This window comes from Lissotriton vulgaris, chromosome 1_2 (genome assembly GCF_964263255.1).
Source record: "Lissotriton vulgaris chromosome 1_2, aLisVul1.2, whole genome shotgun sequence".
NCBI classification, from domain to species: domain Eukaryota; kingdom Metazoa; phylum Chordata; class Amphibia; order Caudata; family Salamandridae; genus Lissotriton; species Lissotriton vulgaris.
The window spans coordinates 350,843,741-350,979,125 of NC_141686.1; the positions used below are offsets into that span (position 1 = coordinate 350,843,741).

Below are 135,385 nucleotides of genomic sequence, written 5' to 3' on the forward strand. Positions count from 1 at the left end.
GAGGTACAGTGGCGAGGGCTTGGCTGGAAGAACGTAGTTGGCGGGAGGGGGTGTAGAAGGACAGTCGTGAGTTGAGGCATTCTGGTCCGATGTCGTAGAGTGATTTGTGTGCGTGGGTTAGCAGTCGGAAAGTGATCCTCTTATTGACGGGTAGCCAGTGGAGGTCTTTCAGGTGACCAGAGATGTGTTCGTTACGCGGGATGTCTAATATGATCCTGGCTGAGGCGTTTTGGATTCGTTGGAGTTTCTTCTGGAGTTTAGCGGTAGTACCTGCGTAGAGGGTATTTCCGTAGTCCAGTCGGCTCGTGACCAGAGCATGGGTGACTGTTTTTCTGGTTTCGGTGGGGATCCAGCGAAATGTTTTTTTGAGCATGCGAAGAATGTTGAAGCAGGATGAGGATACAGCGCTGACTTGTCTGTTCATTGAAAGTGAAGAATCCAGGATAACGCCTAGGTTCCGTGCGTGGTCTGTCGGGATGGGTGCTTTTCCAAGGGCTTCCGGCCACCAAGAGTCGTCCCATGCAGAGGGGGATGTACCTAAGATGAGGACTTCAGTTTTATCTGAATTCAGTTTCAGACGGCTGTGTTTCATCCATTCGGCAACTTCTTTCATTCCTTCGTGTAGGTTAGTTTTGGCGGTGCTGGGGTCATTGGTGAGAGAAAGGATCAGTTGAGTGTCATCCGCGTAAGAGATGATGTTGAGGTTGTGTAGGCGTGCGATGGCCGCGAGGGGGCTCATGTATACGTTGAAGAGGGTGGGGCTGAGTGAAGATCCTTGTGGTACGCCACAGATGACTTCAGAGGCCTCGGACTTGAATGGTGGAAGGCGGACTCTCTGGGTTCTTCCGGTGAGGAACGAGGTGATCCATTCGAGTGCTTTTCCTTGTATTCCGGTGTTTCTGAGGCGTTGTAAAAGGGTGCTGTGGCAGACTGTGTCGAAGGCTGCGGAGAGGTCGAGGAGGATGAGGGCGACTGTGTCTCCATTGTCCAGTAGAGTTCGAATGTCGTCTGTTGCTGCGATGAGGGCGGTCTCAGTGCTGTGTTTTGCTCGGAAGCCAGATTGTGAGGAGTCGAGGGATTTGTTGGCTTCGAGGAAAGCGGCGAGCTGGTTGTTGACAGCTTTCTCGATGACTTTGGCCGGGAAAGGAAGGAGTGATATGGGGCGGTAATTTTTGAGTTCGGTGGGGTCCGCTGTGGGTTTTTTCAGAAGGGCGGTGAGTTCAGCGTGTTTCCAGCTTTCCGGGAAGGTGGCGGAGTTGAAGGAGCAGTTGATGACGTCTCGGAGGTGCGGTGCTATGACGGAGTCTGCTTTGTTGAAGATGTGGTGAGGACATGGGTCTGTGGGGGATCCTGAGTGGATGGAGTTCATCAGGCGGATGGTGTCTTCAGTGGAGATTGGGTTCCAGTCGTTAAGGGTGTTCAGGGGGAGACTGTTCGTCATATGGTTGGGTGGGTTGGTCTCCGGGTTGGTTGTCGAAGCTGTTGTGGATGTCTGCAATTTACTCTCTACGGAGGGGACAGAGAGGAGTACACTCTAGGGGTGGGACAGAGAGAGGGACTCACTTTAGGGGTGGGACAGAGAGATGGGCTCACTCTGGGGGTGGGACAGATAGAGGGGCTCACTCCAGGGATGGGACAGAGTGATGGGCTCACTCTGGGGGTAGGACAGAGAGAGGGGTTCACTCTAGGGGTGGGACAGAGAGAGGGACTCACTCAAGGGGTGGACAGAGAGAGGGGTTCTCTCTAGGGATGGGACAGAGAGAGTGGCTCACTCTAGGGGTGGGACAGGGAGAGGGGTTCACTCCAGGGGTGGGACAGAGAGAGGGGTTCACTCTTGGGGTGGGACAGGGAGAGGGGCGCACTCTAGGGGTGGGACAGAGAGAGAGGTTCACTCTAGGGATGGGACAGAGAGATGGGCTCACTCTGGGGGTGGGACAGAGAGAGGGGTTCACTCTACGGGTTGGGACAGAGAGAGGGACTCACTCAAGGGGTGGGACAGAGAGAGGGGTTCACTCTAGGGATGGGACAGAGAGATGGCCTCACTCTGGGGGTGGGACAGAGAGAGGGGTTGACTCTAGGGGTGGGACAGAGAGAGGGACTCACTCTAGGGGTGGGACAGAGAGAGGGGCTCACTCTACGGATGGGACAGAGAGAGTGGTTCACTCAAGGGGTGGGACAGAGAGAGGGGCTCACTCTACGGATGGGACAGAGAGAGGGGCTAACTCTAGGGATGGGACAGAGAGATGGGCTCACTCTAGGGGTGGGACAGAGAGAGGGGCTCACTCTACGGATGGGACAGAGAGAGGGGTTCACTCAAGGGGTTGGACAGAGAGATGAACTCACTGAAGTGGTGGGACAGAGAGAGGGGTTCACTCTAGGGATGGGACAGAGAGAGGGGCTCACTCTACGGATGGGGCAGAGAGAGGGGCTCACTCTAGGGGTGGGACAGAGAGAGGGACTCACTGTAGGGGTGGGACAGAGAGAGGGGTTCACTCTAGGGATGGGAAAGAGAGATGGTCTCACTCTGGTGGTGAGACAGAGAGAGGGGTTCACTCTAGGGGTGGGAGAGAGAGACAGGGCTTCACTCTAGGGATGGTACAGAGAGAGGGACTCACTCTAGGGGTGGGACTGAGAGAGGGGTTCACTCTACGGATGGGACAGAGAGAGGGGTTCACTCAAGGGGTGGGACAGAGAGAGGGGCTCACTCTACGGATGGGACAGAGAGAGGGGCTCACTCTAGGGGTGGGACAGAGAGAGGGGTTCACTCTAGGGGTGGGACAGAGAGAGGGACTCACTCAAGGGGTGGGACAGAGAGAGGGGTTCACTCTAGGGATGGGACAGAGAGAGGACTTCACTCTAGGGTTGGGACAGGGGGAGGTGTTCACTCTAAGGTTGGGACAGGGAGAGGTGTTCACTCTAGGCGTGGGACAGAGAGAGGGTCTCTCTCTATTGGACGGACTGAAAGAGGGGCTCACTCTACGGATGGGACAGAGAGAGGGGCTCACTCTAGGGGTGGGACAGAGAGAGGGACTCACTGTAGGGGTGGGACAGAGAGAGGGGTTCACTCTAGGGATGGAACAGAGAGATGGGCTCACTCTTGGGGGGACAGAGAGGGGGGTTCACTCTAGGGGTGGGACAGAGAGAGGGACTAACTCAAGGGGTGGGACAGAGAGAGAGGTTCACTCTAGGGATGGGACAGAGAGAGGGACTAACTCTAGGGGTGGGAAAGAGAGATGGGCTCACTCTACGGATGGGACAAAGAGAGGGGTTCACTCAAGGGGTGGGACAGAGAGAGGGGCTCACTCTACGGATGAGACAGAGAGAGGGGCTCACTCTAGGGGTTGGACAGAGAGAGGGACTCACTGTAGGGGTGGGACAGAGAGAGGGGTTCACTCTAGGGATGGGACAGAGAGATGGGCTCACTCTAGTGGTGGGACAGAGAGAGGGGCTCACTCTACGGATGGGACAGAGAGAGGGGTTCACTCAAGGGGTGGGACAGAGAGAGGGGCTCACTCTACGGATGGGACAGAGAGAGGGGCTCACTCTAGGGGTGGGACAGTGAGAGGGACTCACTGTAGGGGTGGGACAGAGAGAGGGGTTCACTCTAGGGATGGGACAGAGAGATGGGCTCACACTGGGGGTGGGACAGAGAGAGGGGTTCACTCTAGGGGTGGGACAGAGAGAGGGACTCACTCAAGGGGTGGGACAGAGCAAGGGGCTCACTCTAGGAATGGGACAGAGAGAGGGACTCACTGTAGGGGTGGGACAGAGAGAGGGGTACACTATAGGGATGGGAAAGAGAGATGGGCTCACTCTGGGGGTGGGACAGAGAGAGGGGTTCACTCTAGGGGTGGGACAGAGAGAGAGACTCACTCAAGGGGTAGGACAGAGAGAGGGGTTCACTCTAGGGATGGGACAGAGAGAGGGACTCACTCTAGGGGTGGGACAGAGAGAGGGGCCCACTCTACGGATGGGATAGAGAGAGGGGTTCACTCAGGGGGTGGGACAGAGAGAGGGGCTCACTGTACGGATGGGACAGAGAGAGGGGCTCACTCTAGGGGTGGGACAGGGAGAGGGACTCACTGTATGGGTGGGACGGAGATGGGCTCACTCTGGGGGTGGGACAGAGAGAGGGGTTCACACTAGGGGTGGGACAGGGAGAGGGGCTCACTCTACAGATGAGACAGAGAGAGGGGTTCACTTAAGGGGTGGGACAGAGAGAGGGGCTCACTCTAGGGGTGGGAAAGAGAGAGGGGTTCACTCTAGGGGTGGGACAGAGAGAGGGACTCACTCAAGGGGTGGGACAGAGAGAGGGGTTCACTCTAGGGATGGGACAGAGAGAGGACCTCACTCTAGGGTTGGGACAGGGGGAGGTGTTCACTCTAGGGTTGGGACAGGGAGAGGTGTTCACTCTAAGCGTGGGAAAGAGAGAAGGGCTCACTCTAGTGGACGGACTGAAAGAGGGGCTCACTCTACGGATGGGACAGAGAGAGGTGCTCACTCTAGGGGTGGGACAGATAGAGGGACTCACTGTAGGGGTGGGACAGAGAGAGGGGTTCACTCTAGGGATGGAACAGAGAGATGGGCTCAGTCTGGGGGGGCAGAGAGAGGGGTTCACTCTAGGGGTGGGACAGAGAGAGGGACTCACTCAAAGGGTGGGACAGAGAGAGGGATTCACTCTAGGGATGGGACAGAGAGAGGGACTCGCTCTAGGGGTCGGACAGAGAGAGGGGCTCACTCTACGGGTGGGACGGAGAGAGGGGTTCACTCTAGGGGTGGGACAGGGAGAAGGGTTCACTCTAGGGGTGGGACAGAGAGAGGGGTTCACTCTAGGGGTGGGACAGGGAGAGGGGCTTACTCTAGGGGAGGGACAGAGAGGGGCTCCCTCTAGGGGTGGGACAGAGAGAGGGGCTCACTCTAGTGGACGGACTGAAAGAGGGGCTCACTCTACGGATGAGATAGAGAGAGGGGTTCACTCAAGGGGTGGGACAGAGAGAGGGGCTCACTCTACGGATGGGACAGAGAGGAGTACACTCTAGGGGTGGGACAGAGAGAGGGGCTCACTCTACGGATGGGACAGAGAGGAGTACACTCAAGGGGTGGGACAGAGAGAGGGGTTCACTCAAGGGGTGGGACAGAGAGAGGGGCTCACTCTACGGAGTGGACAGAGAGGATTACACTCTAGGGGTGGGACAGAGAGAGGGACTCACTTTAGGGGTGGGACAGAGAGAGAGGTTCACTCTAGGGGTGGGACATAGAGAGGGACTCACTCTAGGGATGGGACAGAGAGATGGGCTCACTCTGGGGGTGGGACAGATAGAGGGGCTCACTCTAGGGATGGGACAGAGTGATGGGCTCACTCTGGGGGTAGGACAGAGAGAGGGGTTCACTCTAGGGGTGGGACAGAGAGAGGGACTCACTCAAGGGGTGGACAGAGAGAGGGGTTCACTCTAGGGATGGGACAGAGAGAGTGACTCACTCTAGGGGTGGGACAGGGAGAGGGGTTCACTCTAGGGGTGGGACAGAGAGAGGGGTTCACTCTAGGGATGGGACAGAGAGAGGGGCTCACTCTACGGATGGGGCAGAGAGAGGGGCTCACTCTAGGGGTGGGACAGAGAGAGGGACTCACTGTAGGGGTGGGACAGAGAGAGGGGTTCACTCTAGGGATGGGAAAGAGAGATGGGCTCACTCTGGTGGTGAGACAGAGAGAGGGGTTCACTGTAGGGGTGGGACAGAGAGAGGGGTTCACTCTAGGGATGGGAAAGAGAGATGGGCTCACTCTGGTGGTGAGACAGAGAGAGGGGTTCACTCTAGGGGTGGGACAGAGAGAGGGGTTCACTCTAGGGATGGGACAGAGAGAGGGACTCACTCAAGGGGTGGGACAGAGAGAGGGGCTCACTCTACGGATGGGACAGAGAGAGGGGCTCACTCTAGGGGTGGGACAGAGAGAGGGGTTCACTCTAGGGGTGGGACAGAGAGAGGGACTCACTCAAGGGGTGGGACAGAGAGAGGGGTTCACTCTAGGGATGGGACAGAGAGAGAACTTCACTCTAGGGTTGGGACAGGGGGAGGTGTTCACTCTAAGGTTGGGACAGAGAGAGGGGCTCACTCTAGGGGTGGGACAGAGAGAGGGACTCACTGTAGGGGTGGGACAGAGAGAGGGGCTTACTCTAGGGGAGGGACAGAGAGGGGCTCACTCTACGGATGGGATAGAGAGAGGGGTTCACTCAAGGGGTGGGACAGAGAGAGGGGTTCACTCAAGGGGTGGGACAGAGAGAGTCAAGTCAAGTCAAAGAATTTATATAGCGCACTACATACCCAGAGGGTCTCATGGCGCTTAGGGAGGGGAAGGGGATTACTTGTCAAATATCCACGTTTTAAGTTGTTTTCTGAATGCTAGGTGGTTCAGGGTAAGGCGAAGGTAAGTGGGGAGTGAGTTCCATGTTTTAGCAGCCAGGTATGAGAAGGATCTGCCTCCCATGGTTGTCTTGTTAATGCGAGGTACAGTGGCGAGGGCTTGGCTGGAAGAACGTAGTTGGCGGGAGGGGGTGTAGAAGGACAGTCGTGAGTTGAGGCATTCTGGTCCGATGTCGTAGAGTGATTTGTGTGCGTGGGTAAGCAGTCGGAAAGTGATCCTCTTATTGACGGGTAGCCAGTGGAGGTCTTTCAGGTGACCAGAGATGTGTTCGTTACGCGGGATGTCTAATATGATCCTGGCTGAGGCGTTTTGGATTCGTTGGAGTTTCTTCTGGAGTTTAGCGGTAGTACCTGCGTAGAGGGTATTTCCGTAGTCCAGTCGGCTCGTGACCAGAGCATGGGTGACTGTTTTTCTGGTTTCGGTGGGGATCCAGCGAAATGTTTTTTTGAGCATGCGAAGAATGTTGAAGCAGGATGAGGATACAGCGCTGACTTGTCTGTTCATTGAAAGTGAAGAATCCAGGATAACGCCTAGGTTCCGTGCGTGGTCTGTCGGAATGGGTGCTTTTCCAAGGGCTTCCGGCCACCAAGAGTCGTCCCATGCAGAGGGGGATGTACCTAAGATGAGGACTTCAGTTTTATCTGAATTCAGTTTCAGACGGCTGTGTTTCATCCATTCGGCAACTTCTTTCATTCCTTCGTGTAGGTTAGTTTTGGCGGTGCTGGGGTCATTGGTGAGAGAAAGGATCAGTTGAGTGTCATCCGCGTAAGAGATGATGTTGAGGTTGTGAAGGCGTGCGATGGCCGCGAGGGGGCTCATGTATACGTTGAAGAGGGTGGGGCTGAGTGAAGATCCTTGTGGTACGCCACAGATGACTTCAGAGGCCTCGGACTTGAATGGTGGAAGGCGGACTCTCTGGGTTCTTCCGGTGAGGAACGAGGTGATCCATTCGAGTGCTTTTCCTTGTATTCCGGTGTTTCTGAGGCGTTGTAAAAGGGTGCTGTGGCAGACTGTGTCGAAGGCTGCGGAGAGGTCGAGGAGGATGAGGGCGACTGTGTCTCCATTGTCCAGTAGAGTTCGAATGTCGTCTGTTGCTGCGATGAGGGCGGTCTCAGTGCTGTGTTTTGCTCGGAAGCCAGATTGTGAGGAGTCGAGGGATTTGTTGGCTTCGAGGAAAGCGGCGAGCTGGTTGTTGACAGCTTTCTCGATGACTTTGGCCGGGAAAGGAAGGAGTGATATGGGGCGGTAATTTTTGAGTTCGGTGGGGTCCGCTGTGGGTTTTTTCAGAAGGGCGGTGAGTTCAGCGTGTTTCCAGCTTTCCGGGAAGGTGGCGGAGTTGAAGGAGCAGTTGATGACGTCTCGGAGGTGCGGTGCTATGACGGAGTCTGCTTTGTTGAAGATGTGGTGAGGACATGGGTCTGTGGGGGATCCTGAGTGGATGGAGTTCATCAGGCGGATGGTGTCTTCAGTGGAGATTGGGTTCCAGTCGTTAAGGGTGTTCAGGGGGAGACTGTTCGTCATATGGTTGGGTGGGTTGGTCTCCGGGTTGGTTGTCGAAGCTGTTGTGGATGTCTGCAATTTACTCTCTACGGAGGGGACAGAGAGGAGTACACTCTAGGGGTGGGACAGAGAGAGGGACTCACTTTAGGGGTGGGACAGAGAGATGGGCTCACTCTGGGGGTGGGACAGATAGAGGGGCTCACTCCAGGGATGGGACAGAGTGATGGGCTCACTCTGGGGGTAGGACAGAGAGAGGGGTTCACTCTAGGGGTGGGACAGAGAGAGGGACTCACTCAAGGGGTGGACAGAGAGAGGGGTTCTCTCTAGGGATGGGACAGAGAGAGTGGCTCACTCTAGGGGTGGGACAGGGAGAGGGGTTCACTCCAGGGGTGGGACAGAGAGAGGGGTTCACTCTTGGGGTGGGACAGGGAGAGGGGCGCACTCTAGGGGTGGGACAGAGAGAGAGGTTCACTCTAGGGATGGGACAGAGAGATGGGCTCACTCTGGGGGTGGGACAGAGAGAGGGGTTCACTCTACGGGTTGGGACAGAGAGAGGGACTCACTCAAGGGGTGGGACAGAGAGAGGGGTTCACTCTAGGGATGGGACAGAGAGATGGCCTCACTCTGGGGGTGGGACAGAGAGAGGGGTTGACTCTAGGGGTGGGACAGAGAGAGGGACTCACTCTAGGGGTGGGACAGAGAGAGGGGCTCACTCTACGGATGGGACAGAGAGAGGGGTTCACTCAAGGGGTGGGACAGAGAGAGGGGCTCACTCTACGGATGGGACAGAGAGAGGGGCTAACTCTAGGGATGGGACAGAGAGATGGGCTCACTCTAGGGGTGGGACAGAGAGAGGGGCTCACTCTACGGATGGGACAGAGAGAGGGGTTCACTCAAGGGGTTGGACAGAGAGATGAACTCACTGAAGTGGTGGGACAGAGAGAGGGGTTCACTCTAGGGATGGGACAGAGAGAGGGGCTCACTCTACGGATGGGGCAGAGAGAGGGGCTCACTCTAGGGGTGGGACAGAGAGAGGGACTCACTGTAGGGGTGGGACAGAGAGAGGGGTTCACTCTAGGGATGGGAAAGAGAGATGGGCTCACTCTGGTGGTGAGACAGAGAGAGGGGTTCACTCTAGGGGTGGGACAGAGAGAGGGCTTCACTCTAGGGATGGTACAGAGAGAGGGACTCACTCTAGGGGTGGGACTGAGAGAGGGGTTCACTCTACGGATGGGACAGAGAGAGGGGTTCACTCAAGGGGTGGGACAGAGAGAGGGGCTCACTCTACGGATGGGACAGAGAGAGGGGCTCACTCTAGGGGTGGGACAGAGAGAGGGGTTCACTCTAGGGGTGGGACAGAGAGAGGGACTCACTCAAGGGGTGGGACAGAGAGAGGGGTTCACTCTAGGGATGGGACAGAGAGAGGACTTCACTCTAGGGTTGGGACAGGGGGAGGTGTTCACTCTAAGGTTGGGACAGGGAGAGGTGTTCACTCTAGGCGTGGGACAGAGAGAGGGTCTCTCTCTATTGGACGGACTGAAAGAGGGTCTCACTCTACGGATGGGACAGAGAGAGGGGCTCACTCTAGGGGTGGGACAGAGAGAGGGACTCACTGTAGGGGTGGGACAGAGAGAGGGGTTCACTCTAGGGATGGAACAGAGAGATGGGCTCACTCTTGGGGGGACAGAGAGGGGGGTTCACTCTAGGGGTGGGACAGAGAGAGGGACTAACTCAAGGGGTGGGACAGAGAGAGAGGTTCACTCTAGGGATGGGACAGAGAGAGGGACTAACTCTAGGGGTGGGAAAGAGAGATGGGCTCACTCTACGGATGGGACAAAGAGAGGGGTTCACTCAAGGGGTGGGACAGAGAGAGGGGCTCACTCTACGGATGAGACAGAGAGAGGGGCTCACTCTAGGGGTTGGACAGAGAGAGGGACTCACTGTAGGGGTGGGACAGAGAGAGGGGTTCACTCTAGGGATGGGACAGAGAGATGGGCTCACTCTAGTGGTGGGACAGAGAGAGGGGCTCACTCTACGGATGGGACAGAGAGAGGGGTTCACTCAAGGGGTGGGACAGAGAGAGGGGCTCACTCTACGGATGGGACAGAGAGAGGGGCTCACTCTAGGGGTGGGACAGTGAGAGGGACTCACTGTAGGGGTGGGACAGAGAGAGGGGTTCACTCTAGGGATGGGACAGAGAGATGGGCTCACACTGGGGGTGGGACAGAGAGAGGGGTTCACTCTAGGGGTGGGACAGAGAGAGGGACTCACTCAAGGGGTGGGACAGAGCAAGGGGCTCACTCTAGGAATGGGACAGAGAGAGGGACTCACTGTAGGGGTGGGACAGAGAGAGGGGTACACTATAGGGATGGGAAAGAGAGATGGGCTCACTCTGGGGGTGGGACAGAGAGAGGGGTTCACTCTAGGGGTGGGACAGAGAGAGAGACTCACTCAAGGGGTAGGACAGAGAGAGGGGTTCACTCTAGGGATGGGACAGAGAGAGGGACTCACTCTAGGGGTGGGACAGAGAGAGGGGCCCACTCTACGGATGGGATAGAGAGAGGGGTTCACTCAGGGGGTGGGACAGAGAGAGGGGCTCACTGTACGGATGGGACAGAGAGAGGGGCTCACTCTAGGGGTGGGACAGGGAGAGGGACTCACTGTATGGGTGGGACGGAGATGGGCTCACTCTGGGGGTGGGACAGAGAGAGGGGTTCACACTAGGGGTGGGACAGGGAGAGGGGCTCACTCTACAGATGAGACAGAGAGAGGGGTTCACTCAAGGGGTGGGACAGAGAGAGGGGCTCACTCTAGGGGTGGGAAAGAGAGAGGGGTTCACTCTAGGGGTGGGACAGAGAGAGGGACTCACTCAAGGGGTGGGACAGAGAGAGGGGTTCACTCTAGGGATGGGACAGAGAGAGGACCTCACTCTAGGGTTGGGACAGGGGGAGGTGTTCACTCTAGGGTTGGGACAGGGAGAGGTGTTCACTCTAAGCGTGGGAAAGAGAGAAGGGCTCACTCTAGTGGACGGACTGAAAGAGGGGCTCACTCTACGGATGGGACAGAGAGAGGTGCTCACTCTAGGGGTGGGACAGATAGAGGGACTCACTGTAGGGGTGGGACAGAGAGAGGGGTTCACTCTAGGGATGGAACAGAGAGATGGGCTCAGTCTGGGGGGGCAGAGAGAGGGGTTCACTCTAGGGGTGGGACAGAGAGAGGGACTCACTCAAAGGGTGGGACAGAGAGAGGGATTCACTCTAGGGATGGGACAGAGAGAGGGACTCGCTCTAGGGGTCGGACAGAGAGAGGGGCTCACTCTACGGGTGGGACGGAGAGAGGGGTTCACTCTAGGGGTGGGACAGGGAGAAGGGTTCACTCTAGGGGTGGGACAGAGAGAGGGGTTCACTCTAGGGGTGGGACAGGGAGAGGGGCTTACTCTAGGGGAGGGACAGAGAGGGGCTCCCTCTAGGGGTGGGACAGAGAGAGGGGCTCACTCTAGTGGACGGACTGAAAGAGGGGCTCACTCTACGGATGAGATAGAGAGAGGGGTTCACTCAAGGGGTGGGACAGAGAGAGGGGCTCACTCTACGGATGGGACAGAGAGGAGTACACTCTAGGGGTGGGACAGAGAGAGGGACTCACTGTAGGGGTGGGACAGAGAGAGATGGTCACTCTAGGGGTGGGACATAGAGAGGGGCTCACTCTAGGGATGGGACAGAGAGATGGGCTCACTCTGGGGGTGGGACAGATAGAGGGGCTCACTCTAGGGATGGGACAGAGAGATGGGCTCACTCTGGGGGTGGGACAGAGAGAGGGGTTCACTCTAGGGGTGGGACAGAGAGAGGGACTCACTCAAGGGGTGGACAGAGAGAGGGGTTCACTCTAGGGATGGGACAGAGAGAGTGACTCACTCTAGGGTTGGGACAGGGAGAGGGGTTCACTCTAGGGGTGGGACAGAGAGAGGGGTTCACTCTAGGGGTGGGACACGGAGACGGGCGCACTCTAGGGGTGGGACAGAGAGAGGGGTTCACTCTAGGGATGGGACAGAGAGATGGGCTCACTCTGGGGGTGGGACAGAGAGAGGGGTTCACTCTAGGGGTGGGACAGAGAGAGGGACTCACTCAAGGGGTGGGACAGAGAGAGGGGTTCACTCTAGGGATGGGACAGAGAGATGAGCTCACTCTGGGGGTGGGACAGAGAGAGGGGTTGACTCTAGGGGTGGGACAGAGAGAGGGACTCACTCTAGGGGTGGGACAGAGAGAGGGGCTCACTCTACGGATGGGACAGAGAGAGGGGTTCACTCAAGGGGTGGGACAGAGAGAGGGGCTCACTCTACGGATGGGACAGAGAGAGGGGCTAACTCTAGGGATGGGACAGAGAGATGGGCTCACTCTAGGGGTGGGAGAGAGAGAGGAGCTCACTCTACGGATGGGACAGAGAGAGGGGTTCACTCAAGGGGTTGGACAGAGAGAGGAACTCACTGCAGGGGTGGGACAGAGAGAGGGGTTCACTCTAGGGATGGGACAGAGAGAGGGGCTTACTCTACGGATGGGGCAGAGAGAGGGGCTCACTCTAGGGGTGGGACAGAGAGAGGGACTCACTCAAGGGGTGGGACAGAGAGAGGGGTTCACTCTAGGGAACGGACAGAGAGAGGACTTCACTCTAGGGTTGGGACAGGGGGAGGTGTTCACTCTAAGGTTGGGACAGGGAGAGGTGTTCACTCTAGGCGTGGGACAGAGAGAGGGTCTCCCTCTAGTGGACGGACTGAAAGAGGGGCTCACTCTACGGATGGGACAGAGAGAGGGGCTCACTCTAGGGGTGGGACAGAGAGAGGGACTCACTGTAGGGGTGGGACAGAGAGAGGGGTTCACTCTAGGGATGGAACAGAGAGATGGGCTCACTCTGGGAGGGACAGAGAGGGGGGTTAACTCTAGGGGTGGGAAAGAGAGAGGGACTCACTCAAGGGGTGGGACAGAGAGAGGGGTTCACTCTAGGGATGGGACAGAGAGAGGGACTAACTCTAGGGGTGGGACAGAGAGAGGGGCTCACTCTACGGATGGGACAGAGAGAGGGGTTCACTCAAGGGGTGGGACAGAGAGAGGGGCTCACTCTACGGATGAGACAGAGAGAGGGGCTCACTCTAGGGGTTGGACAGAGAGAGGGACTCACTGTAGGGGTGGGACAGGGAGAGGGGTTCACTCTAGGGATGGGACAGAGAGATGGGCTCACTCTAGGGGTGGGACAGAGAGAGGGACTCACTCTACGGATGGGACAGAGAGAGGGGCTCACTCTACGGATGGGACAGAGAGAGGGGCTCACTCTAGGGGTGGGACAGTGAGAGGGACTCACTGTAGGGGTGGGACAGAGAGAGGGGTTCACTCTAGGGATGGGACAGAGAGATGGGCTCACACTGGGGGTGGGACTGAGAGAGGGGTTCACTCTAGGGGTGGGACAGAGAGAGGGACTCACTCAAGGGGTGGGACAGAGCAAGGGGCTCACTCTAGGAATGGGACAGGGAGAGGGACTCACTGTAGGGGTGGGACAGAGAGAGGGGTACACTCTAGGGATGGGAAAGAGAGATGGGCTCACTCTGGGGGTGGGACAGAGAGAGGGGTTCACTCTAGGGGTGGGACAGAGAGAGGGACTCAATCAAGGGGTAGGACAGAGAGGGGTTCACTCTAGGGATGGGACAGAGAGAGGGACTCACTCTAGGGGTGGGACAGAGAGAGGGGCTCACTCTACGGATGGGATAGAGAGAGGGGTTCACTCAGGGGGTGGGACAGAGAGAGGGGCTCACTGTATGGGTGGGACAGAGAGAGGGGTTCCCTCTAGGGATGGGACAGGGAGATGGGGCCTCTCTGGGGGTGGGACAGAGAGAGGGGTTCACACTAGGGGTGGGACAGGGAGAGGGGCTCACTCTAGGGGTGGGACAGAGAGAGGGGCCCACTCTACGGATGGGATAGAGAGAGGGGTTCACTCAGGGGGTGGGACAGAGAGAGGGGCTCACTGTACGGATGGGACAGAGAGAGGGGCTCACTCTAGGGGTGGGACAGGGAGAGGGACTCACTGTATGGGTGGGATGGAGATGGGCTCACTCTGGGGGTGGGGCAGAGAGAGGGGTTCACACTAGGGGTGGGACAGGGAGAGGGGCTCACTCTACAGATGGGACAGAGAGAGGGGTTCACTCAAGGGGTGGGACAGAGAGAGGGGCTCACTCTAGGGGTGGGAAAGAGAGAGGGGTTCACTCTAGGGGTGGGACAGAGAGAGGTACTCACTCAAGGGGTGGGACAGAGAGAGGGGTTCACTCTAGGGATGGGACAGAGAGAGGACCTCACTCTAGGGTTGGGACAGGGGGAGGTGTTCACTCTAGGGTTGGGACAGGGAGAGGTGTTCACTCTAAGCGTGGGAAAGAGAGAAGGGCTCACTCTAGTGGACGGACTGAAAGAGGGGCTCACTCTACGGATGGGACAGAGAGAGGTGCTCACTCTAGGGGTGGGACAGATAGAGGGACTCACTGTAGGGGTGGGACAGAGAGAGGGGTTCACTCTAGGGATGGAACAGAGAGATGGGCTCAGTCTGGGGGGGGGGCAGAGAGAGGGGTTCACTCTAGGGGTGGGACAGAGAGAGGGACTCACTCAAAGGGTGGGACAGAGAGAGGGTTTCACTCTAGGGATGGGACAGAGAGAGGGACTCACTCTAGGGGTGGGACAGAGAGAGGGGCTGTCTCTACGGGTGGGACGGAGAGAGGGGTTCACTCTAGGGGTGGGACAGGGAGAAGGGTTCACTCTAGGGGTGGGACAGAGAGAGGGGTTCACTCTAGGGGTGGGACAGGGAGAGGGGCTTACTCTAGGGGCGGGACAGAGAGGGGCTCACTCTAGGGGTGGGACAGAGAGAGGGGCTCACTCTAGTGGACGGACTGAAAGAGGGGCTCACTCTACGGATGAGATAGAGAGAGGGGTTCACTCAAGGGGTGGGACAGAGAGAGGGGCTCACTCTACGGATGGGACAGAGAGGAGTACACTCTAGGGGTGGGACAGAGAGAGGGACTCACTGTAGGGGTGGGACAGAGAGAGATGGTCACTCTAGGGGTGGGACATAGAGAGGGGCTCACTCTAGGGATGGGACAGAGAGATGGGCTCACTCTGGGGGTGGGACAGATAGAGGGGCTCACTCTAGGGATGGGACAGAAAGATGGGCTCACTCTGGGGGTGGGACAGAGAGAGGGGTTCACTCTAGGGGTGGGACAGAGAGAGGGACTCACTCAAGGGGTGGACAGAGAGAGGGGTTCACTCTAGGGATGGGACAGAGAGAGTGACTCACTCTAGGGTTGGGACAGGGAGAGGGGTTCACTCTAGGGGTGGGACACGGAGACGGGCGCATTCTAGGGGTGGGACAGAGAGAGGGGTTCACTCTCGGGATGGGACAGAGAGATGGGCTCACTCTGGGGGTGGGACAGAGAGAGGAGTTCACTCTAGGGGTGGGACAGAGAGAGGGACTCACTCAAGGGGTGGGACAGAGAGAGGGGTTCACTCTAGGGATGGGACAGAGAGATGAGCTCACTCTGGGGGTGGGACAGAGAGAGGGGTTGACTCTAGGGGTGGGACAGAGAGAGGGGCTCACTCTAGGGGTGGGACAGAGAGAGGGGCTCACTACGGATGGGACAGAGAGAGGGGTTCACTCAAGGGGTGGGACAGAGAGAGGGGCTCACTCTACGGATGGGACAGAGAGAGGGGCTAACTCTAGGGATGGGACAGAGAGATGGGCTCACTCTAGGGGTGGGAGAGAGAGAGGAGCTCACTCTACGGATGGGACAGAGAGAGGGGTTCACTCAAGGGGTTGGACAGAGAGAGGAACTCACTGCAGGGGTGGGACAGAGAGAGGGGTTCACTCTAGGGATGGGACAGAGAGAGGGGCTTACTCTACGGATGGGGCAGAGAGAGGGGCTCACTCTAGGGGTGGGACAGAGAGAGGGACTCACTCAAGGGGTGGGACAGAGAGAGGGGTTCACTCTCGGGATGGGACAGAGAGAGGACTTCACTCTAGGGTTGGGACAGGGGGAGGTGTTCACTCTAAGGTTGGGACAGGGAGAGGTGTTCACTCTAGGCGTGGGACAGAGAGAGGGTCTCCCTCTAGTGGACGGACTGAAAGAGGGGCTCACTCTACGGATGGGACAGAGAGAGGGGCTCACTCTAGGGGTGGGACAGAGAGAGGGACTCACTGTAGGGGTGGGACAGAGAGAGGGGTTCACTCTAGGGATGGAACAGAGAGATGGGCTCACTCTGGGAGGGACAGAGAGGGGGGTTAACTCTAGGGGTGGGAAAGAGAGAGGGACTCACTCAAGGGGTGGGACAGAGAGAGGGGTTCACTCTAGGGATGGGACAGAGAGAGGGACTAACTCTAGGGGTGGGACAGAGAGAGGGGCTCACTCTACGGATGGGACAGAGAGAGGGGTTCACTCAAGGGGTGGGACAGAGAGAGGGGCTCACTCTACGGATGAGACAGAGAGAGGGGCTCACTCTAGGGGTTGGACAGAGAGAGGGACTCACTGTAGGGGTGGGACAGGGAGAGGGGTTCACTCTAGGGATGGGACAGAGAGATGGGCTCACTCTAGGGGTGGGACAGAGAGAGGGGCTCACTCTACGGATGGGACAGAGAGAGGGGCTCACTCTACGGATGGGACAGAGAGAGGGGCTCACTCTAGGTGTGGGACAGTGAGAGGGACTCACTGTAGGGGTGGGACAGAGAGAGGGGTTCACTCTAGGGATGGGACAGAGAGATGGGCTCACACTGGGGGTGGGACTGAGAGAGGGGTTCACTCTAGGGGTGGGACAGAGAGAGGGACTCACTCAAGGGGTGGGACAGAGCAAGGGGCTCACTCTAGGAATGGGACAGGGAGAGGGACTCACTGTAGGGGTGGGACAGAGAGAGGGGTACACTCTAGGGATGGGAAAGAGAGATGGGCTCACTCTGGGGGTGGGACAGAGAGAGGGGTTCACTCTAGGGGTGGGACAGAGAGAGGGACTCAATCAAGGGGTAGGACAGAGAGGGGTTCACTCTAGGGATGGGACAGAGAGAGGGACTCACTCTAGGGGTGGGACAGAGAGAGGGGCTCACTCTACGGATGGGATAGAGAGAGGGGTTCACTCAGGGGGTGGGACAGAGAGAGGGGCTCACTGTATGGGTGGGACAGAGAGAGGGGTTCCCTCTAGGGATGGGACAGGGAGATGGGGCCTCTCTGGGGGTGGGACAGAGAGAGGGGTTCACACTAGGGGTGGGACAGGGAGAGGGGCTCACTCTAGGGGTGGGACAGAGAGAGGGGCCCACTCTACGGATGGGATAGAGAGAGGGGTTCACTCAGGGGGTGGGACAGAGAGAGGGGCTCACTGTACGGATGGGACAGAGAGAGGGGCTCACTCTAGGGGTGGGACAGGGAGAGGGACTCACTGTATGGGTGGGATGGAGATGGGCTCACTCTGGGGGTGGGACAGAGAGAGGGGTTCACACTAGGGGTGGGACAGGGAGAGGGGCTCACTCTACAGATGGGACAGAGAGAGGGGTTCACTCAAGGGGTGGGACAGAGAGAGGGGCTCACTCTAGGGATGGGAAAGAGAGAGGGGTTCACTCTAGGGGTGGGACAGAGAGAGGGACTCACTCAAGGGGTGGGACAGAGAGAGGGGTTCACTCTAGGGATGGGACAGAGAGAGGACCTCACTCTAGGGTTGGGACAGGGGGAGGTGTTCACTCTAGGGTTGGGACAGGGAGAGGTGTTCACTCTAAGCGTGGGAAAGAGAGAAGGGCTCACTCTAGTGGACAGACTGAAAGAGGGGCTCACTCTACGGATGGGACAGAGAGAGGTGCTCACTCTAGGGGTGGGACAGATAGAGGGACTCACTGTAGGGGTGGGACAGAGAGAGGGGTTCACTCTAGGGATGGAACAGAGAGATGGGCTCAGTCTGGGGGGGGGGGCAGAGAGAGGGATTCACTCTAGGGGTGGGACAGAGAGAGGGACTCACTCAAAGGGTGGGACAGAGAGAGGGTTTCACTCTAGGGATGGGACAGAGAGAGGGACTCACTCTAGGGGTGGGACAGAGAGAGGGGCTCTCTCTACGGGTGGGACGGAGAGAGGGGTTCACTCTAGGGGTGGGACAGGGAGAAGGGTTCACTCTAGGGGTGGGACAGAGAGAGGGGTTCACTCTAGGGGTGGGACAGGGAGAGGGGCTTACTCTAGGGGAGGGACAGAGAGGGGCTCACTCTAGGGGTGGGACAGAGAGAGGGGCTCACTCTAGTGGACGGACTGAAAGAGGGGCTCACTCTACGGATGAGATAGAGAGAGGGGTTCACTCAAGGGGTGGGACAGAGAGAGGGGCTCACTCTACGGATGGGACAGAGAGGAGTACACTCTAGGGGTGGGACAGAGAGAGGGACTCACTGTAGGGGTGGGACAGAGAGAGATGGTCACTCTAGGGGTGGGACATAGAGAGGGGCTCACTCTAGGGATGGGACAGAGAGATGGGCTCACTCTGGGGGTGGGACAGATAGAGGGGCTCACTCTAGGGATGGGACAGAAAGATGGGTTCACTCTGGGGGTGGGACAGAGAGAGGGGTTCACTCTAGGGGTGGGACAGAGAGAGGGACTCACTCAAGGGGTGGACAGAGAGAGGGGTTCACTCTAGGGATGGGACAGAGAGAGTGACTCACTCTAGGGTTGGGACAGGGAGAGGGGTTCACTCTAGGGGTGGGACAGAGAGAGGGGTTCACTCTAGGGGTGGGACACGGAGACGGGCGCACTCTAGGGGTGGGACAGAGAGAGGGGTTCACTCTAGGGATGGGACAGAGAGATGGGCTCACTCTGGGGTGGGACAGAGAGAGGGGTTCACTCTAGGGGTGGGACAGAGAGAGGGACTCACTCAAGGGGTGGGACAGAGAGAGGGGTTCACTCTAGGGATGGGACAGAGAGATGAGCTCACTCTGGGGGTGGGACAGAGAGAGGGGTTGACTCTAGGGGTGGGACAGAGAGAGGGACTCACTCTAGGGGTGGGACAGAGAGAGGGGCTCACTACGGATGGGACAGAGAGAGGGGTTCACTCAAGGGGTGGGACATAGAGAGGGGCTCACTCTACGGATGGGACAGAGAGAGGGGCTAACTCTAGGGATGGGACAGAGAGATGGGCTCACTCTAGGGGTGGGAGAGAGAGAGGGGCTCACTCTACGGATGGGACAGAGAGAGGGGTTCACTCAAGGGGTTGGACAGAGAGAGGAACTCACTGCAGGGGTGGGACAGAGAGAGGGGTTCACTCTAGGGATGGGACAGAGAGAGGGGCTCACTCTACGGATGGGGCAGAGAGAGGGGCTCACTCTAGGGGTGGGACAGATAGAGGGACTCACTGTAGGGGTGGGACAGAGAGAGGGGTTCACTCTAGGGATGGGAAAGAGAGATGGCCTCACTCTGGTGGTGAGACAGAGAGAGGGGTTCACTCTAGGGGTGGGACAGAGAGAGGGGTTCACTCTAGGGATGGGACAGAGAGAGGGACTCACTCTAGGGGTGGGACAGAGAGAGGGGTTCACTCTACGGATGGGACAGAGAAAGGGGTTCACTCAAGGGGTGGGACAGAGAGAGGGGCTCACTCTACGGATGGGACAGAGAGAGGGGCTCACTCTAGGGGTGGGACAGAGAGAGGGGTTCACTCTAGGGGTGGGACAGAGAGAGGGACTCACTCAAGGGGTGGGACAGAGAGAGGGGTTCACTCTAGGGATGGGACAGAGAGAGGACTTCACTCTAGGGATGGAACAGAGAGATGGGCTCACTCTGGGAGGGACAGAGAGGGGGGTTCACTCTAGGGGTGGGAAAGAGAGAGGGACTCACTCAAGGGGTGGGACAGAGAGAGGGGTTCTTTCTAGGGATGGGACAGAGAGAGGGACTAACTCTAGGAGTGGGACAGAGAGAGGGGCTCACTCTACGGATGGGACAGAGAGAGGGGTTCACCAAAGGGGTGGGACAGAGAGAGGGGCTCACTCTACGGATGAGACAGAGAGAGGGGCTCACTCTAGGGGTTGGACAGAGAGAGGGACTCACTGTAGGGGTGGGACAGAGAGAGGGGTTCACTCTAGGGATGGGACAGAGAGATGGGCTCACTCTAGGGGTGGGACAGAGAGAGGGGCTCACTCTACGGATGGGACAGAGAGAGGGGTTCACTCAAGGGGTAGGACAGAGAGAGGGGCTCACTCTACGGATGGGACAGAGAGAGGGGCTCACTCTAGGGGTGGGACAGTGAGAGGGACTCACTGTAGGGGTGGGACAGAGAGAGGGGGTCACTCTAGGGATGGGACAGAGAGATGGGCTCACACTGGGGGTGGGACTGAGAGAGGGGTTCACTCTAGGGGTGGGACAGAGAGAGGGACTCACTCTAGGGATGGGAAAGAGAGATGGGCTCACTCTGGGGGTGGTACAGAGAGAGGGGTTCACTCTAGGGGTGGGACAGAGAGAGGGGTTCACTCTAGGGATGGGACAGAGAGAGGGACTCACTCTAGGGGTGGGACAGAGAGAGGGGTTCACTCTACGGATGGGACAGAGAAAGGGGTTCACTCAAGGGGTGGGACAGAGAGAGGGGCTCACTCTACGGATGGGACAGAGAGAGGGGCTCACTCTAGGGGTGGGACAGAGAGAGGGGTTCACTCTAGGGGTGGGACAGAGAGAGGGACTCACTCAAGGGGTGGGACAGAGAGAGGGGTTCACTCTAGGGATGGGACAGAGAGAGGACTTCACTCTAGGGATGGAACAGAGAGATGGGCTCACTCTGGGAGGGACAGAGAGGGGGGTTCACTCTAGGGGTGGGAAAGAGAGAGGGACTCACTCAAGGGGTGGGACAGAGAGAGGGGTTCTTTCTAGGGATGGGACAGAGAGAGGGACTAACTCTAGGAGTGGGACAGAGAGAGGGGCTCACTCTACGGATGGGACAGAGAGAGGGGTTCACCAAAGGGGTGGGACAGAGAGAGGGGCTCACTCTACGGATGAGACAGAGAGAGGGGCTCACTCTAGGGGTTGGACAGAGAGAGGGACTCACTGTAGGGGTGGGACAGAGAGAGGGGTTCACTCTAGGGATGGGACAGAGAGATGGGCTCACTCTAGGGGTGGGACAGAGAGAGGGGCTCACTCTACGGATGGGACAGAGAGAGGGGTTCACTCAAGGGGTAGGACAGAGAGAGGGGCTCACTCTACGGATGGGACAGAGAGAGGGGCTCACTCTAGGGGTGGGACAGTGAGAGGGACTCACTGTAGGGGTGGGACAGAGAGAGGGGGTCACTCTAGGGATGGGACAGAGAGATGGGCTCACACTGGGGGTGGGACTGAGAGAGGGGTTCACTCTAGGGGTGGGACAGAGAGAGGGACTCACTCAAGGGGTGGGACAGAGCAAGGGGCTCACTCTAGGAATGGGACAGGGAGAGGGACTCACTGTAGGGGTGGGACAGAGAGAGGGGTACACTCTAGGGATGGGAAAGAGAGATGGGCTCACTCTGGGGGTGGTACAGAGAGAGGGGTTCACTCTAGGGATGGGACAGAGAGAGGGACTCACTCTAGGGGTGGGACAGAGAGAGGGGCTCACTCTACGGATGGGATAGAGAGAGGGGTTCACTCAGGGGGTGGGACAGAGAGAGGGGCTCACTGTATGGGTGGGACAGAGAGAGGGGTTCCCTCTAGGGATGGGACAGGGAGATGGGGCCTCTCTGGGGGTGGGACAGAGAGAGGGGTTCACACTAGGGGTGGGACAGGGAGAGGGGCTCACTCTAGGGGTGGGACAGAGAGAGGGGCCCACTCTACGGATGGGATAGAGAGAGGGGTTCACTCAGGGGGTGGGACAGAGAGAGGGGCTCACTGTACGGATGGGACAGAGAGAGGGGCTCACTCTAGGGGTGGGACAGGGAGAGGGACTCACTGTATGGGTGGGATGGAGATGGGCTCACTCTGGGGGTGGGACAGAGAGAGGGGTTCACACTAGGGGTGGGACAGGGAGAGGGGCTCACTCTACAGATGGGACAGAGAGAGGGGTTCACTCAAGGGGTGGGACAGAGAGAGGGGCTCACTCTAGGGATGGGAAAGAGAGAGGGGTTCACTCTAGGGGTGGGACAGAGAGAGGGACTCACTCAAGGGGTGGGACAGAGAGAGGGGTTCACTCTAGGGATGGGACAGAGAGAGGACCTCACTCTAGGGTTGGGACAGGGGGAGGTGTTCACTCTAGGGTTGGGACAGGGAGAGGTGTTCACTCTAAGCGTGGGAAAGAGAGAAGGGCTCACTCTAGTGGACAGACTGAAAGAGGGGCTCACTCTACGGATGGGACAGAGAGAGGTGCTCACTCTAGGGGTGGGACAGATAGAGGGACTCACTGTAGGGGTGGGACAGAGAGAGGGGTTCACTCTAGGGATGGAACAGAGAGATGGGCTCAGTCTGGGGGGGGGGCAGAGAGAGGGATTCACTCTAGGGGTGGGACAGAGAGAGGGACTCACTCAAAGGGTGGGACAGAGAGAGGGTTTCACTCTAGGGATGGGACAGAGAGAGGGACTCACTCTAGGGGTGGGACAGAGAGAGGGGCTCTCTCTACGGGTGGGACGGAGAGAGGGGTTCACTCTAGGGGTGGGACAGGGAGAAGGGTTCACTCTAGGGGTGGGACAGAGAGAGGGGTTCACTCTAGGGGTGGGACAGGGAGAGGGGCTTACTCTAGGGGAGGGACAGAGAGGGGCTCACTCTAGGGGTGGGACAGAGAGAGGGGCTCACTCTAGTGGACGGACTGAAAGAGGGGCTCACTCTACGGATGAGATAGAGAGAGGGGTTCACTCAAGGGGTGGGACAGAGAGAGGGGCTCACTCTACGGATGGGACAGAGAGGAGTACACTCTAGGGGTGGGACAGAGAGAGGGACTCACTGTAGGGGTGGGACAGAGAGAGATGGTCACTCTAGGGGTGGGACATAGAGAGGGGCTCACTCTAGGGATGGGACAGAGAGATGGGCTCACTCTGGGGGTGGGACAGATAGAGGGGCTCACTCTAGGGATGGGACAGAAAGATGGGCTCACTCTGGGGGTGGGACAGAGAGAGGGGTTCACTCTAGGGGTGGGACAGAGAGAGGGACTCACTCAAGGGGTGGACAGAGAGAGGGGTTCACTCTAGGGATGGGACAGAGAGAGTGACTCACTCTAGGGTTGGGACAGGGAGAGGGGTTCACTCTAGGGGTGGGACAGAGAGAGGGGTTCACTCTAGGGGTGGGACACGGAGACGGGCGCACTCTAGGGGTGGGACAGAGAGAGGGGTTCACTCTAGGGATGGGACAGAGAGATGGGCTCACTCTGGGGTGGGACAGAGAGAGGGGTTCACTCTAGGGGTGGGACAGAGAGAGGGACTCACTCAAGGGGTGGGACAGAGAGAGGGGTTCACTCTAGGGATGGGACAGAGAGATGAGCTCACTCTGGGGGTGGGACAGAGAGAGGGGTTGACTCTAGGGGTGGGACAGAGAGAGGGACTCACTCTAGGGGTGGGACAGAGAGAGGGGCTCACTACGGATGGGACAGAGAGAGGGGTTCACTCAAGGGGTGGGACATAGAGAGGGGCTCACTCTACGGATGGGACAGAGAGAGGGGCTAACTCTAGGGATGGGACAGAGAGATGGGCTCACTCTAGGGGTGGGAGAGAGAGAGGGGCTCACTCTACGGATGGGACAGAGAGAGGGGTTCACTCAAGGGGTTGGACAGAGAGAGGAACTCACTGCAGGGGTGGGACAGAGAGAGGGGTTCACTCTAGGGATGGGACAGAGAGAGGGGCTCACTCTACGGATGGGGCAGAGAGAGGGGCTCACTCTAGGGGTGGGACAGATAGAGGGACTCACTGTAGGGGTGGGACAGAGAGAGGGGTTCACTCTAGGGATGGGAAAGAGAGATGGCCTCACTCTGGTGGTGAGACAGAGAGAGGGGTTCACTCTAGGGGTGGGACAGAGAGAGGGGTTCACTCTAGGGATGGGACAGAGAGAGGGACTCACTCTAGGGGTGGGACAGAGAGAGGGGTTCACTCTACGGATGGGACAGAGAAAGGGGTTCACTCAAGGGGTGGGACAGAGAGAGGGGCTCACTCTACGGATGGGACAGAGAGAGGGGCTCACTCTAGGGGTGGGACAGAGAGAGGGGTTCACTCTAGGGGTGGGACAGAGAGAGGGACTCACTCAAGGGGTGGGACAGAGAGAGGGGTTCACTCTAGGGATGGGACAGAGAGAGGACTTCACTCTAGGGATGGAACAGAGAGATGGGCTCACTCTGGGAGGGACAGAGAGGGGGGTTCACTCTAGGGGTGGGAAAGAGAGAGGGACTCACTCAAGGGGTGGGACAGAGAGAGGGGTTCTTTCTAGGGATGGGACAGAGAGAGGGACTAACTCTAGGAGTGGGACAGAGAGAGGGGCTCACTCTACGGATGGGACAGAGAGAGGGGTTCACCAAAGGGGTGGGACAGAGAGAGGGGCTCACTCTACGGATGAGACAGAGAGAGGGGCTCACTCTAGGGGTTGGACAGAGAGAGGGACTCACTGTAGGGGTGGGACAGAGAGAGGGGTTCACTTTAGGGATGGGACAGAGAGATGGGCTCACTCTAGGGGTGGGACAGAGAGAGGGGCTCACTCTACGGATGGGACAGAGAGAGGGGTTCACTCAAGGGGTAGGACAGAGAGAGGGGCTCACTCTACGGATGGGACAGAGAGAGGGGCTCACTCTAGGGGTGGGACAGTGAGAGGGACTCACTGTAGGGGTGGGACAGAGAGAGGGGGTCACTCTAGGGATGGGACAGAGAGATGGGCTCACACTGGGGGTGGGACTGAGAGAGGGGTTCACTCTAGGGGTGGGACAGAGAGAGGGACTCACTCAAGGGGTGGGACAGAGCAAGGGGCTCACTCTAGGAATGGGACAGGGAGAGGGACTCACTATAGGGGTGGGACAGAGAGAGGGGTACACTCTAGGGATGGGAAAGAGAGATGGGCTCACTCTGGGGGTGGTACAGAGAGAGGGGTTCACTCTAGGGGTGGGACAGAGAGAGGGACTCACTCAAGGGGTAGGACAGAGAGGGGTTCACTCTAGGGATGGGACAGAGAGAGGGACTCACTCTAGGGGTGGGACAGAGAGAGGGGCTCACTCTACGGATGGGATAGAGAGAGGGGTTCACTCAGGGGGTGGGACAGAGAGAGGGGCTCACTGTATGGATGGGACAGAGAGAGGGGCTCACTCTAGGGGTGGGACAGGGAGAGGGACTCACTGTATGGATGGGACAGAGAGAGGGGTTCCCTCTAGGGATGGGACAGGGAGATGGGGCCTCTCTGGGGGTGGGACAGAGAGAGGGGTTCACACTAGGGGTGGGACAGGGAGAGGGGCTCACTCTACAGATGGGACAGAGAGAGGGGTTCACTTAAGGGGTGGGACAGAGAGAGGGGCTCACTCTTTGGATGGGACAGAGAGAGGGGCTCACTTTAGGGGTGGGACAGAGAGAAGGGCTCACTCTAGGAGTGGGACAGATAGGGGTTCACTCTAGGGGTGGGACAGAGAGAGGGACTCACTCAAGGGGTGGGACAGAGAGAGGGGTTCACTCTAGGGATGGGACAGAGAGAGGACCTCACTCTAGGGTTGGGACAGGGGGAGGTGTTCACTCTAGGGTTGGGACAGGGAGAGGTGTTCACTCTAGTCGTGGGACAGAGAGAGGGGCTCACTCTAGTGGACGGACTGAAAGAGGGTCTCACTCTACGGATGGGACAGAGAGAGGTGCTCACTCTAGGGGTGGGACAGATAGAGGGACTCACTGTAGGGGTGGGACAGAGAGAGGGGTTCACTCTAGGGATGGAACAGAGAGATGGGCTCACTCTGGGGGGGGGAACAGAGAGAGGGGTTCACTCTAGGGGTGGGACAGAGGGAGGGACTCATTCAAAGGGTGGGAGAGAGAGAGGGGTTCACTCTAGGGATCTGACAGAGAGAGGGACTCACTCTAGGGGTGGGATAGAGAGAGGATCTCACTCTACGGATGGGACAGAGAGAGGGGTTCACTCAAGGGGTGAGACAGAGAGAGGGGCTCACTCTACGGATGGGACAGAGAGAGGGGCTCACTCTAGGGGTTGGACAGAGAGAGGGACTCACTGTAGGGGTGGGACAGAGAGAGGGGTTCTTTCTAGGGATGGGACAGAGAGATGGGCTCACTCTAGGGGTGGGACAGAGAGAGGGTCTCACTCTACGGATGGGACAGAGAGAGGGGTTCACTCTAGGGTGGGACAGAGAGAGGGGCTCACTCTAGGGGTGGGACAGAGAGAGGGGTTCTTTCTAGGGATGGGACAGAGAGATGGGCTCACTCTAGGGGTGGGACAGAGAGAGGGGCTCACTCTACGGATGGGACAGAGAGAGGGGCTCACTCTAGGGGTGGGACAGAGAGAGGGGCTCACTCTAGGAGTGGGACAGAGAGAGGGACTCACTGTAGGGGTGGGACAGAGAGAGGGGTTCACTCTAGGGATGGGACGGAGAGATGGGCTCACTCTGGGTGTGGGACAGAGAGGGGTTCACTATAGGGGTGGGACAGAGAGAGGGACTCACTTAAGGGGTGGGACAGAGCTAGGGGTTCACTCTAGGGATGGGACAGAGAGAGGGACTCACTCTAGGGGTGGGACAGAGAGAGGGACTCACTCTAAAGGTGGGACAGAGAGAGGGGCTCACTCTAGGGGTGGGACAGAGAGAGGGACTCACTGTAGGGGTGGGACAGAGAGAGGGGTTCACTCTAGGGATGGGACAGAGAGATGGGCTCACTCTGGGGGTGGGACAGAGAGGGGTTCACTCTAGGGGTGGGACAGAGAGAGGGACTCACTCAAGGGGTGGGACAGAGCTAGGGGTTCACTCTAGGGATGGGACAGAGAGAGGGACTCACTCTAGGGGTGGGACAGAGAGAGGGACTCACTCTAAAGGTGGGACAGAGAGAGGGGCTCACTCTACGGATGGGACAGAGAGAGGGGTTCACTCAAGGGGTGGGACAGATAGGAAGGAGCCATCTTGTGCCTCGCATTGAGTGAAAATATAGATGAACGGTTCAGGGGGCAATTTAATATAGCGGAGCTCTGTGTAATGATGATTTGGACGCAGTGAAGGTTTAAGATTTATTAACAATAAAGGAGAAACAGATGAGTGCCAGGCAGTAAGACTTCCACACCGGGACACCAGTAGGAACATAACCCTTTCACTCTCTTTGTGCCAATGAAGTGGACATCACCACCTCGCAGCTATGCCTTTAGCAGCCAGTCCGTCAGTACGCAGCTCTCTACCTTTGCAAGCTAGTACGCTGCTGTGCCTCTAGCTCTTGTAATTCTGCCTCTTTGAGTCCTGCAAACGACCCGTAGTTGTCTCTCTGCAAGCCTGGGTGCAAACTGTTCATAAGTCACCATATATGAGCATTGAAAAGCCATTTTGTGATTCCGTCCGTCAGCTGGCATCTGTCCGAGGCATTTCTGAAAAGATACCCGAGCTCTTTCTGTGAGAGATACTCCTTTCACGCTGCGTCTCCCCACATTAGCAGGAAACGCACCCTCTTCCCACATGACCAGCATACCTCCAACAACCTTCTTGGGCCCGAAAGTGTCCCTCTGCGAACCATTAATAAAAAGATGCTTGTGAGGTTGGACAAATCGGAATCTTAGTCATGTATAGATTTATATATAAAATATTTTATTAAAATCAAATAACAACAAATAAACTATGTACAGCCGTGGCATGTCATCACTGGTCCATTTGTGATTCACAGCCTGCAAGACAAAAAGAAAGATAAGAGGGTGCGTCATGGGTCCAGCAAAGGAGATAGAGAGAGAGAAAGAGTGAGTGAGAGGAAGAGAGAGAGTGGAAGAGGGAAAGAGTGAGAGAGAGGAAGACAGAGAAAGAGAGAATCAGTGAGAGAGAGAGGAATTCAGAGAAAGAGAGAGGAAGAGTGATGAGGAAGAAAGAAAGAGAGAATCAGTGTCAGTGAGGAAGAGAGAAAGAATGAGAGAGAGGGAGACAGACAAAGAGTGAAAGAGTGAGACTAAGAGAAAGTCAACAAGAGAAACAGTGTGAGAGAGAGGAATTGAGAGAGAAAGAAACAGTGTGAAAGAGAGGAAGAGAGAGAGAGAGAAAGAGTGAGATAGAGGAAGATATGAAGAGAGAGAAAGTGAAAGAGGGAGAGAGAGAAAGAGTGAGAGAGAGGAAGAGAGAAAGAAAGAATGAGAGAGACAGAGGAAGAGAAAGAGAGATGGTGTGAGAGAGAGAAAGGAATAGATGGAGAGGGAGTGTTGACACTGGAGAAACTTTTCGCAGCTCACCTATGTGCCACTGGTGTGTCTCCAACCACGTGCCGGGATATAGTGCACCATCAAGTTTAGTGATCTGAAAGTACTATAGATTTGGTTATGGCAGAGTACATACAACTACACACGCGTAGTTCTCTGTTTCAAGGAAGAGATATGTAAACAGTGTAAGAGAGAGAGAGAAAGAGTGAGAGTATAGGAGGAAAGAGAGAGAAAGAGTGAGAGAGGAAGAAAGAAAGGGAGCGGAAGACAGACAAAGAGAGAAAGCGCAAGAGAGATGGGGAGAAATAGTGAGTGAGAAAGAGTAAGATACAAGAAAGATAGAAAGAGAGAAACAGTGTGAGAGAGAGGAAGAGCGGGAGAGAGAGAACAAGTGAGAGAGAGGAAGAGAGAAAGAAAGAATGAGTGAGAGAGAGTAACAGACAGAGAAAGAGAGAGAAAGTATGAGAGAGAAAAAGGAAGAGATGGTGGGGGAGTGTTGACACTGGAGAAAATCTTCGCAGCTCACCTTTGTGCCACCGTTGTGTCTCCAACCAAGTGCCGGGAGATAGTACAGCCCTCAAGTTTAGTGATCTGAAAGATAGTATAGAATTAGTAATTGCAGAGTACATACAACTGCACACGCGTAATTCTCTGTTTCGCCAATGCACAATGAGGCTGGTGTACCCCATCCACTCCCACTGCTCGGAGGTGTCTGTGCACTCTTGTGCGCCCAGACTGCAGCACCCTATCCACTCCCACCACTCAGAGGTAACTGCCCGCTGCTGCGGAAAGATGTCTCTCTGCTCACCTTCCGCCACTGCGTGTGTGAAAGATGGCTCACCATGTGCCGAAGCAACTTTCTCATGTGTTGAGCATGGCCGAGCATCATCGCAAAAATGTTGCACATTGTACCACATAATTTGTCTTTTCTTGCCTCATAATTTAGACAACCTTGATGCATAATTTAGTTTCCCCCCTGCCAAATAAGTCTAGTTGTAATGAGTATTAATGAAGGATCAACTGTCCACACTTCACTACTCGAAAATGTGTGCCCCTGTGACAGCCCTTAGGATGTGCCCCTACACTAGGATAAATCTCTGCTCATGGACAAAAGCCCCTCGATTTGGGGATGGGAGGCTGGAGGCTAGAACAATGCTTTGGAAAAAAGTGCAAAGGACGTGGTTCTGTAGGCTCAGTAAAAAGCTTCAGGGCTCGAGTGACAGGGATGTAATTAGGGGGGAGGAGGGACGGAACTGAAGTGCTCTGGGTTTAATAGATGGTCAATAGATGGTCAATGTCCAGCTGGTTTGGTGTGTTATTTTATCTGCAGCAGGGTGCTTTGCACAACTTCAGCGTGTTCTAAGAGGCAATCTGCTCTGCACACCCGTGTCGCACGGTGCACGTGCTGCACAATATCCGACTCGCTTTACCAACAAACATCAGTATTATCGACTCAGTGAGCTTAATAAAAGTGTTGGTATAATGCCACACGAGCAGCTTAGTCCCGAAAGCTTTACGCCGCTCCATATACACAACATACTTTCTTGCACTGTGTTTCACGTTCTTTCCAGCTTGAGGAACAATGAGAGGAAGAAGGAAGCGAGAGAGCGAGGAAGAAGGGAGAGAGTGAAAAGGGCGACAGGGGGAAAATAACATGGTGAAAGATGGAGGGACAGAAAGATAAAGATAAAGACAGCTCACAGATGGACTTGGAGGGAGAACGAAAGAGAAAGAAGAGGGCAAACAAAGATGAAACAAGGAACTGGACGACAGCAAGGGACTGGGAGACAGAAGGAGGTGAGGGCAGGGTGAAGGGTTAAGGGGTCTGGAGGGACGGCACAGGCTGGGCAGGCTTAAAAACATGTAATTATAAAAATTTCGATCTAGCGCTGAGAAACCCTGGATACGTTGTAGCGCTTTAGAAATAAACATTTATTTTCCTCAAAAGAAAAGGCCCTTTTGTAATTTGCTCACAAAGTTTACAGGGGAAATAATATTAATCTATACACACCCGGTTCGCAGTAAGAAAATAATGAATAGCTATTTTTAAATGGTACATTGTTCAGCATAGTCAGTGTCTTGTATTTACAACATTATAAAGGAGTCACGGCCTGTGGCCGTGAAAAAGTGTCTGGCCTAATGTTTAAAATTGAAGCAGAATGCCATTACAGCAGCACACAGAAAGCATTACAACTGGCAAATCAGTGGTAAAGGAGTCTCGGCCTGCGGCCGTGAAAAAGTGAAGTGAACGAGCCCACACTGGGGAAGCTTGGAACTCAAGCGACCATATGGAGAGGTAGGGGGGTGGGCTGCCTGCTGGGAGAAGCTGGGCTGGGCTGCCTTGAACGGACAGGGGCACAAAGGGTGAAGTCACTGAAAGTCAAGAGATGGAGGGGAGTGGGCTGCCTGCTGGGAGAAGCTGGGCTGGGCTGGGCTGCCTTGAAGGGACAGGGGCGCGAAGTGTGAAGTCACTGAAAGTCAAGAGAGGGAGGGGGGTGGTCTGCCTGCTGGGAGAAGCTGGGCTGGGCTGCCTTTCATGCGAGTCACGGCCTGCAGCGCTGGTTGGGAAGCAAATGGCTGAGGCTTTGAAGGCTCGTGCATGAGAGCAGGTCACGTGATTGGGAATCACGTGAACTGTTAGAAATCCTCCTTGAAGAGAGCCAATCAGCTGCCTGAAGAGAGCCTTTGGGGAAAGAACTGGATCAGCGACATAAGGACTCACCCCTGTTTTCTATTTCTGCGAAATAGAAAAGGGGCGAGCCCTAATAAAAAGCAAGATAAGATTGTGAGTCATGCGTCCCTTAAAGGAGAGAGGAAGAGAGAGAGAAAGAAAGAAAGAGTGAGCAGAAGACAGAGAGAAAGACAAAGAGAGAGAGAAACAGTGAGAGAAGACTAGAGAAAGACGGAAATAGTGTGAGAAAGAGGAAAAGAGAAACAGAGGAAAAGTGAGAGAAAGGAATAGGGAAAGAGAAAGAGAAAGAGACAGTGTAAGAGGAAGAGTGAAATAGATAGATTATGAGGGAGAGAAAGGAAGAGATGAGGAGGGAGACTAAGTGCCCACACTGTGTACAAAACCGTCACAGCTTACCTTTATGCCACCGCTCTGTCTCCAACCATGTGCCGCGAGCTAGTGGAACTCTCTAGCTCCCACTTCTGATAGATAGTACAGAATTAGTAATGGCAGAGCAGGGTTGGATTAGGATTCAAAATCGGCCAGGGCACGCAAAAATAAAAGAGGCTGTCACTTCCGTATTGCCTTTCCTCAAAACACTGTTTCACCAAAATTTTATTTAAAAAAGGGGGGTGGGGGAGATACAACAAAAATGCATGGATTTGTTTACACTGGTGACGTAAAAACCAGTGAAGCCACTTCTGCTCAGTCCCCCTGCCCTGCTAGTTATGCATATATTAATGGGCCGGCCCTGCGAGAGAAAGAAAGTGACACCTCTGCCTGTTGCCTCCAGAAAGGCCATTCAGACACCCACTTGGCCACTGGCTGTATCCGAACAACAGCGACACCGCCCAATTCTGCCCCCAGACTGCTCAAAAAGCAGCCCACAGTTGGAGCTCGGCACCGGCCCCTCGGGCATTGCACCAGCGCACGCGTTTGCAATCTGATGCTGTAGTACAGTATATACTGGTACGTACGCCTAAATCGCTCTGCCATCCTTCTGCATTCAGGTTGCTGTACCCCATCCACTCCCTCTGCCCAGAAGTATCTGCCTGACGCTGCGCACCAAGGCCTCACTGGTTACCTTTTTGCGGTCAGGGCACACTCCACATCATGCAGCTCCATTGTCCAAGGTAACAGGTCTCCCATTTGGAACTGAGTCTTCATATCGCCGCGCCAGAGGACATACTAGTGCACCTATCATCATCGCAGGTTGTACACCCACTCAGTGCTTGCGGTGCTACTAACTCAGTGAGAACTGAGGCCACGCACATGGTGGTAGGCCCTCGCTCTTGGGCTCAGGCCTACACTGCGGTACAGCAAAGCACACAAAACATCAACTCTCCGGTCCACCAGGACGGGCCATCACCTTGGCGGTGTGACTGTGCCGGCCGCAATGGATGTGTTGCGAGCAACTCTAAAATGGTGTAGAGCACTTGCACCTGGTCTTTTTTATTAGTAGGGTCACGTGTCCTGTGACGCCTGTGCTGGATGGGTGTGGTGTGGGTGTATACCAGCCGTGAGGGAGTGGCTGTGCATACTAACAACTAGACCTGTTATCAGCTTATCACTACAATGAAAATATGGGCCATGTAGCGTTGTTCTCTGTAAGCGTAAGCGGAGTGGGCTGGCCTGGAGTATGCCAGTCCAGCGTGAGGCTGTGGAGAATGAGTGCGGTGCTTTGGGCGTGGCTCCGTCGTGAGCTCTATGTGGAATGAAGTGATACGGGCATTGTTGCCAGATTGGGCTAGATCACGCACAATTGGGCTATATTTTGCCAGTTGTGTGGTAAAATTATGGTTTGTGCTAGTTGTCAGATTATTAATATATATACCGCGCTCCAGCAAAGTAGTATGATAAAGCAAATTATTAGACAAATATTTACTTGGCAGCTTGCTGCAACATCAATTCCAATGCATTCACCGCCTGCTTGACGCTGTCCTGCCCCTCCTTCCCTAAAGTAGTAATATTGTGCTATTTAGGGCAACTTTCTGGTTGGCTTTGGGCTATAGAAAGCTTAAAAAATCTGAGAACACTGGATGCTGGTGTCCGTGTTGTAGTGCTACCGTCACCCGGGTTGAAAAGTCAAAGTGTCACTCTGTGAGCCAAGTCCAACAATATGGCCAACATGGAAGGTACGGGGAATCACTGATCCTATATTCATCCATAGTACCACACAAGAAAGATGGTGGACATGAGACATCTGTGTGGATATGAATGTTTATTTCACATTTAGTGGAGTGTTGCAGCTGCAGCAATACAGGGCCATGGAAAGTTGAAGTTTCAGTTTTTGACACATGAGGGCAGCCATTTAGAGACAAGCTCGTTGTCGGAGTTAGGCTGCGCCAACATATGTACTTATACAATTACTGCGACGATCCTCATGCACTTATAAATTCACTACACACTCTTGCAGTACTCTAATGATGCAGTCTCTACGTAGGTACTTATACAATGACCAAGATAAAGTTACATAACTAAAGTCTTCCCCCACTGTCAAAGGTAGGATGGTTGCATACGCTGTCCAGAGCACTATGTAATGTGGTAGGGTTCAGGGGCAGCATGTTGCATACATGATGAACACACGGACACAAATAGATAGTGGAACTGGGTACGGGCACGTGCGCTCAACTTCTTTTATTACCAGGGTCACATGTCTAGTGACGTTGTGCTGGATGCATGTAGGCTGATTGTAAGCCAACCCGCCAGGAATGGTTGGTGCTGGCAACAAGTACAACAGTAATCATTGGATCAGACACAGAGGTTCAATCATAAAGGGGCAATGATTTGTGCTGCACTAAGGTACAGGCAGCAGATGCAAAATAATACACAAAAGATTCTATCGTAAAGGGTTCATGACTTGTGATGTACTGAGGTAGGACAGCAGATGTGAAATTATACACAAAATATTGTATCAGAAAGGGTGCATGAGTTGTGCTGCACTGAGATAGAGGTATCAGAAGCATTTAGCGTCTGCACAGCCAGCAATGATGCGTGGTGCGGGCTGCGAGCAGCTACACAATCGCAACTCGATGTGAATTGTGAGCCTTGCTGTCAGTAGTGTACATCAAAGGCAGTAGTCAGCACAGACATCGAGCAATTTTTTTAGTCATGTGTTTTTGACAAAGATCAAGGATATAGAGCACTATTCTCTCTAATAAATAAATAATTTTTTAATTTAAATTGTGAACTCCGCTGACCGCAGTGTAGCTGTATGGAACAAAATATGAAACATTAATGGAATACACTGAGGAAATCTTGGATTTTCTGAGTACAGTTGTAAAGTACATTATTTTGAAGTTAGAATCAGAGCTGGTTGTTCATCATATCGTCCACCTTTACCAGAAGGGAACAGCTGCGGAAAACATTGAGCTTCCAAACTTTTTCCAACACACTCATGGGAGTTCGTTTTGCCGTTTTCATCTGAAACAATTTAATAGTATTTCCTATCAGTTCTTTTGAATGTAGAGGATGTATAGTATAATGTTCATACATTTCTTCTTTTCTTGAACTGTCCACTTGAAATATGTGTTTCATCTTCTAAAGTCATTTCTTCTTCCTCTACATTTACAATTTTATAGTAAATGTTGTTTTGCACCATATAAAATGTAGCCTTTTGGACTTTCGTGACATGTAGTAACTCTTACCATATTTTCCGACTCTTTGCGGGTACACCACTAACAAGAATGACTACAGGTTCAGTATCCTCTCTTTTACACCAACAGTTTCAACATTTTTCTTAAAATCTAAAGGTAAATACACAACTCTTCCTTTTAAACATCTTTGTAGATCTGTTGGAGGCAGCTTACCTGTTTTAGGCTGCATACGAATTATAGCCTGAAAAGGGTGCATAGATTGTGTAAGGATGACCTTATATGTATTTAAATCTGTAACCTTAGGAGGTATAGAAACTAATTCTAAGTCATTATGGACAGGTCTAGCTGGCATTTTGTTTTGTTCTAATTTATTGTAACAATATTTACAAATACATTGTACAGTACGTAACTTAAAACGAGCTTCCACAAACAGATAAGCAGGAAATCTTTTCTATTTATCATTATGTTCCTTTTCACTTTTTAAAAACACATCTACATTCCTTTGAATTGTATGATGAGTACGTCGAGAACAAATACAAACATAGTTGTGATTTTCACCAGAAACTACTTTAAACTTTGTTATTTCTTTTTCAAATTCACATAAGTATTATCTTGCATCTCGTCCTCAACACGTACACTTATCAAACTGTTATTTTCCGTACACTTCTCTTTACTAGCAAAGCAACGTAATTCTATATCATCACAAATTTGTTTTACATCCAATACTGAACCATGCAAAAGACGGGTACTAATTTCATTAAGACATAATGCAGGAGTTTTCACGTAGTATAATCTTCTAACTAACTTTCGCATTTCGGAATGATGTAGTGCTAACCTTGTTAAATGATGAAAACGACTTTGACACACTTTCCTAGAAAGACAAGCCAGAGAATGACCCTGCAACCCTGTATTTTTTTCACTTTGGAAGTATCTAGTTCTTGTAATATCTTAATATTCTGTTTCACAGTTTTTTTCTTTATTGTCTTAGGAAATTTAGTAAAATATCAATAGATTGTTGATGTATACTACAAATACTACTACAATCCCATGTAAATACTGGAACCTGGGTACGTCTCCCTTGAAGTTCTTCAGCTATTACTTGTTCAACATTTCTAGGAACTATCTTTTCTTTTTCAATTGGAGAGATATTTTTCACTTCATAAGAACGACCAGAGGTATCAACTGCATGCAGTAATCTGCTTTGTTGAAAATAACAATATATTTTTAACCCTGGGCAAAGCACTACGCTACGCTTGCGTAGTTTGCGAAGTTTGCCCTACTTCGCAGTACGCACATAGTATTGCACATAGCACAGTGCAAACACGCGTAGCGTAGTGCAGCAGTAATTTTTTGCTTGCTCGCGGTCCTCAATGTCAAGTTGGCGACCGCGAGCAAGCAAAATGACATCCTGGCGAGACTTTTTCCTAGTTCGCGATCAGTAACATCAAGTTGCGGATCGCGAGCATGGAAAATAAACCTTCCGGCGAGCTTCTCAACGCGGGGAGGTCAGGTTTCTCTATTTATCGTGATCATCTCAAAGTACAGCTGGAAACGATTTCAGCCCTCCTGGCAGAAGCACTGCATTTTCGAATTAAACTAAATAACCTTCAGATCTTCCAAGGGATACTGATCTATCGTCTTTTTCCCAAGCCCTTTTGACACTCCTGGAATTGTACACAGACTCTCTTTCCCTTACCATTCTAGGAGATTTCAACCATCACTTAGAAGCTAACAACAATACAGATACTACTAGGTTGCTAGACAATCTTGAGGCTTTCAACCTCAAACAACTGATAACCAGACCCTCCCACCAAGCAGGTCACACGTTGGATGGGATTTTCACCAGTGATCCTGACATCACTCTCTTCAACCTACAAGCTCTGCCATGGACAGAACATAAGGCTAGATATTTTAACCTCAAAATCACCCAGATAGAACCCAGAGCACAAGCCAAAGCTTCTAAGATATCAATTAGGCAATGGGATAAAATTAAAGACGTCGACTTTGAGTCAGCACTCGACCTTTTCCCCACGATTCTAGACTCTGATAACAATAAGGCTGCTCGGCAGCTTAATGACTGTCTATTATCAGCAGCTGATAAAGTCGCACCTGAGAAATTAGTGACGGCAAAAAGAGTCAAAACGTCATCACCATGGTATACTCCAGAACTTAAAATCTTAAAGATCAATTGTAGAAGAGCGGAGCGCCTCTGGAGGCTAAACTATGATAACCAAAAGAAACTCTCATACAATCACACTAGTCTGTTTTACAAAGAAGCAAACATTGCCGCAAAAAAACAGTTTTTCAAAGCAAAAAATAAAGAAGGCGGGCAACTCCACTAGAGAATTGCTTAAATCCGTTAATCTGCTGGCTAGACCTCAGCAAGACAGTGCTTTGAAGCCAGATCAAAATTTATGTAATAAATTGGTGGGTTACTTTTAAGAGAAGGTGCAAGAAATTTACAACAATTTCTCCAAGCACTCCTAGACCTCAGGACATGATAGTGTCCGTAATCGCCCACAATGCAAACTGACCTGCTTTCAGCCAATGAACAATGGAGAGGTTCAAAAACTTTTACTTTCCATAAAATCTGGTGCACCCACTGTTCCCTGTCCGCCTTTCATCATACATCAAGCAGCACATAAGATCTGCGAAAATCTCACCCCTATCTTGAACCAAGTCTTAGCCTCCGGTTGCTATCCCACAGCCTGCAAAATGGCATCTAATACACCTCTTTTAAAGAAACCAAGCTTTGACCCCGGTGATCTTAAGAACTATCGCCCTATTGCTGGTCTCCCAATCGCTGCTAAAGTTCTAAAGAAACAACTCAATAGAGTGCTAACAGACTATCTCAATGGAAATAACTTGTTGGACACCGCCCAACACGGCTTTCGCCCACGTCACTCTACTGAGTCTGCATTAATCCTTGCAGCTGAAGAGGTAGTGGATGATGGGAGAAAGGCGGTCCTTGTGCTCCTTGACCTATCAGCTGCTTTTGACACCATAAACCACACTGTTCTGGTGCAGCGTCTGAGGGACATAGGTGTCAGGGGGGACAGCCTTGTCCCTACTGTGCTCCTTTTTGGAGGCAAGAGAGCAGAAGATGTTTTGGGATGGCAAGAAATCAGACAGTTTTCATCCCCCCTGTGGAGTACAACAGGGGTCTGCCCTATCTTCAACCCTGTTTAATCTGTATGTCACCCCGTTGGCCAATCTAGTTAGTGGACAAGGCTTGGCTCTGGTCTCGTTCGATGATGACTCTCAACTTCTCATCTCCTTCACTAATCAGCCAGAGACCACAGCAGCCAGGTTCCATGCTTGTCTCTCCGAGATTATGGCCTGGATGTGTCAGAGTTATCTGAAAATTAACACAGATAAGACAGAGGTGATGGAGTTTGGGCCAGGCCAGCCCCTGTGGAACCGGTCCTGGTGGCTGTCGGAGGCCGGAGAGTGCCCACACCCAGTGGAGAAGGTCAGAAATTTAGGGATTATCTTTGATAATAAATTTAACTTTGGTGCTCAGGTGAATAGCCTTATTTCTTCATGTTTGTTCCTCCTAAAAACTTTGAGGAAAATTTTCCCTTTTATACCCCAAGAGCTTTCAAACAACAGTGATGGTAGCTCTTTTTTTGTCAAAACTGGACTATTCTAATGCACTGTTTTTAGGAATTGACAAATTTCACATGCAGAAATTGCAGTCTCTACAAAATGCGGCAGCCAGACTTCTTCAGGGTTACACAGAGGACAGCCAATCTCAGCTGCAATCAGATCACTTCACTGGTTGCCCATTAAACAGCGTATAGAATGTAAAACTTTAACTCTGGTGCATAAGGCAATTAATGGGGGCAGTGCAGATGACCTTCAAAAACCTGAGATTGGCTTGTCAAGGTCTCATTGAAACCACGAAGATAAGACAGGCTAGATGAGGGGGCTGAGCTATAACACACTGTGCGGCCAAGCTTTGGAACAAACTGCCTCTGTCTATGAGGCTTCAACCAAATCTCCAGCTCTTCAGGAAGAGTCTGTGAACCCGGCTCTTTACAGCCACATAGGCTTTGTCAAATAATCATATCCTCGGCCCTCACACCCCAGCGCAAAGACGCTTTGGCATTCGAGCACTATATAAGCATTAAGCATAAACATAAACTTTGAGAGTGATTGCGTATGCTCTTGACCGCTCGCGATGAGAAACTACCAGTTCACGTGGAAAAAGCTGCTGCTCGAGTAAAAATCTACTCGAGCGGCAGTAAAAGACATCTTGCGCTCTGCACGATGCTGTTTTCAATGATTGCACAGTGCGGACAAGCATCCGGTTCTGTGCAATCATCGCGAACAGCGTACTACGTTGTTCGCGCAGTGCTACACGTAACTGGCGAAGTGCACTTTGCATAGCTTCGCGTAGCGCTACTTCGCGAACTATGCCCAGAGTTAAATATTATCTCAAAAGTTAGTGGTCCTGAAGCACCCAGTGTGTGTGCAGCCTGCGATGATGCTACAATTGATATCAAAAAAGTTCTTGAAGTAAGGATACTAAAAGGATATTGTATATGTTTGAGGGATCTTATAGTTAGTTGCCTACTCCACTCCGTAATTAGTGACTGAAAATGTAATTATATTTGTGAGCCCTGATGACCGCAGTGTTGACTGGAGGCAGAGGTGAGCAAGCGAGCACAGCCTTGTGGCGTTGAGTAGAGCTGCACAGTATTGGCAAATTCAGCGTGCATGCAACCAGTGATGATAAGTGGTGCACTGAGTTAGTGGCACCTGAAGCAACCAGCGTATGGGCACCCTGCAATGATACGTGGTCCGGGTGCGCTGCACTGGGAGCAATGTCTTTTGTCTATTGAATTCTGCCTTAATAAGGCCACGTGGCGATGACTTATGGTGCACTGAGTTAGTAGTACCTTTGGCACTGAGCATGCACGTACCCTGCGATGATGCGTGGTCCGGGGGGGCGCACTCGGACTAATGTCTTTGTCTAATGAATTCTGTCTTAATAAGGCCATGTGGCGATGGTGCACTGAGTTTGTATTAACTTTGGCACTGAGCATGTAGGTACCATGCAATGATACGTGGACAGGGGGACTCACACTCGGAGCAATGTATTGTGTCAATTGAATTCAATTGAATTCTGCCTTAATAAGGCCACGTAGTGATGACTTATGATGCACTGAGTTAGTAGAACCTTTGGCACTCAGCGTGTGCGTATCGTGCGATTATGCGTGGTGCGCCGTCAGAGCAATGTCTTTTGTGTATTGAATTCTGCCTTAATAAGGCCATGTGGCGATGACTTATGGTGCACTGAGTTAGTAGTACGTTTGGCGCTCAGCGTGTACGTACCCTGCAATGATGCATGACCTGGGGGGCCACACTGGGAGCAATGTCTTTTGTCTATTGAATTCTGCCATAATAAGGCCACATGGCGTTGACTTGTGGTGCGCTGAGTTAGGGGTACCTCTGGCGCTCAGCGTGTGCACAGCCTGGGATGAAACGAGGTCCGGGAGAGCCGTACTGGTAGCACTGTCAGTTGCCTACTAGACTGCGTCATCTGCAATTGCCACGCCATCTGAATTGTGAGCCCTGCTGTCCGCAGGTTGTAGGCCGGAGGCAGCAGTCAGTAAAGGCCCACAGCCATGTGGCGATCACTTTAGCTGCACAGATTGGGAGCATTTGCTTTCTTTACCATTTATAGTCTCTTACACAATGTACATTGGTACTAATCTTGAATTGTGAGCCCTGCTGACCGCAGTGTAGACTGGAGGCAGTGGTCAGTAAGGGCCCACTGCCACGTGGCGTCGCCTTGAACTGTGTAGAGTTAGTGGTAGGTGTGGCACACAGCGTGTGCGCAGCCAGTGATGATGCATGGGGTACGGCGGGCTGCAGTGGGAGCAATGTCTTGTGTGTATTGAATTCTGCCTTAATAAGACCACATGGCAATGACTTATGGTGCACTGAGTTAGTGGTACCTTTGACACTCAGTTTGTGTGCAGGCAGCGATGATGCGTGGTCTGGGTGGGCCGCAGTGGGAGCAATGTCCTTTGTGTAATGAATGCTGCCTTAATAAGTCCATGTGGTGTTGACTTCTGGTGCACTGAGTTAGTGGTATTTCTGGTGCTCAGCGTGTGTACAGCCTGCATTGATGCATGGTCCGGTGGGGGGGAGGCGCACTGTTAGCAATGTCTCTTGTCCACTGGACTGCGTAATCTGCAATCGCAACTCGATTGGAATTGTGAGCCCTGTTGTCCTCAGTGTAATTCGAAGGCAGTAGTCTGTACAGACATAAGTCTGCGGTGCTGTGCCTCTGGGTTCGCAGGGTGCCTATGTTAAGGAGGACCTCAGTCATGGCGGCAGCCACGTGACATGGTGAGGGCCGCCGCTCTGGCAGATGCGTTGGTTATCACAGTTCACAAGTGAACCACGCCCAGAGCCCCAGTTTATTTATTCATACTCCTATGCTGGAGTGGCGTACGTGAACCAGCCCACTGCGCTTCAGCTTCCAGTGGGGGACAACACAGCTACATGTCTGAGATCTTCCCCACTGCTTTAGATAACGTGGTTGCATCTATTGTGCACAACACTACAAGCACCAGCAGTATATGTACACATGGAGATATTTGTGATCTGCACAGTGAGGTCTAACCAGCACATCACCGCTACACTTGGTATTGTGTGCATTATTATTATTGATGGTTGAGTTGCGTCCTTCACACATACTTGCTTGCCATATCTGGCAACATTCAATTATTGTGTGGCTGAGGGACCCTACCATTTTGGAAGGTCCGCTGTCCTGTTCTGCGATGCCTCAGTGGTAGTAGGGAAGGGGTGGTCCGGGGGGGACGTGCGCAGGTTGGTGGCAGTGAGTCTTGTGACCTTCATGGGTGTTAGCTGCGTGATCAGTAACTCTATGACATATGTTGCGTTTCAGATGTGATTCCGGACTGCGATCCCTTTCAAATAGTAGGTAGTCGAACTGGTTTACACCAGTAAAATGCAGATGTTAAATTCCTACTGCAAACGTGGCTTATTCCCATATTTAGCTGCTCGTTCAAAATATAGGGAACATGTGCTTTTGTGTTATTTTTGCACGGTGACGTCTACTCTGTATATTATTACTGTTACTTGTTGTTTTCATTTGTGTCTATTTTTTGTGTGGAAACTATTGCTGGAAAACTGTGCATATCAGCTGTTTTCACTAGGTTGACAATAAAGTGATAATTTAAAATCACTGAAAAAACTATAGGTTTTAAAGAAGAAAATATTTAGAAATTTGCATTTAATGAAACCTTTGAAATTCACTGAAAAAACCATAGGTTTCAGGGATGTTATAGGTACAAATTAGCATTTAAAAAACCTTTGAAATTCACTGAACATAACCATAGGGTTCAGGGACGTTATAGTTAGTTGGACATTTCACTCATACAAAACCATAGAAATTCTGCTGTTATAGTGAGTTGAGCTAACTATAACTCGCACCCCTGCAATGACTGCTGATGACGTCATATTTTACATCATTCATGACATGGTCAGTGACATCCTGGGGGTGCCCACCCCGGGACACCTCTGTTTGCTATGGGAGGGCGGTAGTCTTGCGGCTCCCGCCCTCCCATAGCAAACTTGGTTTGGATTTTGAAAGAGAGAGCAGGGAAACCTGCTCTCTCTTTCAAAATCCAAACCATATTGCTTTTCCACATGGGGAGCTGCAAGTTAGCAGCTACCCATGTGGAAAGCAATGCTGGCTCCCGAAGGACGCAGGGAGCCGGTGTGACCATGGGGGCTTTGGGGCTACGCCCACTGTCCCCAGCATTTTATATAAGCCCCGGGGAATAGGGTCCCCGGGGATATTACAAATTAGTGATAGAGGCTATTTTGTTATGGTAAATTTAGGAGTCGCGTACCCAGCGCGTTGCTCAGTGCAGCCCCCTGGTGTGCACGCATTGGATGCACAACTCATAAGCTGTAGAGTGCGCAACTCTAACGCGTTTGGTGCACGACTCCTATGCGTTCGATGCACGACTCTGACGCGTTGGGTGCGCGACTCCAAGCAAAAAACCAAAAAATATTTTTCAGATATTCATCTGAAAAATATGTGTTTAGTTCTTAGGTGGCTATAAAAAGAGCCCTTGTGTTTATTGAGAGATTTTGGTACATACAAGTAGGTACCGATGCAGAGTCTAAAGTCTCCCCCCCAGCAAAATTCGTATATGGGGGGGTCCTAATGACGCCCTAAGCCCCAGGTACCACCACCCCCCCCGGGGCATTGTGTATTGTTGGAGGGGGCCGTGCGGCCCCCCCTCCTGGAGCCTTGTTGTGGCCCTTTGGACCGCCACTCCCCAGGGCCGGCTCCTGCAGTGTCCGTGGTTCCCACCCCCGGGACAATCAATCAATCAATCAGTACATTTGTAGAGCGCGCTACATACCCGTGAGGGTCTCAAGGCGCTAGGGGGTGGGAGGGCAGCTACTGATCGAAGAGCCAGGTCTTGAGGAGTCTTCTGAAGGCCAGCAGGTCTTGGGTCTGTCGTAGATTGGTAGGGCGAGTGTTCCAGGTCTTGGTGGCGAGGTAGGAAAAGGATCTGCCACCTGCGGTTGTTTTCCGGATGCGTGGAACTGTGGTGAGGGCAAGGCTGGCAGAGCGGAGGCTGCGGGTGGGGGTTTAGAAGCTGAGTCGGTCGTTGAGGTATGCTGGTCCGGTGTTGTGTATGGCTTTGTGTGTATTTTTTATAAAGAGTTTGAAGGTGATCCTGCGTGCCGAGGCGTTCTGCATGCGTTACAGCCATCTCAGGAGCTTGGTTGATGTTCCTGCGTGGAGGGTATTCCCGTAGTCCAGTCTGCTGGTGACGAGGGCCTGGATGACGGTTTTTCTTGTGTCGGTGGGGATCCATTTGAAGATCCTGCGGAGCATTCGGAGGGTGTTAAAGCAGGACGGGAGACGGTGTTGACTTGCTTGGTCATGGAGAGAGCAGAGTCGAGGAAGATCCCCAGGTTGCGTGCATGGTCGGTGGGTTCTGGGGCTGTTCCTAGCACTGTTGGCCACCAGGAGTTGTCCCAGGCTGATGGGGTGGGGCCCAGGCTGAGGACCTCCATCTTGTCTGAGTTCAGCTTCAACCTGCTGTCCTTCATCCATTCGGCGACGGCCTTCATTCCTCTGTGGAGGTTGGTTTTGGCGGTGTGGGGGTCTTCAGTGAGGGATATGATCAGCTGGGTGTCGCCGGCATAGGAGATGATGTTGAGGTTGTGTTGTCATGCGACGTGGGCATGTGGTGCCATGTAGATATTGAAGAGCGTCGGGCTGAGGGAAGATACCAGTGGGGCGCTGCAGTTGATCTCGGTGGTCTTGGAGCGGAAGGGTGGGAGGCGGACGCTCTGAGTTCTGCCGGAGAGGAAGGATGTGGTCCAGGCCAGGGCCTTCTCTTGGATTCCGGCGTCATGGAGGCGTGCTATTGGGGTGCGGTGGCAGACCATGTCGAATGCTGCTAATAGGTCCAGAAAGATGAGGGCGGCTGTTTCTCCTTTGTCCATCAGGATCCTGATGTCGTCGGTGGCGGTGATGAGGGCGGTCTCGGTGCTGTGGTTGCTACAGAAGCCGGACTGGGATGGGTCCAGGATGTTATTGTCTTCGAGGTATCGGGTCATATCTCTTGGGGCGTGGTGGTTCTGGAACAAACCCCTCCTCATTTGAGTGCTCAGAATCAGAAGAAGGTTGATTTGAAGCCATTTTTCAACTATTAAGGGCAAACAGGTTTGGAATGAACAAAAAGAGCAGTTCTTGCTAGCAGAGGTCTTCTCCTAAGGAAGGTCTAACAAGAGTGATTGAAATGGGTGGGGTCCTTCAATACTTACAATAGGAAGTGTAATGAACTAATCAAATGTTTTTTTTTCTTGTCACATGGGGTACGCGTAGGGTGTGCGCACGCAGCTCGCACCCAGCGCGACTTCGCGAAATTGCATTTAAAAGTGATGTAACTTTATTGAAAGTTGAAGAATATTATTTCTATAATTAGCTCAGATAATGTCTTGTCTTAATAGTTATATCAAATATATATGTATACGTTTTTGAACATTAAAAATGTTTGCGAGGGTCACGCTCCCAACCCGTCCGACATGCATATGACGTCACACGCAACCACGCAACCGTCGTGTCGGGTAATACGTACATGTCGCGTATGCGCTACAAGTCGCGTACCAGTCGCATAGGGTCCACATTGGGAAAGTCGTACTCGTCGCACACCGTATGCGGATCCTACACATCAATCCTAAAATGGCGGACACGTTCAGCGCAGTGAATGAGAAGGGTGCGCTTTGGGAGCGCGACTAAAAAAAAAATACAAAGATAATGTAAATATATTTAAAAGAATATAAAATAATAACAAATATATTTTTTTATTTAAAACATTTTTTTTAAAATGTGTAGCGTTATTTAAAAATATACATATATAAAAATAAGTAGGTTAAAAAATGTAGTTAAAGAATATAAAAAAATAGAACAAGAAATATATTTAAAAATTATCATTTAAAAAACCTTTGAAATTCACTGAAAAAACCATAAGTTTCAGACAGGTTATAGTTAGGAATTAGCATTTAAAGAAACCTTTGAAATTCACTGAAAAACCATTGGTTTCAGACATGTTATAGTCAGGAATTAGCATTTAAAAAACCTTGGAAATTCACTGAAAAAGGTTAGCTTCATATCCCCGTTTTTTCAGATATAAAATGTCTCCAACGAAGGCACGAACTGTACTGCGCACAGCAATGGAGGCGTGAGTGCTATATATTAATTGAGAAAAGAAAAGTTGCCAAAATAAGATGGTAAATTTAACTGTACATTGTATAAAAAAATAAATACTCATCTACTTCGCTACGCATGTGGGAGCGACAGACATTTGACCGACTATATAAACGTTCTTGCTATTGGAAAAAAAATACAAATGCAATAAGATAGGGTATGTAGGCCTAAATCGTTGCGTCGCTTTTTTGATCCAGTATGCTGTATCGCATCTACTTGCTCCGGTGTGCACCCAGGCCTCACTGCTCACCTTTTTGCGGACAGAGCACCTTCTACATCATGCAGTCCCGCTCTGCCACCAAGAAGTCTCACATTTGTTGCTGAGTCTTGATATCGCTTTGGAAAAGGACATACTCGTGCACCCATCATCATCGCAGGTTCCGCACCCGCTCAGTCCTTGCAGTACCACTAACTTAGTGACAAAAGAGGCCACACATGTGGTGGTTGGCCCCCCTGTTCCGTAGTTCGGGCCTACATGAGGCGTCCAAACCACCAGGACGGGCCCTCACGGTGGTTGCGATAGGAGCAACTCTAAAATGGCGTAGAGCATGTGCACCCGGTCTATTTTATTGGTAGGGTCACGTGTGTTGTAACGCCTGTACTGCATGGGTGTTGTATGGGTGTATACCAGCCATAAGGGAGTGTGTGTTTGTGCCGTTCTGACAACTAGACCTGGAACTAGCAAATCACTACAATGAAAATCTGGGCCACGTAGCGTTGTTGTGTTTACCTGTAAGCGTAAGTGGAGTGGGCTGGCCTGACGTATGCCAGTGCTGCGCGAGGCTGTGAACAATGACTCCGGTGCTATTGGCGTGGCTCCGTCGTGGGCTATATCAGAAATTAACTGATTTGGGTGTCTGTGTTGTAGTGCTGCCGTCACCCGGGTCTTAAACGCAAATGACTTGACTAAAAAGTTCATTCCCTATACCCCCTTAAGATCCCTGAGATCTGGAGATCAAGAATTGCTATGTGTCCCTAGGTTTGGCAAGTCCAGACAAGGGGGAAGGGCCCTGTCAGTAGCTGGTCCAAAGCTCTGGAATGATCTCCCCTTTGACATCAGAGTTTGTAAGGAACATTTTCCTTTTAGGAAAAAACAAAAAACTTTCTTGTTCAATTATTAATTCTGATTGGGCAATTGATACACATCAGACAGGGCTTTTGTTCACAGATGTTGCCAAAGGCGCGGAGATACTCCTTAGGGAGTCGAGTTCCTAGCGCGGTATAAGTCTGTAATAATAATAATAATAATAATAATAATAATAATAATAATAAAATGTGTCATTATGTCTGTGAAGTCCCACAACATGGCCAACATGGAAGGTACGGGGAATCACTGACCCTACATTCATCCATAGTTCAACACATAAAAGATGGTGGACATGAGGCATGTCTGCAAATATGAATGTTTGTTGTACATTCAGTGGAGCGTGGTAGCTGTAGTAATACAGGGCTATAAAAGCTTTAGGTTGCAGTTTTCATCACATGAAAGGCAGCTAACATATATATACGTATGTGGTCATTCGGGTGTACTGTCGAACTTGGTGCTGGAAATTAGTTTTTGAGCCTCGGAGTCACGTCACATCCTGTTATTGTAGACAAATCACGTAATCTACATGTGCCTGAAAATATAATGTAAATACAGTGCTCATGTAAATTGCTGACATAGTTTTGGGTCAACTTCGCACTATATAAATATGCTACAAAAAACAATTGAGCAATAGCACACACTTATAAATTTACTATAAACTTTGCTTTCAGTATTTTAATGACCCAGTTTTTACGTTCATATTTGTAGAATGAGCGAGAGAAAGTTATATAACCGAAGTTTTTGTTACTGCCAGAGGTAAGATTGTTGCATACGCTGTTTACAACACAATATAATGTGGTAGGGCTCAGGGGCAGAATTTTACAAGCATAATGAATACACAGACACTGATAGATAGTTGAAGTGGGTACGGGCACATGCTCTCAACTCCATTTTATTACGTTGCTGTTGGTAACAAGTATAATAGTAATCATCATATCATGCACAGATATTCCATCATAAACGGTTTATGACTTCTGCTGCACAAAGGTAGGAGCACTACATGTGAAATAATACACAGAAAATTCTATCGTAAAGGGTTCATGAATTGTGGTGCACTGAGGTAGGGGTGGTTGGTGTGGAGCTTGTGATGATGCATGGTCCAGGCAGACCGCACTGGTAAGACTGTCTTTTGGCGAATGAATTTTGCCTTAATAAGGCTACATGGCGATTATTTATGGTGTACTAAGTTAGTAGTACGTCTGGTGCTCAGTGTGTGCTCACCCTGCGATGATGTGTGGTCGAAATGGGCTGCACTGGAAGTATTGTCTGTTGCCTACTTGACTGCATCATCTGTAATCATGATTCAAATAATAGACGAAACATATATGGAATACGTTGTCGAAATATGTAGGCTTCAGGGACATTATAGTTCAAATTGTGACCTGTGCTGTCCGCTGTGTAGACTGCCATTCAGTGTTCCTTTGCACTTACAGGGTGAATTTTGTTATTCAACTATACCTAGAACTGATATAAAAGAAGTTCCTGAAGGAAGGCTACTACAGGGATATTGTGTCGGTTTGAGGGGCGTTATACTTAGTTTGGTACTGCACTCTGCAAATTATGAATCAAGCGTCTATGTAATTCTGAGCTCTGATGACCACAGAGTAGGCAGGAGGCAGCGGTTAGCAAGAGTTCACAGCCAGGTGGCTTTAAGTAGAGCTGCACAGTATTGGTAAGTTAGCGTGTCTGCAAACAGTGACGATAAGTGGTGCACTGAGTTAGTGGCACCTGAAGCATCAATGTTCTGTGGAGCCTGCGATCATACGAGCTCCGGCCAAGCCGCACTGGTAGCAATTTTGTTTGCCTACTGAATTCTGCTTTAATAAGGCTACGTGGCGATGATTTATGGTACACTGAGTTAGTAGTACCTTTGGCACTTAGCGTGTATGTACCCTGCGATGATGCGTGGCGTGGGGGGCCACAGTATTTGGACTAATGTCTATTGTCTATTGAATTCTGCATCAATTTGATTTCAAAGTGATAGTATGCCTCATTGCTGACATAAAACTGTTCACTCATCTTTGCGATGATTTATGGTGCACTGACTTAGTAGTTTCTTTGGCGCTGAGCTTGTACTTACCCTGCGATAATGTGTGGTCCAGGGGGGCCACATTCAGACCAATGTCTTTTGTCTGTTGAATTCTGCCTGAATGCAGCCATGTGGCCATGACTTTTGATGCACTGAGTTAGTAGTACCTTTGGCACTGAGCGTGTACAAAACCTGCGATGATGGATGGTCCGGGGGGACCGCTCTGGTTTCAATGTTTTTTGCCTTCTGAATTCTACCTCAAGAAGGCCACGTGAAGATGACTTGTGGTGCAGTAAGTTAGTGGTACCTGAAGAACTCAGCGTGTGCGTACCCTGCGATGACTCGTGGTTCGAGCGGGTCGCACTGGTACAATGTCTCTTGATTACTGTAATGTGTCATGTGCAATTGCCATTCCACCTGAATCATGAGCCCTCACAATGTAGATCGAAGGCAGTAGTCAGAACAAACATTGAGGAATGTTTTTTGTCACACCCTTTAACAAAATATTAGGACATAGAGTACAATTGTCCTTGCCTTAAATAAAGCAATTTAGAAAAGGGGGTGGTGATGAACAGAGTGTCTGAATTAAGCAGACCACTCTTACCCAGTCCAAAGATCAGGGCTTGATCCATCACCGTTATTTATCTCACTGCACCATCCCAGCTCAGAACCTGGCTATATGCAAATCAGTCTGTCCCTGGCCCAGTGCATCATGGGAACAGGGCAGACTAAACTACCAAGCCAATTCTTCACCAGAAAGGAGACAAGCTACCGGGGACCGGTTTCTGGCATTTCAGCCTTCTTCGGCCCGGCTTGCTTGAATCCTGATGGTGCAGTGAGAAAGGGACTCATGTCTGAGTATACCCTGCCACACCTATAGTGGCCAAAAACGATTTAGAAAAGGGGGTGGTGATGAACAGAGTGTCTGAATTAAGCAGACCACTCTTACCCAGTCCAAAGATCAGGGCTTGATCCATCACCGTTATTTATCTCACTGCACCATCCCAGCTCAGAACCTGGCTATATGCAAATCAGTCTGTCCCTGGCCCAGTGCATCATGGGAACAGGGCAGACTAAACTACCAAGCCAATTCTTCACCAGAAAGGAGACAAGCTACCGGGGACCGGTTTCTGGCATTTCAGCCTTCTTCGGCCCGGCTTGCTTGAATCCTGATGGTGCAGTGAGAAAGGGACTCATGTCTGAGTATACCCTGCCACACCTATAGTGGCCAAAAACGATTTAGAAAAGGGGGTGGTGATGAACAGAGTGTCTGAATTAAGCAGACCACTCTTACCCAGTCCAAAGATCAGGGCTTGATCCATCACCGTTATTTATCTCACTGCACCATCCCAGCTCAGAACCTGGCTATATGCAAATCAGTCTGTCCCTGGCCCAGTGCATCATGGGAACAGGGCAGACTAAACTACCAAGCCAATTCTTCACCAGAAAGGAGACAAGCTACCAGGGACCGGTTTCTGGCATTTCAGCCTTCTTAGGCCCGGCTTGCTTGAATCCTGATGGTGCAGTGAGAAAGGGACTCATGTCTGAGTATACCCTGCCACACCTATAGTGGCCAAAAACGATTTAGAAAAGGGGGTGGTGATGAACAGAGTGTCTGAATTAAGCAGACCACTCTTACCCAGTCCAAAGATCAGGGCTTGATCCATCACCGTTATTTATCTCACTGCACCATCCCAGCTCAGAACCTGGCTATATGCAAATCAGTCTGTCCCTGGCCCAGTGCATCATGGGAACAGGGCAGACTAAACTACCAAGCCAATTCTTCACCAGAAAGGAGACAAGCTACCGGGGACCGGTTTCTGGCATTTCAGCCTTCTTCGGCCCGGCTTGCTTGAATCCTGATGGTGCAGTGAGAAAGGGACTCATGTCTGAGTATACCCTGCCACACCTATAGTGGCCAAAAACGATTTAGAAAAGGGGGTGGTGATGAACAGAGTGTCTGAATTAAGCAGACCACTCTTACCCAGTCCAAAGATCAGGGCTTGATCCATCACTGTTATTTATCTCACTGCACCATCCCAGCTCAGAACCTGGCTATATGCAAATCAGTCTGTCCCTGGCCCAGTGCATCATGGGAACAGGGCAGACTAAACTACCAAGCCAATTCTTCACCAGAAAGGAGACAAGCTACCGGGGACCGGTTTCTGGCATTTCAGCCTTCTTCGGCCCGGCTTGCTTGAATCCTGATGGTGCAGTGAGAAAGGGACTCATGTCTGAGTATACCCTGCCACACCTATAGTGGCCAAAAACGATTTAGAAAAGGGGGTGGTGATGAACAGAGTGTCTGAATTAAGCAGACCACTCTTACCCAGTCCAAAGATCAGGGCTTGATCCATCACCGTTATTTATCTCACTGCACCATCCCAGCTCAGAACCTGGCTATATGCAAATCAGTCTGTCCCTGGCCCAGTGCATCATGGGAACAGGGCAGACTAAACTACCAAGCCAATTCTTCACCAGAAAGGAGACAAGCTACCGGGGACCGGTTTCTGGCATTTCAGCCTTCTTCGGCCCGGCTTGCTTGAATCCTGATGGTGCAGTGAGAAAGGAACTCATGTCTGAGTATACCCTGCCACACCTATAGTGGCCAAAAACGATTTAGAAAAGGGGGTGGTGATGAACAGAGTGTCTGAATTAAGCAGACCACTCTTACCCAGTCCAAAGATCAGGGCTTGATCCATCACCGTTATTTATCTCACTGCACCATCCCAGCTCAGAACCTGGCTATATGCAAATCAGTCTGTCCCTGGCCCAGTGCATCATGGGAACAGGGCAGACTAAACTACCAAGCCAATTCTTCACCAGAAAGGAGACAAGCTACCGGGGACCGGTTTCTGGCATTTCAGCCTTCTTCGGCCCGGCTTGCTTGAATCCTGATGGTGCAGTGAGAAAGGGACTCATGTCTGAGTATACCCTGCCACACCTATAGTGGCCAAAAACGATTTAGAAAAGGGGGTGGTGATGAACAGAGTGTCTGAATTAAGCAGACCACTCTTACCCAGTCCAAAGATCAGGGCTTGATCCATCACTGTTATTTATCTCACTGCACCATCCCAGCTCAGAACCTGGCTATATGCAAATCAGTCTGTCCCTGGCCCAGTGCATCATGGGAACAGGGCAGACTAAACTACCAAGCCAATTCTTCACCAGAAAGGAGACAAGCTACCGGGGACCGGTTTCTGGCATTTCAGCCTTCTTCGGCCCGGCTTGCTTGAATCCTGATGGTGCAGTGAGAAAGGGACTCATGTCTGAGTATACCCTGCCACACCTATAGTGGCCAAAAACGATTTAGAAAAGGGGGTAGTGATGAACAGAGTGTCTGAATTAAGCAGACCACTCTTACCCAGTCCAAAGATCAGGGCTTGATCCATCACCGTTATTTATCTCACTGCACCATCCCAGCTCAGAACCTGGCTATATGCAAATCAGTCTGTCCCTGGCCCAGTGCATCATGGGAACAGGGCAGACTAAACTACCAAGCCAATTCTTCACCAGAAAGGAGACAAGCTACCGGGGACCGGTTTCTGGCATTTCAGCCTTCTTCGGCCCGGCTTGCTTGAATCCTGATGGTGCAGTGAGAAAGGGACTCATGTCTGAGTATACCCTGCCACACCTATAGTGGCCAAAAACGATTTAGAAAAGGGGGGGGTGAGTGGTGCAGTGAGCTAAAAAACGGTGTTGGATCTAGCCCTGATCTCTTGACTGGGTGAGAGCTTTCTGCTTAATTCAGAGACTCTGTCCCTCACCACCCCTTGTTGTAAATATTTTTGTCCACCCTAAGCGTGGAAGGGTATTCTCAGATGTGAGACCCTTGCTCATTGCACCATCAGGATTCAAGCAAACCGGGCCGAAGACGGCTGTAATGCCAGAAACCGGTCCCCGGGAGCTTGTTTCCTTCCCAGTGTAAGAATTGGCTTTTGTAGTTTGGTTTGCCCTGTTCCCATCATGCACTGGGACAGGAACAGACTAATTTGCATACAGCCAGGTTCTGAAACTGGGATGGTGCAGTGAGCTAAAAAACGGTGTTGGATCTAGCCCTGATCTCTTGACTGGGTGAGAGCTTTCTGCTTAATTCAGAGACTCTGTCCCTCACCACCCCTTGTTGTAAATATTTTTGTCCACCCTAAGCGTGGAAGGGTATTCTCAGATGTGAGACCCTTGCTCATTGCACCATCAGGATTCAAGCAAACCGGGCCGAAGACGGCTGTAATGCCAGAAACCGGTCCCCGGGAGCTTGTTTCCTTCCCAGTGTAAGAATTGGCTTTTGTAGTTTGGTTTGCCCTGTTCCCATCATGCACTGGGACAGGAACAGACTAATTTGCATACAGCCAGGTTCTGAAACTGGGATGGTGCAGTGAGCTAAAAAACGGTGTTGGATCTAGCCCTGATCTCTTGACTGGGTGAGAGCTTTCTGCTTAATTCAGAGACTCTGTCCCTCACCACCCCTTGTTGTAAATATTTTTGTCCACCCTAAGCGTGGAAGGGTATTCTCAGATGTGAGACCCTTGCTCATTGCACCATCAGGATTCAAGCAAACCGGGCCGAAGACGGCTGTAATGCCAGAAACCGGTCTCCAGGAGCTTGTTTCCTTCCCAGTGTAAGAATTGGCTTTTGTAGTTTGGTTTGCCCTGTTCCCATCATGCACTGGGACAGGAACAGACTAATTTGCATACAGCCAGGTTCTGAAACTGGGATGGTGCAGTGAGCTAAAAAACGGTGTTGGATCTAGCCCTGATCTCTTGACTGGGTGAGAGCTTTCTGCTTAATTCAGAGACTCTGTCCCTCACCACCCCTTGTTGTAAATATTTTTGTCCACCCTAAGCGTGGAAGGGTATTCTCAGATGTGAGACCCTTGCTCATTGCACCATCAGGATTCAAGCAAACCGGGCCGAAGACGGCTGTAATGCCAGAAACCGGTCCCTGGGAGCTTGTTTCCTTCCCAGTGTAAGAATTGGCTTTTGTAGTTTGGTTTGCCCTGTTCCCATCATGCACTGGGACAGGAACAGACTAATTTGCATACAGCCAGGTTCTGAAACTGGGATGGTGCAGTGAGCTAAAAAACGGTGTTGGATCTAGCCCTGATCTCTTGACTGGGTGAGAGCTTTCTGCTTAATTCAGAGACTCTGTCCCTCACCACCCCTTGTTGTAAATATTTTTGTCCACCCTAAGCGTGGAAGGGTATTCTCAGATGTGAGACCCTTGCTCATTGCACCATCAGGATTCAAGCAAACCGGGCCGAAGACGGCTGTAATGCCAGAAACCGGTCCCCGGGAGCTTGTTTCCTTCCCAGTGTAAGAATTGGCTTTTGTAGTTTGGTTTGCCCTGTTCCCATCATGCACTGGGACAGGAACAGACTAATTTGCATACAGCCAGGTTCTGAAACTGGGATGGTGCAGTGAGCTAAAAAACGGTGTTGGATCTAGCCATGATCTCTTGACTGGGTGAGAGCTTTCTGCTTAATTCAGAGACTCTGTCCCTCACCACCCCTTGTTGTAAATATTAAATAAAGCAAGGCTGAATTTCATGCTGTCTGTAGTGTAGAGCCAAAGCTGAATTCAAGTTGTGAACCCTGCTGTCGGCAGTGTAGATCGAAGGCAGTAGTCAGAACAGACATCTAGGATTGCTTTTTTGTCACATCCTTTAAGAAATCCTGAAGACATATAGTACAATTGTCTCTGCGTTAAATAAAGCAAGGCTTGATTCAATGTTGTCCGTAGTGTAGATCCAAAGCTAAATTCAAGTTGTGAACCCTGCTGTCTGCAGTATACATCGAAGGCAGTAGTCAGCACAGATATCGACGCATGCTTTTTGTCACTTATTTTAACAAAATCTGAAGACATACAGTATAATTGTCTCTGCATTAAATAAATCAAGGCTGAATTCCCTACTGTCCATAGTGTAGATGCAAAGCTGAATTCAAGTTGTAAACCCTGCTGTCCGCAGTGTAGATCGAAGGCAGTAGTCGACACAGACATCAAGGAATGCCTTTTGTCACTTATTTTAACAAAATCTGAAGACATACAGTACAGTTGTCTCTGCCTTAAATAAAGCAAGGATGAATTCAATGCTGTCCGTAGAGTAGATCCAAAGCTGTATTCAAGTTGTGAACCCTGCTGTCTGCAGTGTAGATCGAAGGCAGTAGTCAGCACAGACATAGCAGAATGCTTTTTGTCACATCCTTTAACAAAATCTGAGGACATATAGGACAATTGTCTCTGCATTAAATAAAGCAAGGCTTGATTCAATGTTGACCGTAGTGTAGATCCAAAGCAGAATTCAAGTTGTGAACCCTGCTGTCCGCAGTGTACATCGAAGGCAGTAGTCAGCACAGATATCGACGTATGCTTTTTGTCACTTATTTTAACAAAAACGGAAGACATACAGTACAATTGTCTCTGCATTAAGTAAATCAAGGCTGAATTCCCTACTGTCCGTAGTGTAGATGCAAAGCTGAATTCGAGTTGTGAACCCTGATGTCCGCAGTGTAGATCGAAAGCAGTAGTCGACACAGACATCGAGGAATGCTTTTTGTCACTTATTTTAACAAAATCTGAAGACATACAGCACACTTGTCTCTGCCTTAAATAAAGCAAGGCTAAATTTAATGCTGTCCGTAGTATAGATCCAAAGATGAATTCAAGTTGTGAACCCTGCTGTCCACAGTGTAGATCGAAGGTAGTAGTCGAGACAGACATTGAGGAATGCTTTTTGTCACATCCTTTCTTTTAACAAAATCTGAAGACATATAGTACAATTGTCTCTGCCTTAAAAAAAGCATGGCTAAATTCAATGCTGTCCGTAGTGTGGATCCGAAGCTGAATTCAAGTTGTGAACCCTGTTGTCGGCAGTGTAGATCAAAGGTAGTAGTCGCTACAGACATAAGTCTGCAGTGCTGTGGCACTGAGTTCGCAATGGGCCTGTATCGAGGAGGTACGTGGTCATGGTGGCAACCACGTGGCAGGGTGAGGACCTTCCCTGTGGCAGAGTCTTTTGTCTTCGCACAAGTGAATCACGCCCAAGTTGTAGCCTAATTATTAATACTCTTACGCTGGAGTCGCGTACGTTGGACCAGCCCACTCCGCTTCTGCTTCAGGGAGGGGGGGACAACACAGCTACATGACAAATATATTACCCAGTGTTTGAGATAATATGGTTGCATCCACTGTGCAGTGCACTTCATGTATCAATACTATATCTAAACACGGAAAAGGTTTTGGTTTGTATAGTGAGTTGTGTATAGCATATCACTGGTAGTCTTGGCATTGTGTAAATTATTGTTGATGTGCGAGTTCCCTCCCTTATACATAGTTGGTTGCCACATCCCTTACCATTCAGCTAGTGTTCTGTTGAGGGGTTATATTATTTTGGGACGGTCTGTTGTCGTGTTTTGTACTGCCTCTAAGGTAGTAGATGAGGAGGGGTCAGTAGGGATGGTTGTATTGGTGGTGGCGCTGGGTGATGTGATTTTGTGGCTATCGGAAGTGCATAAGTAGTTCCTCTGTCACATAGTCATCTTTAAATGTGGGTGTGAGTTGAATGTAAATCACACAGTACATAGTCGACGTCCTTACACTAGTTAAATGTTGATGTTAATTTGTTAGTGGTAAGTGGAACTATTGCCTGTTTTTTTAGGTAGCATTGCAGATTTGGCTTGTTGTTGAAAATATGGGGAAGTGGTGTTTTTTTGTTTTTTTCCTACAGGAACTCCTAGTTTATATATTATTAACGTTAGTTGTGGTTCTGGTTTGTGGCGATTTTGTTGGAGGGAGGAATCAATTGAAGAGTGGTAATATTTGAGTATGGGATGATAATTAAAAAAGATTGAAAAAACGGATATGCTTAATGAACATTATAATTAGGAATTATCATTTAAAAAACCTTTGACATTCACTGAAAAATCCATAGGTTTCAGGTATGTTATAGTTAGGAATTAGCATTTTAAAAACCTTAGAAATTCACAGAAAAACCAATAGGTTTTAGGGGTGTTATAGTTAGCTGGACATTTCGCTCGTACAAAACCATTGAAATTCCTCTGTTATAGTTAGTTGTACTAAATATAACTGGCGTGCCCGCAATCCACTGTTGATGATCTCACATATTATATCATTCATGACATGGTCAGTGACATCACTGATGGCATCCCAAATGACATCACTGATGACAGCACTGATGAAATCATAGACGTGACAATCAGATACACCTCAACATACACTAGCATAATCTTTGTACACTCATTATAAAATAGGGAGTACCATATTTGAATGTATTGACACACCAATACAAGTTTCTAAAAACCCACTCAGTTATTCCTACATCTACACACACATCTAAACACTTACGTATATATTCACTCATACATGCTAATAAAGATCAATAGAATATTATTAAATATAATTATACTCCTACACCAACATTACACACCAGCACACATCTTATTCACTTATGCAGTCATCCTACTTACTTATACAAACAATGAATCATACTTAAATTTACTCAGCTACACACTTATGTAGACACCACTTTATTTATTCATGTAGATAGTAACTCATACTTAGTGTGTTATAAAATCTCTATTACAAGTATACAGTTATCCATACAGTCACTCATACAATCACTGAGTCTTATGTATACTTATTTATATACAACCACTGTCACATAAACTGCCTTTTATATTTCTACTTTGTTGGAAATGTATCATTGAGAAATATATTTACTCATTACTATACCCATAAAGACATTCACTCACCCAAAAAATTGTTTCCACATGCAGGCTTAACCTATATATACCTACTAAATCAACTATTTACACATCTTTGAACAGTCACACACCTCCCACCCAACCACACACACATTCACTCTCCCATACAAATACTCAGTTAACTAATCAATAAATAATTTAGACTTTCACATAGCTAGTAACCAACTGGTGCAGCAGTTTACACAACAACTGACAAAGTGGTACAGATATTCACACAGTTTAGATTGCTATATATATAATGCATATTTAAATAACGAACCAAACCACATGCACATGATGATGTCATCAGTGATGTCATCAGTGATGTAATTTGAAAAGGCAATGCCTTCTGCTCATCATGCTTGTAGTTTGGACTTTACTACCGATGCATTCTGCTCATCATACTTGTAGTTTGGACTTCACAACCAGTGCCTTCTGCTCCTCATGCTTGTAGTTTGGACTTTACTACTAATGCCTGCTGCTCCTCATGTTTGTAGTTTGGACCCGGCCTTTGTGGGACCACCCCTGAATCAAAGGAGAGTTTAAGAGGTGCCTGATATAGGGGACTAGGATCTCCATGCTCTCCCTCAGGGTTTTTGGAGTCGTAGGGTCCCTTGGTGAGCCGGACTTAATGCTCAAGGCCGTGGTTTTGAGATCATCACAGGAGGGGAGGTTAAATCTGGAGAGGCAGAGTGCCGCCACCATATTGCACACTCTCGTCCACTCCGAACTCCCATTACATGCCTCCTCCAGGAAGGTGGTATAAATCCTTGCTACCTTCTCTGCAAAAAAATCTGCTTTCAGGTTGCAAGACTCCAGTGAGTTTCTGCTTGGAGCTGTGGTTCTGACAAGTGATGATATGTCCTTAAAATTAGAAATAGCTCTCTAGAAGAGTTTTCGGCCTGCTCTTTCTTACTGTTGTAATAAGAGGCCCTAATTTTCCTTATGGGCGAGTGGTAGTGTTTGAGACTAGTTTTGTAGTTGGTCTTCCTCTGCTCTGAAAAGTCTCTTCTCCAACTTCTTTCAAACGCTTGCATGAAGTCTTAGCAGTCCTAAGTTCTTCGTTGCACCAAGGGGCAGATTTTGACTGCCTCCTCGGTGCACTAGTGGACCATGGGACAGCTGTATCTAGCGCCTCAGTGATCTGTTCATCTAGCGCGTTACAGGCAGTTTCTATATAATTTCCTCCCGGTGGCCCGTCCTGCTGAAGGGCGTGATTGAAGTTGGCTGCTAAGAATCTAGCCCGTTTCCTCTGCAGTCTCCCTGCACTTGACTTCTTGAAGGGTGGAGTCTTAGGTATCATAATGCTAAAAGGGATCATATAATGGTCTGTCCATGGGACTGCGTTAGGGTTCTCAACGATTAGCTCCCCCCAGTTGGCAAAAATTGGATCTAATAAGTGGCCAATTTGGTGGGTAGGGAGGGAGGATTGCAGCACCAACTGTAACGCGGCCAGTTCTTGTTGAGCTCTTGGGCTGCAGTATTATCCGTAGCGTGAAAGTGTAGGCTAATGTCTCCTAACACCAGCACTGTAGAATACCGCCGTGCCGGTTGCATAACTTGTTCTCTGAGGCTAGATGCAAACTGGACAATAGGCCTGGTGGTCTGTAGATCAAGAAACCTTTCAAAAACTTAATTAGTGTCTACCGTGATTGTAAAGAAACCTGCCTGGCTGGCTTTGATTTAGAGGGAGGGCTTCAAGGATTTCAGGCGCAGAATCCTCATTCAACCATGTTTCATTGAGAAACATGATATCTGGCTGGCTATCAACAAGATGGTTGTGAAGCTCATATTTGTGCTTGTTGAGGGATCTGCAGTTAACGAGTATCATTGTAAATTACTGCTCATTTTTAGTTTGTTTCTGGTTTATCGCCATCGTATAGGGACAGTGATTACATTTCTGCGTACTGGATCTCATGTGCATACTATGCTTACATGAATCTGGGATGGGGGTACACATCGTGTGTATTTGCTCTGATGTGTATGTCTGAGTAGTTAAAAATCGGCAGGAGTTCTGGCCCCAGGCCCGAACGGCTGCTTGCCTTTGGCGTGCCGATGGCGCGCCCGCTCTGCGTGCCAGCTGTGCGTCCATTCAGACATACGCGTTATTTAGTGTCCTCCCGCCTCCATACTAGACCGCTGACTGCAGCCCAGACCAGGAGACCAGAAGTGCTTCACTTCCTTTCCCTGCCCTCCGTTCAATCGGCACTCAAACGCCGTGACGGACCGGGGCGGAAAATAAAACTCAGACCAGATGATCAGTGCGTTATCACATCACTCATTACATCATCCACGTTACAATCTGATGCACATACTGAGTGATGTGATCAGTGATGTCATTTGAGATGTCATCAGTGATATCACTGACCATGTCATGAGTGATGTAATATGTGACATCATCAGCAGTGCATTGTGGGCGCGCGAGTTATAGTTAGCTCAACTAACTATAACAGGCGAATTTCTCTGATTTTGTATGCGTCAAATGTTCAATTAAATATAACGTCCCTGAAACCTATGTTTTTTTAGTACATTTCTAAGGTTTTTTAAATGCTAATTCCTAACTATAACGTGCCTGAAACCTATGTTTTTTTCAGTGAATTGCTAAAGTTTTTTAAATGCTAATTCCTAACTATAACGTCTGTAAAACCTAGGTTTTTTTTCAGTGAACGTGTTTCGAGCTGAAAAGCTCTTGTTCACTGGCATAAACCGGTCGAAATTGGGAATTGATATATATATATATATAACATTTTTTAATTTGCAATGTGGATAGTGTAATTAACAATTGTGAAGTAAAGGTAAGAGTTGAAAGGAAGTGCCCTACGCACGGGTGAGGAACATATCTTGCTGATTGATATGAAACCATGGCTAAGAAGATGAAAAAGCAATACCTTCTGCTCATCATGCTTGTAGTTTGGACTTTACTACCAATGCCTTCTGCTCATCATACTTGTAGTTTGGACTTTACTACCAATACCTTCTGCTCATCATACTTGTAGTTTGGACTTTATTACCAATACCTTCTGCTCATCATACTTGTAGTTTGGACTTTACTACCAATACCTTCTGCTCATCATGCTTGTAGTTTGGACTTTAGTACTGATGCCTTCTGCTCATCATACTTGTAGTTTGGTCTTTACTACCAATGCCTTGCCTTCTTCTCATCATGTTTTTAGTTTGCACTTTACTACTGATGTCTTCTGCTCATAATGTTTGTAGTTTGCACTTTGCTACCAATGCCTTCTACTTCTCATGCTTGTAGTTTGGACTTTACTTCCAATGCCTTCTGCTCATCATGCTTGTAGTTTGGACTTTACTTCCAATGCCTTCTGCTCATCATGCTTGTAGTTTGGACTTTACTTCCAGTGCCTGCTGCTCATCATGTTTGTAGTTTGGATTTTACTGCCAGTGCCATCTGCTCATCATACTTGTAGATTGGACTTTACTGCCAATGCCGTCTGCTCATTATGCTTGTAGTTTCGACTTTACTACCAATGCCGTCTGCTCATTATGCTTGTAGTTTGGACTTTACTACCACTTTCTTTTTTTTAATTCTTTATTTTAGACATCCAACACATACATTATATTTGCAATAAATTCACTTAAATATACATTTTAATACGTGTGTACAAGATGTCAGGTATTTGTTTTTGCACCCTCCCCTCCTTCTAAGCTAAACCACTTGCCCACCCCCTATCCTCCCCGCCTGCCCCCTCCCTACTGAACCAAAGGAAATTAGATTTCGAATTAAACCTAAATGTGCCCTAAACCTTGGTGTGTGGTGCATAGTAAAATCTCCTTTTAATCTCTGTTTATTATCTCATTTAATCTTAATGAGACCTATTTCAGTAAATCAAATCAATTAAATTAAATCAAACCTCATTGATCCAATTAGTTATTGGTAGCCAAATTTCACACCCTCTTATTTTGTCTTTTAAACCTCTTCGTTTATAAACCGCTTTTTCCCAACGGTAGCTAGCTAGCAATTACCCCAGCCAACCGTGTACGGATGAAGGTTCTCTATCTAACCAAACACTAGCCAGGCATAGCCTAAACACTGCCATAGCTGCGAATAACAGAGAGCGGTTTAGTTCAGTCATTGCTTGGTTGCTTACCCCCAACACAATTACTTGCGGCGTGAGAGCCACCTCAAACCCCAGCATAAGCTTGATATAGATACCCACCTCAGTAACCAAAGACTTTAATCGGGGGCAGGTTGTGAACATATGTATACTATCAGCGGCAAGATATCCGCAACGAGAACAGTGTATAGCAGTAGAGCCTCCCCATTTAAAGATCTGTGCTGGGGTGATGTACAAATTAAGCCAGGTTTTAAAGCATTGTACTTGCAGATTTGCAGATAAAAATGCAGTCTGACTTAGCCATAAAGAATCCTCGCATTCCCCTACCCCTGCTTGCAGCAAATCCTGCCAGCGACTAGTGAGTTTCATGAGGTCATCCCCATTATATTATTAAGTAATTTAGAAAATGTTGATATTTGTGATGGAGCCCCTATTACCGCATCCAGTAATGGAACTCTATGATAGCTAATTGCCTTCTTAGATAAATAATCCCTCACTTGTGAATATTTGAAGAATTTTATTTTTCCTATCCCGAATTTCCTCCTAATTGCTTCAGAGAGCGTTTATTGTCCTCCCTGAGAATACCAATAAACCTTACGCCCTTGTCCATCCATATTTTCATATATCCATCTTGAAAAATTTCAGGCAATAGATCATTATCAGCCAAGGGGGAATATCTGTGTATCCTGCTTATTTCAAGTTTCTTCCTAACTTGTAAATGGGGCACCTAAGCTATCTTTCTCTTCAGGGGATACCTGATCAAAAATGTGCCCCTTTCAATAATAATCAACTTCTTGATCCCTATCTTGAAAATCCTCAGTATATAATCTGTGATAACATTTTTGAAATGCGGTAAGGTTGACTTCAGGCTCACTTACCATATCTACGCTAGGGTCTCTAATTTCACTGATCCGAGTTTGCACTATTTTCTCCCTAGTGCGTACAGCAAGTAGGTGATCCACCCTCTCACTATTCTCATAAACCCTGCTCCGCCATGCCATATACTTCCCAGTCAATTGATAGATATCTCAGTAATGGCAGATCTAGCAATCATAATCTTTGATTTGGCTGTCTCCGATTCTCCCCCTTCGGACAATACCTTAATTAATTTGGCTTCTGCCTAACCTAATACCTCATACAGGGTTTGTGACAAGATTGTATCCTTCCTTTGTGCTTCCCAGCCATACTTAGAAGTTTCTCCTCTGACCCCTGCTTTTGATGTATCCCATACTATGCTTACATTAGTACTTCCTAAATTCTCTCCAATGAACCTAGGAATCCACTCCTCAAAGTGCTGTATGTTCTTTTCTTCACTTAATAGAGCCCTATTAAATGTCCATCGTGTCTGTGAGGATTCTAGCTTGATATTTATTTTTATCACCAATGGATTGTGATCAGACATAACTTTGGAATATTTACTTTACTACCACTTTCTAACATACTTTCCTCTTTTGTGCTGCTCAGGGTTCGGTGGCCAGAATTGCGAGATCAACGTTGATGACTGTCCAGGCCATAAGTGTAGGAACGGAGGGATTTGTGTGGATGGGGTGAACACCTACAGCTGCCGGTGTGCTCCAGAGTGGACTGGTGAGAAGGATTCGAAGGGAGAGGAGTCCTTGTTGGTTAGCCCCTGCCCCCTCCTCTTTACCCACAGCACCAGGAACTGCTGAGGACTTGTCCTGCTTTTGAAAGCTTTGCCCCCCCCCCCCACCCATCATGGTGGAAGCATTGGAGCTTGCTTTTTCATGCTATGAAAACCTTCCTATTGCGTTGTGCAGAAGTAGGGTGACATGAAATGGATACACTGTCGAAGAACCTGCAGTGAACCTGATTTGAGAAGAAGCTTCCCTTTCAGGGGGCTGCCACATGAGATTGATGGTCGCTCAAGGGAGAGCTGTGAGCCAGACTAGCACAGCACGATGGAGTCCGTTTCACAGAAAGGGAGGGTGTTTCCATGTCTTATTCAGAAGCTTAAGAACGAGGACGCCTCAGTAATATTGAGACTTTTAGGGAGGTCTGGTCCCTCAACATACTGTGAAGCTCCTCGAAGCGCTGCTTAACCCCTTGGCCGCTGCAGTAATTCCGCCCTGGTGCTGGGGGGGAGGAGGGTCGAGCGGCACCGCCATGCTTGTGATGGAACGACTCCGTCATGAGCCAGGGGCGCGCTGTGCTCATGACGGAGTGGTTCTGTCACGGCCCGCCCGCTCATTAATTCACCTGTGGGGTATTGATGCCGCGTGGGCGGAGCGGCAGCAGCGTGACGGTACCACTTCTTCATGAGCACAGCGCACACGTCGCTCGTGACGGAGTGGTTCCATTCCTAGCACGGAACGGGTTAAACGCTCTGGTGCTCTGGATTTCACATTCCCTACCGTGCAAGGCGTAACAAGTGTTCCAAGTCCTGAATTCTACAGGAACGCTGTGCCACCTCTTCATTAAGTGGGTAAACCCACAGGTTGGAGATTGTGAATAGAGCTTCACTTCTAGATGATAGTTAGATTTATATTTGACTTTAACCTTCTCGTTCCTTCATTCTCATAACTATTAGGTCAGTTCTGCACAGAAGATGTGGACGAATGCCGGCTGCAGCCCAATCCGTGCCACAACGGTGGGACCTGTCACAATACCCACGGTGGCCACACCTGCGTCTGTGTGAATGGCTGGACTGGCAAGAGCTGCAGTGAGAACATTGATGACTGTGCGTCTGCCACTTGTTTCAATGGGGCCACCTGCCATGATAGAGTGGCTTCTTTCTACTGCGAGTGTCCAATGGGGAAGACTGGTGAGTAGAGCCTTGGGGAGACACTGGGAGCCTCGGGGAGCTAATCATAGAAAAATTTCTCTTTTCTTAGATCACTCTCCTAGCAGGTGGATTTGTGGCCGGCCTCTAGAGCTATGATGGATTTTATACTACTTCGATTATGAGCTTTTATTTTTTCAATCTTCCAGGTCTGCTTTGCCACCTGGACGATATATGCATCAGTAACCCATGCCACGAAAATGAAATGTGTGATACCAACCCAGTTAACGGCCGTGCCATCTGCTACTGCCCTCCTAGCTTCACTGGCCGTGCTTGTGACCAGGATGTTGATGAGTGCTCCGTAGGTAAGTTAAGGTGGTCACCCTCGGAGCAGCTCTCCCTGGGCTGGCTCCTGGTTATGCCATGTAAAAAGGGTAATTCTAATGAGAAGTATGGATTTGTGTTGATCTTCGTACTGCTATCTGAAGTATTCATTACATTTAGTTGGAAAGAGAAACTCTTAGATCTCAACTCTTAGCTTGAGATCTTGCCTTGGCTCTTGAAGCAAACAGTTGTGGGACTTGATCTGCTTGTTTTACAAGCTTTGAGTTGTCTTCGGCCCTGGCCTTGCTGACCTCAAAGAGCAGAAGGACCATCCTTATCCATCCATGCATGCCTTAACACAGGAGTCTTACTAACTTTATGTAGCAGCGTCCGTCAGTGAGAAGAATGCTCTTGAGGTTGAAGGTAGAGGTGTATTCATTCTGGAAGGTTGGTAGCTCAGTTATGGACTAGGATACCTTTAGCTGGTCAGTCTCTCATTAGAGCAGTGCATGTTTGTTGGGAGCGTTGGTAGGTCCTGCAGATGTGGTGTCCACAGTACTGTATTTTATCTGCTGTGGAGTGGTGATGTTGTAGCATTGAAGCCACGTCCAGTGCAAGAGCGCTGCTCGCCTCTAGAGACATCCTCCAGGGAGCTGACGTACACCAGTAACATCAGCCGTGTTTGGGTTTCCAGAATCGTGTCCTTCCTAGTGTTGAGCCAGAGAACGGCTGAATGAGTGGTACAGATTGGGACGACGTCAACATATCTTGTGTGGGTTTTAAACAGCTTCATAGTGTGTGCAGGTATGATTTGAAGAGCTATGAACTTGAGTCCTGAAGGTAATCCTTCATCTGTAAATTGTATGGGGAATCGTAGGCGCCAGATCTGCAACACAATCAATCATTCATTGATTGGACCCCTTTGCCAACTTACCCACAGACGCTTGAGCAGTGTCTGTTGCTTCATGCCAGTCAAGATTTTGACGTACCAGGTCCCCATCCCTTGAGAGCCTCATATGTGTGTCAGAGACTTCTAGCTAATCAATGAAAGGCCCTCCAGAGTGACCCTGCCATGTCCAGGTGAGTGCTCAGAGATTAGTTTAAGAGGCCAGGCGGTCATTCCCTGGAGGGTGCAATTGTTTCAGTTGTAGTGATGAAAGAAGTTGCTGCCTCTTTCAGCAGGTGGACTTTTCTCCTTCTTTCTAGGTGCCAATCCCTGTGAGCACTTTGGAAAGTGTGTAAACACACGGGGTTCCTTCCAGTGCCAATGTGGAAAGGGTTACACGGGTCCCCGCTGTGAGACCGACATTAACGAGTGCCTGTCCATGCCGTGCCAGAATAACGCCAGCTGCGTGGACCGCATTGGAGGGTTCACCTGCATCTGCATGTCAGGTAGGATATAGTGTCTGCTAGGGAGCGCCAGTGTCTCAAGACTCTCAGTGTACAACGCTGCTCGTCTTCGACATTCTGTAGATCGCAAGCACACTCAACTGCATTGGTGGTGCCACAAGGTTGGCAACTTAAAAGTATAATATTAATAATAATAAGTCAGAGACAGACGGTGGCATAGTCTGTCGGGATCTGCTGTGACGCATGGTAACTTCTAACTGGCATTTACGCGCTGCATGTTGTAATCTGAACTTTTAAAAGAACAAAAGTTTTAAAACTCACTCACTGTTAGAATCTGTGCATCTCCTGACGCCCCGGTCCGCCACGGCGTGTTCTGTGCCGATTGAACGGAGGGCAGGAAAGGAAGGAGTGGTACTTCTGGTCTCCCAGTTCTACACCCAGTCAGCGGTCTAGTGTGGAGGCATGAGGGGACTACTTAGGGCGCATGTCAGGTAGGACGCGAAGCAGACGCGAAGCAGACGCATGCAGCGGGCACGCCAAAGGCAAGCCCGTCTGTGCCCTTCCGCTTCTGGCCGGAACCAGGGGCCATGAACCCTGGTAGTTTTCAACCAACTCTTACCTATAACGCCCAGATACTATTGAACCTGCGTGGAGTCTCGGGCACTAAATGCCTACGCTCACTGACCCTCGCTAACAGCCCCGGAAATTGTCCTCACTGCGACTTGCCCTCCTCATTGAAGATCTCAAACCTGACGTTTTATTCCTGACAGAGACCTGGTTGCAGGATGAAGCTGATCGATCCATCATCCAGATCCTGCAGTCAGGGTACGTAATACACAGGAGGATCGCAAGACAGGAAGAGGCGGAGGGCTAGCTTTTATCTTTAAGGATAAATATTGCTGCCGGTCTTCTACGGAGGATTTACCTGACGTTGAGAGCATGATCTTCACCTTAGAACTCTCACCTACCAATCCTTTCTCGGGCCTGCTACTCTACCATCCCCCTGGTGCCTTAGGTCAGTTTCTCAACTCACTTCCCTCCTTTGTTGCCAATTTAGCCCTAACATCTGCTAATTTTACAGTACTAGGTGATCTTAATATCCATCTGGACGACCCCTCCGACCATATGGCAAAAGACCTCTCGGCACTCCAAATTGTGAAGAAAGGCTTTTCCCCCAAGCACGTCAAGGGTCATCTCCTCGATCCGGTGCTCAGTAATGTTCAGGCTCTCTCGGTAGGCTCCCCCATCCCTCTCCCCTGGACTGATCATTTGCTAGTTCCCTTGGTCTGGGAAACTGTAGTCTCTCCTCCTCCGCAGAGTTTTACTCCGCGGCTGGAAAGGAAATGGGGAAAGTTATCCCCTAGCCGGTGGTCTATGACTTTAGCTGCCACTACCCCCTTCGATCTAGATCCAGAAAGGGCAAAAAGCAATTTCAATTTATGGATCCAAAACTCATTGGACACACTACTCCCAAAAAAGCTTTCCTGTAAGAAACCAAACAAAAGCTGACACCTTGGTTCTCCCCCAAATTAAGAGAATTTAAACAAATATGCAGGAAACTTGAAAGGAATTGGAGATGGAACCTGGCAGACGAAAGGAAAAATGTTTACAGAGAGGCAATAATAAATTATAAGGCAGAGATTAAAATCAGGCAATCCTCATTTTACGAGGAGAAGATTAGTGCAGCTTCGAACTCCCCCAAAGAAACCTTTCGTATCGTCAAATCTCTCACCACCATACCTCACAAACCCCCCAACTCAGACGATGCACAAGTTTGTTGTGACAACCTAGCAAAATATTTCCATCAACAAATTCACTTGATATCCCAATCCTTCCCTCCCCTCCAGAATGGGTCTGCAGCCCCCAGCACCAAGAGTTCCTTCTCCAAACCACAGTGTTCACTAGCCGAGTTTCCACTGTTAGATGAGGTGACATTGGACACACTCATCTCTAGGGTCACCTCCGGCTCACCTATGGACCCGGCTCCCCCGCAAAATCTCACTCTAGTAACGGAAGCCATTTGCCCAGTAATTCTGAAGACCCTAAATGCCTCTATCACCACGGGAAAGGTACCCTCAGCCTGGAAATGTGCCCAGGTCAGAGCCCTTCTGAAAAAAACAAACCTTGACACCTCCAACCTGGCCAACTACTGACCCATTTCCTTTCTTCCCTGGCTGATTAAGCTGATTGCGAGACACATAAACTCTACTCTAGTCCACTACCTGGAGTCAAACAATCTACTCCATGAGTCCCAGACAGGGTTTCGTCCTACGTTTGGGACAGAGACTGCCTTACTGGCAGTAACAGAAGAAGCCAGGAGACTGGTAGACCAGGGTGGCTCAGCAGCAATCATCTTGCTGGATCTCAGTGCCGCTTTTGACACTGTTGATCATACCATCTTGCTTGAGCGTCTAAAAAATCTTGGAGTGACGCACATGGCTCTCACTTGGTTCCAGTCTTTTTTACAGGACCACTTATTTCAGGTCACTGAGGACCCGGTAACATCTAACCAATGGCCTCTTAGCTGTGGGGTCCCCCAGGGCTTCTCCCTGAGCCCTACGCTTTTTAACACCTATATGGCTCTTTTGGCAGGGATAGTACTTCAATTCGGCATTCATATCACCACCTATGCAGATGATACCCAACTGGTGGTGGCACTTATCCACCCAGAGGGTTCATCTTGCGCTCTGGGCACCTCCCTAGAGGCAGTTGCCGAATGGATGGAACTATCTCGCCTTAAGCTAAACGGTGACAAGACAGAAATAATGTTCCTGGGCAAATCACCCTCACCCCCCTTGACACTATCCTGGCCGACCTGTCTTGGCACCATGCCTGCTCCAAAGCAGCAGATTAAGAGCCTTGGCATATGGCTCGACAGTTCCCTCTGCTCCAACCATCAAGCCGCCAAGCTCTCAGCTACGTGCTTAGGCCTCATGAGGGTGCTAAGGAAAATCCTTCCTCTACTCCCCTTTCAGGCACGTCGGATTTTGGTGAAAGCCCTTATCCTGTCCCGTCTGGATTACGGGAACTCCCTTTATTTGGGCGGCCCTCTTGCCACTGTCCAAAAACTTCAAGTGATCTAAAATTGCACAGCCCGCCTGTTCCTCCAGATCCCTCGGAGGCAGTCTGCGAGCCCCACTATGAGGACACTTCACTGGCTTCCCATCCAATCTAGAATATGTTTCAAGGCCATGTGCCTGGCCCATGGAGCTATTCGAAAAACCGGACCGGCCATTCTTCACCCTCTGGTGTCCCCCTACCTTCCCTCCAGGAGTCTTCACTCCAGCGATGCATTCCTTGCCTCTACAAGGAGTATTCAGAGATCAGATGGGGCGGACGCTCCTTCTCTTTGAATGCCTCCAACCTCTGGAATTCTCTTCCCCTCAATCTCCGTAGGAAACCCAATCTGCAAATCTTCCATAAATTGCTAAAAACCCACCTCTTTAGTGCCACTTACTAACTAGCTGTGCTATCTTCTGCCAGATCATAAGAGCTACCAGGCTTCAGGGTAGACACGCGCTATAGAAAACCTATTTCATTCATTCAAGTGAGCTTGTAAAGCGCCTGGTTACACTCACTAGTGTGGCCCAGCGCTACAGTCAATCGCCCTGTATGTAGCAGTAACTCTGAGAATGCTAAGTGGTGAAACCTATATATGGAGGAGCCAGGTCTTTAATTTTTTCCAGAAGAACTTTCCTGATGGTTCCATCCGGAGAGCAGGAGGGAGGGCACTCCAGTGCTTAGTGGCTACGTAGCGGAAGGATCGGTCACCCATTCTCACTCTTGTAATTACTGCGATCTTAACCTGTCCATCCCCTGGGACCGCAAGGCCCGGGTAGGAGTGTAGGGGGACATTAGACTATGTAGATAGCTAGGTCCATTTCCCTGCAGGATGCGTTGACAGCACATAGGGCCTTAAAAGGATTCTCTCCCTCACTGGGAGCCTGTGTAGGGAAGCGAGGGCATTCTTGGAGGAAGCTCTCCTGAGAAGCATCAGAACAAGCCGGGCTGCCGTGTTCTGAATGCATTGTAGTCTCTGAATACTCTTACCACTGGCTCCTAAGTATAGAGCGTTCCTATAGACCAGGCAGGAAGTCACCAACGCATGGACTAGTGTTTTCCTGACAGTAATGCCGTATAGAGCCCTAGGGGACCCCTTGAGCCAGCCCAATGCTCTTAGAATAATACGGCCTTTGGGACACTTGGAAGCTTCTGTCCGGTAAAAAGGATCTTAGCCACTTCAAGACCAGATTATCCAGTCCTCATTTCTGGAGGCGCTGTAGGAGTAATGGGTGGGCGACGGTGTTGAATGAGGTGCTGAGGTCCAGCAGGACCAACGCCACCGTCTGCCCTTCATCTGCGTGCCTGCGTATGGTTTCTGTAGACAGAAGCAGTGCTGACTCCGTGGAATAAAGTAGCCCGGAAACCAGATTGTGTAGGGTGGAGTAAGCTGTGCTGGTTAATTTGCATTGTCAGTTGAGCGTTGACCAATTTTTCTGCTATTTTTTTGCAAAGTGCGGCCAGAGCAAGACAGGTCGTAAGTTCTCCAGCTGACTTGCACTCCCACCTGGCTTTTATTTAGAGGGGATAACCACCGCTTCTTTCCACCTTCGTGGGACCACCCCTGAATCAAAGGAGAGTTTAAGGAGGTGCCTGATATAGGGGACTAGGATCTCCATGCTCTCCCTCAGGGTTTTTGGAGTCGTAGGGTCCCTTGGTGAGCCGGACTTAATGCTCAAGGCCGTGGTTTTGAGATCATCACAGGAGGGGAGGTTAAATCTGGAGAGGCAGAGTGCCGCCACCATATTGCACACTCTCGTCCACTCCGAACTCCCATTACATGCCTCCTCCAGGAAGGTGGTATAAATCCTTGCTACCTTCTCTGCAAAAAAATCTGCTTTCAGGTTGCAAGACTCCAGTGAGTTTCTGCTTGGAGCTGTGGTTCTGACAAGTGATGATATGTCCTTAAAATTAGAAATAGCTCTCTAGAAGAGTTTTCGGCCTGCTCTTTCTTACTGTTGTAATAAGAGGCCCTAGTTTTCTTTATGGGCGAGTGGTAGTGTTTGAGACTAGTTTTGTAGTTGGTCTTCCTCTGCTCTGAAAAGTCTCTTCTCCAACTTCTTTCAAACGCTTGCATGAAGTCTTAGCAGTCCTAAGTTCTTCGTTGCAACCAAGGGGCAGATTTTGACTGCCTCCTCGGTGCACTAGTGGACCATGGGACAGCTGTATCTAGCGCCTCAGTGATCTGTTCATCTAGCGCGTTACAGGCAGTTTCTATATAATTTCCTCCCAGTGGCCCGTCCTGCTGAAGGGCGAGGTTGAAGTTGGCTGCTGAGAATCTAGCCCATTTCCTCTACAGTCTCCCTGCACTTGACTTCTTCAAGGGTGGAGTGTTAGGTATCATAGTGCTAAAAGAGATCATATAATGGTCTGTCCATGGGACTGTGTTAGGGTTCTCAACCATTAGCTCCCCCCAGTTGGCAAAAATTGGATCTAAAAGTGGCCAATTTGGTGGGTAGGGAGGGAGGATTGCAGCACCAACTGTAACGCGGCCAGTTCTTGTTGAGCTCTTGGGCTGCAGTATTATCCGTAGCGTGAAAGTGTAGGTTCATGTCTCCTAACACCAGCACTGTAGAATACCGCCGTGCGGGTTGCATAACTTGTTCTCTGAGGCTAGATGCAAACTGGGCAATAGGGCCAGGTGGTCTGTAGATCAAGAAACCTTTCAAAAACTTAATTAGTGTCTACCGTGATTGTAAAGAAACCTGCCTCGCTGGCTTTGATTTAGAGGGAGGGCTTCAAGGATTTCAGGCGCAGAATCCTCATTCAACCATGTTTCATTGAGAAACATGATATCTGGCTGGCTATCAACAAGATGGTTGTGAAGCTCATATTTGTGCTTGTTGAGGGATCTGCAGTTAACCAGTATCATTGTAAATTACTGCTCATTTTTAGTTTGTTTCTGGTTTATCGCCATCGTATAGGGACAGTGATTACATTTCTGCGTACTGGATCTCATGTGCATACTATGCTTACATGAATCTGGGATGGGGGTACACATCGTGTGTATTTGCTCTGATGTGTATGTCTGAGTAGTTAAAAAATCGGCAGGAGTTCTGGCCCCAGCCCCGAACGGCTGCTTGCCTTTGGCGTGCCGATGGCGCGCCCGCTCTGCGTGTCAGCGGTGCGTCCATTCAGACATACGCGTTATTTAGTGTCCTCCCGCCTCCATACTAGACCGCTGACTGCAGCCCAGACCAGGAGACCAGAAGTGCTTCACTTCCTTTCCCTGCCCTCCGTTCAATCGGCACTCAAACGCCGCGACGGACCGGGGCGGAAAATAAAACTCAGACCAGATGATCAGTGCGTTATCACATCACTCATTACATCATCCACGTTACAATCTGATGCACATACTGAGTGATGTGATCAGTGATGTCATTTGAGATGTCATCAGTGATTTATTTTTATTTTATTTTATGTAGTTTGTAGAGCGCACAGCTACCCCCCAGGGGGTGTCCCGGCGCTAAATCAGTGATATCACTGACCATGTCATGAGTGATGTAATATGTGACATCATCAGCAGTGCATTGTGGGCGCGAGAGTTATAGTTAGCTCAACTAACTATAACAGGCGAATTTCTCTGATTTTATATGCGTCAAATGTTCAATTAACTATAACGTCCCTGAAACCTATGTTTTTTTAGTAAATTTCTAAGGTTTTTTAAATGCTAATTCCTAACTATAACGTGCCTGAAACCTATGTTTTTTTCAGTGAATTGCTAAAGTTTTTTAAATGCTAATTCCTAACTATAACGTCTGTAAAACCTAGGTTTTTTTTCAGTGAACGCGTTTCGAGCTGGAAAGCTCTTGTTCACTGGCATAAACCGGTCGACATTGCAAAGCTGATATATATATAACATTTTTTTATTTGCAATGTGGATAGTGTAATTAACAATTGTGAAGTAAAGGTAAGAGTTGAAAGGAAGTGCCCTACGCACGGGTGAGGAACATATCTTGCTGATTGATATGAAACCATGGCTAAGAAGATGAAAAAGCAATACCTTCTGCTCATCATGCTTGGAGTTTGGACTTTACTGCCAGTGCCTTCTGCTCATCATGCTTGTAGTTTGGTCTTTACTACCAGCGCCTTCTGCTCATCATGCTTGTAGTTTGGTCTTTACTACCAATGCCTTGCCTTCTTCTCATCATGTTTTTAGTTTGCACTTTACTACCAATGTCTTCTGCTCATCATGCTTGTAGTTTCGACTTTACTACCAATGCCTTCTACTTCTCATGCTTGTAGTTTGGACTTTACTTCCAGTGCCTTCTGCTCATCATGCTTGTAGTTTGGACTTTACTGCCAGTGCCTTCTGCTCATCATGCTTGTAGTTTGGACTTTACTACCAATGCTGTCTGCTCATTATGCTTGTAGTTTCGACTTTACTACCAGTGACGTCTGCTCATCATGCTTGTAGTTTGGACTTTACTACCACTTTCTTTTTTTAATTCTTTATTTTAGACATCCAACACATACATTATATTTGCAATAAATTCACTTAAATATACATTTTAATACGTGTGTACAAGATGTCAGGTATTTATTTTTGCACCCTCCCCTCCTTCTAAGCTAAACCACTTGCCCATCCCCTATCCTCCCCCCCTGCACCCTCCCTACTGAACCAAAGGAAATTAGATTTCGAATTAAACCTAAATGTGCCCTAAACCTTGGTGTGTGGTGCATAGTAAAATCTCATTTTAATCTCTGTTTATTATCTCATTTAATCTTAATGAGACCTATTTCAGTAAATCAAATCAATTAAATTAAATCAAACCTCATTGATCCAATTAGTTATTGGTAGCCAAATTTCACACCCTCTTATTTTGTCTTTTAAACCTCTTCGTTTATAAACCGCTTTTTCCCAACGGTAGTTAGCTAGCAATTACCCCAGCCAACCGTGTACGGATGAAGGTTCTCTATCTAACCAAACTCTAGCCAGGCATAGCCTGAACACTGCCATAGCTGCGAAAAGCAGAGCGCGGTTTGGTTCAGTCGTTGCTTGGTTGCTTACCCCCAACACAATTACTTGCGGCGTGAGAGCCACCTCAAACCCCAGCATAAGCTTGATATAGATACCCACCTCAGTAACCAAAGATGTTAATCGGAGGCAGGTTGTGAACATATGTATACTATCAGCGGCAAGATATCCGCAACGAGAACAGTGTATAGCAGTAGAGCATCCCCATTTAAAGATCTGTGCTGGGGTGATGTACAAATTAAGCCAGGTTTTAAAGCATTGTACTTGCAGATTTGCAGATAAAAATGCAGTCTGACTTAGCCATAAAGAATCCTCGCATTCCCCTACCCCTGCTTGCAGCAAATCCTGCCAGCGACTAGTGAGTTTCATGAGGTCATCCCCACTATAATATTAAGTAATTTAGAAAATGTTGATATTTGTGATGGAGCCCCTATTACCGCATCCAGTAAAGGAACTCTATGATAGCTAATTGCCTTCTTAGATAAATAATCCCTCACTTGTGAATATTTGAAGAATTTTATTTTTCCTATCCCGAATTTCCTCCTAATTGCTTCAGAGCGCGTTTTATTGTCCTCCCTGAGAATACCAATAAACCTTACGCCCTTGTCCATCCATATTTTCATATATCCATCTTGAAAAGTTTCAGGCAATAGATCATTATCAGCCAAGGGGGAATATTTGTGTATCCTGTTTATTTCAAGTTTCTTCCTAACTTGTAAATGGGGCACCTAAGCTATCTTTCTCTTCAGGGGATACCTGATCAAAAATGTGCCCCTTTCAATAATAATCAACTTCTTGATCACTATCTTGAAAATCCTCAGTATATAATCTGTGATAACATTTTTGAAATGCGGTAAGGTTGACTTCAGGCTCACTTACCATATCTAAGCTAGGGTCTCTAATTTCACTGATCCGAGTTTGCCCTATTTTCTCCCTAGTGCGTACAGCAAGTAGGTGACCCCCCCGCTCACTATTCTCATTAACCCTGCTCCGCCATGCCATATACTTCCCAGTCAATTGATAGATATCTCAGTAATGGCAGATTTAGCAATAATAATCTTTGATTGGGCTGTCTCCGATTCTCCCCCTTCGGACAATACCTTAATTAATTTGGCGTCTGCCTAACCTAATACCTCATACAGGGTTTGTGACAAGATTGTATCCTTCCTTTGTGCCTCCCAGCCATACTTAGAAGTTTCTCCTCTGACCCCGGCTTTTAATGTATCCCATACTATGCTTATATTGGTACTTCCTAAATTCTCTCCAATGAACCTAGGAATCCACTCCTCAAAGTGCTGTATGTTCTCTTCTTCACTTAATAGAGCCCTATGAAATGTCCATCGTGTCTGTGAGGATTCTAGCTTGATATTTATTTCTTTCATTAAAGGATTGTGATCAGACATAACTTTGGGATATTTACTTTACTACCACTTTCTAACATGCTTTCCTCTTTTGTGCTGCTCAGGGTTCGGTGGTCAGAATTGCGAGATCAACGTTGATGACTGTCCAGGCCATAAGTGTAGGAACGGAGGGATTTGTGTGGACGGGGTGAACACCTACAGCTGCCGGTGTGCTCCGGAGTGGACTGGTAAGAAGGATTCAAAGGGAGAGGAGTCCTTGTTGGTTAGCCCCTGCCCCCTCTTCTTTACCCACAGCACCAGGAACTGCTGATGACTTGTCCTGGTTCTGAAAGCCTTGCCCCCCCACCCATCATGGTGGAAGCATTGGAGCTTGCTTTTTCATGCTATGAAAACCTTCCTATAGCGTTGTGCAGGAGTAGGGTGACATGAAATGGATACACTGTCCAAGAACCTGCAGTGAACCTGATTTGAGAAGAAGCTTCCCTTTCAGGGGGCTGCCACATGAGATTGATGGTCGCTCAAGGGAGAGCTGTGAGCCAGACTGGCACAGCACGATGGAGTCCGTTTCACAGAAAGGGAGGGTGTTTCCATGTCTTATTCAGAAGGTTAAGAACGAGGACGCCTCAGTAATATTGAGACTTTTAGGGAGGTCTGGTCCCTCAACTTACTGTGAAGCTCCTCGAAGCGCTGCTTAACCCCTTGGCCGCGGCAGTAATTCCGCCCTGGTGCTGGGGGGGAGGAGGGTCGAGCGGCACCGCCATGCTTGTGATGGAACGACTCCGTCATGAGCCAGGGGCGCGCTGTGCTCATGACGGAGTGGTTCTGTCACGGCCCGCCCGCTCATTAATTCACCTGTGGGGTATTGATGCCGCGTGGGCGGAGCGGCAGCAGCGTGACGGTACCACTTCTTCATGAGCACAGCGCGCCCGTCGCTCGTGACGGAGTGGTTCCATGCCTAGCACGGAACGGGTTAAACGCTCTGGTGCTCTAGATTTCACATTCCCTACCGTGCAAGGCGTAACAAGTATTCCAAGTCCTGAATTCTACAGGAACGCTGTGCCACCTCTTCATTTAATGGGTAAACACACAGGTTGGAGATTGTGAATAGAGTTTCACTTCTAGATGATGGTTAGATTTATATTTGACTTTAACCTTCTCGTTCCTTCATTCTCATAACTATTAGGTCAGTTCTGCACAGAAGATGTGGACGAATGCCGCCTGCAGCCCAATCAGTGCCACAACGGTGGGACCTGTCACAATACCCACGGAGGCCACACCTGCGTCTGTGTGAATGGCTGGACTGGCAGTAGCTGCAGTGAGAACATTGATGACTGTGCAAATGCCGTTTGTTTCAATGGGGCCACCTGCCATGACAGAGTGGCTTCTTTCTACTGCGAGTGTCCAATGGGGAAGACTGGTGAGTAGAGCCTCGGGGAGACTCTGGGAGCCTCCGGGAGCTAATCATAGAAAAATGTCTCTTTTCTTAGATCACTCTCCTAGCAGGTGGATTTGTGGCCGGCCTCTAGAGCTATGATGGATTTTATACTACTTCAGTTATGAGCTTTTATTTTTTCAATCTTCCAGGTCTGCTTTGCCACCTGGACGATCAATGCATCAGTAACCCATGCCACAAAAATGAAATGTGTGACACCAACCCAGTGAACGGACGTCTCATCTGCTCCTGCCCTCCTGGCCTCACTGGCGGTGCTTGTGACCAGGATTTTGATGAGTGCTCCATAGGTAAGTTAAGGTGGTCACCCTCGGAGCAGCTCTCCCTGGGCTGGCTCCGGGTTATGTCGTGCAAAAAAGGTAATTCTAATGAGAAGTATGGATTTGTGTTGATCTTCGTACTCCTATCTGAAGTATTAATTACATTTAGTTGGTAAGTGAAACCCATAGTGTAGGGACAGCTTGAGTTCTTGCCATGGCTCTTGAAGCAGAAAGTTATGGGAATTGATCTGCTTGTTTTACATCTTTGAGTTGTCTTCGGCCCTGGCCTTGCTGACCCTAAAGTGCAGAATAACCGGCCTCATCCATCCATGCATGCCTTAGCACCAGAGTCTCACTAACTTTATGTAGCAGCGTCCATCAGTGAGAAGAATGCTCTTGAGGTTGAAGGTAGAGGTGCATTCATTCTGGAAGGTTGGTAGCTCAGTTGTGGACTAGGATACCTTTAGCTGGCCAGTCTCTCATTAGAGCAGTGCAGGTTTGTTGGAAGCTCTTGCAGCTGTGGTGTCCACAGTACTGTATTTTATCTGCTGTGGAGTGGTGATGTTGTAGGATTGAAGCCCCGTCCAGTGCAAGAGCGCTGCTCTCCTCTAGAGACATCCTTCAGAAGAGCAGATGTACACCAGTAACATCGGCTGTGTTTGGGTTTCCAGAATCGTGTCCTTCATAGTGTTGAGCCGGAGAACGGCTGAGGAGTGGCGCAGATTGGGAAGATGCCAACATACCTTGTGTGCGTTTTAAACAGCATCATAGAGTGTGGAGGTATGATTTGAGTTATTAACTCGATTCCTGTAGGTAATCCTTCATCTGTAAATTGTATAGCGAATCGTAGGCACCAGATCTTGACCTACCAGGTCCCCATCCCTTGTGAGTCTCATATGTGGGTCAGAGACTGCTAGCTAATCAGTTAAAGGCCCTCCAGAATGACCCTGCCATGTCCAGGTGAGTGCTCAGAGATTAGTTTAAGAGGCCAGGCGGTCATTCCCTGGAGGGTGCAATTGTTTCAGTTGTAGTGATGAAAGAAGTTGCTGCCTCTTTCAGCAGGTGGACTTTTCTCCTTGTTTCTAGGTGTCAATCCCTGTGAGCACTTTGGAAAGTGTGTAAACACACAGGGCTCCTTCCAGTGCCAATGTGGAAAGGGGTACACGGGTCACCGCTGTGAGACCGACATTAACGAGTGCCTGTCCATGCCGTGTCAGAATAACGCCTTCTGCTTGGACCGCATTGGAGGGTTCACCTGCATCTGCATGTCAGGTAGGATATAGTGTCTGCTAGGGAGTGCCAGTGTCTCAAGACTCTCAACAGACAATGCTGCTCATCTCTATGACATTCTGTAGATTGCAAGCACACTTGACTGCATTGGAGACTTCGCCGGCATCTGCATGTCCGGTAGGATATAGTGTCTGCTAGGGAGCGCCAGTGTCTCTAGACTCTCAGCAGACGACGCTGCTCATCTACTATGACACTCTGTAGATTGTAAGCACGCTCGACTGCATTGGAGACTTTGCCTGCATCTGCATGTCAGGTAGGATATAGTGTCTGCTAGGGAGCTCCGGTTTCTCAAGACTCTCAGCAGACAACGCTGCTCATCTCTATGACATTCTGTAGATTGCAACCACACTCGACTGCATTGGAGACTTCGAGAATTTCTATCTCCTGGATCAACACCAATTTGGCTTCTGGAGTGGGCACAGCACATACAAGGCTCTCACGCACAGCTTTAACCCTCAATGCTGATCCTCGGCTCTGCTGACCAGATGAACCTCAAAACAGCTGCCATTGACCACAGCCTTACATTTTACCCGAACATTGACACATTCACTCTTAAGAACACGTGCTCCTATTCTGCTAGCTGAGACCTCTGAACATCAAACAAACGTCTGCTTGGCCACAGATCTCTAGAGAAGGTATTTGTTACACAGATGCAGTTTCTGTGGTTACTAAACAGTCTGCATGAGGTGGCCTGAAAGTGCCCCATTTTTATCAGTTCAGCAATGACTTAAGTGCACAGTCAATACTTACCACTGGTAAGACCATTCTGAGACCACAGAGTCCCGCCGCCTGAGCCTCTGTTCCTTGAAAGTAAAGCTGCTTGTACCCCAAATCCACCACTCGACAGCTCTCTGTGGTCAAAGGCCACAGACTGTCCAACCATTCTTTGCCACACATTAGAAATAATGAATCCGATTGGGCAGGGATCTGAAAGACTTCACAAAGGTCTGCATTCCTTGTGACATGCTACAATAGTGTTGAGAAAACATAATACTAAAAACAGTTGATGTTGTCTTGTACACACTCGAGACAACTGAGTTGTGTGTAGCTCATGGGCAGTTGGGCACCTCACACAACCTTTCGACAAGAGGCAAGGAAGACAGAGTAGAACAAGGAGGGAAGCTAGTTCTAGGTGAATACCCTGTTCATCAGCCTTTATTCCCCTGGCTGTCCTTCACTTGGGACTGTCAGCAATTTTAGAAGTGGTCATTTGTTCTGTACCCAAAGGGCTGACTGTGTTGACTTCACATTTGACCTCTGCTCCTCCCACAGGGTTCGCCGGCTCCAGGTGTCAGGTAGATATAGACGAGTGTGCCAGCACGCCATGCCAACATGGAGCCGAGTGTGTGGACCGCGCTAACGGATATGAATGTAGGCGTGCCAAAGGTGAGTAGAGGTGTGTAAATGTGTGTTTGTGTGCCTGCCTGTGTGTGGGGTCTAAATGTTACTAAGGAGGCTGGAGCCACACAGTGTTAAGTGACTGGAACAAATGGTCTGATGGACTCTGTGGCGACAATGCAAGCTCTTTAGATCCGATTCACATGAGTGGAATGAGGTTGAAAGGTAACAAAAATGTGCCCCTTTCAATAATAATCAACTTCTTGATCACTATCTTGAAAATCCTCAGTATATAATCTGTGATAACATTTTTGAAATGCGGTAAGGTTGACTTCAGGCTCACTTACCATATCTAAGCTAGGGTCTCTAATTTCACTGATCCGAGTTTGCCCTATTTTCTCCCTAGTGCGTACAGCAAGTAGGTGACCCCCCCGCTCACTATTCTCATTAACCCTGCTCCGCCATGCCATATACTTCCCAGTCAATTGATAGATATCTCAGTAATGGCAGATTTAGCAATAATAATCTTTGATTGGGCTGTCTCCGATTCTCCCCCTTCGGACAATACCTTAATTAATTTGGCGTCTGCCTAACCTAATACCTCATACAGGGTTTGTGACAAGATTGTATCCTTCCTTTGTGCCTCCCAGCCATACTTAGAAGTTTCTCCTCTGACCCCGGCTTTTAATGTATCCCATACTATGCTTATATTGGTACTTCCTAAATTCTCTCCAATGAACCTAGGAATCCACTCCTCAAAGTGCTGTATGTTCTCTTCTTCACTTAATAGAGCCCTATGAAATGTCCATCGTGTCTGTGAGGATTCTAGCTTGATATTTATTTCTTTCATTAAAGGATTGTGATCAGACATAACTTTGGGATATTTACTTTACTACCACTTTCTAACATGCTTTCCTCTTTTGTGCTGCTCAGGGTTCGGTGGTCAGAATTGCGAGATCAACGTTGATGACTGTCCAGGCCATAAGTGTAGGAACGGAGGGATTTGTGTGGACGGGGTGAACACCTACAGCTGCCGGTGTGCTCCGGAGTGGACTGGTAAGAAGGATTCAAAGGGAGAGGAGTCCTTGTTGGTTAGCCCCTGCCCCCTCTTCTTTACCCACAGCACCAGGAACTGCTGATGACTTGTCCTGGTTCTGAAAGCCTTGCCCCCCCACCCATCATGGTGGAAGCATTGGAGCTTGCTTTTTCATGCTATGAAAACCTTCCTATAGCGTTGTGCAGGAGTAGGGTGACATGAAATGGATACACTGTCCAAGAACCTGCAGTGAACCTGATTTGAGAAGAAGCTTCCCTTTCAGGGGGCTGCCACATGAGATTGATGGTCGCTCAAGGGAGAGCTGTGAGCCAGACTGGCACAGCACGATGGAGTCCGTTTCACAGAAAGGGAGGGTGTTTCCATGTCTTATTCAGAAGGTTAAGAACGAGGACGCCTCAGTAATATTGAGACTTTTAGGGAGGTCTGGTCCCTCAACTTACTGTGAAGCTCCTCGAAGCGCTGCTTAACCCCTTGGCCGCGGCAGTAATTCCGCCCTGGTGCTGGGGGGGAGGAGGGTCGAGCGGCACCGCCATGCTTGTGATGGAACGACTCCGTCATGAGCCAGGGGCGCGCTGTGCTCATGACGGAGTGGTTCTGTCACGGCCCGCCCGCTCATTAATTCACCTGTGGGGTATTGATGCCGCGTGGGCGGAGCGGCAGCAGCGTGACGGTACCACTTCTTCATGAGCACAGCGCGCCCGTCGCTCGTGACGGAGTGGTTCCATGCCTAGCACGGAACGGGTTAAACGCTCTGGTGCTCTAGATTTCACATTCCCTACCGTGCAAGGCGTAACAAGTATTCCAAGTCCTGAATTCTACAGGAACGCTGTGCCACCTCTTCATTTATTGGGTAAACACACAGGTTGGAGATTGTGAATAGAGTTTCACTTCTAGATGATGGTTAGATTTATATTTGACTTTAACCTTCTCGTTCCTTCATTCTCATAACTATTAGGTCAGTTCTGCACAGAAGATGTGGACGAATGCCGCCTGCAGCCCAATCAGTGCCACAACGGTGGGACCTGTCACAATACCCACGGAGGCCACACCTGCGTCTGTGTGAATGGCTGGACTGGCAGTAGCTGCAGTGAGAACATTGATGACTGTGCAAATGCCGTTTGTTTCAATGGGGCCACCTGCCATGACAGAGTGGCTTCTTTCTACTGCGAGTGTCCAATGGGGAAGACTGGTGAGTAGAGCCTCGGGGAGACTCTGGGAGCCTCCGGGAGCTAATCATAGAAAAATGTCTCTTTTCTTAGATCACTCTCCTAGCAGGTGGATTTGTGGCCGGCCTCTAGAGCTATGATGGATTTTATACTACTTCAGTTATGAGCTTTTATTTTTTCAATCTTCCAGGTCTGCTTTGCCACCTGGACGATCAATGCATCAGTAACCCATGCCACAAAAATGAAATGTGTGACACCAACCCAGTGAACGGACGTCTCATCTGCTCCTGCCCTCCTGGCCTCACTGGCGGTGCTTGTGACCAGGATTTTGATGAGTGCTCCATAGGTAAGTTAAGGTGGTCACCCTCGGAGCAGCTCTCCCTGGGCTGGCTCCGGGTTATGTCGTGCAAAAAAGGTAATTCTAATGAGAAGTATGGATTTGTGTTGATCTTCGTACTCCTATCTGAAGTATTAATTACATTTAGTTGGTAAGTGAAACCCATAGTGTAGGGACAGCTTGAGTTCTTGCCATGGCTCTTGAAGCAGAAAGTTATGGGAATTGATCTGCTTGTTTTACATCTTTGAGTTGTCTTCGGCCCTGGCCTTGCTGACCCTAAAGTGCAGAATAACCGGCCTCATCCATCCATGCATGCCTTAGCACCAGAGTCTCACTAACTTTATGTAGCAGCGTCCATCAGTGAGAAGAATGCTCTTGAGGTTGAAGGTAGAGGTGCATTCATTCTGGAAGGTTGGTAGCTCAGTTGTGGACTAGGATACCTTTAGCTGGCCAGTCTCTCATTAGAGCAGTGCAGGTTTGTTGGAAGCTCTTGCAGCTGTGGTGTCCACAGTACTGTATTTTATCTGCTGTGGAGTGGTGATGTTGTAGGATTGAAGCCCCGTCCAGTGCAAGAGCGCTGCTCTCCTCTAGAGACATCCTTCAGGAGAGCAGATGTACACCAGTAACATCGGCTGTGTTTGGGTTTCCAGAATCGTGTCCTTCATAGTGTTGAGCCGGAGAACGGCTGAGGAGTGGCGCAGATTGGGAAGATGCCAACATACCTTGTGTGCGTTTTAAACAGCATCATAGAGTGTGGAGGTATGATTTGAGTTATTAACTCGATTCCTGTAGGTAATCCTTCATCTGTAAATTGTATAGCGAATCGTAGGCACCAGATCTTGACCTACCAGGTCCCCATCCCTTGTGAGTCTCATATGTGGGTCAGAGACTGCTAGCTAATCAGTTAAAGGCCCTCCAGAATGACCCTGCCATGTCCAGGTGAGTGCTCAGAGATTAGTTTAAGAGGCCAGGCGGTCATTCCCTGGAGGGTGCAATTGTTTCAGTTGTAGTGATGAAAGAAGTTGCTGCCTCTTTCAGCAGGTGGACTTTTCTCCTTGTTTCTAGGTGTCAATCTCTGTGAGCCCTTTGGAAAGTGTGTAAACACACAGGGCTCCTTCCAGTGCCAATGTGGAAAGGGGTACACGGGTCACCGCTGTGAGACCGACATTAACGAGTGCCTGTCCATGCCGTGTCAGAATAACGCCTTCTGCTTGGACCGCATTGGAGGGTTCACCTGCATCTGCATGTCAGGTAGGATATAGTGTCTGCTAGGGAGTGCCAGTGTCTCAAGACTCTCAACAGACAATGCTGCTCATCTCTATGACATTCTGTAGATTGCAAGCACACTTGACTGCATTGGAGACTTCGCCGGCATCTGCATGTCCGGTAGGATATAGTGTCTGCTAGGGAGCGCCAGTGTCTCTAGACTCTCAGCAGACGACGCTGCTCATCTACTATGACACTCTGTAGATTGTAAGCACGCTCGACTGCATTGGAGACTTTGCCTGCATCTGCATGTCAGGTAGGATATAGTGTCTGCTAGGGAGCTCCGGTTTCTCAAGACTCTCAGCAGACAACGCTGCTCATCTCTATGACATTCTGTAGATTGCAACCACACTCGACTGCATTGGAGACTTCGAGAATTTCTATCTCCTGGATCAACACCAATTTGGCTTCTGGAGTGGGCACAGCACATACAAGGCTCTCACGCACAGCTTTAACCCTCAATGCTGATCCTCGGCTCTGCTGACCAGATGAACCTCAAAACAGCTGCCATTGACCACAGCCTTACATTTTACCCGAACATTGACACATTCACTCTTAAGAACACGTGCTCCTATTCTGCTAGCTGAGACCTCTGAATATCAAACAAACGTCTGCTTGGCCACAGATCTCTAGAGAAGGTATTTGTTACACAGATGCAGTTTCTGTGGTTACTAAACAGTCTGCATGAGGTGGCCTGAAAGGGCCCCTTTTTTATCAGTTCAGCAATGACTTAAGTGCACAGTCAATACTTACCACTGGTAAGACCATTCTGAGACCACAGAGTCCCGCCGCCTGAGCCTCTGTTCCTTGAAAGTAAAGCTGCTTGTACCCCAAATCCACCACTCGACAGCTCTCTGTGGTCAAAGGCCACAGACTGTCCAACCATTCTTTGCCACACATTAGAAATAATGAATCCGATTGGGCAGGGATCTGAAAGACTTCACAAAGGTCTGCATTCCTTGTGACATGCTACAATAGTGTTGAGAAAACATAATACTAAAAACAGTTGATGTTGTCTTGTACACACTCGAGACAACTGAGTTGTGTGTAGCTCATGGGCAGTTGGGCACCTCACACAACCTTTCGACAAGAGGCAAGGAAGACAGAGTAGAACAAGGAGGGAAGCTAGTTCTAGGTGAATACCCTGTTCATCAGCCTTTATTCCCCTGGCTGTCCTTCACTTGGGACTGTCAGCTGGTTTTAGAAGTGGTCATTTGTTCTGTACCCAAAGGGCTGACTGTGTTGACTTCACATTTGACCTCTGCTCCTCCCACAGGGTTCGCCGGCTCCAGGTGTCAGGTAGATATAGACGAGTGTGCCAGCACGCCATGCCAACATGGAGCCGAGTGTGTGGACCGCGCTAACGGATATGAATGTAGGCGTGCCAAAGGTGAGTAGAGGTGTGTAAATGTGTGTTTGTGTGCCTGCCTGTGTGTGGGGTCTAAATGTTACTAAGGAGGCTGGAGCCGCACAGTGTTAAGTGATTGGAACAAATGGTCTGATGGACTCTGTGGCGACAATGCAAGCTCTTTAGATCCGATTCACATGAGTGGAATGAGGTTGAAAGGTAACCGTTACCCTGTATACATCAGTGCTTGATTTACGGATCACAAGTGCGTATTTCACTCAGTCAGTTGAGTAATAGGATTGCCACTATTCGCAATGATAGAAAATGATGAAATTGGTGCAGTAACCCCTACATTAAACGTTATTTGTCTGCATGAATCGTAATTATGGAGCCACTGGTTGTGCATAATGTAGATCTCAAGGGGTAGATTTACAAGCCCCGTGCGCCACCATTGTGTCACTTTTGTGACGTCCTGGCGGCACATTTCACTTCTCCATACTTACAAGGAGAGGAAAAGCCAACCTGTGTGACTTTTCCTCTCCATGTAAATACAGCCCCTTAACACGCAGCAGTTTGCGTGGACGAGGCGTTCCATAGGTGTTGCGGTGGGTGTTCCCTCGCAGCACCCATGGACCCAGACACATTTCCAGTTTTATGAGCAATCGTTAATCTGGAAATGCTTGTCAATGCTATGCCTCCCCAGGGGAGGCGTGGCGAGGCACAACGAGGAGAATTATTTTAATTTCTCCTTGTTTTTTCCTCTTTCAAAGCGTGCTGCATTCTCCAGCATGTATTGAAAGAGGAAACCACCTCAATTGATTGTTTTTGTGCAGGAAGGCGCCCCTTCCTGCACAGAAACAATCCTCCCATGACGCAGGCATGCTTGCGCCATGGTTCAAGGGTGCCTGCGACGGCGCATTGCAGCAGTTTTTGCACCAGCGCAGTGGGAAGCACAGAGATGCAACATGTTGTAAATATGTCGCATCCCTGTGCTTCGAAAGTAACGCAGCACGGCACAGCAAAATGACTTGCAGCATCGCGCCGCTGTTAGTTTCTTATAGATCTGACCCCTAGTCGTTAGACTCGGAATTGCATCCCATCACACGTGAACCGCTGGAGTGTTGACATAAAGCCTGCAATGCGCCTGATCAGCTTTCTTCATTCTTCCGTTCAAGGGCTGTGAAGTCAGAGCGGTGACTGGAGAAGAACAAGGACCCCCATGGAGCGCGTGAGGACCAGGAATGGAGCCGCAGGATGTTTGACTGTTTCTGAAATAGGTCACACAGAAGACTACCATTCTTGTATCGCTCCTTTTCAAACCCTATTTGAAGATTTGCAAGTCTTGCCATCAAGAGAATAACCTCTGTTTTGCTGTTAGTGTGATCAGCAGGACACAAGGATATACTCGCGCACAGCTTTAATCTTCATCCTGCAGGAACCATGATGGGACCAGAAGGGAGGTTTGTGCTCATTTCAGGGCTCAAGGCTTCAAAATGCATAAACATGGTCTTTGCTTCTTACACACAGGTGTTGCAGCTGATGTAAATAAATAATGATTTCTCATGGACGTGGACAGTTTTAAAATGTGAACAAAAGAAGAATGGAAGATTTAAGGGAACATGGTCTTTGGCCTGCTTCCCACAGGACCTAACCCAGCGGGAACGCATAAGCTGAGGAAAGCGTCCACGTGTGTGGGTTATTGTCCTTCAGATATGGAGTCACCCTTTGCATGCTTATTGTCAAAGCCCAGGTTTTTCATCCAAGGAGGATGGTGTGTCTGGCCCAACCAACCAATACATGGCAGTTATGTACTGCTTGGTACTCTATAATGAGGTGCAGGCTGCAAAACAGCTGTTGGTGGTTAAGTATCTCTTGTCCACAAGAAATAAACCAAGGTGTCTAGGCAGCAAGAATTGTGTATCTTAGCAGGGCTCGCAATGCTGTGGCTAGATACTCGAGAAGTGTGGTAAGAGCCTTTTGGTTTTTAATCATGAGAGGAAGTTTGTGAGATGGTTTGAGACTCTACAGAACACACGAAAGGCTGTATCCTCTCCTGCTTGGACTGCAGAAGACCATGTGCAGATTGAATGTTGTCTTCGAAGGATTTTTTGTCTACGAAGGGCTCTGTGTCTACGGAGGGCTCTGTGTCTACCTTGTCAGCTGTTATTCGACCTTTGCATGCGCTGTGTGCGCCTCAGGACTAGAGCTGCTGCTCGTTTTTAAAATTACCTCGCTTTCATTTTATTTGCATTTATTTACATTTTCCCCTGTTTTTAAAGTGCGCCTGGCCCTCACCTGCACTCTAACTTTTGGGAACCACACCGCTGTTGGGCGGGTCCGCTTCCTCGCGTAATTTCTTCCTAGTAGCGCCATATTGGAAGTACTTTGTGCCGCTTTTCGGCGCTAGCAGGTAGGCTTCACGCTCTAGTCGTCAGAAGGACGCTAGGCGTGTACTTAAGTCAGTCATGCAGACGCGCAGCGGGGACGCCTGATTGATGCCGGAGTTACGCCAGAGTTCAGCCCGTCTGCGCCCGTCCGCGCTGAGGACGCGCTGCAGGATGGGCTGGACCCTGGGACTTCCGACGTATTCATGTCCCCCACCCGGGATGATTTGTATTGCAACCTCTTGTCACTGAGACCCCCTGCGCTCTGCTGTCATCATCGGTTTAGACCTGAGGTATTGCTTCATGCCCGTGCGTTTCCTTCCTGTAATATTTCTTTCAATTGATCAATTCAGGCCCGTATGCATCCTACCCCTTCTGCGCTTGTTAGTCATATCTCCCAATCCAAACAGGGCTTCTTGATCAATGCACGCTCTTTGATCAGACATGGGATTGAATTTCACGACTTTGTTAGCACGAGGCATCCGGACTGGGTCTTTGTTACCGAGACGTGGGCCTCTGACTCCTCTGGCCATGATCTGCTTTTGGCCATACCTGAAGGATACACCCTCCTACGGTTAGATAGAGAACGCTGTAGAGGTGGTGGAATAGCTATTCTTTTTAAATCTACTCTCTCTTGCACCATAAAACCCCTATCGGTTCCTACTGACCCCTTTGAGGCCCTATACTTTTGTATTGTGCATGCTCCTTCGAGCTCTTTTTCTGGTATTTTACTTTATAGGCCCCCCGGGTCCAGAGCTAACTTTTGCCCAGAACTCTTTAGAATTCTGGAACCCTATTTTGGTAGACCACATCTTACCATTTTGGGGGATATCAATTTCCACTTAGAGGATTTGGCCTTGAAAGATACCTCCTCTTTGCTTAATTCTTTGGAGGCATGCGACTTTGTCCAAAGAGTTCTCCACCCGACCCATAAGGCGGGGCACATCCTTGACGGGATTTTTTCTAACGACTCTAGACTAGTTGTTGGAACGCCGGTACCGATCACCTGGTCCGACCACCTAGCAGTCCCATTGTCCCTAGACATCCCCTGCTCTGATGTTGACTTGGGCACTCGCAAAAAACACTCTAAAAGGAGCTTCAGAAATTTTACTAATGAGGCTCTCGCCCCTTTTATTCTTAACACCAATATTACAACTCAGCGGAAGGTGGATGAGTCGGCTCAAGAACTCACTGATGCTATCACCAGAGCCGCTGATGAACTAGCCCCTCCCTCCTTGAAATCTGTAGTTCGACAGAAGCCAACTGCCCCTTGGTTCTCAACCGACTTGAGGCTTCTTAGACAAAAATGCAGACAGAAGGAACGTGGGTGGCATAAATCCTGGGATCCCAAAGATCGAGAAGGCTATAAGAGCCTGTTACGAGAGTACAAAAATAGAGTCATTAAGGAAAAACAGGACTATTTTTCCAACCTAACCTGTTCTTTAACATCCTCTAAAGAGCTCTTTAAAATTGTGGACTCACTGTGCTCTCTCCAGGTACCAGACCCAGTGGTTGCCTCACAGGAGCTATGTAACGATATATCAGACTTCTTCTACAAAAAAATAGATGATATCTACATAGCTCTACAGTCACAGAGGAACTCTCTGAGTTCTGAGGACTTTTCTCGAATTAAACTGCTGGAATCTTGGAATAGAGACATCCCCCAGTCCCTTGAACATTTCCCTGCTCTTTCTTTGGAGGGACTTAATAGCCTGTTGGACAAAACGAAATCGTCTTCCCCACTTGATCCAGTTCCTTTGAAACAACTAAAGAACTGTAGGGATATCATTCTTCCTCCGATGCTGGAAGTAATGAATGGAGCCTTGGAACAAGGCATTTTTCCGTCACTTTGGAAGAAAGCCATTGTAAAGCCGCTGCTGAAAAAGACCACCTTAGACCCCGGAGTACTGAAGAATTTCAGACCCATCTCTCTTCTGCCGGCCCCTGCCAAGATGTTGGAGACCCATCTGAACCTTCATCTTTCGAACTTCCTTGATGCCTCAGGTTTCTTGGACGGGTCCCAACATGGCTTTAGAAAGCTGCATAGCACGGAGTCTGCCCTGACTAAAGTCATGGATAACATCCGCAGAAAAGTGGATTTGGGTCAAACCACCGTACTGGTGCTGCTGGACCTTACAGCGGCATTCGACACCCTGTCTCCCCTTACTTTAACATCCAGGTTAAGGGAGGCAGGGGTAGAAGGACCGGCCCTCGGTCTCCTGAGCTCCTTCTTACACCAACGAGAGCAGCGTGTCATGCTAGGTGAGTACCTCTCCCCTGCTAAGTCTTTGCAATGTGGGGTACCACAGGGGTCGGCATTGAGCCCGACCCTGTTCAACATCTACGTGGCCCCCCTTGCAAGACTAGTAAGATCTCAGGGGATGGAGGTAGTGTCGTATGCCGACGACACGCAGATTATGGTATCCCTGACCCACTCTGTGAACGAAGCCGCGTCAAACTTTAGGGCCTGCATGCAACTTGTTGCAGAGTAGATGATTTCCAACTCCCTAAAGCTGAACGGGGATAAGACAGAGGTCCTGGTCTTTGGCAAAGATCAGAGCATGTGGTCAGGTGAGTGGTGGCCTCCTTCTTTAGGCAGCTGCCCCACACCCACACAATCTGCCAGGAACCTTGGCGTCATCTTTGACACCCAGCTCTCTATGGAGCTTCAGGTCAACAGAACGGTGGATACCTGTTGGGGCGTCATCAGGACCCTGAAAAGGATCGTCCATTATCTTTCCCCACAGGCACGGAAACAGGTGGTGATCGCCCTTGTTGGCTCAAGGCTCGATTACTGTAACTCACTGTACGCCGGGGCCAACAAGGGCCTTCTGCAGCGCCTGCAGGTTATACAAAATGCGGCAGCGCGGTTTGCTCTTGCCCTGCCTTGGTTGGCATCTATGACCTTGGCGAGGAAGAATCTTCATTGGCTCCCTATTCCCTCAAGGATCACGTTTAAACTCCTCTGCCTAACATATAAGGCTTTAACTGCAGGCTCGGCTGATGCCCTTGGATCCCTACTTACTAGATATGTTCCGAACAGATGCCTACGTTCCAGTGAGCTTAATCAACTGGTAACCCCTCGAGCCAAGAAGGCTAGATGGGGGAGCAAAGCTTTTTCCATACTGGCACCTCAGATGTGGAACTCACTCCCCCTGGAGATCAAGTTACTGCCTTCTCTCGACCTCTTTAGGAAGTCACTGAAAACTTGGCTTTTTATTAAAGCATACCAGTAAGCTCTGTTTCTGTCTGCTAACAGCCTGTTATTTGCCTTAGGCGCCTTGACGCCCACTGGGCATAGCTGCGCATTACAAATGCCATTTCATTCATTCATTCATTCAGGGCTCTGTGTCTACAGAGGGCTCTGTGTCTACGGAGGGCTCTATGTCTAAGGAGGGCTCTGTGTCTAAGATGGGCTCTGTGTCTAAGATGGGCTCTGTGTCTAAGATGGGCTCTGTGTCTAAGGGGGGCTCTGTGTCTAAGGGGGGCTCTGTGTCTAAGGGGGGGCTCTGTGTCTAAGGGGGGGCTCTGTGTCTAAGGGGGGGCTCTGTGTCTAAGGGGGGCTCTGTGTCTAAGGGGGGCTCTGTGTCTAAGGGGGGCTCTGTGTCGCAGAAGGGCTCTGTGTCGCAGAAGGTCTCTGTGTCGCAGAAGGGCTCTGTGTCGCAGAAGGGCTCTGTGTCGCAGAAGGGCTCTGTGTCGCAGAAGGGCTCTCTGTCTAAGAGGGGCTCTGTGTCTAAGAAGGGCTCTGTATCTGTGTCTCAAAAGGGCTCTTTGCCTAAGAAGGGCTCTGCGTGTACAAAGGGCTCTGTGTCTAAGAAGGGCTCTGTGTCTAAGAAGGGCTCTGTGTCTAAGAAGGGCTCTGTGTCTAAGAAGGGCTCTGTGTCTCAGAAGGGCTCTGTGTCTAAGAAGGGCTCTGTGTCTAAGAAGGGTTCTGTGTCTATAAAGGGCCCTGTGCCTCAGAGGGGCTATTTGTCTAAGGAGGACTCTGTATCTTTGAAGGGCTCTGTGTCTCAGAAGGGCTCTGTGTCTCTGAAGGGCTGTGTCGCAGAAGGGCTCTGTGTCGCAGAAGGGCTCTGTGTCGCAGAAGGGCTCTGTGTCGCAGAAGGGCTCTGTGTCGCAGAAGGGCTCTGTGTCGCAGAATGGCTCTGTGTCGCAGAAGGGCTCTGTGTCGCAGAAGGGCTCTGTGTCGCAGAAGGGCTCTGTGTCGCAGAGGGCTCTGTGTCTCAGAAGGGCTCTCTGTCTAAGAAGGGCTCTGTGTCTAAGAAGGGCTCTGTATCTGTGTCTCAAAAGGGCTCTTTGCCTAAGAAGGGCTCTGCGTGTACGAAGGGCTCTGCATGTACAAAGGGCTCTGCATGTACAAAGGGCTCTGTGTCTAAGAAGGGTTCTGTGTCTATAAAGGGCCCTGTGCCTCAGAGGGGCTATTTGTCTAAGGAGGACTCTGTATCTTTGAAAGGCTCTGTATCTCAGAAGGGCTCTGTGTCGCAGAAGGCTCTGTGTCTCCGAAGGGCTCTGTATCTGTGTCTCAAAAGGGCTCTTTGCCTAAGAAGGGCTCTGTGTCTAAGGAGGGCTCTGTGTCTAAGAGGGGCTCTGTGTCTCAGAAGGGCTCTTTGCCTAAGAAGGGCTCTGTGCCTAAGAAGAGCTCTGTGGCTAAGAAGAGCTCTGTGTCTAAGAAGGGCTCTGTGTCTAAGAAGGGCTCTGTGTCTAAGAAGGGCTCTGTGTCTAAGAAGGGCTCTTTGTCTAAGAAGGGCTTTGTGTCTACAAAGGGCTCTGTGTCTAAGAAAGGCTCTGTGTCTAAGAGGGGCTCTGTGTCTATGAAGGGCTCTGTGTCTAAGAGGGGCAACAGAGATGCAGAAAGAGGAAAGTTAGGTGCAGAAAGAGTGGAAAAGGGTGCAGAAAGAGGGAAGCGGGTACATAAAGAAGCAAGAGAAGTGCAGAAAGAAGCAACAGAGGTGCAGAAAGAGGCAGGAGAGGTGCATAAAGAAGCAAGAAAACTACAGAAAGAAGTAACAAAGGTGCAGGAATAGGAAAGAGAAGAACAGAAAGAAGCGAAGAGGTGCAGAAAGAGAAAGAAAGGTACGGAAAGAAGCAACAGAAGTGCAGAAAGAGGCAAGAGAAGGCCAGAAAGAAGCAAGGGGAGTACAGCAAGAGGTAAGAAAATTCCTGAAAGAAGCAGGAGAGGTGCTAAAAGATGTACGGAAGTGCAGAAAGAAACAAAAGAAGTGCAGAAAGAAGCAACAGAGTTGCTGAAAGAGTCAACAGAAGTGCAGAAAGACGGAAGAGAGATGCACAAAGAGACAAAAGAGGTGCAGAAACTGGGAAAACAAGTGCAAAACGAGGCAAGAGGAGTGCAGAAAAAAGAAACAGAAATGCAGAAAGAGACAAGAGAAGCATAGAAAGAAGTAGCAGAAATGCAGAAATAGGCAAGATAAGTGCAGACAGAGGCAAGAGATATGCAAAAAGAGGCAAGAGAGGTACAGAAAGCAGGAGAGGTGCTAAAAGATGTACGGAAGTGCAGAAAGAAACAAAAGAAGTGTAGAAAGAACCAACAGAGGTGCATAAAGAGACAAGAGAGGTGTAGAAAGAGGTAATAGAAGTGCATCAAGAGGCAAGAGAGCTACAGAAAGAGGGAAGAGAGGTGCAGAAAGAGGCAATAGGGGTGCAGAAAGAAGCACTAAATGTGCAGAAAGAAGCAAGAGAAGTTCAGAAAGACAACATAGGTGCAGAAAGAGGCATGAGGGGTACAGAAAGAGGCAAGAGAAGTGCAGAAAGAAGTACCAGAGGCGCAGAAAGAGGCGAGAGGTGCAGAAAGAGGGGAAAGGAATGCAGAAAGAGGGAAAGGGAGTGCAGAAAGAAGCAACTAAGGTGCAGAAAGAGAGAAGAGAAGAGCAGAAAGAAGCAAGTGAGGTGAATAAAGAGGCAAGAGAACTGCAGAAAGCGGGAAGAATGGTGCTAGAGGGGTGCAAAAAGAAGCAAGAGAGGTACAGAAAGAAGCAAGAGAAGTGCAGAAAAAAGCAACAGAGGTACAGAAAGAGGCAACAGAAGTGCAGAAAGAGGCACAAAAAGAATCGAGTGGTGCAGAAAGAGGGAAGACGAGTGCAGAAAGAGGCAAGAGGGGTGCAGAAAGAAGCATTAGAAGTGCAGAAAGAGGCAAGAAAAGTGCAGAAAGAGGCAAGGGAAGTGCAGAAAGAATAGCAGGTGCAGAAAGTGGCAAGAGAAGTGCAGAGAGAGGCACGAGGGGTATAGAAAGTAGCAAGAAAGGTACAGAAAGAACCAAGAGAAGTACAGAAAGAAGCAAGAGGAGAGCAGAAAGAGGCAAGAGAAGTACTGACAAAGGCAAGAGCGGTGCAGAAAGAAGGAACAGAGGTGCAGAAATAGGGAAGAGCGGTACAGAAAGAGGCAAGAGAGCTGTAGAAAGCAGCAAGAGAAGTACAGAAAGAAGCCAGAGAACTACAGAAAGAACCAAAATAGGTGCATGAAGAAGCGAGAGGAGTAGAAAGAGGCAAGAGACGTACAGAAAGAGGAAAGAGAGGTGCTGAAAGAGGCAAGTGAGTTACAGAAAGAGGGAAGAGGAGTACAGAAAGAGGGAAGAGGGAAGAGGAGTGCAGAAAGAGGCAATAGGGGTGCAGAAAGAAGCAATAGAGGTGCAGCAAGAAGCAACAGAAGTGAAGAAAGAAGCAAGAGAGGTGCAGAAAGAGGAAATAGAACTTCAGAGAGAAGCAAGAGAGATGCAGAAAGAGGCATGAGAGGTACATGAGGAAGAAAGAGAGCTGCAGAAAGAGGCAAGAAAACTGCAGAAAGAGGGACGAATTGTGCAGAAAGAGGTTACAGGGGTGCAAAAAGAAACAAGAGAGGTACAGAAAGAAGCAACACAAGTACAGAAAAAAAACAACAATCATGGGTGCAGAAATATGCAAGAAAGGTGCAGAAAGAGGGAAAGGGAGTGCAGAAAGAGGCAAGAGGGGTACAGAAAGAGAACAGAGAAATGCACATAGAGGAAAGAGGGGTGCAGAAAAAAGCAAATGAAGTACAGAAAGAGGCAACAGAGGTGAAGAAAGAGGCAAGAGAGGTACAGAAACAGGCGAGAGAAGTACAGAAAGAAGGAAGAGAGGTGTAGAAATAGGGAAAAGGGATACAGAAAGAGGCAGGAGAGGTGCTTAAAGAGGCAAGTGACCTACAGAAAAGAGGGAAGACAAGTGCAGAAAGTGGCAATAGGGGTGCAGAAATAAGCAATAAAGGTGCAGAAAGAAGCAAGAGAAGTTCAGAAAGAAGCAACAGAGGTGCAGAAAGAGGCATGAGGGGTACGGAAAGAGGCAAAAGAAGTACAGAAAGAAGCATCAGAGGTGCAGAAAGAGGCGAGAGGTGCATAAAGAGGAAAAAGGAATGCAGAAAGAGGGAAAGGGAGTGCAGAAAGAGGCAAAAAGGATACAGAAAGAAGCAGAAGTGCAGAAAGAAGCAACAGAAGTACAGAAATGGGGAAGAGAAGAGCAGAAAGAAGCAAGCGAGATGCATAAAGAGGCAAGAGAACTGCAGAAAGAGGGAAGAATGGTGCAAGAGGGGTGAAAAAAGAAGCAAGAGAGATACAGAAAGAAGCAATAGAAGTGCAGAATGAAGCAACAGAGGTGCAGAATGAAGCAACAGAAGTGCAGAAAGAGGCAAGAGAGATGCACAAAAAGATAAGAGTGGTGCAGAAAGAGGAAAGACAAGTGCAGAAAGAGGCAAGAGGGGTGCAGAAAGAAGCAAGAGAAGTACAGAAAGAGGCAAGAGAAGTGCAGAAAGAATAACAGAGGTGTAGAAGGAGGCAAGAGAAGTACAGAAAGAGGAAAAGAGGTGCTGAAAAAGGCAAGTGAGTTACAGAAAGAGGGAAGACAAGTACAGAAAGAGGCAAGGGGGTGGAGAAAAAAGAAAGAAGTGCAGAAAGAGGCAAGAGAAGTACAGAAAGAGGGAAGAGGGGTGCAGAGACAGACAAGAGAGGTGCACAAAGAGGAAAGAGAGGTGCAGAAAGAGGCAAGAGAAGTGCAGAAAGAGGGGTACACAAAGAGGCAAGAGGGATGCAGAAAGAAGCAACTTAAGTACAGAAAGAGGCAACAGAGATGCAGAACGAGGCAAGAGAGGTACAGAAACAGGCTAGAGAAGTACAGAAAGAAGAAAGAGAGGTGTAGAAATAGGGAAAAGGGATACAGAAAGAAGCAAGAGCGGTGCAGAAAGAAGCAACAGAAGTGCAGAAAGAAGCAGGAGAAGTGTAGAAAGAACCAACAGAGGTGCATAAAGAGACAAGAGAGTTGTAGAAAGAGGTAAGAGAAGTGCATAAAGAGGCAAGAGAGGTGCTTAAAGAGGCAAGTGAGCTACAGTAAGAGGGAAGAGAGGTGCAGAAAGAGGCAATAGGGTACAGAAAAAAGCAATAAAGGTACAGAAAGAAGCAAGAGATGTTCAGAAAGAAGCAACAGAGGTGCAGCAAGAGGCATGAGGGGTACAGAAAGAGGCAAGAGCAGTACAGAAAGAAGAATCAGAGGTACAGAAAGAGGGAAAAGATATACAGAAAGAGGGAAAGGGAGTACGGAAAGAGGCAAGAAGGATACAGAAAGAAGCAGAAGTACAGAAAGAGGGAAGAGAAGAGCAGAAAGAAGCAAGAGAGATGCATAAAGAGGCAAGAGAACTGCAGAAAGAGGGAAGAATGGTGCAAGAGGGTTGAAAAAAGAAGCAAGAGAGATACAGAAAGAAGCAAGAGAAGTCCAGAAAAAAGCAACAGAGGTGCAGAAAGAGGCAAGAGAGATGTACAAAAAGAGAGGTACAGAAACAGGCGAGAGAAGTACAGAAAGAAGGAAGAGAGGTGTAGAAATAGGGAAAAGGGATACAGAAAGAGGCAAGAGCGGTACAGAAAGAAGCAAGAGAAGTATAGATAGAACCAACAGAGGTGCATAAAGTGACAAGAGAGTTGTATAAAGAGGCAAGAGAAATGCTTAAAGAGGCAAGTGAGCTACAGAGAGAGGGAAGAGAAGTGCAGAAAGCGGCAATAGGGGTGCAGAAAGAAGCATTAAAGGTGCAAAAAGAAGCAAGAGAAGTTCAGAAAGAAGCAACAGAGGTGCAGAAAGAGGCATGAGGGGTACCGAAAGAGGCAAGAGAAGTACAGAAAGACGCAAGAGAAGTACAGAAAGAAGAATCAGAGGTACAGAAAGAGGCGAGGGGTGCAGAAAGAGGGAAAAGATATGCAGAAAGAGGGAAAGGGAGTACAGAAAGAGGCAAGAAGGATACAGAAAGATGCAGAAGTGCAGAAAGAGGGAAGAGAAGTTCAGAAAGAAGCAACAGAGGTGAAGAAAGAGGCATGAGGGGTACAGAATGAGGCAAGAGAAGTACAGAAAGAAGCATCAGAGGTGCAGAAAGAGGGAACAGGAATGCAGAAAGAGGGAAAGGGAGTGCAGAAAGAGGCAAGAAGGATACAGAAAGAAGCAGAAGTGCAGAAAGAAGCAACAGAAGTGCAGAAAGAGGGAAGAGAAGAGCAGAAAGAAGCAAGAGAGATGCATAAAGAGGCAAGAGAACTGCAGAAAGAGGGAAGAATGGTGCAAGGGGGTGCAAAAAGAAGCAAGAGAGATACAGATAGAAGCAAGAGAAGTGCAGAATGAAGCAACAGAGGTGCAAGAAGAAGCAAAAGAAGTGCAGAAAGAGGCGAGAGAGATGCACAAAATGATAAGAGTGGTGCAGAAAGATGGAAGACGAGTGCAGAAAGAGGCAAGAGGGGTGCAGAAAGAATAACAGAGGTGCAGAAAGAAACCAGAGAAGTATAGAAAGAACCGACATAGGTGTATAAAGAAGCGAGAGGTGTAGAAGGAGGCAAGAGAAGTACAGAAAGAGGAAAGAGAGGGCCTGAACGAGGCAAGTGAGTTACAGAAAGAGGGAAGACAAGTGCAGAAAGAGGCAAGAGGGGTGGAGAAAAAGGCAAGAGAAGTGCAGAAAAAAGCAAGAGAAGTGCAGAAAGAGGCAAGAGAAGTACAGAAAGAGGGGTGCAGACACAGACAAGAGAGGTGCACAAGGAGGAAAGAGGGATACAGAAAGAGTCAAGAGAAGTGCAGAAAGAGGGAAGAGGGGTACACAAAGAGGCAAGAGGGGTGCAGAAAGAAGCAAATGTAGTACAGAAAGAGGCAACAGAGGTGCAGAAAGAGGCAAGAGAGGTACAGAAGCAGGCGAGAGAAGTACAGAAAGAAGAAAGAGAGTGGTGTAGAAATAGGGAAAAGGGATGTAAAAAGAGGCAAGAGCGGTGCAGAAAGAAGCAACAGAAGTGCAGAAAGAAGCAAGAGAAGTGTAGAAAGAACCAACAGAGGTGCATAAAGAGACAAGAGTTGTAGAAAGAGGGAAGAGAAGTGCATAAAAAGGTAAGAGGGGTGCTTAAAGAGGCAAGTTAGCTACAGAAAGAGGGAAGAGAGGTGCAGAAAGAGGCAATAGGTTTCAGAAAGAAGCAATAAAGGTGCAGAAAGAAGCAAAAGAAGTTCAAAAAGAAGCAACAGAGGTTCAGAAAGAGGCATGAGAAGTATAGAAAGAGGCAAGAGAAGTACAGAAAGAAGAATCAGAGGTACAGAAAGAGGCGAGAGGTGCAGAAAGAGGGAAAAGATATGCAGAAAGAGGGAAAGGGAGTACAGAAAGAGGCAAGAAGGATACAGAAAGAAGCAGAGGTGCAGAAATCGGGAAGAGAAAAGCAGAAAGAAGCGAGAGATGCATGAAGAGGCAAGAGAACTGCAGAAAGAGGGAAGAATGGTGCAAGAGGGGTGCAAAAAGAAGCAAGAGAGATACAGAAAGAAGCAAGAGAAGTGCAGAAAAAGCAACAGAGGTGCAGAAAGAGGCAAGAGAGATGTACAAAAAGATAAGAGTGGTACAGAAAGAGGGAAGATGAGTGCAGAAAGAGGCAAGAGGGGTGCAGAAAGAAGCAAGAGAAGTGCAGAGAGACAAGAGAAGTGCAGCAAGAACCAACAGAGGTGCATAAAGAGACAAGAGAGGTGTAGACAGAGGTAATAGAAGTGCATCAAGAGGCAAGAGAGCTACAGAAAGAGGGAAGAGAGGTGCAGAAAGAGGCAATAGGGGTGCAGAAAGAAGCACTAAATGTGCAGAAAGAAGCAAGAGAAGTTCAGAAAGACAACATAGGTGCAGAAAGAGGCATGAGGGGTACAGAAAAAGGCAAGAGAAGTGCAGAAAGAAGTACCAGAGGCGCAGAAAGAGGCAAGAGGTGCAGAAAGAGGGGAAAGGAATGCAGAAAGAGGGAAAGGGAGTGCAGAAAGAAGCAACTAAGGTGCAGAAAGAGGGAAGAGAAGAGCAGAAAGAAGCAAGTCAAGTCAAGTCAGTCAAGTCAGAGAATTTGTATAGCGCACTACCTACCCAGAGGGTTTCAAGGCGCTTAGAAATGGGAGGGGGATTACTTGTCAAATATCCACGTTTTAAGTTGCTTTCTGAATGCTAGGTGGTTCTGGGTGAGGCGAAGGTAAGCGGGGAGTGAGTTCCATGTTTTAGCAGCCAGGTAAGAGAATGATCTGCCTCCCATGGTGGTCTTGTTGATGCGAGGTACAGTGGCGAGGGCTTAGCTGGAAGAGCGAAGTTGGCGGGAGGGGGTGTAGAAGGAAAGTCGTGAGTTGAGGCATTCTGGTCCGATGTCGTAGAGTGATTTGTGTGCGTGGGTTAGCAGTCGGAAGGTGATTCTCTTATTGACGGGTAGCCAGTGGAGGTCTTTCAGGTGGCCAGAGATGTGTTCGTTGCGCGGGATGTCTAATATGATCCTGGCTGAGGCGTTTTAGATTCGTTGGAGTTTCTTCTGGAGTTTAGCGGACGTACCTGCGTAGAGGGTGTTTCCGTAGTCCAGACGGCTCGTGGCTAGAGCATGGGTGACTGTTTTCCTTGTTTCGGTGGGGATCCAGCGAAATGTTTTTCTGAGCATGCGAAGAATGTTGAAGCAGGATGAGGAAACGGCGCTGACTTGTCTGTTCATTGAGAGTGAAGAATCCAGGATGACGCCCAGGTTTCGTGCGTGGTCTGTCGGGATGGGTGCTTTTCCAAGGGCTTCCGGCCACCAGGAGTCGTCCCATGCAGAGGGGGATGTACCTAAGATGAGGACTTCTGTTTTGTCCGAGTTCAGTTTCAGACGGCTTTGTTTCATCCATTCGGCAACTTCTTTCATTCCTTCGTGTAGGTTAGTTTTGGCGGTGCTGGGGTCATTGGTGAGAGAAAGGATTAGTTGAGTGTCATCCGCGTAAGAGATGATGTTGAGGTTGTGTTGGCGGGCGATGGCCGCGAGTGGGCTCATGTAAACGTTGAAGAGGGTGGGGCTGAGTGAGGATCCTTGAGGTACGCCACAGATGACTTCAGTGGCCTCAGACTTGAATGGTGGGAGGCGGACTCTCTGGGTTCTTCCGGTGAGGAATGAGGTGATCCATTCAAGTGCTTTTCCTTGTATTCCGATGTTATTGAGGCGTTGTAACAGGGTGCTGTGACAAACTGTGTCGAATGCTGCCGAGAGGTCGAGGAGGATGAGGGTGACTGTGTCTCCATTGTCCAATAGAGTTCGAATGTCGTCTGTTGCTGCGATGAGGGCGGTCTCAGTGCTGTGTTTTGCTCGGAAGCCAGATTGTGAGGAGTCGAGGGATTTGTTGGCTTCGAGGAAAGCGGCGAGCTGGTTGTTGACGGCTTTCTCGATGACTTTGGCCGGGAATGGAAGGAGCGAGATGGGTCGGTAATTTTTGAGTTCGGTGGGGTCCGCTGTGGGTTTTTTCAGAAGGGCGGTGAGTTCAGCGTGTTTCCAGCTTTCCGGGAAGGTGGCGGAGTTGAAGGAGCAGTTGATGACGTCTCGTAGGTGCGGTGCTATGACGGAGTCTGCTTTGTTGAAGATGTGATGAGGACATGGGTCAGTGGGGGAGCCTGAGTGGATGGAGTTCATCAGGCGCATTGTGTCCTCAGTAGAGATTGGGTTCCAGTCGTTGAGGGTGTTCACGGGGGGAGAGTGTTCAGCAAATGGTTGGGTGGGTTGGTCTCCGGGTTGGTTGTCGAAGCTGTTGTGGATGTCTGCAATTTTGTTGTGGAAGAATGAGGCTAGGGAGTCGCAGAGGGCTTGAGAGGGGGTGATGTCGTTGGAGTTGGCTGAGGGGTTGAAAAATTCCTTGACGATGTTGAAAAGTTCCTTGCTGTTGTGGGCGTTGTTGTCAAGTCGATCCTTGAATGCTGTTTTCTTGGCCTTTCGGATCAGTTGGTGGTGAGTGCGGGTGGCGTTTTTGAAGGCGTCTTTGGTACTGGTGGTTGGGTCTTTTTTCCAGGCCTTTTCAAGGGATCGGCAGAGTTTCTTGGACTTCTTAAGATCATCGTTGAACCATGAGGCCTTCTTGATGCCAGGTTTGCTTTGACGTTTGTTCAGTGGTGCTAAGGTGTCGGCGGTGTTGGATAACCATAGGGTGAAGTTGGCGGCGGCTTGGTCTGGGTTGGAAGAGTGGGCTGGGGTGTTTAGAAGGAGCGATGAGGAGATCTGGTCGGTGGTGATCTTGTTCCAGTTTCTTTGCAGAGTTGGTTGTGGGTGGTTAGTGGGTTTTGGCTTGTTGTAGGTGAAGTGGACGCAGTTGTGGTCAGTCCAGAGGAGATCTGTAGTATGGCTGAAGGAGACATGATTGCTGGAGGTGAAGATGGGGTCGAGTGTGTGACCTGCGATGTGGGTGGGGGAGGTGACAAGTTGTTTAAGTCCGAGGTTGGCGAGGTTGTCCAAGAGGGTGGTGGTGTTGCGGTCGTTGATCTTTTCGAGGTGAAAGTTGAGGTCTCCCAGAAGGATGTATTCTTTGGAGGGGAGCGCGTGTGGAGTGATGAAGTCCGTGATGTCTTCACTGAATTTAGCTCGGGGTCCTGGTGGTCTGTAGAGGAGGGTGCCTCTGAGTGTGGTCTTGGGGTCGATGTGTATTTGGAAGTGGAGGTGTTCGGAGTTGGCGAGGTTGGTGTCAGAGCTGGTTGAGATGCGGATTGATTTCTTATGGACGATAGCGATGCCTCCTCCTGTGTGGCCGGTGCGGTCTTTGCGTGTGATCTTATAGTCTTCCGGGATGGCAATGGTGATGTCTGGGGCGGAGGAAGCGTTCATCCATGTTTCCGTTAGGAAGGCGACGTCTGGAGAGATGGTGTCTAGTAGATTCCATAGGTCAATGGCGTGTCTGTGGACCGATCGAGTGTTGAGAAGGATGCATTGTAGGTGGTTGGGGTCGGGAATCTGTGGTGTGGTCGTAGCGGAGATGTTGTCGGAGCCGCTGAATTTGCAGGAGTAGCAAGAGAAAGGTCCATGGGTGTGTCCAGGAGCGGCTTGGACGCAGTTGGGGGCGCGACCGGGGTTAAGGGCTAGGAGGGTGGCAGCATCGTAGGTAATGCGGGAAGGCTGGGCAGAGCGAGGGGCAGGGGGTCTGGCGCTGGGCGCGGTCCAGGCGCGGACGGGCGTAGACGGGCTTACCTTTGGCGCACCTTCGGTGTGTACGTAGCGCGTGGACGCTGCGCGTGGGGGCATTGGCCATAAATGGAAGGTGGAGGGGGCGGAGCGTGGGAGGGTCAGCAGCTGGGAGGCGGTAGCGGGGAGGAGGGGCAGGGAAAACAACAACAGCAAACAAAATGGAGGTCAGAGGGGAGGCGAGGCAGGGGCAGTAGGTCGCCTGGGACAGCGAAAAGGAGATTAACACAATAATACACGTTGCTGGCAGGTGGGCAAACACAGCTAAATGCAATGCAGGGCGGGCGGCGCTACAATCACATGCGCTATGAGCTATGAGTTTCAGAAAACACAGCGCAAATCGGCCAAATGCAGGCGATACCGCTAATTTACTAAATGCAGGCGATACCGTGATGTCAGTCAGCAGTGCGAAGATCCCCAGGCAGACAGCAGCAGTACTGGGAGAGGAGCAAGGAGGGAGCAACCGGTCAGGAGCGAGTCCGGGCGGTCACAGGGGCTGAGAGGACGAGGTAGGCTCTGTGAACGTGGGTGGGAGGGTCAGCAGCTGGGAGGCGGTAGCGGGGAGGAGGGGCAGGGAAAACAACAACAGCAAACAAAATGGAGGTCAGAGGGGAGGCGAGGCAGGGGCAGTAGGTCGCCTGGGACAGCGAAAAGGAGATTAACACAATAATACACGTTGCTGAAAGAAGCAAGTGAGATGAATAAAGAGGCAAGAGAACTGCAGAAAGAGGGAAGAATGGTGCGAGAGGGGTGCAAAAAGAAGCAAGAGAGGTACAGAAAGAAGCAAGAGAAGTGCAGAAAAAAGCAACAGAGGTGCAGAAAGAGGCACAAAAAGAATAGAGTGGTGCAGAAAGAGGGAAGACGAGTGCAGAAAGAGGCAAGAGGGGTGCAGAAAGAAGCATTAGAAGTGCAGAAAGAGGCAAGAAAAGTGCAGAAAGAGGCAAGGGAAGTGCAGAAAGAATAACAGGTGCAGAAAGTGGCAAGAGAAGTGCAGACAGAGGCACGAGGGGTGTAGAAAGTAGCAAGAAAGGTACAGAAAGAACCAAGAGAAGTACAGAAAGAAGCAAGAGGAGAGCGGAAAGAGGCAAGAGAAGTACTGACAAAGGCAAGAGAGGTGCAAAAAGAAGGAACAGAGGTGCAGAAATAGGGAAGAGCGGTACAGAAAGAGGCAAGAAGGGTGCAGAAAGATGCAAGAGAGCTGTAGAAAGCAGCAAGAGAAGTACAGAAAGAAGCCAGAGAACTACAGAAAGAACCAAAATAGGTGCATAAAGAAGCGAGAGGAGTAGAAAGAGGCAAGAGACGTACAGAAAGAGGAACGAGAGGTGCTGAAAGAGGCAAGTGAGTTACAGAAAGAGGGAAGAGGAGTGCAGAAAGAGGCAATAGGGGTTCAGAAAGAAGCAATAGAGGTGCAGAAAGAAGCAACAGAAGTGAAGAAAGAAGCAAGAGAGGTGCAGAAAGAGGAAATAGAACTTCAGAGAGAAGCAAGAGAGATGCAGAAAGAGGGATGAGAGGTACATAAGGAAGAAAGAGAGGTGCAGAAAGAGGCAAGAAAACTGCAGAAAGAGGGACGAATAATGCAGAAAGAGGGAAGAATTGTGCAGAAAGAGGTTACAGGGGTGCAAGAAGAAACAAGAGAGGTACAGAAAGAAGCAACACAAGTACAGAAAAGAAACCACAATCATGGGTGCAGAAATATGCAAGAAAGGTGCAGAAAGAGGGAAAGGGAGTGCAGAAAGAGGCAAGAGGGGTACAGAAAGAGAACAGAGAGATGCACAAAAAGGAAAGAGGGGTGCAGAAAAAAGCAAATGAAGTGCATCAAGAGGCAAGAGAGCTACAGAAAGAGGGAAGAGAGGTGCAGAAAGAGGCAATAGGGGTGCAGATAGAAGCACTAAATGTGCAGAAAGAAGCAAGAGAAGTTCAGAAAGACAACATAGGTGCAGAAAGAGGCATGAGGGGTACAGAAAGAGGCAAGAGAAGTGCAGAAAGAAGTACCAGAGGCGCAGAAAGAGGGGAAAGGCATGCAGAAAGAGGGAAAAGGAGTGCAGAAAGAAGCAACTAAGGTGCAGAAAGAGGGAAGAGAAGAGCAGAAAGAAGCAAGTGAGATGAATAAAGAGGCAAGAGAACTGCAGAAAGAATGGTGCGAGAGGGGTGCAAAAAGAAGCAAGAGAGGTACAGAAAGAAGCAAGAGAAGTGCAGAAAAAAGCAACAGAGGTGCAGAAAGAGGCAACAGAAGTGCAGGAAGAGGCACAAAAAGAATAGAGTGGTGCAGAAAGAGGGAAGACGAGTGCAGAAAGAGGCAAGAGGGGTACAGAAAGAAGCATTAGAAGTGCAGAAAGAGGCAAGAAAAGTGCAGAAAGAGGCAAGGGAAGTGCAGAAAGAATAACAGGTGCAGAAAGTGGCAAGAGAAGTGCAGACAGAGGCACGAGGGGTGTAGAAAGTAGCAAGAAAGGTACAGAAAGAACCAAGAGAAGTACAGAAAGAAGCAAGAGGAGAGCGAAAGAGGCAAGAGAAGTACTGACAAAGGCAAGAGAGGTGCAGAAAGAAGGAAGAGCGGTGCAGAAATAGGGAAGAGCGGTACAGAAAGAGGCAAGAAGGGTGCAGAAAGATGCAAGAGAGCTGTAGAAAGCAGCAAGAGAAGTACAGAAAGAAGCCAGAAAGAAGCCAGAGAACTACAGAAAGAACCAAAATAGGAGCATAAAGAAGCGAGAGGAGTAGAAAGAGGCAAGAGACGTACAGAAAGAGGAAAGAGAGGTGCTGAAAGAGGCAAGTGAGTTACAGAAAGAGGGAAGAGGAGTGCAGAAAGAGGCAATAGGGGTTCAGAAAGAAGCAATAGAGGTGCAGAAAGAAGCAACAGAAGTGAAGAAAGAAGCAAGAGAGGTGCAGAAAGAGGAAATAGAACTTCAGAGAGAAGCAAGAGAGATGCAGAAAGAGGCATGAGAGGTACATAAGGAAGAAAGAGAGGTGCAGAAAGAGGCAAGAAAACTGCAGAAAGAGGGACGAATAATGCAGAAAGAGGGAAGAATTGTGCAGAAAGAGGTTACAGGGGTGCAAAAAGAAACAAGAGAGGTACAGAAAGAAGCAACATAAGTACAGAAAAGAAACAACAATCATGGGTGCAGAAATATGCAAGAAAGGTGCAGAAAGAGGGAAACGGGAGTGCAGAAAAAGGCAAGAGGGGTACAGAAAGAGAACAGAGAGATGCACAAAGAGGAAAGAGGGGTGCAGAAAAAAGCAAATGAAGTACAGAAAGAGGCAACAGAGGTGAAGAAAGAGGCAAGAGAGGTACAGAAACAGGCGAGAGAAGTACAGAAAGAAGGAAGAGAGGTATAGAAATAGGGAAAAGGGATACAGAAAGAGGCAAGAGCAGTGCAAAAAGAAGCAAGAGAAGTATAGAAAGAACCAACAGAGGTGCATAAAGAGACAAGAGAGTTGTATAAAGAGGTAAGAGAAGTGCATAAAGAGGCAAGAGAGGTGCTTAAAGAGGCAAGTGACCTACAGAAAAGAGGGAAGAGAAGTGCAGAAAGTGGCAATAGGGGTGCAGAAAGAAGCAATAAAGGTGCAGAAAGAAGCAAGAGAAGTTCAGAAAGAAGCATCAGAGGTGCAGAAAGAGGCGAGAGGTGCATAAAGAGGAAAAAGGAATGCAGAAAGAGGGAAAGGGAGTGCAGAAAGAGGCAAGTGAGGAAAATCGACTTTTACATGGTCCAGTATGTCCCCTATCGTGTACCCCAACGTTCAATGTATGTGCATGACATCCATGCATTTTCCCTCCATGGCCGAAATGAAGACGCATATGCATTTGCGTCCAACGTTAACATGTCATCTACCAGATCCTCCATGAATGAAACGATAATTCAGTCTTAAAACCTACCATGCCAATGCATTTACATGGTATACGTTTTAACATCGAGAAGCACACGTTTTCTGGCTCAGCCGAGCCAGGCCCTGATTTCTGACTCTGAACCACTTCTGTCTCTGAAAGCTGCAGTTTAGGTATGCATCCCTGACCTTTACCTTACTTCCTGCTCAAGCAAAGCGGTGCCCGGCTCGGCCTAGCCTGCCTGCCAATATGGTATTTTGCCTACAGTTATCTGTTCAGCCTCCGCGAAAACACATTCCAGTCTAGTGAAATAGGTAAACATATTCCCGGCTACAGAGCAAAGGGCCCGGCCTTCCTGTCTCATTGCAAGTAATTTAATGCTCCCGTTGCCATAGTAGGCCCATGGCCCCGCGCATTGCACCAAGACACGTATGCACCCACTAGCATTCAGTGATGAATAGCCTCTGCCCGAGAGACCTTTTACTTCAGATAATACATCCTCCAAACACAAGATATCAGATATGCTATAGGTGCAGGTCGTTCTGACATCCCAGACTTCAGTCTCCTCCACTAGTGCTAAAGTCAAGCCCCCAGCTCTCCCCAGTTCCACGTCAATCTCACGTCATACTAGTTGCGAGCGCATCTGTGTCAAAGTTCCTGCTGACCCTGCAGATTTTCTCTATGCATCCACCCACTTGTGACACTTCTGTGACGTCTACATCACACACCTCCGTGTACGCCCTGTACACGCCTTCTTTTACGCCCATATGTTCTTATCTCTTTTCTTTTCACTTGTTACGCCTACTGTATTCAATGCAACTGTACAGTTTTACTATATATATTGTGTGATGTTAATAAAATGTTGAATATCCCTTCCTGAACCTTAGTGGTGATGGAATCCGATGTCCATTGGCTCGAGCCACTTAATTAAAGCCCGTATGGCTCAGATACCACGGACTTTGCCTCTCATTTATTGAGCTATTCTTATTGTCATTTAATGTATAGAAAAATAGTCCCGGTAATTTTATTTACCACATAATCTGGCGCCCGAATAGGGACCCCTCCCCTTCCCCACGCGCCGGCGATGTAACGCAGGCCCCTAACCCCTTCTACAGCCGTGACAGACCCCTTTCTGTGCACACCTGCGGGTTTTCCTGCTAACTCCCTCAGGCCCACGGAGGAGACGGAGACTGCGGTCCAGCATCCAGACGAGGCGGTGAGGAATGCGGAGAGTCCCGACCAGAGCCCAAGCCGAGAGAGCAAGGTCCGAGGTGTCCGGAGGCCAACCTGTTCCGAAGCGCATGCGTAGTGCGTAGCAGCAACCAGATGTTGTAGCAGTCCAGTCCAGTCCAGTATCGAGTTTCCGAGGCCTTCAGTTTTGCTTCCCAGTGAGTACCGTTGTTGGGAACGCATCTAGACGGGTTAATTAATTTGTGCCCGGTCAAGACGGGTCTGGGTACACAGACCCGGTCCAGACGTGTTCACTTAGGTGGATACGGTATGACGTGTCTCTTTATGGGACCGGTATGTTCTGTACTGTTTTAGCAGTGCATCCAGTAATTCAGTATTCTAGTATTGTCTCTCGAGATTTCCAGTATTGTGTTTTTCTATGTACCAGATAGTATCTTTTCGAAATGTTTTTAATGTGTTTAATGTCGTGGTATGAATGATTGTTTGCAATTCATTACTGTGTTTATTGTGTTCACGTTCAAATAAGTTCAAATATGCCGCTGTTTTCGAAATTACGTCAGATAGGAACCAGAAAAGGGATACTCGAAGAAGCAGTTCCCGTCCCGCCTAGGGACACTCCCGGACATTTTATGTACCACAAGCATGGCTTAGATGCCATATTGTACTTAGACTTATGGGTGGACTACACCAAAGATCTGGAAGAGAAATATAGATGGCCTGTTTCAGGAACATGGGATGCTGATTGCATCATGAGAGTAGAAGAAGCATTGTGGAAAAAGAAAGCCAGACAATCCCAGAAAGATGCCATAGAATTATGGCGTAAAGAAGCGCATAAAAGAACAGAGAAAGAATTCAGACAAGCAGAGAGAAATAGAGAATCATCAGAAAAAGCCCTAGAAAAAGAATTACTAGAAGAAGGTGAACGAGTTAGAGCAGAACAGTTAGACAGACAAAGAAATGCCCTTATGAAAGGCATGTATCCCCTTCTCGCCGAGGGCCTGCCTAAGGCGACCCCGGAAGTACCCTGTAATTTGCCGCCACCATTGGTCCCGACTAAGCTGCGTCATAAACCGACCGCAGCAGAAATTTTTCTTTCTTCCTACTTAGACGACACTGTCCCAGAATATGCAAACACGAATCCTCCTCCACCTGTTCAACCCCACAACCCTGTTAATAACGCGATTCCTGCCACTGTTCCTCCTGCCACTGGTCCTGGCAATCCTTTCACCCAACCTGCAACCCAGGTCCAGCCTACTTTACCTGCACCTACATTACCAGCACCAGTACATCCTGCAAGCCCTGGTGGCTCACATCTAGGAGCCGCGGGAGGTGGTTTTTCCACCCCTCCTCAAGTAAAACGAATATCATTACGAGATTTAGCACTAGAACGAACGCCAAAGGCGACATACGCAACACTTAGAAAGAACATGACTGATTGTATATATGATCCAGTACCAGGCGAGGAATCATTGGTCTTACACTCATTACGATTAAGGCGCGTTACAGATTATTTGATCACTTTACCAGGTATGAAAGAGGAATTAGACAAGATATACCACTTTATTAGGACGGGGGAGGGACCAGAAAGTATACATGAAGCCATGGTACACAGAAAAGTGGAAACTCAACGTTTGCTTTTACAGTTCTTGATAAATTGTCTGATCAGGGAACAAGATCAACCACACAGAGAAATAACTAAACGTATGTTAACTTGGAGTGATAACATAGCAGTCGGAAAGCATGATAAACAGACTAGTATAGAGTCCATGTACAGGAAAATCCGTAAAGAAATTCAAGACATACGTGAGAAAGAACGTGCCAACGAGAACGAAACCGAGAAAGAGGATGAAGCCTCAGACGACGATGATATAGCAACAGAGAACCCAGATAAAATAGCGTACGTAGGTAGGGCAAGACCCTTTGACAAACCCATACGCCTAGAGTGCAAGAAAACTTTTCTTTCTCCCATACCAGAACAATGTTCTCTTGAGCATCTATTCCAAGCCACCGATAAAGTACTGAAACAACGAATAGGTTACAGTGAGCTTAGTACCATGCATGAACAGGAACTAGCCCGATCAGCAGTCCAATGGGCTAGTAATTCTACCATATATAAAGACGACGTAGTGGCTCAAACATTTTTGAATCTTTCCCCAGACGAACAGCGACTGGTTAGTATATACATGATCCAACATCTCATTACACTGTACAAAAGCCAGCATTCTGATCCAGGTCCCCTACACAATGTATTGGAAGAGTTACTCCTAAATAGATAGAGAGGCCTAGGTACCGACTTGATTAATGTCATTCTAGAACACCGACACAAATACAGAACGTTCCTGACTCCACATTTCGTTCCTGTTCCACCCCCAGTAAGGAAAACTTTTTACATAGACAGACAGAATCCCTTACGAGAAGTTCATCCCGTACGGACAACGGGAGGTGAGCTTGAACGAGTATTTGTTTATACCCCCTTAACGAAAATAGAATTATTGGAAATGAAAAAGTTAGTGCCCTGTCACGATAAAGATCCAGGAGGGTTTCACCGTGAATTAAAAGACATGCTCCGCATGGGAGAGTATACGTATCCCGATATCATTAAAATGTTAAAGGTCCTGTTGCCGGCAGGCATTTACGAAAAACTTAAAGAAAAGGAATGGGAGGTGGGAGAGAAAAAGATAGACTGGGCAGAATTAGAAGACGAAGATAAAACACGAATCCCTGGTACTGGTCTTGGGGAAAAAGCCAAAGCATTGCCCGAGTTATTAATACAAGTTTTGCCAAGACTACTAGCTACGAAAAAGGAAGACTGGGATGCCATCTCAGCCTGTAAACAGAAACAAGACGAAGACACTAGTGATTTTTATTCCAGATTCGAGAAATGTTTCATTATTAATAGCGGGCTAAAAACAAGTAGTGAATCATATCCACATCTTTTTGTGACCAAACTAGTAGAGAATTCCTTACCACAAGTTAAAAATAGAGTACTGAAAGTTGAGAGTACCTGGCAAGCTAATACTCCTTCCCAAATGTTACGAATGTTACAGTACCACCAGAATCGTATTAGAGAGGAGCAGGAACACGAAAAGAGACGCATGAAAGACACGAAAATGAAAGTGCTAGTTGCACAATCCGTCCCAGCTGATAGTCAGAAGAGGGGTACGACACCGGCCAGTCATTCTACAGCTCCTGTAAAAGGGACATGCAATTACTGTAAACAGCCAGGTCACTATATAAACGAATGTGCCGTTCTGAAACACAATATAGCTACCGGTAAGACGAAAGAAAGACCGCGTCCTCCTAGACAGGAACATGTTCCGCAGAACACGCAACCTCCTCAGAATACACAACAGACAGTAGCCGTACCCCAGCCCATAGCTGCCACACAACAAGTTACACAGCAAATGTACCAGTATGCACAGTCAGATTATCCAGATTATCAACAGTATTCATGAAACAGCCTAGAGAGGGAGGTTGGCTTGCCTCTTATCGAGGTTCCTGTAGATCAAGAGGGTCCCTATGTACACAGTCAGGTATTAGGGAAAGACAGAAAATTTCTGATTGACACAGGGGCAAGCAGAACTACCATTAGTCATGACGAGGTTCCAGGGGCTCCCCTCTCAGGCTCAAGAAATGTTTCCCTGGGATTTTCAGGAAAGCCTATTGTTAACGAAGTATCGAAGCCAGTTTCCCTAGAAGTTGGTCCATTGTCCCGCACTACAGGCTTGTTACTTACGAAATCATGTCCAGAAAACCTGCTTGGTATAAAAACATTGAAAGAACTAGGAGCAGTGATTTGTTGTTCTCCGGAAGGAGTGAGATTGTTTTTACGTGATTTTAAAGGACATTATGTGTTAAGAGATTTTGATCCAAGATTACAGAATGTACCACAGCATTTATGGGCGCAAGGTCCAACTGATGTAGGTTGCATGCACATTACACCATATCGTGTCACTCTGAAACAAGGAATTGTACTGCCCCGAATCCGACAATACAAGTTACCACCTGAGGCTGTAGCAGCCTTACTGAAAATTATTGACGAGCTCATTGCTCAAGGAGTGGTTGTAGAAACTGACTCCAATGTATGTAATTCTCCTATCATTCCGATTCTTAAACGAACTGATCCAAATGCACCTCCAGTCTACAGACTGGTGATCGACCTTCGAGAACTCAATAAATGTATCATACCCCAGTACCCAGTGGTCCCAGACATTTCATCCCTATTGACTGCCATTGATTCTGAAGCTGCGTTCTTTACTGTCATCGATCTCAAGAACGCCTTCTTTAGTGTTCCCATTCATCCGGAAAGCCAGTATCTTTTCGGATTCTGTTTAAATGGCCGAAGCTTCAAATTTGCACGTGCACCTCAAGGGTTCACAGAAAGTCCTAGTATTTACAGCCAAGCACTGAAACGACAACTAGACAGTATTCACATGCCTACTGACACTGCTCTGCTCCAGTACGTTGATGATCTATTGATCACAGCCCGAACAGAACGTGACTGCGAACGTGCATCACTGACAGTCTTGTATTTTCTGGCAGAAAAGGGGCATAAGGTATCCCCTTCGAAGCTACAATTCTGTGTCCAGCAAGTTGTTTACCTTGGTCACTTGCTGTCCAAGAGGGGTAGACAGCTGACACCTGACCGTATCCAGTTAATTGCACATCTACCACAGCCCAAGACACAAAAGGAAGTACGGGCCTTCATTGGCCTCACTTCTTACTGTAGACAATGGATCCCTCAGTACGCATATCTAGCCAAACCACTCATACAGTTGACAACACAGGAGGCAGCGACTTCGACTGTCCTCCCTTGGACTCAGGAACATACACTTGCTTTTGACGAATTGAAGAAAGCCCTATGTCAAGCACCTGTTTTAGCGACACCATGTTACAGCAAACCTTTTACACTTTTTGTCACTGCACGCGATGGTACATCATTATCTGTTCTCACACAAGATCAATGGAAAGAACTACCTAGGCAGTCATTTAGAAGTTAAACATACACTACGGAAAGGACCAACACTGAGAGTGAACAGTTTCCAATTAAAAACATAAGTTTATTACAATCACATAAACAATAGTTAAAAAATACATTTCATAAAAGGTTGAATTCACATTAATCATAATATAAAAATTCTTGAACATAGAAGAGTGAGTTGTATGTCGACGCGTTTCGGCGACCAGCGCCTTTCTCAAGACAATTTTACAACTATCTGAAAATGAAATGAAAATCATTCTTAGTTATTACATTAATATGTTTATTCTATACATTTTATTAAAAGATAACAACAGAAACATTGTTCACAAGTCTCAGGTCCTAAATCTGTCCTCAACACAGTTGATAATTTACCAAAATTGTGAAACATAAAATAAAATATCATAACCTCTTTTTGTAGCCTGCTACTGATTTGTATATATTTAAGACACAGTCTGTAGATGTAATGACTGGTGGCTTGTAGATCTCAGTGTTTTATTCTTCAGGGTTTGGGCATCATTATTATACAATAAATCATTTGTGACACATGCTAATTTATAGCGAAGTAAATATATATCAGCCTACGTGTCAGATAAGGAGAGTATTCAACACTTAACAAAAACAGGTAATCTTTTTAAAAAAAATTTTTGGTACATTCTGTATAGTATGACAGATGTGATTAAATATCCAGTAGAAAAAACAGGAACAGGTCTAATTCCATTGTGATATTTCATGATCCATTATACAGTCACCATTATCTAGCAGTGAATGGCTATGATCAAAGCTAACATTAGATCTTGAATAGTAAAAATGGATCTAAGGATATAATGAGGAGAGAAAGGCAGATAAAGAATAGAGTAGAGATAACAGGAAAGAAAAATTGAATCTCATAGTTCTTTCTTTTATATTTAACTGATTTTTGTATTTTCTACTTAATTATTGTTGATGTCTTAGTCGGTTATGTCACATGGATATTTCTGTTCTTATTGGAGTAAATCAAAAACAGAATGAATTTCCTATTTATGAATATCTATGTATCTATCTAGTAGATCTCCTAGTCATTATGATAGGGTCTCGCTCACGGATGTCAGTCTGTTCATATATCTAATTTATACTTACCACAGATAAGTAACAACTTCAAAAACATATGATGATATTGATGTTAAAGCGGTTTCATCTATTATGTTGAACCAGAGCGAATTTGATACAAGACTAATTCAGTAATGTTGATGACTACAAATAAAAAACACAGATAGTGTTACAAGTATACATATATGCAATCCTATCTAAAGATGGATAATAGAATTGTAATGAGGGCAACTAACCTATTTTGAAGACTTGTCACTTCTTGTGGTCTTGCTACTAAGTTGATAAATGTTTCAATCTGTAGTTCTAGGATTAAAAACTGCCTGGATCGTAATGAAAGAATAATCTGTTAGGATATACTTAGATATGGACTATGTCCGATAAGTTACAAGGCTATGCCACAGATAAATTTACTTAATTGCTTTTCTTACCCAAATGCGAGCTTTAGATAAATGTCGCCTCCACACTGAAATTATATGCTAGTTAGGTCTCAGGGTCTGAGATACCCACGGTATCTGATGATAGAAACAATTAAAATATGGATATATCAGTACGGAGAATCTGTCTTGTTAACTACAAACGACAGGTATTCTTTAGGGAGCCCTATTGCATGCTTACCGGGTTTATTATCAATAGGTGACCGTCACTGGTAGGGGGTCAGAAGCTGATAAGAAATTTCTGTGTATGTGCTGGCCATACATACACTCACGTCTGATTCCTTAAATAATAAGAGCAATGCTTATTATAGTCTGGAATAAGGTTATATCTAAGACGGAGTCTGGTCTAACAGATAATCTAGCAAATAACTACTAATAACATACCGTTATTGATGACTTGTGACTTCTCTGCAAAATGGCAGGATGAAGTTGGAGCGTGTAAATACAATAAATACAGCTTTCCAGATTCCTGCAGGGCAACATTAAATCCTAAGTTATGGTATGGCCAGATTATTTCTATTACTGACACGTACTAATTTCTCTCTGCCGATGGCTTACCTTTAAAGTACAGGAGTTGAAGTAGCGTGGAGGCGAACGTCTGCTTCGGGCGTAGTCCCGGGATGTAATGAAAGAGTGGTGCAGCGCGCGCGTATTTATGTGCACATCGCTGCCGCTAATTAGGCTAATCCTGACTTAATTAGTGCTTAGAAAGCGAGGAAAGACTATGATCTACTCGCATGGGTCAAATGTAGACACGCTGGTGCTATGAAAACTAAACGCACGCCTCACTTTACTCGCGTTAACTAGAACTCGATGACAGACTGAGGTTTACTAAGACGGACTGTTGCTGTTTTAGCATACTATTAGTCTAAATTACTAGATTTAATTTTTATCGCTATTCTGCATATAAAAGATGAATACCTGAACTGAAATCCAAATAAAAGGGATATCAATACTATGAACAAAAACTATTTTCCTAAATTATTTGAAACGGAGTGTAGAAGGGGTTAGTCTTCTGTTATCCTATAATTTTATATTTAAAAGATTGCATTCTCCCACGGGATTTCACTATTCAATCCTTCCCGGAATGTATTGAGAGAAAAAATCCAGAAGACTTCGCGTTTTTTGCGTATTGCCTCACCTCCTTTGTTTTCAGCAGTATTAATTTTTTCTAATATGCGCCAAGTGAAATCATTAGGACCATGGCCATGATCTAAGAAATGTTTCACAATGGGTGCAGTCATTTTTTTAGTTTTGACTGCTGAACGATGTTCTGTCAGTCTTGTCTGTATTGCACGTGATGTTTCACCTACATACCCTTGAGAGCATGGGCATTTCAGGAGATATATGACGTTAGAGGTTTTACAATTGTACATCTCTTTAGCATTGGCTGTATATCCGTTATGTGTGAAGGTAACTCCTGTGTCTATGTTTACACAGGATTTGCAACTTGAACAAGGAAAGGTACCTTTCACAGGGTTGTCTCCAATTAGGGATTTCTGCGCCATATGAAGAGAGTCAACAGGCCTTTTAATTCTAGAGTGGACTATATGATCTTTGATGTTTTTGTTACGCCTATGAGCAAAAAGAGGTTTTTCAAGTTTGATGGCTCCATTGCTGTTCAGGATGTGCCAAGAGGAGTTAATGACCTGTTTGACTTTCGCATTAACTGTTGAATGACGTGTGATGCAGACTAGTTTGTTCGCTTCTGTCTTAGATTTGTTTCTCAGCAGGCAATCTCTGTCATAGTACTGTGCTCTTTTATATGAATCTCGCACTAGTCTATGAGGGTAGCCACGGTCTAAGAATTTTTGTCTCATCCCTGCTGCCTGTCTATCAAAGTCTACGAGGCTGGTACAGTTTCTCCTGACTCTCAGAAATTGAGAGAAAGGGATGCTTTGTCTCTGATTCCTTGGATGGAAACTTCGGAAGTGCAGGAGGGTGTTCCTGGCGGTCGGTTTTATAAAAAGATCTACTTTCAGTTTTCCTTCTTCATGGAGAATCCAAATATCTAAAAATTCCAACTTTTCCGAACTAATGTGGGAGGTGAATTTAAGATTGGGGTCGCATGTATTAAGCCATGCTAAGAAATCATCCAGCGTCTCTCTCCCATCGGTCCAGACAAAAAAGATGTCGTCTATATATCTGGACCAATGGGAGACGGACTCGAAAAAAGGCGCTACTTCATTATGAATATGGCGCGCCTCGAATTCAGCCATGTAGATATTTGCTACAGACGGTGCCACTGAGGCCCCCATACTGACTCCTTTTGTTTGTCGAAAGAGTTTATGTCCGAATTCAAATATGTTCTCAGTCAAGACCATCTGGAGACATTGCAGCAAAAAAGTTTTAGGGCAGGGTACTGAATAGAGGTCAATGAACCATTCTACTGCTGTGAGAGCCTCTCTAATGGGAATGTTACTATAGAGAGACTCTATATCAAGAGTGACAAGGAGATCTCGTAACGGGTTAAAACTTATACTTTCCACTTTGTTGATCATCGCACTGGTGTCTTTAATGTACGATGGGACATTCGGTATATGGGGACACAAATAACTGTCCACATATTTAGATAGTGCCTCTGTGGGTGTGCCTATCGTGGAGACGATCGGTCTATAGGGGGGATTTTTTTCGTCTTTGTGAATCTTTGGTTGTCCATATATGCAGGCAGTCTTGCCCGCATGGGTGTTTAAATAGTCAAACTCTTGGGCATTGATATCACCGTTTTCTAAGGCTCTGGTAGTTATTTGACGAATGTCTCTGGTTATTTTGTTAATGGGGTTATTTCTTTCGGGCTGGTAAAAGGTTTGATCTTCTAGCATTTTTAGCATGTTGCTCTCATAAATTTTTGAGTCGAGTACTGCTATTCCTCCGCCCTTATCACAGCTCTTAATTGTGATAGATGAATCGGAGGCAAGTGTATGTAGGGCATCATGTTCTGATTTATCCATATTATAAATCGGTTTCGGAATGAAACGAATGCTTTTTTCAAGTTTTTTGAGAACAACCAGCTCAAATGCTGCTACCTCCGGTCCAATCTGATCAAGGGAGAGGCTAAATGTAGATGGAAGTCTTAGGGTGAGAGGTTCTGATGATACCTGCTGGATTGCTTCATTCTGGAAGAACTTTCTTAGTCGGATCTTCCTAAAGAAAGATATTATGTCACTATATAGCTCAAAGACATTCGTATTACAATGGGGAACAAACGATAGTCCTTTCGATAGAACGCTAACACTAGATTCATTTAGAGGGGTACTGGAAAGGTTAAATATGGGAATTACATCCCCGGTTTCCAGTACTGTCTGCTTCTTGTCTCTCTTACAAACTGGGGCTCCTGTTGTTGGTAATGGTTCTGAGGATCTTGTTGGTAATTGGGATCGGGTTGATAATGATGCTGGGGTTTGTATCCCCCCCTGGTCTGTGTTTGGAACCTCACTCTGGGTCTTCCGCGGCGACCGCCGCGGTTCCCTAAAAAAGGAGTCTGATTTTGGTTTCGTTTGGCTTGAGCAGAGTTGTAGTTGCTATCTGATTCATAGAAGGGATCTTCTACTTCCCCTCCTGATTCAGATGAGACAGAGAAATTGTTAACTCTCTGTTGTTGATTTCTATTTGTATCTAGATAATGGTTTTGTTTGTAAAAGTCAGATCTAAGATAGGGGTACGCTAGTTCGACCGAATAAATTCGTTTCTCTTTTGAAAGTTTGTCGTTTTTACGTTTTTCTAAATAGTTTACAAACGATTCTACTTCTTTGTTGAGATCTTCTAATTTTTTCATCGTTTCTTCTAAGTTCCCTAGTTGTTTAATGGCCTCTTCCAGAGTCTCTATTTCCTTTTTAATATCTAATGCTAGCTCTTTAGCTGTTGCTACTATGAGCATCATTAAGTCTCGCGAGCAACGACTCGCGATCATGCTCCATTTTTCTATAAAGCTACGATGATGTACAAACAGCCCTGGGATATTTCTTACTCGCAAGCCCATGGGGATGATGCCTGATTTTAGATAAGCTAACATAAATTCCCCATGGGCTTCCATTCGTCTTAATTTCTTTTTAAGGTCAAATAGTTTATTGTAATCATCTTGTCCCCTCTGGGTATTAGACGACGAGGTAGTAGCTTCTGATGGAGTATCAGATGTACCAATCAGTAGTGCAAATTCTGCATCAGAGAAGCCAAAAGTTTGAATTTGTGCCATTCCCAATTTTGAGTCTCAAGTGGATATTTATTTATTATATGGATAAGATAAATGAAAAAAGAAAAAAGTTCTAGATAGAGATGATAGAAGAAAATAACAAATAGTTACGAGACCAGGCTCTTAATACATGAAGAGGTTATCTACACACTATCATATATAAGATAACATATATGAACCCTGCACAGACAAGCTGTGGGTAAACTCTTTGAAGACAACAAGGGTTCCCTGTATGCAAATTGACAATCAACCCCTAGGTCAGGGAATAAATCAATGGAAAGAACTACCTAGGCAGTCATTTAGAAGTTAAACATACACTACGGAAAGGACCAACACTGAGAGTGAACAGTTTCCAATTAAAAACATAAGTTTATTACAATCACATAAACAATAGTTAAAAAATACATTTCATAAAAGGTTGAATTCACATTAATCATAATATAAAAATTCTTGAACATAGAAGAGTGAGTTGTATGTCGACGCGTTTCGCCGACCAGCGCCTTTCTCAAGACAATTTTACAACTATCTGAAAATGAAATGAAAATCATTCTTAGTTATTACATTAATATGTTTATTCTATACATTTTATTAAAAGATAACAACAGAAACATTGTTCACAAGTCTCAGGTCCTAAATCTGTCCTCAACACAGTTGATAATTTACCAAAATTGTGAAACATAAAATAAAATATCATAACCTCTTTTTGTAGCCTGCTACTGATTTGTATATATTTAAGACACAGTCTGTAGATGTAATGACTGGTGGCTTGTAGATCTCAGTGTTTTATTCTTCAGGGTTTGGGCATCATTATTATACAATAAATCATTTGTGACACATGCTAATTTATAGCGAAGTAAATATATATCAGCCTACGTGTCAGATAAGGAGAGTATTCAACACTTAACAAAAACAGGTAATCTTTTTAAAAAAAAATTTTGGTACATTCTGTGTAGTATGACAGATGTGATTAAATATCCAGTAGAAAAAACAGGAACAGGTCTAATTCCATTGTGATATTTCATGATCCATTATACAGTCACCATTATCTAGCAGTGAATGGCTATGATCAAAGCTAACATTAGATCTTGAATAGTAAAAATGGATCTAAGGATATAATGAGGAGAGAAAGGCAGATAAAGAATAGAGTAGAGATAACAGGAAAGAAAAATTGAATCTCATAGTTCTTTCTTTTATATTTAACTGATTTTTGTATTTTCTACTTAATTATTGTTGATGTCTTAGTCGGTTATGTCACATGGATATTTCTGTTCTTATTGGAGTAAATCAAAAACAGAATGAATTTCCTATTTATGAATATCTATGTATCTATCTAGTAGATCTCCTAGTCATTATGATAGGGTCTCGCTCACGGATGTCAGTCTGTTCATATATCTAATTTATACTTACCACAGATAAGTAACAACTTCAAAAACATATGATGATATTGATGTTAAAGCGGTTTCATCTATTATGTTGAACCAGAGCGAATTTGATACAAGACTAATTCAGTAATGTTGATGACTACAAATAAAAAACACAGATAGTGTTACAAGTATACATATATGCAATCCTATCTAAAGATGGATAATAGAATTGTAATGAGGGCAACTAACCTATTTTGAAGACTTGTCACTTCTTGTGGTCTTGCTACTAAGTTGATAAATGTTTCAATCTGTAGTTCTAGGATTAAAAACTGCCTGGATCGTAATGAAAGAATAATCTGTTAGGATATACTTAGATATGGACTATGTCCGATAAGTTACAAGGCTATGCCACAGATAAATGTACTTAATTGCTTTTCTTACCCAAATGCGAGTTTTAGATAAATGTCGCCTCCACACTGAAATTATATGCTAGTTAGGTCTCAGGGTCTGAGATACCCACGGTATCTGATGATAGAAACAATTAAAATATGGATATATCAGTACGGAGAATCTGTCTTGTTAACTACAAACGACAGGTATTCTTTAGGGAGCCCTATTGCATGCTTACCGGGTTTATTATCAATAGGTGACCGTCACTGTCACCGTCACACAAGATCAAGCAGGATCACACAAGCCTTGTGCTTATTTTTCTAGTACATTGGATCCAGTAGCCCAGGCCTTGCCTGCGTGCCTCAAATCAGTTGCAGCCACAGCTTTAGCTATCAGACAAAGCGATTCCATAGTGTTAGGACTTCCCCTGACAGTACAGGTTCCACACTCAGTGGAAGTTCTTTTAAACAGGACACAGACTCAGCACTTGTCCATAGCACGATTGACAGGATATGAACTGACACTGTTTCAGCCACACATAGAGATCAGACGTTGCAATATATTAAACCCTGCTACACTGTTACCCTCGATTACAGCAGATCCTACACCACATGACTGTGTGGAAGTCATTAACACCATGACGAAGCCAAGACAAGACTTGACAGACATTGCATTACCAGACCCAGACCTGACACTTTATGTGGATGGTTCATGTATGAGAACAAGTACAGGAGAGTTAGTGGCCGCATATGCAGTGACCACTGAAACTGAAGTCATAGAAACACATCGTATTGACACCCTGTCTGCCCAAGCAGCAGAGCTCATCGCTCTGACCCAAGCCTGTATACGAGCCAAGAACCTGAAAGTAAACATATACACAGATTCACGTTATGCATTCGGAGTTGTTTTACGACTTCGGAGTCCTCTGGCAAGAAAGAGGTTTTATGACCTCTCATGGAGCCAAGATTCAGCATGGTCCCCTCATTCAAGCTCTGTTGGAAGCAATACATTTGCCTACAGCCATAGCCATCATGAAGTGCAAAGCACATACGAAAGTTACTGACACCATTTCCCAGGGTAACGACCTGGCAGATCGAACAGCCAAACATACAGCTCAGACTCAAACAGACATTCCAGCTGACACGACAAAGACAGAAGTACCATCACTGACGACTTGCATGACAGTCCGGGACCCCACACAAGATGTACTAGACATACAGACACATGCTACTCCAGACGAAATCAAGAAATGGACCGAACAAGGAGGGGTCCAGACAGATCAGGGATGGATGACGAAGGGAAAAGCCACATGGTTTCTCCCCGACTCTATGGTTCAAGTTATCATTAATACAGCACATAGTCCAGCACACTTAGGAGAAAAAGCCATGTTAGACAGTTTACAGAACCTTTGGTTCAACAAGTATTTACGAGCAGCAGCAAAACAGAAAGTGCGTACCTGCATGATCTGTTGTCAGATCAATCCAGGCAAAGGCATTCCTGTGGAACAAGGTGGATTTCATCCTCCTGACCACCCTTTTGAAGTTCTCCAGATGGATTATATCCACATGGATCGTTGTCGAGGATTTAAGTACGTCCTCGTAGTTGTATGTGCCCTATCCAGATGGGCAGAAGCATATCCAGTCCCAGATTACACTGCCGTGACCACTGCCAAGCAGTTGGTTCGTGAATTCTTCCCACGATATGGATTGCCCCGTGTCGTGTACTCAGATAATGGACAGCCCTTCTCGTCCGAGCTCATGAAACAGGTATCACTCCTGTTAGGGTACCAGTGGAAATTTCACTGCGTACGATACCCCGAGGCAGCTGGCCTCGTCAAGCGACACAATCAGACTCTGAAAACACGATTAGCGAAGGTCTGTGCAGAAAAAGGTGTAGATTGGATGGTAGCCCTGCCGGTTGCCCTCTTTTACATGCGTATGGTAGCTCATTCCAGAACCGGTTTGTCTCCATATGAAATTGTTTTCGGTCGTCCCCCAAACATGTGGGGTACGCCTATGCCTCGTAAAGTAACCGATGTAGATAGTAATATGCTGACAGATTACCTGGCTTCCTTGATGTCTGCACTACTCTCTTGTCGTTCACAGGTCGCGGCTGCCTTCCCGGACAACACCCAAGTGAAACCGCATGAAATCGTTCCTGGGGACCTGGTTTTGGTCCGTAATTTTGATCGCTCAAGCCCTCTGGAGCCCCGCTGGAAGGAGCCGAAACTAGTTCTGATGACCACAAGGACCGCGGTGAAGGTGGAAGGAAGGAAAGGCTGGCTCCATTCCAGCCACATCAAGCGTTTTCATGGACTGTATCCAAAGACTTTTCCCAAGGACTGCCCAGATACTGACTCTAAACTCCCCCTGTTAGAGAAAACTCTGCAGCAGGAGTATAAAACTAAACTGAGGTCTAGTAAGTCAGACAGCGTTTAATTGTTTAAGTCCCCCTCGGGTGAAGCGGTTAGACAGGTTCCTGACATGTATAAGATAGACCCACATAGTGAGAGAGATAGACAGGAAATTAAGAAAAAGAAATACTGTAAAAATCTCCGAAGCCGATGTATCGTTACATTACTTTTTATGTTTTTTCTGAGTCTTACGATCATATGTATAAGCTGGACGTTACATGTATTCTTTCCTCCGCTTGGTTCACATGTACATTCTTCCTCTAATGACACTGTAGAGCACACATTTAGTGACCTGCCCCCTCACGAATTATCCTATCGACTTGCACTGCGCAACAATACTTTTATCCGTATGTTACACCATTCTCACCAGACCAGCAATGCCACGAATTGCTGGGTATGTGGCCGACTCCCCCCTTACCAGAAAATGAAGGGAGCTCTGCCCCTCTTTCCTTATCCGTTTTCACACAATGGTTCGTGTGGAGCATGGTTTGCATTAATGTCCTCATTAGGCAGTAAGTCCACAGTTTCCCAGAGCAATTGGATATGGGGAGATCTGAATACAGTTATGAATAAAGCCTGTTTCCCAGACAAGGACGGTCTTCCCCAAAGGACGGGGACCGATCTAGAAAATGAAGTGTATGATTTAGGTAATTTTTCCCTTAACCTCATGATTTTGAACGTTCAGTCCGAGACTAATTCAGACTTGCCTTTTATAACAGTTTTACCAGTGAAAGGTGATTTATGTGTTAGAAAGAATGGTTCAGTACACCTAGGACACAGTGATTGTAATACTGTGGTCGAATTCAGTGATAAAGGAAAGTCTACTTTCAAAGCTTCCCGCCATTCCTATTTTATTTGTGGTCAGACAGCTTATGTACGTTTGCCCTTAGATTGGGATGGAACATGTTATATTGCATTCCTACTGCCACCAGTTTTTCTAGCCCCATCCGATTATCACCGAAATACCCATCTAGTGCATGTCAGACATAGGAGGGAGATTGAGTCTCCAATTGTCGATCAGACTGAAACTACATTGGAACAGTATACGGATTTCAATAAAGGTTTCTTTTTCTTTATAGGTGCCATCCAAAATAGTAAATTAATACGCAGGTTAACCAGAACCCTTGAAGCAGTAGTGAATGAGACTTCTTCCGCCCTAGGTAACCTAACAGAAGAACAGTCTGCTATGAGACTTGTTGTACTTCAGAACCGCCTTGTCCTTGACGTCATCCTGGCCGATAGGGGCGGAGCTTGTAGAGTGATCGGATCCAGTTGTTGCGTTTTCATTCCTAATAACGCACCGTCAGTGTATTCAGCAATAACCAGGCTTCATAAAATAGCTCATCAGATACACCAGAATCCAGGCACCTGGACTTGGTCCGGATGGTTCTGGAGTGTGATATCGCCTGGGGATGGAAAGTACTGTCATTCCTTGGAATAATACTACTCATAGTATTCAGTTGTTGTCTCTGTCTACAATGTGGCCCGGCGATTTGCGGACTGTGCGCCACGGCTTGTATTCCCAGTCCAAGTTCACGTTCTCGTGCTCGAATGAAAAAAGACGAGCAAATGATGTTATATGAACAGATAGATGGTCTCATGAAGATAGATATATCCTGAAGGGAACGTAGGGGACAAGGAGGGAATGAGGAAAATCGACTTTTACATGGTCCAGTATGTCCCCTATCGTGTACCCCAACGTTCAATGTATGTGCATGACATCCATGCATTTTCCCTCCATGGCCGAAATGAAGACGCATATGCATTTGCGTCCAACGTTAACATGTCATCTACCAGATCCTCCATGAATGAAACGATAATTCAGTCTTAAAACCTACCATGCCAATGCATTTACATGGTATACGTTTTAACATCGAGAAGCACACGTTTTCTGGCTCAGCCGAGCCAGGCCCTGATTTCTGACTCTGAACCACTTCTGTCTCTGAAAGCTGCAGTTTAGGTATGCATCCCTGACCTTTACCTTACTTCCTGCTCAAGCAAAGCGGTGCCCGGCTCGGCCTGGCCTGCCTGCCAAGATGGTATTTTGCCTACAGTTATCTGTTCAGCCTCCGCGAAAACACATTCCAGTCTAGTGAAATAGGTAAACATATTCCTGGCTACAGAGCAAAGGGCCCGGCCTTCCTGTCTCATTGCAAGTAATTTAATGCTCCCGTTGCCATAGTAGGCCCATGGCCCCGCGCATTGCACCAAGACACGTATGCACCCACTAGCATTCAGTGATGAATAGCCTCTGCCCGAGAGACCTTTTACTTCAGATAATACATCCTCCAAACACAAGATATCAGATATGCTATAGGTGCAGGTCGTTCTGACATCCCAGACTTCAGTCTCCTCCACTAGTGCTAAAGTCAAGCCCCCAGCTCTCCCCAGTTCCACGTCAATCTCACGTCATACTAGTTGCGCGTGCATCTGTGTCAAAGTTCCTGCTGACCCTGCAGATTTTCTCTATGCATCCACCCACTTGTGACACTTCTGTGACGTCTACATCACACACCTCCGTGTACGCCCTGTACATGCCTTCTTTTACGCCCATATGTTCTTATCTCTTTTCTTTTCACTTGTTACGCCTACTGTATTCAATGCAACTGTACAGTTTTACTATATATATTGTGTGATGTTAATAAAATGTTGAATATCCCTTCCTGAACCTTAGTGGTGATGGAACCCGATGTCCATTGGCTCGAGCCACTTAATTAAAGCCCGTATGACTCAGATACCACAGACTTTGCCTCTCATTTATTGAGCTATTCTTATTGTCATTTAATGTATAGAAAAATAGTCCCGGTAATTTTATTTACCACACAAGAAGGATACAGAAAGAAGCAGAAGTGCAGAAAGAAGCAACAGAAGTGCAGAAATAGGGAAGGGAAGAGCAGAAAGAAGCAAGCGAGATGCATAAAGAGGCAAGAGAACTGCAGAAAGAGGGAAGAATGGTGCAAGAGGGGTGAAAAAAGAAGCAAGAGAGATACAGAAAGAAGCAATAGAAGTGCAGAATGAAGCAACAGAGGTGCAGAATGAAGCAACAGAAGTGCAGAAAGAGGCAAGAGAGATGCACAAAAAGATAAGAGTGGTGCAGAAAGAGGAAAGACAAGTGCAGAAAGAGGCAAGAGGGGTGCAGAAAGAAGCAAGAGAAGTGCAGAAAGAATAACAGAGGTGTAGAAGGAGGCAAGAGAAGTACAGAAAGAGGAAAAGAGGTGCTGAAAAAGGCAAGTGAGTTACAGAAAGAGGGAAGACAAGTACAGAAAGAGGCAAGGGGGTGGAGAAAAAAGAAAGAAGTGCAGAAAGAGGCAAGAGAAGTACAGAAAGAGGGAAGAGGGGTGCAGAGACAGACAAGAGAGGTTCACAAAGAGGAAAGAGAGGTGCAGAAAGAGGCAAGAGAAGTGCAGAAAGAGGGAAGAGGGGTACACAAAGAAGCAAGAGGGATGCAGAAAGAAGCAAATTAAGTACAGAAAGAGGCAACAGAGGTGCAGAACGAGGCAAGAGAGGTACAGAAACAGGCTAGAGAAGTACAGAAAGAAGAAAGAGAGGTGTAGAAATAGGGAAAAGGGATACAGAAAGAAGCAAGAGCGGTGCAGAAAGAAGCAACAGAAGTGCAGAAAGAAGCAGGAGAAGTGTAGAAAGAACCAACAGAGGTGCATAAAGAGACAAGAGAGTTGTAGAAAGAGGTAAGAGAAGTGCATAAAGAGGCAAGAGAGGTGCTTAAAGAGGCAAGTGAGCTACAGTAAGAGGGAAGAGCGGTGCAGAAAGAGGCAATAGGGTACAGAAAGAAGCAATAAAGGTACAGAAAGAAGCAAGAGAAGTTCAGAAAGAAGCAACAGAAGTTCAGAAAGAAGCAACAGAGGTGCAGCAAGAGGCATGAGGGGTACAGAAAGAGGCAAGAGCAGTACAGAAAGAAGAATCAGAGGTACAGAAAGAGGCGAGAGATGCATAAAGAGGGATAAGATATGCAGAAAGAGGGAAAGGGAGTACAGAAAGAGGCAAGAAGGATACAGAAAGAAGCAGAAGTACAGAAAGAGGGAAGAGAAGAGCAGAAAGAAGCAAGAGAGATGCATAAAGAGGCAAGAGAACTGCAGAAAGAGGGAAGAATGGTGCAAGAGGGTTGAAAAAAGAAGCAAGAGAGATTGAGGAAATATAAATTTTGGTCAAGTTGTGTTCCCTAGCGTGTACCCCACCGTCTCCATGTACGAGTTAAAGTGCATGTAACTTCCCTCCTGTGCCAGCTATGAAGACGCAAATACATTTGCGTCCAACGTTAACATGTCCTCTTTCAGACCCACCCTGAATGGGTTGGATAGTCCGTTCCTAAGTATACTATGCCAACGTCTTTTTATAGTGTACTCTACATGTTTTTCAGCTCTGGCAAAGTAGGCCCAGAATTTCTGCCATCGAGCCTTTTCCTTCCTCCTGACTCTGAAAGCCTCAGCCCAGGCTGCCCCCGTACCCGTGAACTCTGCCTTACTTCTAGCGCGGCCCACCACGCTCAGCTCAGCCTGCTGCCTGCCAAGACTGACTACAACCTTCGAGTTATCTGTTTCGCTCCTCGAAAATACATTCCTGCCTAATAGCTTCAGTAAACATTCCCCAGCTGCAGAGCCAAAGGGCCGGCCTGTCTCCGTGCAAGTAATTCATAGCCTCTGTTACCATGCTCCCATGGAAGGCCCATGCCCCCACGCTTTTCATCCAGACACTCAGGCGCTTATACACGCACTCACAGTCAGTATAGAATAGCTTCTGCCCCAGAGACCTTTCCGCCCAGATAGCTCAGTTCCTAAGCACCAGATATCAGATATGATAGAAGCACAAGTTGATCTGACATGCCAGACTTCTGTCTCTTTCCGTCAGTGCAAATGTCAAGCCCCCTGCACCCTCCAGTTTCACGTCAATCACACGTCATGCAGCTGCGCGCGCATCCAAGCCTCTGATTTCTGCTGACATTGCAACTTTCTGCTTAGTGCCACCCCTTTGTGACACCTATCTGTGACGTTTCTAGCACACACCTTCAGTTACGCCTAGTCCACGCCTTCTGATTACGCACTAGTAACACGTGGATGCTGTTATCTTGTCTACTCTCAGCTGTTACGCCTACTCTATTACTTCCAATGATGTAAATTAAGTATATAAGCTATGTATTGTTAATAAAACATTGCTCTATCCCTTCTTCCGGCCCTGTGGTGGGAAGAACATGATATCCTGGTCTTGACCATTCCTTTTTAAGGAATAAAACCCCTAAGAACTCTAACACCACGGACTCTGTCTTCTTTCTTTCCGATTGAGTTATTATTAATTAAGTACTTACCTGCATAGAAATTACGACGGTAAATTATATATTGACATCATTTTGGCGCCCGAATAGGGACCCCTCCCCCACCTCACGCGCCGGTTGGTGCGTTGTAAGCTCTGTCCCCTGCCATCAGTTAGAAGGAAACTACGCGTACCGGCAGGATTTCCTGTATCTCCCTCTGGCCCACGGAGGTGACGAAGATTACGATCAGTACCCAGACGAGGCGGTGAGGAGTGCGGAGGATCCCGACCAGAGCCTAGCCGAAAGAAGCAAGGTCCGAGGTATCAAGAGGCCCACCAGTTTTCCGAAGTTTTCCGAGGTTTTCCGAAGTGTCGAGTCCAGTCGAGTTTTCCGAGGCCTTCTGTTTCCGTGCTTCCCGGTGAGTACCATTGCTGGGACGTATCTAGACGGGTTTGGGTACACAAGTCCGGTCTGCACTGTTTTTAGACAGTGTATCTGTACTGTTTAGCAGTACATCCGTTTTGCACCGCTTTAGCAGTGTATCTGTGCTGTTTAGCAGTACATCTGATATAGGGGGTAGTCATATATGTTTCAAAATGTCTTTTCATGTGATTAATGTCGTGGTATGAGTGTGATTGTTTCTAATGTGCATTAATGTGTTCTTGTATAACTAGCTGCATTCAGTATTAAGTAGTGAGGATCGAGCGTTCAGTACCGAGTAAACAAGATGCCGTTTTTCAACAAGTTAAAGCAGATAGGAACTAGGAAAGGGATACTAGAGGAAGAAATTCCTATCCCCCCTAGGGACACCCCAGGTAACTTTATGTACCATAAGCATGGCCTAGATGCCATATTATATCTCTATTTATGGGCCGACTATACTAAACACCTAGACGAAAGGCACAGATGGCCCGTTACCGGAACATGGGATGCCGAGTGCATCATGAAGGTAGAGGAAGCATTATGGAAAAAGAAAGCCAGACAATCTCAGAAAGACGCCATAGAGTTCTGGCGTAAGGAATCACATAAGCGTGCTGAAAGAGCACTACGTAGAGAAGACAGACTTAAAGAATCAGAGAAAGCCCAAGAAAACGAACTAGTTACCGAGGGGATCCGAGTAAAATCAGAACAAATAGACCGCGCACGAAATAATCTCGTAAACGGTATGTATCTCGCGGCCGAGGGTTCACCTGAGGCCATTTCAGAAATACCGAAAGACCTACCGCCACCATTGGTTCCAACTAAAGTAACTCATAGGACCACTAAAGACATATTCCTGAATTCCTATCTAGAGGATGTAGCACCCGCTTACACCAACCTGCCTGTTCGCGCCCTGCCTACCGACGGGGACGGGGGTGGTAACCCGCCCCAAAATCATATTCTGCCAGTATCACAACAGGTTTCCCCTGTTCCACCAGCCCCACCACTTCCCGTACCTAAAGTTGAGCTACCGAAACCACTTCCACCTGATCCTACTAAAAGACAAATTCAAGCTCAGGCACAGACTCCACAACGAAATAATGCTCAAGCTTCCGTCTCAGGGGGTGCGACCGGGGGTCTTCACACCCCGCCACCGACACGCAGGTTACCGCTAGGGGACTTGCGAAATCCTTTTTCGTTCAAATCACCCCGTCTTGACATGTTTAAAGAAAACCTTTCAGTTTGCAGATATGATCCAGTACCCGGTAAAGATGATATAATGGTGATGGCATCACTACGGTTAAGATCTGCTACTGATTTCCTGTTATGCTATGTAGGAATGAAGGAGCGCCTAGATAGAATATATGAGTTTGTTCAGACTGGGAAAGACCCCGACAGTATTAAGGATGCCATGGAGCATCAGAAAGTTGACGTTCAAGCACAGATACTACGTTTTTTCATTAACTGCCTAATAAGAGAACGAGATAGGCCTGGGACCGATCAGAGTGAATTAGATGCACTAAATAAGTGGGGTCAAAATATATCTGAAGGAAAACACGACAAGGGGACTTGCATAGCCAGTATGTACAAGAAAATTAGAAAAGCAGTAATAGAAATACACCTAAAAGAGAAAGAAAAGGCTTCCTCCGAGGGGGAAGAAGAACATGAAGTACCAGAAGAAACTGTAGACACTATAGCATATGTAGGTAAAGGAAATTACCTTAGGAAAGGCATCCGTCCAGAAAGTAAGAGAGTTCTTTTCTGTGCCTTAACAAACCCGAATTCTGCTGAACATCAGTTCCAGGAAACTGATAAAAGGCTTTGAGATCGAGTAGGGTACCATGTACTCAATTCTATGGATGAACAAGAACTAGCCCGGTCAGCCATATCATGGGCCGAAAATCCAGACATATATAATGATGACACCGTAGCGCAGACATTTCTGAACCTCTCCCCAGACGAGCAGAAATTAGCAGGTGTATACATGATTCAGCACCTCCTTATAAAGTACAGAAATCAGCATTCTGACCCTGGTCCCTTACCCGAATTATTAGAAGTATACTCATGGATAGATGGAGAGGTTTAAGTACCAAATTAATTCAAATAATTCTAGAACAACGCCATAGATATGACACTTTCATAAGCTCCGAATATGCTCCCGCCCCGCCCCCAGAAAGGAAAATGTATCATATGGAACGTCGGCATGGCATTGAAAGTCAGAACCCCTTACGAGAAGTACATCCAGTTATGGGTGAAGATCATACCTTGAAACGCGTGTATGTACACACGCCACTGACTAAATTAGAACTGTTAGAAATGAAGAAACTAGTACCCTGCCATGATAAAGACCCTGCAGGCTTTCACAGAGAGCTTAAAGATATGTTACTGATGGGAGATTATACGTATGACGATATCATGAAAATGTTAAAAGTATTACTGCCCACGGGCATCTACGAGAAATTAAAGGAAAAAGAATGGGAGGTGGGAGACACAAAGATTGCATGGGCAGAAATAGAAGATGAAGAGAACAAACGGGTCCCAGGGGTAGGCCTTCGGGAGAAAACTAAAGCACTGCCAGGTCTGATAGTACAGGTTCTGCCAAGATTATTGACAACTAGAAAAGAAGACTGGGATGCAATCTCAGCATGTAAACAGAAACCCGACGAAGATACCAGTGACTTCTATTCAAGATTCGAGAAATGTTTCATTATTAATAGTGGTCTTAAACCAAGTAGCGAGTCGTACCCGCATCTTTTTGTATCCAAGTTAGTTGAGAATTCCCTGTTAGCAGTTAAGAATCGTGTATACAAGGTTGAGAGTACATGGCAAGCAAATACGCCATCACAGATGTTACAAATGTTACAATATCATCAGAACAGAATTAGAGAAGAACAGGATCAGGAACAAAAACGTATGAAAGACACGAAAATGAATATGTTAGTAGCCCAGTCGGTCCATACCGACGGGAATAGAAAGGGTACGACCCAGACAGGTCACGCCGCAGCTCCCGTTAAAGGGACATGCAACTATTGCAAGCAGCCCGGTCACTACGTACATGAATGCCCCGTTCTGAAACATAACATAGCGACAGGTAAAACTAAAGAAAGACCGCATCCGTCTAGACAAGACCACAACCAGCATCAGTCTTCACAGAACATGCAGCCCATGCAGAATACACAGCCTACGCATGCTTCTTCACCTACAACACAGACAGTAGCGGTATCACAGCCGCAGCCCATTGCCGCGTCTCAGCAAGTTTCACAGCAGATGTACCAGTATGCCCAGTCCGCTTACCCCGATTATCCACGATATACATGAAACAGCCTAGAGAGGGAGTTTGGCTTGCCTCTTATTGAGATTCCTGTAGATCAAGAAGGTCCTTATGTACACAGTCAAGTATTGGGAAAAGACAGAAAGTTTTTAATTGACACAGGGGCAAGCCGCACAACAATCAGTCATAATGAAGTCCCAGGGGCCCCCCTCTCAGGCTCACAGAATGTTTCCCTTGGTTTTTCAGGACAGCCCATTGTAAATGAAGTATCAGAACCAGTTCCCCTGGCTGTGGGTCCATTGTCACGTGTTACAGACTTGTTACTTACGAAGTCATGTCCAGAAAATCTGTTAGGAATTAAAACATTGAAGGCTCTAGGAGCCATAATTTGCTGTTCCCCGGAGGGAGTTAGACTCTTTCTGCGGGATTTCAAGGGTCATTATATGTTGCGTGAGTTTGATGTCAGGTTGAAAAATGTACCAGACCACCTGTGGGCAAAAGGCCCAACTGATGTAGGTTGTATGCACATTACCCCATACCGTGTTACACTCAAAGAAGGTGTAGTTCTACCACGAATCAGACAATACAAATTACCACCCGATGCTGTAGTGGCTTTACTGGAAATCATTGAAGAGCTCATTACTCAGGGAGTGGTCGTAGAGACCGACTCCAATATCTGTAATTCACCCATCATTCCGATTCTTAAACGTACTGATCCCAATGCACCGCCAGTATATCGGCTGGTGATTGATCTAAGAGAACTGAACAAATGCATTATTCCACAGTACCCTGTGGTTCCCGACATCTCATCCTTATTGACTGCTATTGATTCAGAAGCAACGTTCTTTACTGTAATTGACCTCAAGAACGCCTTCTTCAGCGTACCTATTGATCCAGAGAGCCAATATCTCTTCGGATTCAGTTTAAATGGACGCAGTTTCAAATTTTCACGCGCACCTCAAGGATTCACAGAAAGCCCCAGCATCTATAGCCAAGCACTGAAAAGACAACTTGATTGTATCACAATGCCAGTTAACACCGCTTTACTACAATACGTCGATGATCTGCTGATCACCGCACGAAGTGAGCCCGAATGTGAACAAGCATCACTGACAGTTTTACATTTTCTGGCAGACAAGGGACACAAGGTGTCTCCTTCGAAGCTACAATTCTGTGTTCAGCAAGTTGTGTACTTGGGTCACTTGCTGTCCAAAGTGGGGAGACAGCTCACTCCCGATCGCATTCAGTTAATTGCAAATATGCCACAACCCCAGACACAAAAAGAAGTGCGGGCCTTCATAGGCCTCACCTCGTACTGTAGACAATGGATTCCTCAGTATGCATTTCTAGCTAAACCACTCATTCAGTTAACCACGCAGGAGGCAGCGACTTCGACTGTCCTTCCCTGGACTCAGGAACATACACAAGCCTTTGAGGAATTAAAGAAAGCATTATGTCAAGCACCAGTTTTAGCGACACCATGTTACAGCAAACCGTTTACACTTTTTGTTACAGAACGTGATGGTACAGCATTGTCTGTCCTCACTCAAGACCAAGCAGGTTCACATAAGCCTTGCGCTTATTTTTCAAGTACATTGGATTCAGTAGCCCAGGCACTCCCTGCGTGCTTGAAGTCAGTAGCAGCAACAGCACTAGCAATCAGACAGAGCGATTCAATTGTTTTAGGCCATCAGTTAACCGTACAAGTTCCACATTCTGTGGAGGTTCTTTTAAACAGAACCCAGACTCAACACTTGACTATAGCACGACTGACAGGTTATGAGTTAACGTTATTCCAGCCACACATAGAAATCAGACGCTGCAGCATTCTGAACCCCGCAACACTGTTACCTACAATTATGACAGATCCAGCCCCGCATGATTGTATAGAAATCATTAATGCAGTAACAAAGCCTCGACGAGACTTAACAGATGTTCCACTGACAAATCCAGACCTGACACTTTATGTGGATGGTTCATGCATGAGAACGAGTACAGGAGAGTTAGTGGCCGCGTATGCAGTGACCACTGAAACTGAAGGCAAAGAAACACATCGTATTGACACACTGTCTGCTCAAGCAGCAGAGCTCATTGCTCTGACCCGAGCCTGTATACTAGCCAAGAACAGAAATGTTAACATATACACTGATTCCCGTTATGCGTTCGGAGTCGTACACGACTTCGGAATGTTATGGCAAGAACGAGGTTTCTTGACCTCTCATGGTGCCAAGATACAACACGGTCCCCTCATTCAAGCACTGTTAGAAGCAATACATCTGCCCTCAGGCATATCAGTCATGAAGTGTAAAGCACATACTAAAGTTACAGATTCTGTTTCCCAGGGTAATGACCTGGCAGACCAGACAGCAAAACATACAGCATTGACTCACACTCAGACAACTGACATGACAAAGACAATAGGACCGACAAATTGTATGACCGTTAGGGATCCCGCACTAGATGTTATCGATATTCAGACACATGCTACCCCAGATGAAATAAAGAAATGGATTGAACTAGGAGGGATCCAGACAGATCAAGGTTGGATGACGAAGGGAAAATCTACATGGTTTCTCCCTGACTCTATGGTTCAAGTCATAATTAATACAGCACATAGTCCAGCACATCTAGGAGAAAAAGCAATGTTAGACAGTTTACAGAATCTCTGGAGTAATAAACACTTACGAGCAGCAGCAAAACAGAAAGTGCGTACTTGCATGATCTGTTGTCAGTTCAATCCAGGTAAAAGCGTCCCTGTAGAGCAAGGTGGATTTCATCCTCCCGATCATCCTTTTGAAGTCCTCCAGATGGATTATATCCAGATGGACCGTTGTCGAGGATTTAAATATGTCCTCGTAGTTGTGTGTGCACTGTCCCGTTGGACCGAAGCCTACCCAGTCCCAGATTACACTGCTCCGACCACTGCCAAGCAGCTGGTTCGTGAATTCTTCCCACGGTACGGCATGCCTCGTGTCGTGTACTCAGATAACGGTCAGCCATTCTCATCCGAATTAATGAAACAGGTTTCCTTGCTGCTGGGATATCAATGGAAATTCCATTGTGTCCGACACCCCGAAGCCGCAGGCCTTGTAGAAAGGCATAATCAGACACTAAAGACACGTCTTGCTAAAATATGTCAAGAGAAAGGGGTCGACTGGATAGTCGCCCTGCCAGTGGCACTGTTCTATATGAGAATGGTTGCCCATTCGAGATCAGGACTATCCCCGTACGAAGTGGTCTTTGGTAGACCACCGAATATGTGGGGGACGCCCATTCCTAAGAAAATTACTGATGTTGATTGCAATATGTTGACAGATTACCTTGCCTCCTTGATGTCTGCACTCCAATCATGTCGTTCACAGGTTGCCGCAGCCTTTCCTGACAACACTGATGTAAAGCCGCATGATGTCCGTCCAGGTGACCTGATTCTCATAAGGAACTTCGACAGGAAAAGTCCGCTGGAGCCCCGCTGGAAATCGCCGAAGACCGTTCTACTTACTACGAGGACAGCGGTGAAAGTTGAGGGCCGAAAGGGGTGGATCCACATGAGCCATGTTAAATTATGCAATGGACTGAAATCCGATCCAGGCTCGTCCACCCCTTCCAAAGACTGTATCGAGCCCAGTGACTTTGAAGTTTCCAAACGAGAGAAAACTCCCCAAGAGGAATACAGACTCAAGCTTCGATCTAGCAAGTCAGACAGTTTAATTGTTTAAGTCCTCCCCTAGGTGAATCGGTTAAATAGTTTCTGACATGTATCCCCTAGATCGAGATAGAGAGAGAGAGAGAGAATTCAAGAAACGTACATACTGCAAATCACTGCGTAGTCACTGTATAGTGACATTGTTAATCATGTTTTTTCTAAGTATTCTGATCATCGTTGCAAGTGTACTTCTTCCAATCTATTGCCCTATTTTCAAGCGTGAACAATCTGCTTACAACGTCTCTGCTGAACACTCTTTTAGCGAGTTACCTCCACACGAACTTTCTTACAGACTTGCGCTGCGCAACAACACATTCATTAGTATGTTACACCACTCCCATCAGACCAATAACGCTACAAACTGCTGGATATGTGGCCGACTCCCTCCCTACCAGAATTACAAGGGAGCTCTGCCCCTTTTTCCGTACCCGTTCACTCACAACGGCTCCTGTGGCGCATGGTTTAAAATAATTAATTCCTTAGATCCTGATATTGCTGTCCTTGACGGGAGCTGGGTTTGGGGAAACCTGAACTTAGTCCTGCTCAACGTCTGTTACCCTGATAAGGAGGGACTCCCTATTAGAAAAGGAACTGATCTAGAAAATGAAGTATATGGATTGAGTAATTACACAATTAACCTTATGATTCTTACTGTTGAATCCGAAGCTGCACCAGTCCTGCCCGCTATGCCAGTACTACCAGTCACTGGTGAATTATGTGTCAGAAAGAAAGGTTCAGTACACTTAGGTCATAGTAAATGTACTACTGTGGTCGAATTCAGTGATCATGGTAAATCATCCTTTAAAGTTACCCGTCATTCCTATTTTGTTTGTGGTCATACCGCATACATACGTCTGCCTCCAGATTGGGATGGTACCTGTTATATTGCATTCCTTCTGCCACCTGTTTTTCTAGCCCCTCCTGACTACCACAGAAACACAAATCTAGTAAAATAGACTCCGAAGAGATCTCCCGCTTGTCGACTATACAGAAACGGCATGGGAGCAATACACCGATTTTAATAAAGGATTCTTTTTCTTTTTAGGTCCCGTCCAAAATAGTAAATTAATACGTAGATTAACTAGAACGCTTGAAGCTGTAGTACGTGAAACTGCCTCCGCCTTAGGTAACCTAACAGAGGAGCAATCTGCCATACGGGTTGTTGTCCTTCAGAATCGTCTTGTTATTGACGTCATCTTGGCAGATAGAGGTGGAGCCTGTAAGGTCATCGGGTCAAGTTGCTGTGTTTTCATTCCACAAAACGCGCCATCTGTATATCAAGCTATTACACGTCTGCATAAAATTGCAAATCAGATACATCAGAATCCAGGCACCTGGACTTGGTCCGGTTGGTTCTGGACAACGTTAACTGCTTGGGGATGGAAGATCCTATCCTTCCTAGGTTTTGGCCTTGTCATAGTATTCAGCTGCTGCCTGTGCCTACAGTGTGGGCCGGCGATATGTGGACTATGTGCCACTTCATGCATTGAA

The 135,385-nt window shown here is 48.0% G+C and overlaps 1 protein-coding gene across 1 annotated transcript; it reads left to right on the plus strand.

Annotated features, from left to right (window-relative positions):
- The first annotated feature begins 29,887 nt into the window (after positions 1-29,887).
- LOC147736772 (uncharacterized) lies at positions 29,888-86,115 on the plus strand. Its single transcript, XM_086952696.1, has 16 exons — positions 29,888-30,020; positions 62,688-62,810; positions 63,772-64,005; positions 64,173-64,328; positions 65,494-65,679; positions 75,141-75,263; positions 76,220-76,453; positions 76,621-76,776; positions 77,833-78,018; positions 79,309-79,422; positions 80,308-80,430; positions 81,387-81,620; positions 81,788-81,943; positions 83,000-83,185; positions 84,477-84,590; positions 85,724-86,115. Exons 1-16 carry the CDS (start codon positions 29,888-29,890, stop codon positions 85,729-85,731), a joined length of 2,466 nt encoding a protein of 821 aa, XP_086808822.1. The 3' UTR covers positions 85,732-86,115.
- Positions 86,116-135,385: the final 49,270 nt, after the last annotated feature.

What these genes read in the sequence shown, in the direction of transcription:
- LOC147736772 (XM_086952696.1), top strand. Translation starts at nt 29,888, where the DNA reads ATGGAGGGACAGAAAGATAAAGATAAAGACAGCTCACAGATGGACTTG. An exon ending in TGTTGATGAGTGCTCCGTAG is followed by an intron (nt 64,329 to 65,493) that starts GTAAGTTAAGGT and finishes CCTTCTTTCTAG; the next exon opens with GTGCCAATCCCTGTGAGCAC. An exon ending in GTGTCCAATGGGGAAGACTG is followed by an intron (nt 76,454 to 76,620) that starts GTGAGTAGAGCC and finishes TCAATCTTCCAG; the next exon opens with GTCTGCTTTGCCACCTGGAC.